The 144,179-nt window shown below is 37.0% G+C and overlaps 4 protein-coding genes and 2 pseudogenes across 56 annotated transcripts; 5 read left to right on the plus strand and 1 right to left on the minus strand.

Moving 5' to 3' along the window:
• Positions 1 to 9,368: 9,368 nt before the first annotated feature.
• Positions 9,369 to 32,456, plus strand: LOC148406726 (uncharacterized). 4 transcript variants are annotated; one of them, XM_088405759.1, is made up of 4 exons: positions 9,369 to 9,407; positions 29,445 to 29,898; positions 30,004 to 31,774; positions 31,849 to 32,456. In XM_088405759.1, the coding sequence occupies exons 3-4, from the start codon at positions 31,683 to 31,685 to the stop codon at positions 32,429 to 32,431; spliced, it is 675 nt and encodes a 224-aa protein (XP_088261885.1). In that variant the 5' UTR covers positions 9,369 to 9,407; positions 29,445 to 29,898; positions 30,004 to 31,682; the 3' UTR covers positions 32,432 to 32,456. The 4 variants fall into 4 exon arrangements, 3 of the variants coding, with proteins under 3 accessions (XP_088261885.1, XP_088261884.1, XP_088261883.1); XM_088405758.1 differs by having other exon boundaries at positions 9,371 to 9,407; positions 29,442 to 29,898; XR_015864078.1 differs by lacking the exon at positions 9,369 to 9,407 and having other exon boundaries at positions 29,100 to 29,898; positions 30,004 to 30,066; positions 30,520 to 31,774.
• A 687-nt stretch (positions 32,457 to 33,143) lies between these two features.
• Positions 33,144 to 35,262, plus strand: LOC148406727 (uncharacterized; annotated as a pseudogene).
• A 274-nt stretch (positions 35,263 to 35,536) lies between these two features.
• On the plus strand, positions 35,537 to 37,241 carry LOC148406728 (ATP-dependent DNA helicase PIF1-like). Its single transcript, XM_088405605.1, has 3 exons — positions 35,537 to 35,592; positions 35,943 to 36,417; positions 36,493 to 37,241. Exons 1-3 carry the CDS (start codon positions 35,537 to 35,539, stop codon positions 36,925 to 36,927), a joined length of 966 nt encoding a protein of 321 aa, XP_088261731.1. The 3' UTR covers positions 36,928 to 37,241.
• A 1,197-nt stretch (positions 37,242 to 38,438) lies between these two features.
• LOC148406729 (uncharacterized) lies at positions 38,439 to 47,591 on the plus strand. 8 transcript variants are annotated; one of them, XM_088405461.1, is made up of 13 exons: positions 38,439 to 38,498; positions 38,580 to 38,761; positions 38,832 to 38,968; positions 39,065 to 39,153; positions 39,740 to 39,919; positions 40,007 to 40,062; positions 40,162 to 40,243; positions 40,325 to 40,352; positions 40,434 to 40,598; positions 40,680 to 40,723; positions 40,858 to 40,953; positions 41,023 to 41,082; positions 47,143 to 47,591. In XM_088405461.1, exons 5-9 carry the CDS (start codon positions 39,829 to 39,831, stop codon positions 40,528 to 40,530), a joined length of 354 nt encoding a protein of 117 aa, XP_088261587.1. In that variant the 5' UTR covers positions 38,439 to 38,498; positions 38,580 to 38,761; positions 38,832 to 38,968; positions 39,065 to 39,153; positions 39,740 to 39,828; the 3' UTR covers positions 40,531 to 40,598; positions 40,680 to 40,723; positions 40,858 to 40,953; positions 41,023 to 41,082; positions 47,143 to 47,591. The 8 variants fall into 8 exon arrangements, 7 of the variants coding, with proteins under 7 accessions (XP_088261587.1, XP_088261586.1, XP_088261581.1 ...); XM_088405460.1 differs by lacking the exon at positions 47,143 to 47,591 and adding an exon at positions 41,821 to 44,896; XM_088405455.1 differs by lacking the exon at positions 47,143 to 47,591 and having other exon boundaries at positions 41,023 to 44,896.
• A 5,508-nt stretch (positions 47,592 to 53,099) lies between these two features.
• LOC148406730 (uncharacterized) lies at positions 53,100 to 81,349 on the plus strand. 42 transcript variants are annotated; one of them, XM_088405398.1, is made up of 22 exons: positions 53,114 to 53,440; positions 54,328 to 54,717; positions 61,662 to 62,757; positions 62,884 to 63,082; positions 63,171 to 63,191; positions 63,291 to 65,226; positions 65,796 to 66,429; positions 66,535 to 66,599; positions 67,438 to 67,529; positions 68,046 to 68,944; positions 69,025 to 69,077; positions 69,208 to 74,355; positions 75,739 to 75,985; positions 76,478 to 76,549; positions 76,624 to 76,770; positions 77,573 to 78,680; positions 78,788 to 78,816; positions 78,913 to 79,075; positions 79,660 to 79,774; positions 79,983 to 80,021; positions 80,798 to 80,825; positions 80,910 to 81,349. In XM_088405398.1, coding segments are annotated over exons 16-21 (369 nt in total). In that variant the 5' UTR covers positions 53,114 to 53,440; positions 54,328 to 54,717; positions 61,662 to 62,757; positions 62,884 to 63,082; positions 63,171 to 63,191; positions 63,291 to 65,226; positions 65,796 to 66,429; positions 66,535 to 66,599; positions 67,438 to 67,529; positions 68,046 to 68,944; positions 69,025 to 69,077; positions 69,208 to 74,355; positions 75,739 to 75,985; positions 76,478 to 76,549; positions 76,624 to 76,770; positions 77,573 to 78,659; the 3' UTR covers positions 80,800 to 80,825; positions 80,910 to 81,349. The 42 variants fall into 42 exon arrangements, with proteins under 42 accessions (XP_088261482.1, XP_088261518.1, XP_088261519.1 ...); XM_088405397.1 differs by having other exon boundaries at positions 53,115 to 53,440; positions 77,573 to 78,119; positions 78,588 to 78,680; positions 80,798 to 81,349; XM_088405396.1 differs by having other exon boundaries at positions 80,798 to 81,349.
• Positions 55,723 to 58,085, minus strand: LOC148406731 (uncharacterized; annotated as a pseudogene). Its single transcript, XR_015864063.1, has 6 exons — positions 57,874 to 58,085; positions 57,694 to 57,799; positions 57,471 to 57,593; positions 57,045 to 57,159; positions 56,687 to 56,939; positions 55,723 to 56,585 (listed from the first exon to the last, which is right to left on the minus strand). The product of XR_015864063.1 is annotated as an uncharacterized LOC148406731 (transcript).
• Positions 81,350 to 144,179: the final 62,830 nt, after the last annotated feature.

Consider the following 144,179-nt stretch of genomic DNA (forward strand, 5'->3'; position numbering starts at 1 on the left):
GACGTCCCGTTAGTCCAGCACAGCTCTAACGCTGTATCGCCGGGCGAGGAACATCTGCGTAAGTCGGTGTCGGAGAGGATTCGTTCTGGTGCTCACGGCCTCAAGTTTTAAAGCGTCTAGATAGATAGATAGATAGATAGATAGATAGATAGATAGATAGATAGATAGATAGATAGATAGATAGATAGATAGATAGATAGATAGATAGATAGATAGATAGATAGATAGATAGATAGATAGATAGATACTTTATTCATCCCCGTAGGGAAATTCACATTTCCAGCAGTATCCTCAAGTCGAGATATAAAATATGAGAAATAAAATACACAAGATACACATAAGTCCAGTACAGAAGTATACTTAAGGTGCTTGTTAACAGTGTAAACAGAATAGTGTGAATCGTTGGAGTCTAGTGCAAGTATAATTAAGGTGCTTGTATAAAGTGAATAGTGCAGTGCAGAGTATGAGGTTTAGAGTTTAATGTGAGCTTTTACTGCCCCGGGTGGAGTTGAAGAGCCTCATGGCATGGGGGAGGAATGATCTCCTCAGCCTGTCCGTGGAGCAGGACAGTGACAGCAATCTGTCACTGAAGCAGCTCCTCTGTCTGTGGATGATGCTGTGTAGTGGATGTGTTGGATTGTCCATGATTGATAGCAGCTTGTTTAGCGCTCGTCGCTCAGCCACAGTTGTCAGACTGTCTAGCTCTGTGCCCACAACCGAGCCCGCCTTCCTCACCAGTTTATCCAGACGCGAGGCGTCCTTCTTCTTGGTGCTGCCTCCCCAGCACACTACTGCGTAGAGGAGGGCGCTCGCCACAACAGTCTGGTAGAACATCTGCAGGAGCTTTTTGCAGATGTTGAAGGACGCCAGCCTTCTGAGGAAGTACAGTCGGTTCTGTCCTTTCCTGCACAGAGCTTCTGTGTTGGTAGTCCAATCCAGTTTATTGTCCAGCTGCACACCCAGGTATTTGTAGGTCTGGACAAACTCTACACATTCTCCTTTGATGGTTACTGGTTCCGGATGGGGTTCAGGCCTCCTGAAGTCCACCACCATCTCCCTGGTCTTGGTGGTGTTCAGGTGCAGATGGTTAGCGTCGCTCCATGAGACAAAGTCCTGGATCAGTTTCCTGTACTCCCCCTCCTGCCCACTCCTGATACATCCCACGATAGCAGTGTCATCTGCAAACTTCTGCACGTGGCAGGACTCAGAGTTGTACTGGAAGTCTGACGTATACACGGTGAACAGGACAGGAGACAGCACGGTCCCCTGTGGCGCTCCTGTGCTGCTGACAACAGTGTCGGACGTACAGCCCCCCAGTCTCACGTACTGGGGTCTGCCTGTCAGGTAGTCCGTAATCCATGCCACAAGGTGTGAGCCTACTCCCATCTCTGTCAGTTTACCACTGAGCAGCAGAGGCTGTATGGTGTTGAAGGCGCTGGAGAAGTCCAAAAAAGTAATCCTCACTGCACCACTGCCACTGTCCAGGTGAGAGAGGGATCGGTGTAGCATATAGATTATAGCGTCCTCCACTCCTACCTTCTCCTGGTAGGCAAACTGCAGGGGGTCAGTGGCATGGCGGACCTGTGGCCTCAGGTGGTGTAGCAGCAACCGCTCCATGGTCTTCATCACGTGTGATGTCAGGGCGACCGGCCTGAAGTCGTTGAGCTCCTCCGGTCGTGGTTTCTTTGGGACTGGGATAATGCAGGATGTCTTCCACAGCTGGGGGACCCTCCCCCGTTGCAGGCTCAGGTTGAAGATGCGCTGTAGAGGGTCTCCCAGCTCCAACGCACAAGCCTTCAGCAGTCGCGGGGATACTCCATCTGGACCTGCTGCCTTGTTGGGTCGCAGCCTCCTCAGCTCTCCACACACCTGGGCTGCAGTGATCTTGGGTGGGGGGGAGATGTCCTCCTCTGTGCTGGTGTCTAGGGGGGGAGGGTGAGCTAGAAGGGAAGCTGCAGTACTCCGGGGTGGGAACGAGTGGGGGTGGTCAAACCTGTTGAAAAAGTTATTCAGCTGGTTGACTCTCCCCCTATCTCCTTCCATGGCAGCACCCCGCTTTGTGCTGCAGCCGGTCATAGTCTTCATTCCATCCCACACCTCCTTTATGCTGTTGTTCTGCAGCTTCCGCTCCAATTTCCTCCTGTACTGCTCCTTCGCCTCCCGGAGCTGGACTCTGAGCTCCCTCTGCACCCGCTTTAGCTCCTGCTGATCACTGTCTTTAAAGGCCCTCTTCTTCTGGTTCAGAAGGCCTTTGATGTCGCTAGTGATCCAGGGCTTATTGTTAGCATAGCAGCGAACAGTTCTTACAGGAACAACAGTGTCCATGCAGAAGTTGATGTAGTCTGTAGTGCAGTTTGCCACCTCCTCAATGTCTCCCCCATGTGACCCCTGCAGTACATCCCAGTCTGTAGATTCAAAGCAGTCTCTCAGAGCCTGCTCTGCCTCAGTAGACCACTTCCTGAATGAGCGTGTGGTTGCTGGTAGCCTCCTCACTTTTGGTTTGTAGTGGGGCTGAAGCAGAATGAGGTTATGGTCTGCTTTCCCCAGTGCAGGCAGTGGAGTAGCACTGTATGCATCCTTAATGTTTGCATACAGCAGGTCAATGGTCCTATTTCCCCTGGTGTTACAGTCCACATACTGGAAGAAGGCAGGTAATGTTTTGTCCAGAGTCACATGATTGAAGTCCCCAGTGATTAACAGAATGGCCTCGGGGTGCTGTGTTTGTAGTTTAGCCACAGCGGAGTGGATGACGTCACACGCTACGTCCGCGTTGGCGCGCGGTGGGATGTAAACAATGACCACAATGGCGGTTCCGAACTCTCTAGGCAAGTAATAGGGACGCAAACTTACGGCCAAAAGTTCGATGTCCCTGCAGCAGGTGGAAATCTTTGTATTTATATGTCCGGGATTACACCATCTTGTATTCACGTACATAGCGAGTCCGCCTCCTTTCCGTTTCCCGCAGGCTTTTGTGTCTCTGTCTGCCCTAACTGTGCTGAAGCCGGGTAGCTCCACGTTGGCGTCCGGGATGCTAGCCGTGAGCCACGTTTCAGTAAAGCACAGCAAACTGCACTCCCTGTAGGCTCTGATATTTTTCACCAGCGCAGCCAGTTCGTCGGTCTTGTTTGGTAGTGAGTTCACATTTCCCATGATCGCAGACGGGACAGAAGGCTTGTATCGCCACTTCGCCGCTGGCCGCTTAGCCTTTAGCTTGGCTCCAGCTCTGCAGCCACGATAAGGTCTCCTTACCTCGTCAGGTAAATGTGGGATCTCACCGGCACGGGACTTTTTCAGGGCAAGGAGTTGCTTTCTCGTGTAAACGCGTTTCTGTGCGTTAAAGTCCGTATCCATAGAATTAAAGTCCATATCCATAGAAAAAGAACGAAAAGTAACACAAAATAACACGGAGCTGCTGGAAAGGCTACCACTCGCGACGGCGCCGGAAGTTATATGCTATCCGTCTTACTCTAATCCGCCGCCTCGTCGAGTAACCTTTGAGACGAGACCGTAGAATAGCCACGCAATTTTATATGGCAGCTCCTTTTCCTAAAAGATTATTTGCACTTGTTAAGACCAGAATAGGGTTCAGCAGTCTTATACGACCGCTCGGATATGTTTGTATTAACTTCCACCAACTCTGAGTAACTAGAACTTACTCAAGAATGGCATTGCCGATGTAAGGGCAATATCATTGCTTCACATGTAGAAGACTAGGAAGATTTCTAATTAAGGTTTGTAAGAATGACTGAGATAGAATAAAGAATGAAATTTGAAAAATTTATTTAGTGAAAGCAAATATAATTATTTACAGTATCAAAAAGTACATGGTTGGGCCTAACATGCCCCCTTAATACATAAAACACAAGAACACATTCAATACATTTTGTCTTTCCACTAATAAATGATTAAAATAAGATTTCGTCCAAGGCTATGAGAAACCATACACAAGGATAGTATGATGAAATAAAGAGTTTAAAACATAGTGAAAAGTGTGGAAAGTTTCTAAAAGGTCTAATACCAATATTGGAAGGGAATCAAAGTGATCAGTTTCAATTGTCCTAATTTACGAATTAATAACATTATTAGTTGGGCTATCGGATGGATTTAGAATTTAGAATGGCTTCCTTGCCGGTTTGTGAGAAATCCTCAGAGGGCTAACAACGTCGCAAGAATTTAAGAAGTGTCCAATTCTGAGAGTGACAGAGTCCTAGTCCGACTTTGTGGTTTACACTCGAAGCCTGGAAAAGGTCCTCACACTCTTGGCAGGCAAAGGCAAAAAAGGGAGCGACAAGCCTTGGGTGGTGGCCTTTTTATAGGACTCCAACCCCATGACTTGACATTTCTGGTAAGTTCCAGCAGTTACTGTACATGGAACACTATGAACACTTCTAAACAGACGTGACTAAGTCCAACTTTTGTCATCTGGGAGTTACCTCGATGACTCGCAGTTGCTTTTCCTGTAAATTTGGACATATATGGTCATTTGTCCCCTTTTGGTATGCTGACCCGGCTGTGCAGTATTTGATTTGGCCGATTAGTAACTTTCCACTTGGACATTCCAGTAAATGATTCAACCATAGCTCAATCAAAGAGTACACAGTTCAAATCAGGCTAAAATGGCAATAACAAGTTGCATAGTTCAAATCAGGCTAAAAAGGCAATAACATGTCATATGTGCACATTTACAAAATAAACGTGAACATAGGTCTTAACACTTGTGATTAATTAACACTTCTTCAATGGCAGTTACAGAGTAATATTGAGCATGACTTATTGCTAAACGCTTGCTTTGATCTTATGGCCTCACAATGTGTCTTCATTATGAGTTGACTTCATGGACTTCTTTAACATTGGTTGTCTTGGTTGATGTTTTTTAAAAAGGTTCAAAATGTGCTCCACTCGGGCACAAAACGCTGTTTTGGCCATTTCATTAATGTTGACTAAAAATCTTAAACTAAGCATTTTTCAATAGAAATTATGAATGTAGTCCTCTTAATTCTTGCCTCTAAAGCATACGCAAGCAAAAATTTCATTATACAATGATGTTTTTTAAAAAGGGTCAAAATGTGCTCCACTCGGGCTGAAAACGCTGTTTTGGCCATTTCATTAATGTTGACTATAAATCTTAAATTAAGCATATTTAAGCAGAAATTATGAATGCAGTCCTCTTAATTCTTTTTTCTAAAGCATACCCAAGCAGAAATTTCATTGTACAATGATGTTTTTTAAAAAGGGTCAAAATGTGCTCCACTAGGGCTGAAAACGCTGTTTTGGCCATTTCATTAAACTGTTTCTTCAAGGCTCCGAGCAACGAATCAGCGGTCGAGAAAAGATTCGGAGCTCCAAAGCCTCACTCGGCCATCACTATTTCTCGAATTGTCAGAAGTATTTGTTACAAGTCCCAAAGGCCTGGGGTATCGTCTAATAATTAGCACCTGAAATTATAGGTAATAGGCAGGAAGATGAAGACACGACGTGGAGTGGTTGTCATATCCTAATTTCCTCTCGACTCGAGTATCGTTGTTATTAATATGATTATCTTTTTTCCCCAAATACATTGTCTTACAACAGTAATGCTCTTTTGCGTCACCCACATTCTTAAAAGTAGCGGTTAATCAAGTACAGTGGTACCTCGGTCCTCGAACGCCTCTATACTCGGCCAAATCGGTGCTCGACCAAAAAAATCAAGTAGGTAATGCATCGGACCTCGATCAGATTTTCGGTGCTCGACTAGCCGAGCCTAGCCGTGCTCGACTAGCCGAGCCTAGCCGAGCCGACCCGAACGCGCTCCTCGGCTCTTTTCGGCCAGTTCAAGCGCCAGTTCAACTCAGACCGCCAACGGAGTAAGACTTACGCAGTTTGTTTGAGTACGTATTTCTTCCCAATTTTCAACTTTTTTGTGTTGCGCTAGCCCTTAATGATGGGTCCTAAGAGAGATAGTGATAAGGGGAAGGCAAAGAGAAAAACAGTGAGGACCACTATCGAACGGAAGAGACAAACAAAAAAGGCAGAAGCAACTTACAATGGACAGGTTCCTTCTTAAAGAAAAGAGGAAGGCTACTGCCCAGCCAGATTTACCTCCACAGAAGAGAGAGAGAAGGGAGAAAACCCCTGAAGGCGCGTTACCTAGCGTCATCATGAAAGGGGATTCCCCTTCCAAGGATTAACCCTCCCTCCCGTCCTCGCCGCATCCATTCCCGTATGCCATCAGCCACTCTCCAAAACGTAAGTAAATTATACAAAATGCTTAATAATGCTTTATATATCTTTATCATGTACCGCTTGTGCACATTTACGTCCTCATTGTTGTTTAGATACATGTTCTTATAATATTTTAGGTATTTTTCTTAATGGTAAAAACGGATTAAAATAGTTTCCATTATTTCTTATGGGAAAATTGGTTTCGGTGTTCGACCAAATCGGTGCTCGACCACCACCTCGGAACGGATTATGGTCGAGTACCGAGGTACCACTGTAATGACATCAGCAACCGCATAACGTTCATTTTCCCCGACGCTTTACATTAACATATGGCGCACAAATGTCACGGATGTCGAAACTGTTCACGTGACAGTTGAAATGACAGCTTTTTTTTCTTTTTCAATTCTTTGTTGCTGATACAAAGCAGTGCAGTTCCCTGCATTGTCAGAAGTATTAAATGACTGTAATTTTCATTTACATGCATGCATTTTTAAACCACCACGCGACCAGAAGAGAGCGTGAAGACGACAGGAAACTATTAAGAGCATAAAGCAGTTGCAGCGATGTCGGGCGCGTGTTGAGGCAAAAGAAATAATCATAAAATGAGACATTATCCCACTTCGTGGTTATTCATTTGACACGAGAATTGTCACTGCAAAGGCAGAGAAAATTGGGTTTTGACAAGTGGAGCTGTATTTGTGGCGATGTCGTTTAGCAAATGACATCCAAATCTTCGTGCGAACTACAGTACTGTACTTGAATTAGTACAGTTCAGGAAGCGTGGAATATCACATATTTTATTACCGACCTACGCTTTAATAACACTTGCCGCTCTACTGTTTTAGACTTTCATGTCTTTGTTCATTTTGCCCATCATTTTTGGCAACAAATCTAAATAATATATTGTTACAAATGTTTTCGCGTAGCTACAGTGCAAAGACGTTTCGAAAAAAAGTTTTCAAGACTTTCCAAGAGTCAGCGAAGGCAACATCAAAAGGTCACTATGTGCACGTTCTTCCTTTTCCGGTTCATTGTCCCCGGGCAATGTGAGAGGTAAGTGGAGTACGTATAAGCTGTTGCGATATTAATATTGGGATATGCTCTATCTACACTGCTCTAACTTACTGTAAACAATAACGTTTATGTTCTATAAGCACTTTGTTGTTATTGTAATGAGTCATTATTAATTGAACTTTGCTATGTTTTTAATGCGATATGCTACGATGCTGAAGCCACGTGTGCTACAGGTGCTAATTTGATGACGCATTTTACTCGTTACGCTCCACTTTTCATCGGTTTGCACTCAGCAAGTAACTTCGCAGTGTGTTGTCTTGTGTGCCAAGTTTGTGCCATGCCTTGGGGAAATTTCTACTAAATGTCATTAACTTTATTTTAGTTTATTATTATTATCATTTTAACTTATCTAGTCATGACGCCTCGTTTATCTACTGACGGTTTTAAAAAAAGTGCAACAAATACACGATTGACAAAACATGATGAATAATTGGGATTTAAAACGTGACCAATATAATTGTGATAATTATTTTGGACATTATCGTGCAGCCTTCTGATGATGAGTGTCTTATTGTGTAAATGTTTTAATTTATTATTATTATTTACAAAAAAAAAGTGCATCAAGATTAAGACCTTCAATGTATTTTTGTGTAGATTGTGTGACGTGTTCATCATTCTAGTGAGCACAGGTGTGTACAATTGGATTGGAATTTCATCCACACAATCTTAAAAAAAATACTTGCCATTGGTATTGATGAACTGAACAGTTAAATGTTGTCTCTGTTACCATCAGACCAAAAAAAAAAAAACTTCATTTAGACTGGAAAAAATATCTTGTGTAATTTCACAAAGTGGCCCAAAAATGTAGATATGATGATGATATTGATGTGTGTTTTATTGTAAAAATGTATAATTTATATCACATAGGTTTAAAAAAGGTGTTTGAAGGTGAAGCGCTCCCAATTTATCAATAATGTAGTTCTGCTCTGTATGGTTTGTGTCACATGCTCATAAAGGAATGTACTGAGTGACTGAAGAGGCCATCTGTGTGTCTTGAATTGATTGGCTCTTTTTAAAGTACCTAAACATGTCTGTCGGTACTGATCATCCTTCACATTGTCTGTGATGTAAGTTAAAGATTGCATCAACTGGTCCAAGACAGAAACTAAATGCTTTCAATTCCATATGAAACTTAATGCATGTAGTAGTGCTACACGTATTGCATGTGCAGAATTAGCTGTAGGACTTTGTTCTTCTGACCTGCTTTATGAAAACAAGACATTGCTCCTACATTAATGTGTGTTAAATATACAGTAGAGATGGGTTGATGACGCCTTGTTGATTTGAAAACAGTCAAAGGTAAAACCTCTTAGAAATTTTAAGATTTTGAAGTTTTTACTATCAAATTTTAAAGTTTTTAAGCCTTGCCACTGTCTGATAAAGAAGAAAACAGCAACGTAGTCAACAGTCAATTCTGCCAACCCTCATAAAATAGCCACATTAAGGACATCTTGTGATCAAATTGTCATAGCACTTAGTTTACATTCTATAACATTCACTCTTCCATTTATGTCTGCCTAATTTATCTGACCAAGGGTACTGACAAGTAGGCAGATTGTCAGTGGGTTTTCACCTTTATTTTCAGTGATTGTCTAATTGCATACCAGACTTCATATTTTGGGGGAAATTATTTTAGAAAAACATTAAAAAAAGGTGAAAATTAACATTTTTAATTCATTACTGACATGGTTACGAGATGTGTATTGTATCAACGTTAAGGTCTGCTTACAAGCTAAAGTATTTCTGTACTCTCACTGGCGATGTGATTTATCCAATTGCAAATGCACTTGCTAAAGTACCTGGAGGTCTGTAGTTCTTGATAACACATCATTTTTGAGCCCATAGATACAGTTGCCTTTGCATTGGATGGTGATGCCCATTCAAGACTGCATCAATTGGTGAACGTCAAAGAAAAGCATATAATTACAGAACAATGAAACTAGATGCATGTTTATGTGATACATATATTGTATGTGACCTTATCATAATGAGTATTTTGTGCAAATATATTGCGCAGCCCTAGTAAAAAATCTAAATATGTGTTTTGAGTGAAATGTTCCAGAGTTCATGTCTGTGTTGCTTTATGTGTCTACAGAGCCTGCTGTTGAATCCAGTTTTTCTCCCAACTTGAGGTGTGTGCAAATTACTTAACCATGTTCTGAACAGGCTGTTGTGGCAACTATGGTGATGTGCCATACAAAGGACATGCGGTATTCAAAAAAGACATTGTTCATGTTGAATGAGTGTTATGTTTGAATGTACACACTAAGCATTTTTTCAAATGACCACACATACGGTGCAGAAAGCGCGATTATGTTAGTCCACTCTGTTTACCTGTTATTCAACCTCTTGTGTATAAGTGATGCACAATAAGGTTAGTGTTCACACACTTGAAACATCCATTCATTTCTGTAGCTGATTTTGTGTCAGGCATCGACTGATAATAGATTCTGATGGTATGATAACCTTGCGCAAAAATATCACAGTAGCAAATGTACACCTCTATTTATTTCCTTTGAATACCAATCATATTTTATTTTTTACAAAAATTAATTGCATATTCAGTAAATTGAGAAATATGTACCATGTTTAATACAAAAATTAAATGCATAAATATTTTAATATGGCAGTGTTTGCTTTTAGTTCCCCATCAGTGGTAAGCTATTAAGAGGCTCCACCGCACTGTCATTAATGTTCACTGTGAGGCAGACTAGTTAAAAAAAAATTATCCTGTATAATGAAATTTGTTTTCTAAATAACTTAGAATGCTATCAGCTCTAAACCTTAAAATCATACAATAAGCAATTTTGTTTTATTGACTTCATCATAAATTCACTGTTTGGATCACAAATGATCATTTGTTGTTGCCTTATTGAAGTCGTGGAAGGCGTGGTGTCAATGTCTTACATTGTTAGCAATCTTAAATTTCCCAAAAGTGGGCGATATAATCAAAATTCAGCATATATATTAGTTTACACACGCAAACGTGCCATTTTTTCCAACATGTTGTTTGATTTATCATTCTTTTTTTTACCTTGCCAACAAGGTAAAAAAAAAAAAACTAGAGGAGCAAGCAGCTATAACGGGCCCTCGCAGACATGAGCACGTTGAAGGATGAACAGTTCCGAGGTATGGACAAATTTGGGTATGAATGTATTCGTGCATATGCAGGCGAACTGTAGAGGTCAATGTTCTAGAAAAGGTAACATTTTTATTGTCTGTGGTGATTCTGAGGTGATTCTAGCACTACGATGGAATATATGTTTGTTGATGTCTGAAGGAATTGACTTTCAATCAACGTGTGAAGTAGTGAAAAGATGAGATCATCTGGGACAAACTGCATCAGCATTTACTGTTACGATAAACACTGGTGGCATAGGAAATATGATTCAAGTATTTTGAAGCCCCGCCCCCATCATATAGGTTAGCCGACCTTGATGAAATTTTGCCCAATGGTGTTACTCTGTCAGGTAATGGAGCACCTCAAATGTGAATTTGATCGGGTCCAGGGTTTTGGTACCGAAAAATGTACAAAATCTGGCCAAATGCTACATTCAACAATTGATAACTCTGGTTCTGTACATCCTAACATATGGCGCTCTATGATGTTTTTGTAGGTCTTGAGGTCTTACATATACATATAAAATTTCGTAGCTCTAGGTCAAACGGGTCATAACTGACTCTTATTTTATGATCACCTGGGCTCAATTACAGTAAGTTTAGATGACTTGAGCAAACTCCGAATTTGGGGTTGCATACAGACCACCCACTTTATCACAAAGTCATAAAATTTAGATACCTTTAATCTCTAAGTCTCGATGCTATTCGGACAAATCTTCAGCACATTTACTCTGACGTGCTTAGCACAACACATGAAAGTTTAAAAATTGACATTTTTGTCTGTGACTAGGTGGCGCTATCATTAAGTTGATAATCAACCATGCCTGTATTTTAAAGCTATGATGAGTAAAATATCTGTAAAGTTTCAGATTTTTTAAAACTTGCACATTGGAGTTTTTAGGGTTTTTGTTGCTCATGGCGAATGAAATTTGAGTTTAAAACACGTATTTTGAAGCCCCACCCCATCATTTATGTTGGCCGATCTTCACAAAATTTTTCCCAAATGTTCCCCTATGTTAGATAATGGGGCACGCCAAATGTAAAGTTGATCGGGTCAAGGGTTTCGGTACCGAAAAATGTAGAAAATCGGGCCAAATTCTACATTCAACTATTGATCTGGTTCTGTACATCCTAACATATGCTGCTCTATAATGTTTTTGTAGGTCTTGAGGTCCTACATATGCTTAAAAAAATTTGTAGCTCGAGGTCAAACGGGAAAGAAGGGGCTGCCGTTTGAAGGATCATCTGGGCTAAATTACAGCAAGTTTTGCTGATTTGGGCAAACTCTGACTTTGAGGTGGCATACAGACCATCACCCTAATCACAAAGCCGTGAAATTTGAAAACCCATTTTATCTAAGTCTCGATGCTATTTGTACAAATTTTCAGTCCATTTACTCTTTTGGGCTTTGCACAATACATGAAAGTTTAAAAAATGACATTTTTGTCTGTAACTAGGTGGCGCTGTGAATAATTTTAAAATTTATCATGCAGATTTTTTAAGGACATAACTAGTAAATTTTCTGTAAAGTGTCAGATTTTTTGAAGCTTGCACATTGGAGTTATTAAGGTTTTTGTTGCTCTTGGCGAAGGAAATTTGACAAATAATTTAAAGCCCCGCCCCCATCATATATGTTGGCCGATCTTCACGAAATTTCACCCAAACGTGGCCCTACGCGTGATATTGGAGCACGCCAAATCTAAAGTTGATCGGCTTAATTGTTTAGGAGCTATTAAGAAGAATTTGCTACCTGCAAACATCCTAAAATGGTCCAAAAAGGCACATAAAAAAATGCATAGCTCTGGTTCTGTACATCCTAGCATATGGTGTTCTATAACTTTTTTGTAGGTCTTGAGGTGCTATATATGCCTAAAAAATTTCAAAGCTCTAGGTGAAACTGGCCGTGACCCCGGAGAAGTGTTCGACTCTAGGTGGCGCTAAAAATCATTTTTTTAGATTTTATGTATGAAAACACCAAAATACCTAATTTTGCAGCAGGCCCGATGAGTGTGCAAATTTTGGTGACTTTTCGTGCATGTTTAGGCCCTCACATTTGCGATTTACTTTGGAGAATAATAATAATAACTAGAGCTGCAAGCAGCTATAAAGGGCCCTCGCAGACCTGTGCACGTTGGGGTATGAACAGGTCGGGGTATGAACAAGGACTATGAATGATGAAAAATTAGTTGTAGATCACTTCAGTGCAGGACTATTACCAAATATGTAAAATTTAGACAAGGTGGGACAATGTTGGTGGAGTTACTGCAGCTTTAATTGTTCCAATTTTGTGACTTTCAATGCCATATAGGCCACAGCCACTGTCGAAACATTGTACTGATTTGTGGAGGGCATAAAGCATGGCCACTGGATTTTCAGAAAACATTTAAGGGATATCACTTCAAGGGGCTAAGCAGCGTACATAAAAACATTAAGGATTTGCTATATTTTTTGCTGCCATTAGGTGGCGCTCGTACTATGATAAAAAAATAGGCTTGTAGGTGTGTTTCACATTGGACTCCCATCCCATATATGAAGTTTTGCAAACATCAGATCATCTAGGTCCAATTACAGCAACTTTTACCGTTTTGGCAAGACATCAGACTTTGAGTTTGCATAGAGGCCACGCCCTTTAATGAAAAGTCATAAAAGTTGAGAACCTTAATGTTCCAATGTGTCATAGCTTTTCTGACCATTTTTGAGTTCACTTAGTCAAACAGGCATTTCACAGTACATAAAAGTATAAAAAATGAGATATTTGTCCGCCACTGGGTGGCACTGTAAATGATTTGAAATTTTATCACATAGCTGTATAATTGCATGACTTTTAAAGTCCCAGGAAAGTTTCAGATGGTTTGAAGCTGTCATAGATGAGTTATTAAGATTTTTGTCACTCTTGGCGAAGAAAATATTAAAAACAATTTGAAGCTCCGCCCCCATCTTTTATGTCAAGAGATCTTCACGATATTTGGACTATGTGTGTCCATCAGTTGGATAATGATTCATGCCAAAGTTGAAGGTAATGGGGTGAATCGTTTAAGAGAAAAAGGCACTAGTTTGAGACCAGCTAATGTCTAAGAATGGGACAAAACTGCACATTAAAAAAATTCATAACAATTTTTCTGTACATGCTTGCACGTCACTTCTATTGACTTTTTTGTAGGTCTTACAGTCCTTCATTGGCATACAAAGTTTCATAGCTGTAGGTCAAACCAAACAGGATTGACTGTAATCATTCGACTAATTAAATTTTTGCAGCCACTAGGTGGCGCTAGCTTAAAACTGGAATATATTTTTGTCGATATGTTCAGGAGAATATTTTCATCCAATATGTGAAATTGTGAGAAGATCAGATCATCTGGGTCAAATTACAGCAACTTTTACTGGACAGATAAAGTTTCGGAATGAAAATGGTCGTAGAGGCCACGCCCATTATCGAAACTTCGTAAAATTTTGTGGAGGTCAGCAAGGCTGTCTAGAGGCTTTTCAGACTTAATTTCAGCGATATTACTTCAAAGGGCTCAGCTAAACACATAAAAACGTTAAAAAAATGCTATATTTTTGGCTGCCACTAGGTGGCGCTCGCACTATAACAAAAAATACGTTGATAGGTGTATTCCGCATTGGAAACCCATCAAATATATTAAGTTTAGACAAGATAAGACCATCTGGGACCAAACACAGCAACTTTGTTCGTTTTGGCGAGACATCAGACTGACATTTTTGTTTGCCACTAGATGGCCTTATAAGCAATTGAAGATCTTTTGAAACACATGTGTTAAGGGCTTAAGTCTTCATGTGTGTGTGAAGTTTCAGATTTTTCCAAGCTTGTAAAGCTGAGTTATAAAGGTTTGGTTCACATGTGGCAAAGTAAACATCAAAGGCATAATATGAAGCCCCGCCCCCAACATATTTGATGGCCGATCGTCACAAAAATTTGATCAATTGTTCCTCACAGTCAGATAAAACATCACAGCAAATTTGAAGTCGATCGGGTCAAGCATTTGGGAGAAAAAAGGAGCAGTTCGGGACCTGCAAATGAGCAAAAACGGGCCAAAAGTGGACATTCAAAAATTCATAACTCTCTTTCTGTACATCTGAGCATATGTCTCGCGCTGACTTTTTTGTAGGGCTCGAGGTCCTACATAAGGCTACAAATTTTTGGAGCTCTAGGTCAAACGGGCCGGGAGTGAGAGGCTATTTTCCACTCATAAGGCCATTTTGGGGCCAATTACAGCCACTTTTTTCGTTTTGGCGAGTCATCTGACTTTGAGGTGGCATGCAGACTACGCCCATTATCGAAAAGTTGTAAAATTTTAAAACCTTTATATTCCATATCTTAATGATATTCTGACCAATTTTCATTTGTTTTACTCAAACAGACTGAGCACAATACATGAAAGTGTAAAAAATGACATTTTAATCAACCACTAGGCGGCGCTAGTAGGTATTAAAAAAAACTTTTTTCAAAGGTGTTAAAGGCATAAGTTTCCATGTGTCTATGAAGTTTTAGATTTTTTTAAGCTAGTACATCAAAGTTATTAAGGTTTTTGTCCCTCTTGGCGAAGGAAAAATTGAACACATAATTTGAAGCCACGCCCCTATCATATATGTCAGCGGATCTGCACCAAATTTTGCCCACTTGTGCCCCTATGTGTGAATATGGACCACAGCAAATTTGAAGGTGATTGAGTAAAGCGTTTAGGAGAAACAAGGAGCAGTTTGGGACCTGCAAACGTGCAAAAATGGGCCAAAAATGCACATTCAAAAATTCATAACTCTTTTTCTGTACATCTGAGCACATGGCTCACGCTGACTTTTTTGTAGGTCTCTAGGTCCTACATATGCCTAAAAGTTTTCGTAGCTCTAGGTCAAACGGGCCGGGACCAAGTGCACTTTTTCGACCTTAGGTGGCGCTGCAGAGCCATTTTTTTTGCATTGTTTTAGGAAACACAAAAATCTCAAATTTTTCACCGGGCCCGACAAATGTGCAAATTTTGGTGACTTTTCGTGCATGTTTAGGCCCTCAAAAATGGAAAAGCGCTGCACAGTAAATAATAATAATAACTAGAGCTGCAAGCAGCTATAAAGGGCCCTCGCAGACCTGTGCACGTTGGGGTATGAACAGGTCGGGCTATGAACAAGGACTATGAATGATGAAAAATTAGTTGTAGATCCCTTCAGTGCAGGACTATTACCAAATATGTAAAATTTAGACAAGGTGGGACAATGTGGGTGGAGTTACTGCAGCTTTTATTGTTCCAATTTTGTGACTTTCAATGCCATATAGGCCACAGCCACTTTCGAATTATCGTACTGATTTGTGGAGGGCATAAGGCATGGCCACTGGCTTTTCAGAAAACATTTAAGGGATATCACTTCAAGGGGCTCAGCAGAGTACATAAAAACGTTAAGGATTTGCTTTTTTTTTTTTTTGCTGCCATTAGGTGGCGCTCGTAATATGATAAAAAATAGGCTCCTAGGTGTGTTTCACATTGGACTCCCATCCCATATACGAAGTTTTAAAAATACCAGATCGTCTAGGTCCAATTACAGCAACTTTTACCGTTTTCGCGAGACATCGGATTGTGAGTTGGCATAGAGGCCACGCCCTTTATTGAAAAATCATAAAAGTTGAGAACCTTAATGTTCCAATGTGTCATAGCTTTTCTGACCATTTTTGAGTTCTTTTAGTCAAACAGGCATTTCACAGTACATAAAAGTATAAAAAATGAGATTTTTGTCCGCCGCTGGGTGGCGCTGTAAATGATTTGAAAGTTTATGACATAGCTGTATTATTGCATTACTTTTAAAGGCCCAGGAAAGTTTCAGATGGTTTGAAGCTTTCATAGCTGAGATATTAAGATTTTTGTCACTCTTGGCAAAGGAAGTATTAAACATAATTTGAAGCTCCGCCCCCATCTTTTATGTCAAGAGATCTTCACGATATTTGGACTATGTGTGCCCCTCAGTTGGATAATGATTCATGCCAAAGTTGAAGGTAATGGGGTGAATCGTTTAAGAGAAAAAGGCACTAGTTTGAGACCAGCTAATGTCTAAGAATGGGACAAAACTGCACATTAAAAAAATTCATAACAATTTTTCTGTACATCCTAGCACATCACTTCTATTGACTTTTTTGTAGGCCTTGCAGTCCTTCATTTGCCTACAAATTTTCATAGCTGTAGGTCAAACCAAACAGGATTGACTGTAATCTTTCGACTAATGACATTTTTTGCAGCCACTAGGTGGCGCTAGCTGTAAACTGGAATATATTTTTGTCGATATGTTCAGGAGAATATTTTCATCCAATGTGTGAAATTGTGAGAAGATCAGATCATCTGGGTCAAATTACAGCAACTTTTACTGGACAGATAAAGTTTCGGAATGAAAATGGTCGTAGAGGCCACGCCCATTATCGAAACTTCGTAAAATTTGGTGGAGGTCAGCAAGGCTGTCTAGAGGCTTTTCAGACTTAATTTCAGCGATATTACTTAGAAGGGCTCAGCTAAACACATAAAAACGTTTAAAAAATGCTATATTTTTGGCTGCCACTAGGTGGCGCTCGCACTATAACAAAAAATACGTTGATAGGTGTATTCCGCATTGGAAACCCATCAAATATATTAAGTTTAGACAAGATAAGACCATCTGGGACCAAACACAGCAACTTTGTTCGTTTTGGCGAGACATCAGACTGACATTTTTGTTTGCCACTAGATGGCCTTATAAGCAATTGAAGATTTTTTTAAACACTTGTGTTAAGGGCTTGAGTCTCCATGTGTCTGTGAAGTTTCAGATTTTTCTAAGCTTGTAAAGCTGAGTTATAAAGGTTTGTTTCACATGTGGCAAAGTAATCATCAAAGGCATACTATAAAGCTCCGCCCCCAACATATTTGATCGCGGATCATCACAAAAATTTGAACAATTGTGCCTCACAGTCAGATAAAACATCACAGCAAATTTGAAGTCGATCGGGTCAAGCGTTTGGGAGAAAAAAGGAGCAGTTCGGGACCTGCAAATGAGCAAAAACTGGCCAAAAGTGCACATTCAAAAATTCATAACTCTCTTTCTGTACATCTGAGCACATGGCTCGCGCTGACTTTTTTGTAGGGCTTGAGGTCCTACATAAGGCTACAAATTTTTGGATCTCTAGGTCAAACGGGCCGGGAGTGAGAGGCTATTTTCCACTCATAAGGCCATTTTGGGGCCAATTACAGCCACTTTTTTCGTTTTGGCGAGTCATCTGACTTTGAGGTGGCGTGCAGACTACGCCCATTATCGAAAAGTCGTAAAATTTTTAAACCTTAATATTCCATGTCTTAATGATATTCTGACCAATTTTCATTTGTTTTACTCAAACAGACTGAGCACAATACATGAAATTGTAAAAAATGACATTTTAATCAACCACTAGGCGGCGCTAGTAGGTATTGAAAAAAACTTTTTTTAAAGGTGTTAAAAGACATAAGTTTCCATGTGTCTATGAAGTTTTAGATTTTTTTAAGCTAGTACATCAAAGTTATTAGGGTTTTTGTCCCTCTTGGCGAAGGAAAAATTGAACACATAATTTGAAGCCACGCCCCTATCATATATGTCAGCGGATCTGCACCAAATTTTGCCCACTTGTGCCCCTATGTGTGAATATGGACCACAGCAAATTTGAAGGCGATTGAGTAAAGCGTTTAGGAGAAACAAGGAGCAGTTTGGGACCTGCAAACGTGCAAAAATGGGCCAAAAATGCACATTCAAAAATTCATAACTCTTTTTCTGTACATCTGAGCACATGGCTCACGCTGACTTTTTTGTAGGTCTCTAGGTCCTACATATGGCTAAAAATTTTCGTAGCTCTAGTTCAAACGGGCCGGGACCAGGTGCACTTTTTCAACCTTAGGTGGCGCTGCAGAGCCATTTTTTTTGCATTGTTTTGGGAAACACAAAAATATCCAATTTTTCACCGGGCCCGACAAATGTGCAAATTTTGGTGACTTTTCGTGCATGTTTAGGCCCTCAAAAATGGAAAAGCGCTGCACAGTAAATAATAATAATAATAATAATAATCTGGAGAAAAACAAGAGGGCTCTCGCAGCGGTAGCTGCTCGGGCCCTAACTAGAGCTGCAAGCAGCTATAAAGGGCCCTCGCAGACCTGTGCACGTTGGGGTATGAACAGGTCAGGGTATGAACAAGGACTATGAACGATGAAAAAGTAGTTGTAGATGACTTTAGTGCAGGACTCTTACCAAATATGTAAAATTTAGACAAGGTGGGACAATGTGGGTGAAGTTACTGCAGCTTTTATTGTTCCAATTTTGTGACTTTCAATGCCATATAGGCCACACCCACTGTGGAAACATCGTACTGATTTGTGGAGGGCATAAGGCATGGCCACTGGCTTTTCAGAAAACATTTAAGGGATATCACTTCAAAGGGCTCAGCAGAGTACATAAAAACATTAAGGATTTGCTATATTTTTTGCTGCCACTAGGTGGCGCTCGTACTATGATTAAAAAATAGGCTTGTAGGTGTGTTTCACATTGGACTCCCATCCTATATATGAAGTTTTAAAAATATCAGATCGTCTAGATCCAATTACAGTAACTTTTACTGTTTTTGCGAGACATCGGATTTTGAGTTGGCATAGAGGCCACGCCGTTTATTGAAAAGTCATAAAAGTTCAGAACCTTAATGTTCCAATGGGTCATAGCTTTTCTGACTATTTTTGAGTTCATTTAGTCAAACAGGCATTTCACAGTACATAAAAGTATAAAAAATGAGATTTTTGTCCGCCACTGGGTGGCGCTGTAAATGATTTGAAAGTTTATCACATAGCTGTATTATTGCATGACTTTTAAAGTCCCAGGAAAGTTTCAGAAGGTTTGAAGCTGTCATAGCTGAGTTATTAAGATTTTTGTCACTCTTGGCGAAGGAAGTATTAAACATAATTTGAAGCTCCGCCCCCATCTTTTATGTCAAGAGATCTTCACGATATTTGGCCTATGTGTGCCCCTCAGTTGGATAATGATTCATGCCAAAGTTGAAGGTAATGGGGTGAATCGTTTAAGAGAAAAAGGCACTAATTTGAGACCAGCTAATGTCTAAGAATGGGACAAAACTGCACATTAAAAAAATTCATAACAATTTTTCTGTACATCCTAGCACATAACTTCTATTGACTTTTTTGTAGGTCTTGCAGTCCTTCATTTGCCTACAAAGTTTTATAGCTGTAGGTCAAACCAAACAGGATTGACTGTAATCTTTCAACTAATTACATTTTTTGCAGCCACTAGGTGGCGCTAGCTTTAAACTGGAATATATTTTTGTTGATATGTTCAGGAGAATATTTTCATCCAATGTGTGAAATTGTGAGAAGATCAGATCATCTGGGTCAAATTACAGCAACTTTTACTGGACAGATAAAGCTTCGGAATGAAAATGGTCGTAGAGGCCACGCCCATTATCAAAACTTCGTAAAATTTGGTGGAGGTCAGCAAGGCTGTCTAGAGGCTTTTCAGACTTAATTTCAGTGATAATACTTCAAAGGGCTCAGCTAAACACATAAAAATGTTTCAAAAATGCTAAATTTTTGGCTCCCACTAGGTGGCGCTCGTACTATGACAAAAAATACGTTGATAGGTGTATTCCGCATTGGAAACCCATCAAATATATGAAGTTTAGAAAAGATAAGACCATCTGGGTCCAAATACAGCAACTTTGTTCGTTTTCGCGAGACATCAGACTGACATTTTTGTTTGCCACTAGGTGGCCTTATAAGCAATTTAATATTTTTTTAAACACATGTGTTAAGGGTTTTGAGTCTTCATGTGTCTGTGAAGTTTCAGATTTTTCCAAGCTTGGAAAGCTGAGTTATAAAGGTTTGTTTCACATGTGGCAAAGTAATCATCAAAGGCATAATATGAAGCCCCGCCCCCAACATATTTGATGGCGGATCATCACAAAAATTTGAACAATTGTGCCTCACAGTCAGATAAAACATCACAGCAAATTTGAAGTCGATCGGGTCAAGCGTTTGGGAGAAAAAAGGAGCAGTTCGGGACCTGCAAATGAGCAAAAACGGGCCAAAAGTGCACATTCAAAAATTCATAACTCTCTTTCTGTACATCTGAGCACATGGCTCGCGCTGACTTTTTTGTAGGGCTCGAGGTCCTACATAAGGCTACAAATTTTTGTAGCTCTAGGTCAAACGAGCCGGGAGTGAGAGGCTATTTTCCACTCATAAGGCCATTTTGGGGCCAATTACAGCCACTTTTTTCGTTTTGGCGAGTCATCTGACTTTGAAGTGGCGTGCAGACCACGCCCATTATCGAAAAATCATAAAATTTTAAAATCTTAATATTCCATGTCTTAATGATATTCTGACCAATTTTCACTTGTTTTACTCAAACAGACTGAGCACAATACATGAAAGTGTAAAAAATGACATTTTAATCAACCACTAGGCGGCGCTAGTAGGTATTTAAAAAAACTTTTTTCAACGGTGTTAAAGACATAAGTTTTCATCTATCTATGAAGTTTTAGATTTTTTTAAGCTAGTACATCAAAGTTATTAAGGTTTATGTCACTCTTGGCGAAGGAAAAATTGAACACATAATTTGAAGCCACGCCCCTATCATATATGTCAGCGGATCTGCACGGAATTTTGCCCAGTTGTGGCCCTATGTCTAATTATAGACCACAGCAAATTTAAGGGTGATTGCATAAAGCGTTTAGGAGAAACAAGGAGCAGTTTAGGACCTGCAAACGTGCAAAAATGGGCCAAAAATGCACATTCAAAAATTCATAACTCTTTTTCTGTACATCTGAGCACATGGCTCACGCTGACTTTTTTGTAGGTCTCTAGGTCCTACATATGTCTAAAAATTTTCGTAGCTCTAGGTCAAACGGGCCCGGATCAGGTGCACTTTTTCAACCTTAGGTGGCGCTGCAGAGACATTTTTTTTGCATTGTTTTGGGAAACACAAAAATATCCAATTTTTCACCGGGCCCGACAAATGTGCAAATTTTGGTGACTTTTCGTGCATGTTTAGGCCCTCAAAAATGGAAAAGCGCTGCACAGTAAATAATAATAATAATAACTAGAGCTGCAAGCAGCTATAAAGGGCCCTCGCAGACCTGTGCACGTTGGGGTATGAACAGGTCGGGGTATGAACAAGGACTATGAATGATGAAAAATTAGTTGTAGATCCCTTCAGTGCAGGACTATTACCAAATATGTAAAATTTAGACAAGGTGGGACAATGTGGGTGGAGTTACTGCAGCTTTTATTGTTCCAATTTTGTGACTTTCAATGCCATATAGGCCACACCCACTGTCGAGACATTGTACTCATATGTGGGGGGCATAAGGCATGGCCACTGGCTTTGCAGAAAACATTTTAAGGATATCACTTTAAGGGGCTCAGCAGAGTACATAAAAACATTAAGAATTTGCTATTTTTTTTTGCTGCCACTAGGTGGCGCTCGTACTATGATAAAAAATAGGCTTGTAGGTGTGTTTCACATTGGACTCCCATCCCATATACGAAGTTTTAAAAAATATCAGATCATCTAGTTCCAATTACAGCAACTTTTACCGTTTTGGCGAGACATCGGATTTTGAGTTGGCATTGAGGCCACGCCCTTTATTGAAAAGTCATAAAAGTTGAGAACCTTAATGTTCCAATGTGTCATAGCTTTTCTGACCATTTTTGAGTTCATTTAGTCAAACAGGCATTTCACAGTACATAAAAGTATAAAAAAATGAGATTTTTGTCCGCCACTGGGTGGCGCTGTAAATGATTTGAAAGTTTATCACATAGCTGTATTATTGCATGACTTTTAAAGTCCCAGGAAAGTTTCAGATGGTTTGAAGCTGTCATAGCTGAGTTATTAACATTTTTGTCACTCTTGGCGAAGGAAGTATTAAACATAATTAGAAGCTCCGCCCCCATCTTTTCTGTCAAGAGATCTTCACGATATTTGGACTATGTGTGCCCCTCAGTTGGATAATGATTCATGCCAAAGTTGAAGGTAATGGGGTGAATCGTTTAAGAGAAAAAGGCACTAGTTTGAGACCAGCTAATGTCTAAGAATGGGACAAAACTGCACATTAAAAAAATTCTTAACAATTTTTCTGTACATCCTAGCACATCACTTCTATTGACTTTTTTGTAGGTCTTGCAGTCCTTCATTTGCCTACAAAGTTTCATAGCTGTAGGTCAAACCAAACAGGATTGACTGTAATCTTTCGACTAATGACATTTTTTGCAGCCACTAGGTGGCGCTAGCTGTAAACTGGAATATATTTTTGTAGATATGTTCAGGAGAATATTTTCATCCAATGTGTGAAATTGTGAGAAGGTCAGATCATCTGGGTCAAATTACAGCAACTTTTACTGGACAGATAAAGCTTCGGAATGAAAATGGTCGTAGAGGCCACGCCCATTATCGAAACTTCGTAAAATTTGGTGGAGGTCAGCAGGGCTGTCTAGAGGCTTTTCAGACCTAATTTCAGCGATATTACATCAAAGGGCTCAGGTAAACACATAATAACGTTTAAAAAATGCTCTATTTTTGGCTGCCACTAGGTGGCGCTCGCACTATAACAAAAAATACGTTGTTAGGTGTATTCCGCATTGGAAACCCATCAAATATATGAAGTTTAGAAAAGATGAGACCATCTGGGACCAAACACAGCAACTTTGTTCGTTTTGGCGAGACATCAGACTGACATTTTTGTTTGCCACTAGATGGCCTTATAAGCAATTGAATATTTTTTTAAACACTTGTGTTAAGGGCTTGAGTCTCCATGTGTCTGTGAAGTTTCAGATTTTTCTAAGCTTGTAAAGCTGAGTTATAAAGGTTTGTTTCACATGTGGCAAAGTAATCATCAAAGGCATAATATAAAGCCCCGCCCCCAACATATTTGATGGCGGATCATCACAAAAATTTGAACAATTGTGCCTGACAGTCAGATAAAACATCACAGCAAATTTGAAGTCGATCGGGTCAAGCGTTTGGGAGAAAAAAGGAGCAGTTCGGGACCTGCAAATGAGCAAAAACGGGCTAAAGGTGCACATTCAAAAATTCATAACTCTCTTTCTGTACATTTGAGCATAGGGCTCGCGCTGACTTTTTTGTAGGGCTCGAGGTCCTACACAAGGCTACAAATTTTTGGAGCTCTAGGTCAAACGGGCCGGGAGTGAGAGGCTATTTTCCACTCATAAGGCCATTTTGGGGCCAATTACAGCCACTTTTTTCGTTTTGGCGAGTCATCTGACTTTGAGGTGGCGTGCAGACTACGCCCATTATCGAAAAGTCGTAAAATTTTAAAACCTTAATATTCCATGTCTTAATGATATTCTGACCAATTTTCATTTGTTTTACTCAAACAGACTGAGCACAATACATGAAAGTGTAAAAAATGACATTTTAATCAACCACTAGGCGGCGCTAGTAGGTATTTAAAAAAACTTTTTTTAAAGGTGTTAAAGATATAAGTTTCCATGTGTCTATGAAGTTTTAGATTTTTTTAAGCTAGTACATCAAAGTTATTAAGGTTTTTGTCACTCTTGGCGAAGGAAAAATTGAACACATAATTTGAAGCTCCGCCCGCATCTTTTATGTCAAGAGATCTTCACAATATTTGGACTATGTGTGCCCCTCAGTTGGATAATGATTCATGCCAAAGTTGAAGGTAATGGGGTGAATCGTTTAAGAGAAAAAGGCACTAGTTTGAGACCAGCTAATGTCTAAGAATGGGACAAAACTGCACATTAAAAAAATTCATAACAATTTTTCTGTACATCCTAGCACATCACTTCTATTGACATTTTTGTAGGTCTTACAGTCCTTCATTAGCCTACAAAGTTTCATAGCTGTAGGTCAAACCAAACAGGATTGACTGTAATCTTTCGACTAATGACTTTTTTTGCAGCCACTAGGTGGCGCTAGCTTTAAACTGGAATATATTTTTGTCGCTATGTTCAGGAGAATATTTTTATCCAATGTGTGAAATTGTGAGAAGATCAGATCATCTGGGTCAAATTACAGCAACTTTTACTGGACAGATAAAGCTTCGGAATGAAAATGGTCACAGAGGCCACGCCCATTAGCGAAACTTCGTAAAATTTAATGGAGGTCAGCAAGGCTGTCTAGAGGCTTGTCAGACTTAATTTCAGCAATATTACTTCAAAGGGCTCAGCTAAACACATAAAAACGTTTAAAAAAATGCTATATTTTTGGCTGCCACTAGGTGGCGCTCACACTATAGCAAAAAATAAGTTGATAGGTGTATTCCGCATTGGAAATCCATTAAATATGTAATGTTTAGAAAAGATAAGACCATCTGGGTCCAAATACAGCAATTTTGTTCGTTTTCGCGAGAAATCAGACTGACATTTTTGTTTGCCACTAGGTGGCCTTATAAGCAATTTAAGATTTTTTTAAACACATGTGTTAAGGGCTTGAGTCTTCATGTGTCTTTGAAGTTTCAGATTTTTCCAAGCTTGGAAAGCTGAGTTATAAAGGTTTGTTTCACATGTGGCAAAGTAATCATCAAAGGCTTAATATGAAGCCCCGCCCCCAACATATTTGATTGCGGATCGTCACGAAAATTTGAACAATTGTGCCTCACAGTCAGATAAAACATCACAGCAAATTTGAAGTCGATCGGGTCAAGCGTTTGGGAGAAAAAAGGAGCAGTTCGGGACCTGCAAATGAGCAAAAACGGGCCAAAGGTGCACATTCAAAAATTCATAACTCTCTTTCTGTACATCTGAGCATATGGCTCGCGCTGACTTTTTTGTAGGGCTCGAGGTCCTACATAAGGCTACAAATTTTTGTAGCTCTAGGTCAAATGGGCCGGGAGTAAGAGGCTATTTTCCACTCATAAGGCCATTTTGGGGCCAATTACAGCCACTTTTTTCGTTTTGGCGAGTCATCTGACTTTGAGGTGGCGTGCAGACTACGCCCATTATCGAAATGTCGTAAAATTTTAAAATCTTAATATTCCATGTCTTAATGATATTTTGACCAATTGTGACTTGTTTTACTCAAACAGACTGAGCACAATACATGAAAGTGTAAAAAATGACATTTTAATCAACCACTAGGCGGCGCTAGTAGGTATTTAAAAAAACTTTTTTCAACGGTGTTAAAGACATAAGTTTTCATCTATCTATGAAGTTTTAGATTTTTTTAAGCTAGTACATCAAAGTTATTAAGGTTTATGTCACTCTTGGCGAAGGAAAAATTGAACACATAATTTGAAGCCACGCCCCTATCATATATGTCAGCGGATCTGCACCAAATTTTGCCCAGTTGTGCCCCTATGTGTGAATATTGACCACCGCAAATTTGAAGGCGATTGAGTAAAGCGTTTAGGAGAAACAAAGAGCAGTTTGGGACCTGCAAACGTGCAAAAATGGGCCAAAAATGCACATTCAAAAAATCATAACTCTTTTTCTGTACATCTGAGCACATGGCTCGCGCTGACTTTTTTGTAGGTCTCTAGGTCCTACATATGCCTAAAAATTTTCGTAGCTCTAGGTCAAACGGGCCGGGACCAGGTGCACTTTTTCAACCTTAGGTGGCGCTGCAGAGCCATTTTTTTTGCATTGTTTTGGGAAACACAAAAATATCCAATTTTTCACCGGGCCCGACAAATGTGCAAATTTTGGTGACTTTTCGTGCATGTTTAGGCCCTCAAAAATGGAAAAGCGCTGCACAGTAAATAATAATAATAATAATAATAATAATCTGGAGAAAAACAAGAGGGCTCTCGCAGCGGTAGCTGCTCGGGCCCTAATAATAAGGATAATAATCTGGAGAAAAACAAGAGGGCTCTCGCAGCGGTAGCTGCTCGGGCCCTAATAATAATAATCCGGAGAAAAACAAGAGGGCTCTCGCAGCGGTAGCTGCTCGGGCCATAATAATCTGGAGAAAAACAAGAGGGCTCTCGCAGCGGTAGCTGCTCGGGCCTAATAATAATAAGAATAATAATCTGGAGAAAACCAGAGGGCTCTCGCAGCGGTAGCTGCTCGGGCCCTAATAATCTGGAGAAAAACAAGAGGGCTCTCGCAGCGGTAGCTGCTCGGGCCCTAATAATCCGGAGAAAAACAAGAGGGCTTTCGCAGCGGTAGCTGCTCGGGCCCTAATAATCTGGAGAAAAACAAGAGGGCTCTCGCAGCGGTAGCTGCTCGGGCCCTAATAATAATAATAATAATAATAATAATCCGGAGAAAAACAAGAGGGTTCTCGCAGCGGTAGCTGCTCGGGCCCTAATAATAAGAATAATAATCCGGAGAAAAACAAGAGGGCTCTCGCAGCGGTAGCTGCTCGGGCCCTAATAAGAATAATAATCCGGAGAAAAACAAGAGGGCTCTCGCAGCGGTAGCTGCTCGGGCCCTAATAATAATCCGGAGAAAAACAAGAGGGCTCTCGCAGCGGTAGCTGCTCGGGCCCTAATAATAATAATAATAAGAATAATAATCTGGAGAAAAACAAGAGGGCTCTCGCAGCGGTAGCTGCTCGGGCCCTAATAATAATAATAATAATAATAATAATCCGGAGAAAAACAAGAGGGTTCTCGCAGCGGTAGCTGCTCGGGCCCTAATAATAAGAATAATAATCCGGAGAAAAACAAGAGGGCTCTCGCAGCGGTAGCTGCTCGGGCCCTAATAAGAATAATAATCCGGAGAAAAACAAGAGGGCTCTCGCAGCGGTAGCTGCTCGGGCCCTAATAATAATCCGGAGAAAAACAAGAGGGCTCTCGCAGCGGTAGCTGCTCGGGCCCTAATAATAATAATAATAAGAATAATAATCTGGAGAAAAACAAGAGGGCTCTCGCAGCGGTAGCTGCTCGGGCCCTAATAATAATCTGGGGAGGAACAATAGGGACCTCGCAGTGGTCACTGCTCGGGCCCTAATAATAATAATAATAATAATCTGGGGAGGAACAATAGGGACCTCGCAGTGGTCACTGCTCGGGCCCTAATAATAATAATAATAATAATAATCTGGGGAGGAACAATTGGGACCTCGCAGTGGTCACTGCTCGGGCCCTAACAACTGCAATTGCCTTTGAATTGTTTTCAAAGGCATCTTATTGGGACAACTATGCAAGAAGCCTATCATAAACTGCCCTGTTCCAAGAAAGAAAAGAAAAAAAAGACTCTAACTACTGGTTATAAACAGCATTAGCCGTTATTGAAACCTTAAGTTTCTTCCACTCCATCTACTCCATTATATACTCAGAATGTACAGTAAGTCTATTCATTTATTAGTGATTCATTAGTAGTGCCCCTATTGCTCTGCTACTGCATTTTTTTATTTTGTTTTATTGTCTACTTAATTCTTTGCTTGATTATGTAATGTAGTCTGGTCGGGGAAGTGTACAGAATAAGAATTTCAGTGTGGTATTACTTAACCTTTTCACACTGTAGTTAACTGTCAACATGGTTTTTGGCCCATGCCTAGTACGAGCACTACTATTTAGCAGCTACATCACCGTGTGGTATGGTGCCTGCACCGTGTCCTGTCGTCACACTCCTTGTGCAAGCAGCTGACAGGATAATCATATACATAAGCATAACCTTTCCTACTCTACTGGACATCTACAACACGCGTCTCACCCGCAAAGCTGTTAGAATCGCGGGGGGTCCCTCCCCTTCCTGCCTGACCCACAGCCTCTTCAGCCTGCTGCCAATTGGGAAGAAAACTGCATGGCCCCTGAGCCCAGACCAGCAGGATCAAAAACAGTTTTCTCCAGAGACTCAACTCCCTGCCCGTGACTGCAACACTTGATTATTCTACATATTCCCATTGACCTTTCCTTTTCTTCATTGTTCATTATGCTATAATACTTTGTATGGGGCTTGAAAGGAAATATTTTTTTTTCTGCACTGTATTTTGTTCATATGGCAGGTTTGAGAAAGTGATATATATAATAATTGAACAAAAAACATGCTTTTAATTCACGAGTTTATTTAGGGTGTTTACCTGACAAACTTCCTGCTTTTTATCCATCGAAAACGGGGGTGGGCAAACTTTTTGACTTGACGGTCACTGCAGCGACTAATCCAGTGACCAAGTTTAGCCGTTCAGGTGGGTGCGGGAAGGGAGATTTTTTACGTGCAGCAATGAAATGGTGAGTAAATGATGTGCTCGAATCCAGAACTTATCCTTGTGATGTTTCCAATTATTAGTCATGCATAGCATTGAGCGCTTGAATTGTTTGGTGGCGTGGTGTGGCATTTTCCTTGCGTTCTTTGCGTTGTAGCGGTGTGGTAAAAACCGTATGACCTCCGTGCTGCCAACACACCTGTCCTTAAATAAGTTCCCAATGATCTCCTCAACCCTACCCCGCGCACCTATACCCCAGACACAGTGACCACTTATGCAACAACAATTATATAAAGAAACAATGGCTCCTCCAGTCACAAAGGGTTCTAAAATTTGACAAAACGGCCGCTCTAATTTCGGAACATTAAACACTTCATTATTGATTCTATAAATTGTTTGATTTTGTAAATGTAATAGTTTAACACACTGCTGAATTTGTTATCTGAACATAATAGTAATATAAATAAAAATTAAAATGAAAAGAAATAGACAAATAGTAAAAAAAAATCCTAGGAATAATATAGGAAAAATGAAAGATGAAAATGTGATATTTCATTAGATAATTAAAGAGAAAAATTCAAGCAGTCAAGTCCCGTGCATTTAACTATTAATCATTTAACAACTGAAAATTGAATTAACAAAATTAAGTTGTTGTCCCCCCCTCAATTCTGATAGTTACTATTTTAATGTACTAATAGTTCTGCTATCCTTCAGGATATTAATATTATTCTCCTGATAATTTCTTCACGTTCCCTAGGACAGATTAAAAAATCTAGCATATGGCCTCGCCTGATCTAGAATGATGCTACATTTGAATGTAAAAGGTTTTATGGGTTTCAATATTCTGGCACTTTTGTCTTGTACATGAAATGCATTATGCTTATGAACTTGCCTGTCGGATTATTTAAACGTGTTTTTTTTTCTTTCAGAAGATCTTCTTTACCTGACCCCAAACACACCTCTTTGTTGCTGCTCTACCTTTTTGTCTCTTCCTTCTTTCTATCTCACCCCATCAGATTAAGAGCATTGCCGAGGAAGAGGAAAAAATCTCAAGCGGTAAAGTCTTGCTGGCAGCGACGTTGTGGCTCCCAAGCAACTCTTGCACGCTCTGATTTTTGTTGTACCGAAGCACCCATATTAGAGATGAATACATGCCTGGGTGTGCCACCCATATCAGAGATCAATACATGCCTGAATGAGGCAATATCAGAGATTAATACATGCTTGGGTCAGTCGCCCATATCAGAGATCAATACATGCCTAAGTGAGGCACCTATATCAGAGATTCATGCATGCCTGAATGAGGCATCCTTTTCAGAGACTGGTAACCGTGCCAGTGAAGCACACGTTGAAAGTGGTGATGGATTGGCACCTGTCCGACCTAAGGTAACATATGTGTTGGCCTCTCACAGCCAAGCCCATCGCAGATATGGCAAATGGAGAAACAGCCAGTGTGTGGCTAACTCTGTTATATTTCTGGCATTCCTGCAGGAGTTAGATCACCTGACCAGCTCACATCTTGATCTTGTTCTCAAATGGGGCCATGAACTGTATGTAAGTGTTATGACTAAGTTGCAGCAGAAGGTCGCTTTGTTCATGATTTCTCGACTACCGATGAACTTCCAGAAATTGTAAGTGGGTTTTCAAAACAGCACATGTTAATAAAGAGTCTTTCATTGTGTGGCATGTTGACCTCTTTTTGTGGTGATGTGTATTATCTGAATCTTCGTGATAGACTTCAGTGCTTGACTGCAGAGGTATACTTTGCTCTTTTGATTATGCAATCACTGTGCATAGCTGTCTTTCGAGACCGTAAAGGCAGGTTTGGGATTTTTGATCCGCATAGCAGAGGATGTGATGGCCTCCCTGTTCAAGATGGCAAAGCTGTTATGATGCTTTTTACATGCTTGAATGATCTGATAGACACATTGATTAAGTCTTTCACAATATCGAACGCCAATTGTGATTCTCGTTACGAGATGATACCCGTTATTTTTGCATATGTAGATGTCACTGCTGATGATCATGAGATGGTGCCTTGTGCAGAGCGTTCTCCACCGATGGCGCAATAGGAATGTGTCAACACGAGCCGAGCGGTTGATGAGACCATTACAAGTTCTCGTACGAAAGAGCCAGCGCCTAATGCTGCAAAACAATGCACTGATCTGACGAACGACAACAATAAGGTGCTTTGCCCAACATCAGGTAAATTGCTGCAAGATTTGTCAAAAATGAGTAGAGCAAGAAAAAGAAAATTCCAAAGACGCATAAAGGCACAGGAAAAGATGAATGTTAACTCTGGAAACATACTACAGCGGAAAACTAAGAACATGAAACAAAAAGAAAAGTACAGTCAAAATGCAAAATTAAGACAACGTAAAAAGTGTTATCACAACTCGCTATCGACAAGACCTAAGTTATAGTTTAAAACAAAAGTACTACATCAGACAGCGTTACATGATCGACCAGCTCTATAGGAGGAAATCCCTTTCCCTCATTTCACATCGTTATAGGACAGATAATTGCTTCAGGATACGACAGCGCTCCTACATTACACAACAATATCGTACTGATCTTGCATTTAAAGATAGACTAACGTTGCTACATTAAACAACGATATAGTAATCTTGCATTTAAAGATAGACAACGTTGCTACATTAAACAACGATATCGTACTGATCTTGCATTTAAAGTAGACAACATTGCTACACTAAACAACGATATCGTAATGATCTTGCATTTAAAGATAGACAACGTTGCTACATTAAGCAACGATATCGTACTGATCTTGCATTTAAAGATAGACAACGTTGTTACACTAAACAACGATATCGTAACGATCTTGCATTTAAAGATAGACAACGTTGCTACATTAAACAATGGTACAGTAATGATCTTGTTGTGGCGGACACTAGGACCATGTCTCTCACCCAGTAGGCATGATGCTATGATCCTTTGATGCTTTGAACCTGTTGGCTTTGTCTTTGCTGTTTTGGACTTTGTTGTATCAGTTTTGTGATGGCATGCGAAGAGTAAAGATCTCCACTAGCACAGCAACGTGTGGTTTCTTCGCCTCGCCACATTGGTGACCCCGGATAGGTCATCTTGCCATATTATTATCCCAGACGTTAGAAAGTTTCGTCAGGCTGTTGGAGATGTAGTTTCGCCACATGGGTGACCCCGGACGTCAGAATGTTTCAGCGAGGAATCACCGTAGACGTCCCACTTCGTGGCATCCCTCCACCAGCCTACTATACGTCAGGTAATGCAGCAAGCTGGTACCATGTCAGCCAGCCAGCACCCCAACAAGGGTCCTCTCACCCCTTGGCGCACCAGGGATCGAGCCAGCCAGCAACAGGCTGGTACGGGCGCTGGTGAGAACGGCTGTGCAGTCCAATTTCGGAGTCCCTGGCCGTCGACCGGGATCTTCCAGCTGGGCGGCCTCATCTACTTCCGATGTCCGTCCGGCCTCAGCAGTAGGCCTCCAGCCACCATCATTCAGCCGCCCCCTCCGATTCACCATGCCCGCAGGTATGGTCCGAGTATACATCGGAGCGGGTCAGCTGGTGTTGGTGCCGCAGCAGGTTCATGCCCAGGCACAGACTGGGACACGGCCGGCCGTCACTCGGAAGCCACTGTGCCTGCCAGCATGCAGGTCAGCACTGCCACTCCGGCTCCTGCGGAACTTCAGAACATCCCTTTGCCAACGCTACCTCATGGTTTTCACGCTGAACGTCTCACCCTTACCCCCTGTCGCACCTGGGGCCCTGGTGTCACATACACCGCCCAGGACCGGACTGAGACTCAGGGTGCCAGACTGGTGAATACCCTGTGGGGTTTTCCGTTATGCCTTTCTGGGTGTTCGGGGGGGAGTTGTGTGGCGGACACTAGGACCATGTCTCTCACCCAGTTGGCATGATGCTATGATCCTTTGATGCTTTGAACCCGTTGGCTTTTTTTTTTCTGTTTTGGACTTTGTTGTATCAGTTTTGTGATGGCATGCGAAGAGTAAAGATCTCCACTAGCACAGCAACGTGTGGTTTCTTCGCCTCGCCACATTGTGTTTAAAAACAGGCAGTGCTCCTATGTCACAAACCGATACCAAAATGACTGAATTCAGAGCCAAACACAAGGAAATCATGAGACTTGACAACGAAAACTAGTGTGATTTATTAAGAACTAATGCGTTGCGTTGCACAATTAAGATTTTGAAAAAATACAAAGTCATAAACCAACTATTTAAAGAGAGAATCAGTTGTGAAATCACTAAAGCTATTGAGCTCTTCAAAAGACAAATTAAATTTGGACCCACATTTGTCTGCTCTGTGTGTCACAGAGCATTATTTCCTAACCAAGTGCACCCTTGTAAGCGCAGTACTTATAAGAAAAATAAACATACTGTTGAAAGTTGCCTCACAGGAAAGTATGTTCATATTTGTAATCATGAATGTGAACCATCATGCAAAGTACCAGAGGAAAGAAAACGAGTGGATTTGTCACACTTGCTTTGAGCATCTTAAAAATGGCAAAATGCCAGCTCTAGCGGTTGCTAATAACCTCCAACTCGCAGATATTCCAAATGAGCTTTGTGGTTTAAACATATTAGAGAGGCATCTCATATGAAAATATGTGGTATTCGCCAAAATTATTCCTCTTCCGAAAGGTCAGCAACGAGCCATTCGTGGAAATGTTGTGTGTGTTCCTTCAGAAGTACAAGAGACAGTCAACGTGTTGCCTGGACCCAGGAGAGAATCACAAGTTTTGCGAGTGAAACTGAAGCGACGGCTTTGCTACAAGGGTCATCAGGTATTTCAAACTGTCACTTGGCCTAACCTAATGCGTGCTCTGATTAAACTGAAGCAGGTGCATCCACAGTACAGCGACATAATAATTTGTGACGACCCTGACCTTTGTGACCCAACGCTCACCGTTGCTCCCGCAGAAAGAACTAACCCGGTAAGCTTTTTGAAGACACCCAAACTTGAGCCCATGGCTTTTCCAGTCCAGTTTCGAACTGGGGAAAACACTCTTGATGAAGAGAGGGAGATTAAACTCACACCAAGCAAGTATTTCAAAACGCGACTGTCTTGTGTGGATGAAAGTTTTGCCAGAGACACTAACTACTTGTTCTTTGCTCAGTTTGCGACTGAAATCCACCAGGCCACATCAAGCATAAGAATACAGTTACGCAAAGGTAAACCTTTTACCAGAGACGGTTGAAGAATAAACAATGCTATGTTGCAGGATAAAAGGGAAGTTGAAAAACTGATACACAGCAAAGACGCCGTCCGCTTCATGGTCCCGTTAAGGGGCACCCCGGCCTTTTGGGAGAAATGTCTCAAGGACCTTTTTGCCATGATTCGGCAGCTAGGCACACCCACGTTCTTCTGCACATTCTCCGCTGCTGAAATGCGTTGGGAAGAAGTCATCACCGCCATCAAAGCGCAACAAGGTGAACAGGTGATTTTCGCTGACCTTGACTGGGCCACAAAGTGTGAAATTCTCCGCAGCAATCCGGTGACAACGATGCGCATGTTTGACAAACGTGTGGAAGCTCTGTTCAGAGACCTGCTCCTGTCTCCGGCACAACCCATTGGAAAAGTGGTCGACTACTTTTACAGATTGGTGTTTCAGCACAGAGGAAGTCAGCACATCCATTGCCTCATTTGGGTTGAAGGCGCCCCCGTCTTTGAGGAGGCCTCAGATCAAGAAATTTGCGATTTTGTGTCGCGCTACATTTCCGCTGAACTGCCCGATCCGGAAACGGAACCCGAACTGCATCAAAAAGTCACAGAGGTTCAGATGCACAGTAAGTCTCATTCAAAGACGTGTGTCAAAGCACCTGGTGCGCAATGCTGTTTTGGTTTCCCCAAGCAGCCGTGCGAGAGAACCATGATCATGAGACGTGAAGAATGTGATGGAAAAAATCCAGAAAAAGAGAAGCGGTCGGCGCCAAACCCCAAGCTTGTTGATTTGCAAAATTTACTGAACGAACTGGAAACGGCCTCTCTGACTTTGCCGCAGCTACTGGCTAAGTGCGAACTCACCAGTGACGAGTCCATGGATGGTTTATACTCGATTGCCGCAAAGACCTCTGTGGTGCTCAAGCGAGAGCCCAAAGACTGCTGGATGAACAACTACAATCGACATCTGCTTCTTGCTTGGGATGCAAATATGGACATTCAGTACATTCTGAACGCTTATTCCTGCATTACCTACATCTGCAGCTACATCAGCAAAGCTGAGGACGGTCTGAGCCAGTACCTGAAATCGGTGATTGAGAACTCCCACAGCGAAAATGTCAACGAGAGCGACGAAATGAAACAAATCATGCAAGCGTACTCTAAGAAAAGAGAGGTGAGTGCACAAGAGTGCGTCGCACGCGCATGTGGCCTATATATGAAGCAAGCGTCCTGCAGTGTGGTTTTTGTACAAACCAGTGACAATGCGCTGAAAATGAGTTATCCCCTCTCATATCTTGAGGGCGAAACGCAGGAGTCCGTTGAATTGTGGATGACCGGCTTGCCGGAAAAGTATAAATGCAGACCTCAAACGGAGGAGTTTGAAGCAATGTGCTTGGTTGATTTTGCTTCAACCTGCAGAATCGTGTATGGCAAGCAAGCAAAAGGCAAAAATGTTTTCCCCCTGCTGAATGACATGTCCAAAATAGAACAGGTAAACACGCTGTCATCAAATACTGTAAATTCTCACAGGAAAAAAAGCCTGAGGAATTTTACTGCACGTTGCTAAAGCTGTACCTGCCTCATCGTGCCGACTGCCAGTTGAAGTCCAGACACTATCCTACATACAAGTTGTTTTACGATCATGCCTTTGTACAGTTGCCAGCCGCTGAGCATTCAGAGCCCGTTGTGCAAATTGTCGACCGGAACACAGCACAGCAAAGATGTTGACAACGTCATCCGAGAGGTGGAGGAAAGCGGAATGGTCTTCAACGAGTGGTGTCAGCTAGCACCGGAAAGCGAACTGCAAAGACTCGAGTGCATCGAGGAAATCAATGCAAGAGATGATCCTGGCGATGCTGTGGAGGAAAATATACCAGACTACAACATCAGGTCCGAGGTATCGGAAATGTCTATCGCGACGGAAGCCGCTCGCATCGATCCGGCTGTTTTGCGTGATATGTACCGGAACCTTAACCGAAAGCAAGCGTGTGCTTTCTACCTGGTCAGAGATTGGTGCATACGACGCGTGTGTGGCTTAAAACCATGGCAGTTCTTCTATTACATCAATGGTGGCGCCGGAACGGGAAAGTCACATTTAATCAAATGTATTCACACAGAGGCTACAAAAATACTGCGCAGACTGCCTGAGACTGGCTGAGGAAGCGGACATTTCCAAACAGGGTTCACTGGCACAGCGGCCTTCAACATTTCAGGTGTGACTTTGCACTGCCTGGTGAAACTGCCAAGAAGCCTCAAACCCCCGTATCATGGCCTGGGCAACAAACTGGACGAAGTGAGAGCGGAGCTATCGCTTGCTGAAATTCTCATTATCGATGAGATTTCCATGGTGTCGAAAAACCTCTTTGCATATGTTGACGCCAGGTTGAAGCAAATCAAAGGAATCAATTTACCATTTGGTGGCATGTCTGTTATCGCCGTTGGGGATTTCTACCAGCTACCTCCTGTGAGACAGTCCAAACCTTTGTGTGTTTACGATCCCACCAGGCTGGACCACTGGCGCGACAGCTTCCAAATTATCACTTTGACTGAAATCATGAGGCAGAAGGATGACGTTCCATTTGCCGAACTGCTGAACCGACTTCGCGTCAAAGAAAAATCCCATGCGCTGTCGGAAATGGACAGAGCTTTGCTGGCTACGACCTACACCGCTCCAGAGAACTGCCCAAACGAAGCTCTGCATGTTTTCGCCACAAACAAACAGGTAAATGACCATAACTCTCAGATGCTGAATCTGCTTCATGAGGCAATTGTGACTCTTGATGCCGATGACTACAAGAAAGATCAAAGGACTGGCAGAATGGCGAGACAAGCCGCCCCTGTCCAAGGGGCGAAGAATGAGTTGCCGGACTTGATAAAGGTGGCCATTGGTGCTCGTGTTATGGTAACCCGCAATATTGATGTTCAGGCAGGTTTGTGCAACGGCTCATTTGCGAGAGTTGTCAAATTGGTGCATTATGCCAACAATGCACGCGTTCAGAAACTTGGGCTGGAGCTTGACGCTGCGACAAAGGCGAGTGCTGCTGATAACATTGTTTACATTGACAGAGTGGAGGAAAAGTTGAAACGGCCAGTAGTCGTGCGTTTGCAGTTCCTCATTAAGCTTGCTTTTGCTTGCACGATCCACAAAGTACAAGTTATAACCACATCTGAAGCGGTGGTCTCTCTGAAAGGTGTCTTTGCGCACGGCATGGCGTACGTGGCTCTGAGCTGAGTGACGTCTCTCAGTGGGCTCCATGTGCTGCATATGGACGAGAGAAGGATTCACGCCAACCCCAAAATAACCTCTGCTCTTACTACGATGACAGAAGCTTCCTTGGACCACGTGATGCCTCTACTTCATGTCATGCCCACACTAGATCCGACCATCAACCTGGTCGTTGTCCATCACAACACCAAAGGGCTGCTTTGTCCTGCGCAGGATATCAAATGTCACCACGAGCTGCACTTTGCTGACGTTTTGTGCTTGACAGAAACACACCTCCAGGGGTTAGCGGATGCTGGAAATGTCGTCTTGGAAGGCTACACGGTGTATCGCCGGAACCGAGATCTACATCCAGGGTGTCACTGATATTGAATTTGTTGTGGTCAAACTTGAACCTCCCATTGATTTGTTCATTGCTGCTGTGTACAGGCCTCCGGGGCAGAGTCTGCGCTCTTTTTTGCCAAACTTGGAAAGTTTGTTGTACTCTCTGGAAGTGATGGACCATCATCAGATCCTGGTATGCGGAGATTTCAATGAAGATGCGCTGTCACTCACACAAGCCCATTATGGAACTGTTTTTCTCTAAGGGTTACACACAGTTTATAAATACGAGTACCACTGACAAGAACACACTCCTTGACCTCATATTTGTCTCCCGACCTCAGTGTGCTGTTCATTCAGGTGTCCTGCGAACATACTATAGCTATCACAATCCTGTCCTCTGTGTTTTACACACTGAAAGGTGAGTCATGTACAAATTGCACATTAATTGTTGTCCCTGTCATGTTATGGTGCCCTGAGGTTAACATGTGATGGGATGAAATCCGGGGTGAGGATGGTCTTGCGTGTGTGCGAGAAGGTGAGTAGGAGGTGAGGTGAGAGTCAAATTTCGAGACTAACAAAAAAAATGGGTCAAGTCGATGGGAGGGAGTGGTGGGATTATATGTTGACATGGGATGGGATGAAATCTGCTGTCAAAATGGGTTTAGCATGTGTGTGAGGTGAGTGGAAGGAGAGGAGGTGAGAGATAAAACACAAACGAGTAAATATAAAGATGTTTAAGGACGGAGGGTCAAGTTGATGGGAGAGTTTAGTGGGATTATCACCTTTTGGTTTGTAAACCTTTTTGACAGTCACAATCATCAGCATAAGTTGAGACCAGAAAACAGACAAAGTAAGTAGGTCACTAATATATTTTTTTTGTCTACTGTAAATGTTATAATTTACTCTCTTCTTAAAACAGGTCTATCATTTTGGAGAAATGGTTGTTCATCTCAGAATGGAGAGCATAGGTATGTGTCTACGGATGGATTGTACGTGAGTTACATAATCTTATGTCATCCCAATGTAGAAAATGAAATGGTTAGGATATTTAAATATAAATATAATGTAAGACAGAGCCAAAACCCATCTCGCCTCTGCAGCATGCCAATTTCTACTCGACATTATTGTATTCCCCTTTTTCTCACAGGATAGAAGAATGGGTGCCCAAATACTTACATCATGGAGCGCTGACTTGAAAACCAAGGTGGCAGCCAAGCAGGTCTTTTCTTCATTCCAGTGTAGTTACCGCGAACTATGTCAGTGAAACCCAATTGTAGTTTTGTCCAACTTTTGGAGCATTCGTTCTCACCACCATCTATTTTGTTTATATTTTGTAGATCTAAGTGGTCCACATGTTGCCTGTGGTTCCACATGTTCCATTTGTCCAAAGGAAAGCTGGAAGCTCGCCAATGATTTTGATGACACATTATCATGCTTGTTCAATGACAGCTTCCCTCTGGATTAAACCAAGTCTGTTTTCTGCTCTCTTCAGTCTGCCTTCTTATATTGGTAGGAAAAAGTAAGTAGTTCAACCTATCACCCTTTGTAAAATCAGTAAAAATCGATTTTGTCCCATATATTTTTTACAGGTTATTTGTTCAGGAGAAAGAGCCGTCCATACCAGAACAGAAGCCACACGTGCATTGTTCATGTCACTGTTCGATTGTATGTGGATATTAAGCGTGACATATGACTTCACTGCCATTCCATTGTAGGAAAATAAATGGTAAGGATATTTACATTTATTGTAAGACCGTGCCAAGTCTATTTATATGTTTTATATATTTTAACTCAACAGTTCTGTATCCCCCTTTTTTCACAGAGTAAAATAATGGATGCCAGAAAACACATCGTGGAGCACTGACTTGAAAACCCAGGTGACAGACAATCAGGACTTCTCTTTATTCAAGTGTAAGTTGCCGTGAACTATGTCATTTAACGCTTTCGGTGTCATGGATTATAATTCTCCTCTTAAATCATAACAATCATAAATAACAAACGTCTCAATAAAATATTTTTTTTTTATAGAGAATACCTAACACCCTTGACTGCTAATGCTTATCTATATTGTAGTGAAAAAATGTGATCACTAAATGGCAGTGTTTCCACACATACAACACAGCTATTGCCTACTGTACATGCAGTTCAAAGAATTGGAAGTTAATCTTTCATGTGATATATTTAAGTTATAATTTTTATCTTTATTTTCATTTTTTAAATATTTTTATACTTGCATAGGCATAGCATTCATGATTTTGTTGGCATTGAAAGATGAGTGAAAATGCTAGACTTTTGAGGTTTCCTTTTCCAAGAACGCTTGGCACTAAAAGACTTAAAATCAACTGTAGGTTTGCCTATCTTTTGCAGTGTTTGTCATCACCCTTCTTAATTTGTTTGTTTCTTTTAGACCGATAATTTATGTCAATTAAAACGAAAAATGTGCAGATCTTTATCAGCTTATGTTTTCACCTTCATGTTTTTTGTTTCGTTTTTGTAGACCAATGTTGATCACTTGTTGCCTGTGGCTCCACATGTTGCATTCATCCAAAGAACAACTGGAACATCACCACCGTGTGCAAGTATTTGATGACACGTCATCAGACTTGTCCAGTGGCAGTTTGCTTCTGGATTAAACCAAGTCTGTTTTCTGCTCTCTTCAGGCCACTTTTTTTTATTGGTAGGAAAGGTTAAGTAGCTCATCAGTAAACCTATCTTCTTTTGTAGAGGCAGTAAAAGTAATTTTAGTGCCATCTATTTCTAACAGGTTCTTTGTTCAGGAGAAAGGGCCAGCAACCAAGCATGACTTGTCCTCATTCAGGTGTAAGTTGCTCTAATATATTTCAATTAAAACTAAAAATGTGCAGATCTTTATCCGCTTTTGTTGTCACCCCCTTAATGTATTTTGTTTCATTTTTGTAGACCAATGTTGTCCACTTGTTGCCTCTGGCTCCACATGTTGCATTCATCCAAAGAACAACTGGAAAATCACCACCATGTGCAGGTATTTGATGACACATCATCAGGCTTGTCCAGTGGCAGTTGGCTTCTGGATTAAACCAAGTCTGTTTTCTGCTCTCTTCAGGCTACTTTCTTTTTATTGGTTGGAAAGGGTAAGTAGCTCATCAGCAAACCCATCGTCTTTTGTAAAGGCAGTAAAAGTAATTTTTGTCCCATCTACTTTTTTTTTTTAGACCGATGTTGTCCACCTGTTGCCTGCGGCTCCACATGTCACATTCATCCAAAGAACAGCTGCAAGCTTGCCACAAAATAGAAGATTTTGATGAGTAATTGTACTGCTTGGTCAAGGACCTGTCTTCATCTGGAATGAACCAAGTCTGCTTTATCCTCTCTTCAAGGTAAGCAGCTCATCATTGAACTAATCTGTCTTCCTGAAGCCATTAAATGTTGTAAATATATTTCCTTTCTATTTTTAAAAGGCTCTTTGTTTAGGAACAAGAGTGATTCAGAGTAGAGTGTAAATGTGAGTGTATTCATGTCACTCTACTTGATTGGGCATAAATGTGATTTACTAATTTACCGTATTGTAGAAAATGAAAAGATAATGATCTCAGCATCATGTAAGTCTGGTCCTGTGTTCTCCTTTTCCCCCAAAAGACCAAAAAATTAAAAGTAAAAATGAAGAAAAAAAAAAATCAGGTGCCACAAGACGAAGACCACAGACAACCAAGCACCACTTCTGCTGATTACTTTGTAAGTAGCCAATTAGAGTAGCCAAGTGTCCATTAACCGGTGTTTTCAAAGCAGCATTATCTTTTACAGCTTTCGTCCTCACCACCCTCTTCATGTTTTCATCATGCAACTTCCTGACGAGTTTACAAGGTCCATGACACTATCCTATCCTTAGGATGCAATTTCTTTTTCTATTCTTACACTGTTGTCCGTGCATTGAAAAGAACAGTCCTAGTCACCTAATCCAATCTACATGATCTGTATCCATAGATACATTTTTGCCATCATCCGTGTGCTCTACAAAGGTTGCCATATGAAATACCTATTCACTCATGTATTTCTTTGTTTACATACATTTGTATGTACCATTCTCATGAATTTCTGTTAAATCTTTGAGATCAAACAAGCAATTTGTTATTGCTTGTGTCAACGTTTACCCTAGCAAATTCTATCCATCCATTATCTGTCGGCACTTAGCTGTCTTCAGGCAGTGGGTGGGTGTCAGAGAAATCTCCGAAAAGAAGACTAGGACAAGCCTAGCTGCTTAAACAGCAAAAAGAGTAACTCAGACCAGCCAAGATTGACTTTTCTTTGCCGGGCATAGGGAAAAAAGCTTGGGCAAATGTAACTCGTGGGTCTTCCAACGCTAGTTTTTCCTGCCCAGCCGTCCCCCCCTGGCTTTTATTGAGCAGAAGCATAGCAGATTACAAGACACAACAAAAGAGCCAGCCGGGCGCCACCGGCAGTTGGGCCAAGGTCCCGGCTCACACTTTCGTGCGTCAACAGCTCTATCTAAGGACAGGGTCAAGATGAACTAGGATTGCATAAATGGGTAACAATGAACTAAGCACATAATGATAATAACCTAATATATGATTCCCTTCACAGTGGGGGACACGCTCAACTGTTTGCCAGCAAATCGCAGCCCTTGCAAATTATGGAATGATAACAAATCTGCTCTAAAATCTCACCACAGTCGTTGATACAATGTTTCATGTAACATGTGTTACACCCAACCTAGGGGAACTGGGATATAACGTGTGTGCTCCCCCATCCGTACCCTCTCCACCAGAAAAAGCCCGTGAAACTAAAGTTGTTGAGAACAAAAACAGCAGCTTTTATTGTCTTCGGAGGGAGAGCAAACAAACAAAATAATAAACAAAAGATCATCTGAATTCCTAACTAACTAGCCAAACAAAAAGGAAACGAATGACAATTGGCTCACTAATGAAGGAATCTAGAAAAAGCTTCCTGCCTTAAACTAGTTCCTAGCGTGTTCGTTTTTGTTGAAAGATCGCCCATACCACAACATAGTGAAACAATCGATTTAATCCAGACAGAGTGGGAAAGTACACGAGGCCTCGGGCCAGTCCTGCCGCGGGTCCGAGCAGAAAAATGGCAACGTTTCACATTCAACATTCAGTTCTTATACCCTTCCGGGTCATCTAGTCCCACTGTGGATTGCAAGTGTGTGTGTGTGTGTGTGTGCGTGCACGTGCGTGCGTGCCGTCGGTGTGTGCGTGTGTGCACGTGCGTGCGTGTCTGTCGGTGTGTGCGTGTGTGTGTGTGCACGTGCGTGCGTGTCTGTCGGTGTGTGCGTGTGTGCGTGCGTGGGGATGGTGTCTTCAAAAGTCTTTGTTCTGCCGGCCATTCTTTGAAGCGGGAGGAAGTCTGAGCACCATAAAACCCTGACTGATATCTTCTCTTGAAGGCCACACCTAGCCTTTTGTTCCTGGTGTAAAGTTGGTCGGGGGATGCCATCTGTTCCTTTTGGAGGTGCCGACTTGTCCCCACTTCCCCTGGGCCAGGACCATATCTGCTTTATACTGACATTACATCGTCTCAATCTTTGTTAGAATAATACAGTTCCATGTACACACTATTTTATTGATATATTGAATTTGAAAAATATGAATTTCCTTCACTAACTACCTAACGCAAAAACAGGAGAAAAAGGGTTAAACCAAAACGGCGTCTCCCTCCTACTACTGCTCAATCCACAGATTCTTACAAACACAGCGAGCAACACAGATGCACACTAACAATTTCTGAGGTGGCGTTTTCTGGCGGTGGGATGACCGGAGAGAGAGACGGAGTTTGGTCCGTGGGCTGCTTAAATAGGGTGGCAAATCAGGAGAGCCAGCCAATGGGACGCCACCACCTGCACACAATTGACACACTCCAACCAAAAGGCATTCACACACACGCACACACAAACAAAGGAGAACACAGCAGAACACATACAAAAACTACATATGACCCATGGGTCATAACACATGTTAATATTGTATAACATACTGTAAATCTCTCACTCTGACACATGTGGCTACAAGTACTGCATCATATCACTAAACAATTTATATTTATATGATGTCTCCTTTTTCAATGGTTTGCACTTTCAATTTTTGACAGGCTTGTTTGATCTTAGAGATTTGTTTCTGTTCATTTAATGTAATTGTTTTTCCTTAAGTCTTTGTGCACCTGTTCACCGACCATTTTATGATTACTTCTTTATTAAGAAATCTTAAAGCAGTCATTGTGAAATGAAATTCTGTCTTTCCACTGCATGATACTCCCTCTACTAAAACACTGTAATGGACTATAATGCAGCACTTATATTTTAGGTGTAAAGTGTATAAAATTTAAATGTATAGTCATTGAACAGGAAACTCGTTGAAACTACAGAAAACAAGACATTGCACACCATCTTCCACTGTTTTTAAGCCTTTTCTACCAACCAGTTTCCATCAAACCTTCTTAGCGATTATTTTTCAGCCTTTATATCAAACATCCAGTTCAGCGTCATTAAGCCCTACTTTGATTAAGGGTTTAAGCTGCCAGCATACTTGAATGCCTCATAGTTAAAAATAAATAAATAAAAAGTGTCATCCAGTGGAAACACATTTGCTGCTATAGGACCAACATTCTTCTTGTTCATACACTTATTTATTTAAATTTCTTATCTATTCAACTATTTCATCTTTATTTTTATTTGTTTATTATTTTATTTTTATTTTATTATTATTTTTTATTATTTTATTTTAGCCCAGTTTGTGTGATGGAATTCTATCTTTTCACTGTATGACACCTCCTAAAACACTAATAGACTCTATGATGCAGCACTTCTGTTTTATTTTCAAGATGGCATTTCTTTGCGTCGTCACAAAACGGGTAATACAACACTAAAAATAAAAAAATTGTACACCTTCTTCCACTTTGTTCAAACATTCTACCAATCAATATTGCTTTAACCATCTTAGTAATTACTTTTCAAATTGTATATTCAGCATCCATCTCCACACCATTCAGTGTTACATCGATTATGCTGCCAGCATAATTGAGTGTTATACAGTAAAAAAGTGTCATACAGTGGAAACACCTTTGATGCGATACAGCCAGGTTTTTATATGTCACAAAGACATTGCATTCTCTGGGTATTCTAAAGGTATCAACTTTCAGAGCTGTTTTTTTTTTCCTTTCTGCTTTTACCTGATGCATTTCAGGCAAAGTGCTTGTATCGCTCTGTAACTTTATTCCAACAAAAAGTTGGATGAAAATGAATCACTCTTTGTCCCCTTTCCCTTCTTCAAACCTGGTAAGACAACATGGTACAACACCTGGACTGCTCACACTAAAAGAACCTTGGCTGAAGCAGTCAGTCTGACTGGGATCTCGCTGCTCTTCATCTTGAGTACTGAGCACTGGCTTTGTGTGTAACTCAAAGCTCTACCGTCTATTCGCATTACACCTCACAACTCCAGCAACACCTTTGTGAATTTAAACACATACAATGTGTCTAATTGATGTCATACCTCTGACAATATACAGCACTCCTATACACAAACATGTGAACCTGTGTAAACATTTTGTCCCCCAGCCGGCTTGACTACCTTTTGCTGAAAAAGTCTTACTTTTTTTCTGAAATGTGGGTGATGCAGATTGTTTCCTTGCATAGAAAACTGTTCACCCCCCCCCCCCCCTCCCCTCCCCCAATCGAGTTTGAGGTTTGAATAATGCATGATCCTGCTGCTTGTTGACTGTTGGCTTGATCACAGTACTAAATACTGTTCAGGAATCTAGATGTTGATCCTAGTACATGTTATGTTGTGTATGCCTTTCTGTTTGTCTCTTTTTCTATACAGCTTCCTCATGTCATAAATGTTTTTGCCATTGAACACTGTCTTTTAATTCATAAATATTTTGAAATAAAATTCTCCATATTTTCTCTGACATTAGATCCGTTTTTATTTCCCAGTACTTTCAGTGCTATGTATTTGAACGTGTGTATCTATATCTATCTATCTATTGTGTCTCTCTCTCTCTCTCTCTCTCTCTCTCTCTCTCTCTCTCTATATATATATATATATATATATATATATATATATATATATATATATATATATATATATATATATATTATTTATTTCCATCCTATCATCCTTAAGATAGCTTGTGTTTCCAGGTTGCAAGAGGTCTCCCTTCAGAACAAAAGAGAAAGCCCTGTCCGTTGTCAGTGAACCTACACAGCTCTTTTCTGTACACGGACTTGCACGCACACACACACACACTTGCATTCCACAGTAGGACTAGATGCCCCAAAAGGGTATAAGAACTGAATGTTGAAGGTGAAACGTTGCCATTTTCTGCTCCGACCTGTGGCAGGACTGGCCCGAGGCCTCGTGTACTTTCCCACTCTGTCTGGATTAAATCAATTGTTTCACTATGTTGTGGTATGGGCGATCTTTCAACAAAAACGAACACGCTAGGAACTAGGTTAAGGCAAGAAGCTTTTTCTAGATTCCTTCACCAGGAACAAATATGTGTACAAAACGTAAAGCAAGGAGTCTGTAATCAACACGACTAAAAAAAATAATAATAAAAAAAAGCATGTCCAAGATAAAATAGAGCAAACAAAATAAAATACAATTAATGCAAACTCTAAATGAATTCACACACATTTTTAACAATACAGTAAATGAATTAAAGTGTTTTCTATACTAAATAATGTTACAAGTGCGGCTGATTATTCTCCAGATATGCTCAGAGATGAACAAACTGGCACATACCATTTACCTGCTCATTTGCTCACTTTTTTGTCATAAATGTACTGAAAATACTCGTTTTTCATTTGGGCAACATTTTTTATACATATTATATATTTTGGTACTGCATTTTCCTTTGAAATGATAATGTATCTTGCTTTACCTTTTTTTTTGCTTCATCTTATTTTATACTATAAAAGCTATACAAATTATAGCAAGCTTGAAAGCGTAGCAGTTATCCACGTTATATTTTGTAAAAAATAAAAAAGGCATGTTCCCTAAAAATCCAAACTTAGTAAATGTAAAAAGGGAAAAAAAAGACAAAGGCGGAAGTGGATTCTAACTCAATTCCCTGAACTGAGGAGGATGTGCTAACCACTGCAACGCTAAGCACCCCAGAGAAAACTGAAATCCGCAAAGTAGGACTCCTCTCCCACCCCCCAAGAATTTTCATGCCTGTGTATGCGGGTAACAGAGTTTTTTAAAAGTGAAAAGTATTATACTTTAGATTTTTGATACAAAGATTATTGCAATACACATATTTACTTAAATCTTAAATTATTAAACCTACAGTAGTTAAGCATCCTTCCCGATTCTGTTCTTTGTCTGTTGTCACGGCCAAAGTCGCTCTCGGATTAACGGCCATCACACTTCAAGCTTGAGTGGAGCCTCTACCTGAACAAACATGATAACAAGCAGAATTTCCACATGATATTTCAATTCATTACAAAAGCTAACAGGATTCCAAAGCTTTCTTTCATCCTCACTGCTTTCCTTCAGCCGCGCTTGCATCCAAGTACTGTCCTCAACTGACTGGGCAGGCAATCTATCAATAAGCTCACAGGCACTCCTGCAACACATGTGATTGGCTTCCTTCTCGACAGGGGTTGTAATCCACTCCTGCCCTCAATGGTCGATGGTTGCAAGCTAACGATTCTCGTTATCATGTTTGGTCAGCTACAGGCCCCACCCCGAGGGCAACTCCCACTACCTTGGTGTTCCCTAACTATAGCCAAGGAATGGATAAAGAAGGGGCACAGGTAATGAATGAGGTTTATCAATTTAACATTTATGCAAACTTGTATACGGAATAATGCAATGTGAATCCAGCCTAAGTAAGGCTTGACAGTTGAGAACTTTTTATTGATTTTTTATTTTTATTTTACAGGTGCTGCTACAGTTGAAATGATGGAAGAATTGGTAAAAAAAAAAAAAAAAAAAAAGATCCTCTTCACCCCACCAAAATAGAGGTCCAGAGAGATGGCCTCACATACCATCAGTGAATTGAACATGTAATGCACATTTACAAATGAAGTATATCAAAATAAGTTCTGCCCTTTTCCATTCATGTACAGTACAATCTTTATAGTTTATCCTTGTACAGTCACGGGAAGCTTGCTCCCATTATGTGGTCTCACCATTGTTTTTTGTAAAAGTGTGTATTATGAGCATGTTGACTTTTACACCCAGTGGAGTTACACCTTGACCCTAACCTGCATTTCTTTAAAAAAAAAAAAAAAAAACACTTCTTTGAAGAATCCTATTTAGTTCTTTTTTGGGGGGATTGATTGATCAACAACTTGCTCATCGAGCTGTGCACACTGACCCCTTGCTACTTCGCACCCTTTGAGTGGCTGTAGTCTCACAGAGAGCTGCGCCCGGAAGTCTAATTAGCCATGGCTGTGGCAAACATGATAACAATCACAATTTAAATTTGAAACATTTGAAACTTCAATTTATAACAAAATAAATACAAGTATGAGATTTCCAAAGGTCTGGTGAAGCCTCTTCCCCCTCCCAAAATTTGCGCGTGTGTGCGGAGGGGGGGATACTTCGCGGTTTTTCACTTATCACGGGAAGGCTCTGGTTCCCATCAAATGTGAAAAATGAGGGATCACTGTGTATTGGTTCTGTAGGACAATTGTACAAAGAGAAGAAGCTTTTTAGCTGAAAACGAGCCACCAAACCAAAACCTAACCCTTCCCCTACAGACATTTTCTTGTTCTTTCCATTTTATCTAAAATGGTTTACAATTTAAAGAACAATAAATACATGTCTTTATCCAAGGGTCGATGGGTCGATAGAAGATACATCCCATGTTTTTATTGTTTTTCAAAAACCAAAGAAATCCCATGGATTGCACGGTCAAGAGGACTGTTGCCAATTAGGGAATTTTTTTGTGATACTGGTAGTGTCTCCTGGTGGTCTGAATGAGATGCAATGGAGCCACATACAATTCTCCAAATAGGCATTTGTGACACCTTAAAAACTCAATAATTCAAAAACAAAATTTTAAAATCTCAAAATTTTGTAAAGGTTTACCTGAGATGTTTCGGTGTTATCTCTCGCCTTCTTCTTCAGTGTCCTTAAGAAGGCGAACGATAATGCCGAAACATGTCACATGTCGGCTAAAATACAGTAAATTCATAGATTAAGTGTTTATATGTTAGTTGACTGACTTTAAGATTGTTGTTGATTTATTATTCAACAGATACTACATGATACACCATACATGAGCCAAAATAAATGTGAACTTCAAAGTGATGACTTGCGTCCTCTTTCACCGGAGTCTTGGTGCAGATAACCAGTCCTGAGAACACATTCTCAACAAACTAAGTAATATTAGTTATTTAATGAATATACAATAATGTTAATAATGTTAATAAGGATAATGTAATGTTAAATAATAGGAGAGAGGAAATAAAATAGGCAAAAAAATAATTTAAAAAAAGGATTGTTTATGGTTACTGCGGCTATATTGGGGCGTACATAGAAATCCAGGAACTGATACCCTACTTTGCGGGTTTCAGACTTCGCGGGGGGTTGACAGCCCCCATTAACCGCGAAATAGGGGGAATCACTGTATAATCGAAGGATTGCAGCCAAACCCAGTTGATTCGCCTAATACCTAAATAACAATCAAAGACAGCCATACGCTAGGATGTAGAGAAAAAGAGTTACAGATTTTTTAATTTGCAATTTTGATGCATTTAGGGCCTTTCGGTGAATTAGCATATTATACATGAAGGGTTCGGTGACCGCTTAGAGAGGGCTGTATATGTGTCTGAGTGAGACTCCCTACGGGTCCGCTTTGAGAGCGCTGCATAAGCAGCATAGTGAGCGGTCACTGAGAGATTGTGATAGCAATAGAGTTGGGAAATAACCCCCACATTTGTGTTGCTGCTGAAAAAGTTATTTAAAATAACTTGCGTTCTGATTTTATTTATTTATTTTTTTTTGAACAAAAAGAGAAGAACCTACCTCTGACTTGTAGGAAGAAAAGCTTAGTCCTTACAAACAGCTCTATTATTATTTCAGTTCTTGTAGTTGTAAGTAACATGTTGAAGATTGTTGAGAAAAAATGCAATTTCAAATTGGTCTAATTCTTCAACATGACACATTTCCAAATTACCAATAGCGACACCTAGTGGCAGACAAAAAAGTTCATTTTTACACATTCATGTTCTGTGCTATGCCGGTTTCAGCAAAATTCACTCAAAATTAGTCAGGAGAATATTGCGACAGGGAACATGAATCTCAAGTTTTATGACTCCAAATTTGGTCGTGGTCTCAAAACCCAATGTCTGGCCAGACCGGTAAAACTTAATGTAATTGGACGAAGATGATCTTTTCGAAATTTCATTTCATGGGAGTACTAAACACAGTTTTTTCCTCGTCGTGTGGGCGTCACCTGGTGGCAGCAAAAAAATACATTTTCATTTATATGTACCTTGTTGAGCCTGTCAAAGTAATATAACTTAATTTTTTTCAGACAGGCCTTCAACACGCCTAATTTCCTCCACCAAATGTTAAGATGTTATGATCATGGCCATGGCCTATACAGCAGTGCTCATTACGGCAATTTATTGTTACAGTAAATGCTGATGTAGTTTGACCCAGATGATCTCATCTTGTCACGACTTCACACGTTGAATGAAAGTAATTTCCTAGAGACATCAACAAAAAACATTTAAATAAATATGGAGGGTTAAAACATTGATGTTTTCTTGTATTTCACAACATATATTGAAGCTGTGTGGGAAATTCTATCGTGTTTTGTAGCGTTTTTATGCTTCAAAGAGATATTATTGTCATGCCAAGATGTGTGCGCTCATTGTAGTTTATTTTATTTATAAAAAATATGTTTAGTGTGTGCCAAAGTGTCAGGTTGTACATTTTATGTGTAGTATTAAGGTTTTTTTTTTTAATGTCCCGGATTCTGCAGTTAGAAGTACAGTCGGCCCCCGGTTTACGAACACCCTCTTTTACGAACATTTCGACTTACGAGCGTGAACTGCGGAGTTTTTTGTCCCCCACTTACGCACAAACCTTCCGTCTTACGAACAATATGGCATGCCGGCCACTATATTCGTACATTTATTTTCGCTTTGCTCCGTCATTTAAATCAGAAGCTGACGGTCATTGTGGCAACGTTGAACGCTATTGCTCTTACAATGTCACAGTCACTCTCAGTCACGGTGTCAGTCACGGAGTCAGTCACGGAGATGCTATTGGCCGGCGTCATGTCAATCACAGAAATGCCGATATGCTATTGGCCGAACGCCTTTATCTAGCTTGATGGCACAGCTGGTCGGGAATGAAGGAAGGAGAGAAAATGAGTGAAAAATGGAAGGAAGGAATGTTGTGAAGACTTTGAAAACTTTATCTGTTAGACATGGCTTCTAAAATTGCAAGTGGCGGTAAAAGAAGAAGTAAGAGGATGATGACAATAGAAACCAAGCAGGAGATATTAAAAATACGAAGGAGGCGCATGCATAGTTAACCTTGCTCGTGAGTATGGACGGAACCGCTCGGCAATCTTCTAAGGGCAAGACTTTCCTTGCCGGGGGACGGACCTCGCTCGACAACAAAATGGAGAGGCTTCTTCTATTATGGATTAAAGAGAAGGAAATCGCCGGTGATATGTTTTAGTTTGAGAAAAGTTCTTGTTTAAGAAAATAAATAAATAAATTCTGCGGGTTGGTTTCTGCTCACCTCCCTCTCCACTCGGCTCAAGTCATGTCGCCCCAGAGGAAAATGTCATTTATCCGTTGTATATGAATGTTATTTAAATTAACTGTACAGTAGATTATCGTACTAATTTTAAATATGTGTGTAAATTTGTGATGGTTTTAACTATAATTTCATCACGCGTTGCCAGTCAATGTGTACGTACAATTGACCTCGCTTTGCTACATCAATGAAGTCTTCTGCTCACGAATGACACGGTAACGCTGATATGCTATTGCTCTTACAATGTCACAGTCACTGTTTCAGTCACGGTGTCAGTCACGGAGATGCCGATATGCTATTAGTCGAACGCCTTCATCTAGCTTGATGGCACAGCTGGTCGGGACGGAAGGAAAGAGAGAAAATCAGTCAAAAACGGAAGGAAGGATTGACAGGTTTGACTTGCCAGGGGATCCTGGGTAACAATTAGCATCCCTGAAAACAAAGGTGATGGGGGTATAAGGACACAACTCGGGCCTTGCCTACACATAGGTGTTCTTGCAAACGGGCATTAAATGTTTCCGTTTTGTCCTATTTGCTATATGAGGCCGGGTTTTTTGGTTTTTGTTGTTGTTTTTTTTAATCATAATCTAATGTTTCAAAACCTCCAGCCTAAATGGAGATTTGCCCTAGCTTCCGGTTTCGTGGACACGCGTGCTCAGCTTCAACGGGGATTTGCGTCATCGCGCTATTCTTTTTCCCACGGAAGACCGGATACTGGTGACCTCAGAGGGAAAGTTCTTTCGAACTGGACAGAATTTGTGACATTTCTGCCGCCTAATGACTTGGCATTGCTTGTACATGTATTTGAAACCGCACTATGTGGTTTCATATAGGTGAGACTTTTTTTTTTTAAATAAACAAACGACGACGATACATGTAGACGACAGGGCGTGGTTGTTATTCCCTTATTTCCTCTCATTATCACGTAAGAAATCATCTCTTTTCCCAAATACATTGTCTTTACATCATTATCAGAAATAACTTTCGTCAGTTGCCATAATGTATGCTTTCAATCAACATTAATTAAATAGACATTCACAATTTATTTGTGTCATACCACATATATTGTATCAATATTTGCTGACCAAAATTACTCCGTTTGGAGCTTTTGTTCTTTTGCCTCTTTTGCCTTGTCAATAAAGTAATGACTATCAGCTGTCACTCAAGCTCATTAACATGTCACACACACATATGTCATGGATGTCGAAACTGTCAAGCGACACTGGACATGACGTCTCCATTTTTATTTTTCAATTATTTATTGCTGAAACAAAGCAGTGAATCATCCTGCTTCCTCATATGACTCGTTTTTATTTGCGTGCATTTTTGTGTTGCTTTTATGATGGCACGACCAAAAGAGAGCATGAAGACGACATGGAAACTGTTAGGAGCATAATGCAGTTGCATGTCAGGCGGGTGTGGTGACAAAAGAAATAACGATAAAACGATACTATGGAGGACCAAAAGTGCCAAAATTCAATAAATAAATGTACCATTCAAACATTAAATATAAGTGTCATTAAATAATTTAATGTGTCATTAATTAATTAAAAGTGACATTAATTAAATAAATGTTTAAATAATTAATTTAAACGTTTCATTGAATTAATAAAACATTTATTTCATTATGACACATTTCATTCTTTAATGACACATTTATTTAATTATTGACACAATTATTTAATTAATGACATTTATTTAATCAATGACACATTTAATTATTTAATGACACATTTATTTAATTAATGACACATTTAATTATTTAATGACACTTATATTTAATGATACGCTGTTGCTAGGTTTCATCCTTTGCTTATCTGTCAAGCTCGCTCGTCAAAGTTTAATGGGCGGGTCCTAACACCTGATTGGTTACCCGCTCTTCAAGCCAAAACAAATTAATTTCAGAGAAGATTGACTTAGAGGATGAATGTACTCCAATACGTTGGATGGCACGATAACATTTACATTTATTTGAATGGTCAGACCAAACGACTAAACCCATGGTTGTCTGTCTCAAGGAATATCAAGAAAAATCCTATTGATAATAATAATAATAATAATAATAATAATAATAATAATAATAATAATAATAATAATAACAACAACATTTGTTCAGCTGAGCGCTTGTTATACCGATTCTTTGCCGGGTTTATTTTCTACATCAATATCATCGTCATCTTACGCCCGGTAGGAGGCGGAAAATGCTCCTAGATTGGTAGTCATCCCTAATTATAATTAGTCGACGGCGAACAAGAAAAAGTTCAAGACCGAATACATCATGTGCACGTGCTTGTCCCATTGTTTTGAGAAGTGAAAAATGGCAAAACGTTGCACAGAGTTACATAGAGAGGCATCAAATTTAATCGAAGAAGCACTTCACAAAACTCAGCCTCCCATGGCGGCTCAGTTGCAGCAGCAGAGACCTGCTACTCCCTCAAGAACACCCGTCCAAGGTAAGCCAAATATCCATTATTATTTCACGTTTGAATTCGTTTTAAAAATATATATGTATTTGGTTGTTTCATTACGACTATCAATTAGGCGAGCATAACGCTCGGTAATTTTGCCGAATGCTGTTCGTTTGCTGGCAGAACCACACCAGTTTGAAAATAAAGGTGCGACATATTTCTCTGTTGCAGCCGAGGTAGCAAGACTTTTTGCGCCATATACTGTAATTCCGCTGGAGCGAATAGAGTTAAAAGGCCGAGAAGACCAGCATTTCAAATCGGCTAAACAAGTCTGACCACCAGGCAGATAAAGTTCCAGATATGACCTTGAAAGCTCACCTTCTTGCTGCCGGACTTGGGGAGCAAAAATTAACATTTTCAGGTCAGTAGTTACCATAGCGATACCAAATCCCCCCCACCCAAGAAAAAAAAATAAACAACAAACAACAATATTGCAAATGTATTCAAAATTTCATTCAAAGTCAATCACATGATAAATTAATATCTGACTCCAGCTTAATGTCCATAACATGAATAATGTTTTTTATGTGCTCAGTTGTGAGTGGGCATGAGTAAAGTATGGTTGTCACATCTGAACTGTTTGAAGTATTTCCAAAGCTCCAAAACTGAGGAGGTTTTGAACTTTTAAAGATAGCGGGATTTACTCGCAGCAGAAACCTTGGATTGATTCCGTGTCCAAGCTCTGGATACACACTTGCCTACCTGAAAGAGCCATCAACGATGATCGGACAGGCTACAATTTACATATGTCCACTTCAGCAGGATCTACCATTCCAGCCTTACGTATATTTACAGAGACTCATGTTCAATAGTCAAAGCAATGTTTACTGTTCATTTATAATCATTATTTAAGACTATTTTGTTGTCGTTAGGAGCACTCACAACAGGCCTCTGGACCAGAAGTCCCCTGCCTCAGTTGTGAAAAGGCAGTTCCCTTTTCAGGAATGAAGGTATACAGACTGAGCTGCAATGGGTGGGTGCTTTTTACCATTCTGCAAGATTAGTATATATTATTTTTGTTCCGAAACAAATGTCTCAAGAGTGTCGAGCACACAATCAAGATAATAGGAAGATATTTTGTACATTTCAAGGACATCAACAGAGGAATCAAAAACACATCAAGAGGCAGGCCAAAGTGAAAATGACAGAGAGACAGCCTCAGTCAATGACTGTTCCAGAGAGGCCTGAAACATCAGCGGAGAGTGCAGTCATACCAGGAGTGACTAACACTGAGGCACTGAACCATACGGACACAGAAGAAGGTTTATATCATCACAATAGAATTCCTCTCCAGTTGTGTGTAAAAGAGTCTCATTGAAAAATAACATATGTAGACAAATCTATACTAGCACTATAACACAACTATAGTGTATGTTAAAAATATTGTTTTTCAGAATGTTACATTCAACAAATGGTTGGGTTAAATAAAAAAGCCAACTATAAGTCAAAAAAGGACTGACCCAGTATTTAGGCCAATTTGATATAATTTTCTGAGTTGTTTTGCACAAAAGTAATTTCGAGAACTTAGTCATTCAATGATACACAAGACAGCCTCAAATGGACTTTGGTAAATGGACTTTCACTTATATAGCGCTTTTCTACCTTAGGTACTCAAAGCGCTTTACACTAACTAGTCATTTACCTACTGATGACGCAGCATCAGGAACAACCGGGGGTTCAGTGTCTTGCTCAAGGACACTTAGACATGGTCTTGATGGTCGGGGGATCGAACCCACGGCCTTTCGGCTGGGAGACGACCACTCTACCACTAAGCCATGCCGCCCCTAATCTGGGTTGTTTTAACCAAACCTGAAAATGTGATCAAATAAATATTGGAATTAGTCTTTTTTTTTCCCTTGCTCATAAGTTATTTTGAACCTATTGGTTTGAAAGCTAATTCCTTCCTTTTTTAACTTGGCATTTCATTAATTAATATGAATCATATATTTATGGATAACGAGTAGATATCCGTTTCATGTAACTTGCAAACTCACAACACGTCTCTCTGACATCTATTACTTTATTTTCATTTTTATTTATTTCTAGAATGGGAGCTTATTAAGGAACCAGCTCAAGCTACCAAGGTTTACATAGAGAGTTTGTGAAGGAAACATGCATTTGGGAAACCACAGAGAATGAAGATAGATGCAAGGGACTCTGATGAGGACAGGGAACGAGAAATGTTTAAATGATAAAAGTTATTGAATGCACTGATCAGGAGGTTTAAGTGACACAAATTCTGTATCATTGAAACTACACAAATACCATGCAGTTTTTGGCATCTGTTTTATTATCCATCTTTTAAACATTTTTGTATCACTCATCTGAGTGTGAAGAACACAGCATTGATGTTATCCATTCTGTGTACCAGTGACGAGAGTTCATGTATCTTCATTAAAGATACTTAAAGTTCAATTTCTGGAAGTACTGCAGCTGTCAAAAGGTAGCTTCAACCTGAAAGGACGAGGAATATGATCAATTTTGAATTTATAACCGGTGACATGAGGTATTTAGCAGTGATGGGAAAAGAAGGCTTTAAGATGCTTCATGACCCAGTTGTATTTTTTTTTTACTCCTTCTAATGGTACTCTGTTCAACATAGGCTTTGAAACTTCCTGTTTTGAACAGACAATGGAAGCTCCAGCCTTAGTTTTTGAACTACTTATTTTATTTTACTTCCACTAGGTACATCATGCTGACATTTTTAAACCTCTTTCTTTAAGCCAACAGTGGCCATTTAGACTTCTTAAAATGACATAACCTGGGGTGCTGCTTTCTGTGTGTGATAGGCCATTCTCAAAGGTTTTGTCCCCTCTCATAATGAATTCCATATCAAAAAGGTACAACTCTTTCTTTAACCTCAGTAGGGTCTGCCATCGGGCCTTGCACTCTGTAACGTCTCCAGAGTTGTTGTGGTGATTGGTTCCTTTCAGTTCTAAGGCCATGACAGTTCCAAGCATCTTGGAAAGAGTTCAGGCTTTGCTGAATTTGTGGAAGGAAGATCCGGTGCAGTCCAAAAAGATGAACTTCGTTGTCTGGATTCAGTGTTCCCTTTGCTTCAAGTGAAGTGAAGATCTGATAGAAGAGGTCCAGGGAATGCTGATAAACGTCTCTCCATATCCTTTCAATTCTGTGCTTAGGATAAAATTGGCAATGTATCAAATTATTTCTTAGTGACATTATAAAGAAATACACTCATCTGGTGATATTGTGATCCAAATGTGTATTTACCGCTGGTTATGGACACTTCTGCCTGTGATGTGTGAATTCCTGTCAGTATCCCTGCTCCTGATCATGAACTCTGCCACATCTGCATTCTCTCCCCCTTTATCAGATCTGACTCTTGAAGGCAGCCCATACTGATTAACAGCAGCTATGAAACTTTCTTTGTAAGACTGTACAAGCTCTGTTATTGCCAGCCACAGTCAAATAGACCACTAAACGACTGAATCCATCCACCCCGCCAAGGACAACAAATCTCCACCTGTCAGGCAGTTGTGAACAGACAAAAAAAAAGTTTATGGTAAAGCATATCGTATTCAATATTAACTAGAGAAAGATGTCCAGATTACTGAATACGATCACTGACCTGATTAGTATATGGTTCCCATCTATATGCCATAAAGAATTTGGGCCTGGAACAGAATACTGTCGTCGTCTTGAAACATGCAACCTGAGTAACCATGCGTAAAGACTCTTGCAGCCTTGAGATTGACAGAAGGAAAATAAAATTGACCTCTGGGATTTCTTAAGGTATCCTTTTTTGAAGCAATGGTCAGGTTATAAGTAACAAATATACAGTCATGTGTGTAAAACAGTTTCAGTGCAGCAAAGCCAAAGCCTTCAAAATAAAAGTTATTCAACACACGACAGAAACAAATCAAGTTGCTAACTTAAATTTCAGCAGATTGCAGATAAAATCCCAGATGCATGAAATCAGCTAGGCTCCCTAATTGATTTCAAAGAAGCAATACTTTAAAACGAATTAAAACATTGCTCATATCGTTTTACTCACTTGGAACACGCACACCTCTTGCATTCAGATGGCCACGCATGAACTTGTAGCCGGAATTTGGATGTGGACTTCACTTACAATGCGGTCCAGTTCCTTGTCGTTCATCGTTGAAGAGAGATCTCTCTATCTACACAAAATACATTACCGATAATAAAGAAATGTGGCACTAAACGTGGATGAGATCGCTGAATAAGTTGACAACTTGTGAATGTAGTACACTTACCTCAAACTGGCTTGCTTCATGAGTCTCCTGACTGTCCTCTTTGAGACTCCGAACGTCGCTGCAATTTGACTTGTTGATAATCCACAAAGTACGTAATTTTCCAGAACTGCAATTGGTATATCAAACGCCAAACGTCCCGATCCATTTGTGTGTCGTGCTCGGGGACCTGTGAACCTCTACTGTACTTCCTCTAAAATTGCAGTCACTCTTGGGTCAATGTCGGAAACGGAAAGTGCAGAAATAAGTCCAGCAACTTCAATAAATTCCTTCACTTTTCGTTGAATAAAATCGTTTTCTACAGGCCCTGCCTCCACATTTTCAGCAAGGTCTGAAATATCTCGACCTAACTGTCGTGAAAGATCACGAAGGTCGTCTGTCATCGCATCCGCCATGTTTCCAACCTCTTCAGGCCGAAGTAATGGATTGGACATGATTTGAGTTAACGGGCTTTGGGCCCGCCCACTAAATTGACGAGGGAGGTTGACAGATTGCCGAATGACAGATAGAGAAATAGCTGAAAACTGGCCGTGTTTCATACTTTGCTAAACTGTCAACCTCTCCCGTCAAATTTGATGGGTGGGCGGGTCCTAACATCTGATTGGTTACCCTTGCAAGACAAAGCAGGGTAACCAATCAGGTGTAGGACCCGCCCATTAAACTATGACGCGAGAGCTTGACAGATAAGTAAAGGATGAAACGTAGCAACAGCGTGTCATTAAATATAAGTGTCAATAAATAATTAAATGTGTCATTAATTAAATAAATGTGTCATTACATAATTAAATGTGTCATTAATTAAATAAATGTGTCATAAAATAATTAAATGTCATTAATGAAACAAATGTTTAATTATTTCAATGAAACGTTTAAATTATTTAAACATTTATTTAATTAATGACACTTTTAATTAATTAATGACATTTTTAATTATTTAATGACACTTATATTTAATGATTGAATGGTACATTTATTTATTGAATTTTGGCACTTTTGGTCCTCCATACGATACATCGTCCCACTTGGTGATTTTTTTTGACAAGAGAATTGTAGTTGCCGTACTCGGCCCAGTCATGGATGTCGACGCTGCTCACGCGATAGTTGAAATGACAGCTTATTTTTTCTTTCTTTTTTTTCTAAATTCTTTATTACTGATACAATGCAGTACATGGCAATAAATATTTCACGATCCTGTGGGCTACAAACCATCAGATTCAGTACAACACAACATTAAACAAATACTGTAGATTAAAAAAGCGAACTCCCTGTGTCAGTTTGTGGTAGAGGACTGTTTAGGAAGAGTGGGACATCACAGCTCTAATTTCGGACCCGCGCTCATAACATTTACGGCCCTATTGATTCACAAGTTCAAGTCTCAGTTCAATTTGCCCCTCACTACCGGCAACAAATCTAAATAATATATTGTTAAAAAAATTTTTTGCATAGCAACACTCCAAAGACGTTTCCAAAATAAACTTCGTTTCCAAGTGTCAGCGAAAGTAACCCAAGGGCTGACCTCCGTGCACTTGCTCTTCCGGTTTAGCTCTTCCCGTGGGTACCGTGAAGCAAGTAAGTCGTCTAAACTGTTGCGATATTAATATTTGTAATTGTTGTCATATTTAGTCATTATTACTTCAACTTTGTTCGCTAAGTTTTTTCGTCCTATAGTATGCCGACACGTGTGCTACGTGTGCTAATTTGATGACGCATTTGACTAGTTATGTTGCGGTAATATAATGTAGTAACCTGATTGCTTACTTAATGCAATACATCGACCGCAACCATCTTCTACTTTTATGAATAAAACGTTGTTTTCATTATCATTTATTTTAATCATTATTTCATTATTTTTCGTTACGCAATAATGAACAACAACACTAAGTTAGTGGTGTACTTAGTTGTCGTAAAAATAAATGTTATAATTAACTTTACTTTCTCCAATTAGTGGTGTACTTAGTTGGTGTTAAAAAAAGTAGCCTCTATGTTCTTCCATCACTTTGTTTTCACTATTTTGAGTATTATTAATTACATTATAATTTGTTCATTACGTGTTTGTTCGCTAGTATACTAATGCTACGTGTGCTGTGAAATATATTCAAATTCAGCTATCACTAAATTCCCCTAGAATTTCCCCCACTATTGTTATTATTGTTATTATCGTTATTATTATTTTCACATGCTTGCTTATCTAACGTAATTTTGCTGCCATTATCGTTATCTACAATCTTCTATTTACAGATGTAATTGTATGGCTTTAATAAATATCAGCAAGACAAAATGTAGACGTTCTTTCTCATTCATTATTAATTACTTACACATCCTTAAGTAATTTGCTGTAAAAACGATTAAACCTAATTATAAAATATTTCGTTCGGTGGAATGTACAGCACATAACTAAATGAAAAAACAGTGCAAAATTAAATGACACAACCATAATTTTATAGAAGAAGTGACGGTTGAACAAAAATCGTCAATACCCTAACTTGTCATCGTTGTCATTGTGCCAATTCAATTGTCGTCTTAAACACATGTGATATTAGATATGCATGTTTAATTTTGTGAAAGATATTTTTTAAAAAGTCTTGCTGCCTTGAACTCAATGTCTGAAGTATTTCTGACAACTGTGAGTAGAAACGGAGAACAGCACATATCTGTCAGGCTCATCTTAACTGTCTTGTTTGTCACCGGACTTCAAATGTAATAGCCATATATGAAGAAGACAAAAGAACGTTGGTCAAATCATTCTAATAAGGCTTTTTGGGATAATGGGGTTGAGTAGCTATTAGATTATAATTTTTTTAAATGTAATTCCGGTGTGTTTCTCAAAAATATATGCATATTTTAAAAATACTCTTCATAGCACTTTTTTGCATACATGCCACTTTCAAAATCGTTTTTTTTAAAAAAATTTTTTTTAAATGCGTCATGTAATGCCGGAGTACATATAACAGTTAGGCATCTCCTTTTTAGCAGTTGAACGCTTGACTTTGCGACAAATATTAGATATATTAGATATAAGTAGGTTCCAGTCAGTGTCTCGTTTTTTGCTCTTGAAGTCTTGTACATCATCCCCCCACACACACACACACACACACATAAGCACACACACATATTCACACATCCATCAGCATGCTGTTTTTGGCATTAGTAGGGGTATGCGAAACATGTTACAGTGTATACATTAACAGCTAAATAAAAGACAGTAAATAAAAAGTACATTTAATTATTTCTCTGTTGGCTAATTGTTAGATTTTTGGTAAGTGGACTTTTTGGCATTGGTATGGATAACCTGAATTTCATTATTGTTAATTTTATAAATTAGTAAAATATATTTTTTGAAACTATTGGAGAAAACCTTAAATAAACTAATGTGAAAATGAACATGTTTTATTCATACCAAAAAGGTTAAAAGATGTGTATTGCATAAACGTTAAGGTCTGCTTAGAAGCTAAAATTTGTCTTTAATGTTGACGGCGATGTGATTTGTGCAATTGCAAATGCTCTCGCTAAAGTACCTGGATGTCTGTAGTTCCTGATGGCACACCATTTTTGAACTGATAGGTACAGCTCACCTTTGCATTAGATGGTGATGTCCGTTCTAGAATGCATCACTTGCTTAACATCAAATAAAACCATACAGTTACAGTACATATGAAACTGTATATAGCTAACACCAACAGATGATTTTGTGCAAAAAATCTTCATATGTGTTTTGAGGATGCATCACTTGGTTAACATCAAATAAAAGCATACAATTACAGTACATATGAAACTGTATATAACTAACACCAACAGATGATTTAGTGCGACTGTCTTGTGTGGATGAACGTTTTGCCAGAGACACTAACTACTTGTTCTTTGCTCAGTTTGTGACTGAAATCCACCAGGCCACATCAAGCATAAGAATACAGCTACGTAAAGGTAAACCTTTTACCAGAGACAGTCGGCAAATAAACAATGCTATGTTGCAGGACAAACGGGAAGTTGAAAAACTGATACACAGCAAAGACGCCGTCCGCTTCATGGTCCCGTTAAGGGGCACCCCGGCCTTTTGGGAGAAATGTCTCAAGGACCTTTTTGCCATGATTCGGCAGCTAGGCACACCCACGTTCTTCTGCACATTCTCCACTGTTGAAATGCGTTGGGAAGAAGTCATCACCGCCATCAAAGCGCAAAAAGGTGAACGGGTGATTTTCGCTCACCACGACTGGGCCACAAAGTGTGAAATTCTCCGCAGCAATACGATGACAACGATGCGCATGTTTGACAAACGTGTGGAAGCTCTGTTCTCCGGCGCAACCCATTGGAAAAGTGGTCGACTACTTTTACAGATTGGAGTCTCAGCACAGAGGAAGTCTGCACATCCATTGCATCATTTGGGTTGAAGGCGCCCCCATCTTTGAGGAGGCCTCAGATCAAGAAATCTGCGATTTTGTGTCGCGCTACATTTCCGCTGAGCTGCCCAACCTGGAAAAGGAACCCAAACTGCATCAAAAAGTCACAGAGGTTCAGATGCAAAATAAGTCTCATTCAAAGACGTGCATCAAAGCACCCGGCGCGCAGTGCCGTTTTGGTTTCCTCAAGCAGCCGTGCGAGAGAACCATGATCATGAGACGTGAAGAGTGTGATGGAGAAAATCCAGAGAAGTAGAAGTGGTCGGCGCCAAACCCCAAGCTTGTTGATTTGCAAAATTTGCTGAACGAACCGGAAACGGCCTCTCTGACTTTGCCGCAGCTACTGGCTAAGTGCGAGCTCACCAGTGATGAGTACATGGAAGGTTTGTACTCAATTGCCGCAAAGACCTCTGTCGTGCTCAAGCGAGAGCCCAAAGACTGCTGGTTGAACAACTACAATCGACACCTGCTTCTTGCTTGGGATGCAAATATGGACATTCGGTACATTCTGAACGCTTATTCCTGCATTACCTACATCTGCAGCTACATCAGCAAAGCTGAACACGGCCTGAGCCAGTACCTGAAATCGGTGATTGTGAACTCCCGCAGCGAAAATGTCAACGAGAGCGATGAAATGAAACAAATCATGCAAGTGTACTCAAAGAAAAAAGAGGTGAGTGCACAAGAGTGCGTCGCACGCGAATGTGGCCTCCATATGAAGCAAGCGTCCTGCAGTGTGGTTTTTGTACAAACCAGTGACAATGCGCTGAAAATGAGTTATCCCCTCTCTTACCTTGAGGGCCAAACGCAGAAGTCCGTTGAAGTGTGGATGACCGGCTTGCCGGAAAAGTATAAGGGCAGACCTCAAACAGAGGAATTTGAAGCGAAGTGCTTGGCTGATTTTGCCTCAACCTGCGGAATCGTGTACGGCAAGCAAGCTAAAGGCGGAAATGTTTTCCCCCTGCTGAACGACATGGGGTATGTCCAAAAAAGAACAGGTAAACACGCCGTCATCAAATACTGTAAATTTTCACAGGAAAAAAATCCATTCTCAAGCTCTATCTGCCTCATCGTGCCGACTGCCAGTTGAAGTCCAGAACCAAAGAGGTAAGAGGTTTTTGAGTTTTGCACATGAGCGCTGCAGAGGTGTTGAAAGGTTCATGCAGTCCTACATACAAGTTGTTTCAAGACCATGCCTTTGTACAGTTGCCGGCTGCTGAGCATCCAGAGGCCGTTGTGCAAATTGTCGACCGGAAGAGAAAGAACGATGAGAAGCACAGCAAAGATGTTGACAACGCCATCCGAGAGGTGGAGGAAAGCGGAATAGTCTTCAACGAGTGGTGTCAGCTAGCGCCCGAAAGAGAACTGCAAAGACTCGAGTGCATCGAGGAAATCAATGCGAGGGATGATCCCGGTGACGCAGAGATGTTGACAACGCCATCCGAGAGGTGGATGAAAGCAGAATAGTCTTCAACGAGTGGTGTCAGCTAGCGCCTGAAAGCGAACTGCAAAGACTCGAGTGCATCGAGGAAATTAATGCGAGGGATGATCCTGGTGTCGCGGAGGAAAACGTACCAGACTACAATGTCAGGTCCTAGGTAACGGAAATGCCCATCGCGACGGAAGCCGCCGCATCGATCCGGCTGTTTTGCGCGACATATATCGGACCCTTAACCGAACGCAAGCGTGTGCCTTCTACCTGGTCAGAGATTGGTGCATACGACGTGTGTGTGGCTTAAAACCACGGCAGTTCTTCTATTACATCAATGGTGGCGCCGGAATGGGGAAGTCACATTTAATCAAATGTATTCACGCAGAGGCTACAAAAATACTGCGCAGACTGGCTGAGGAAGCGGACATTTCCAAACAAACGGTCATTCTTGCAGCCTTCACTGGCACCGCGGCCTTCAACATTTCAGGTATGACTTTTTACACTGCCTACTGAAACTGCCAAGAAGCCTCAAACCCCCGTATCATGGCCTGGGCAACAAACTGGACGAAGTGAGAGCGGAGCTATCGCTCGCTGAAATTCTCATCATCGACGAGACTTCCATGGTGTCGAAAGACCTCTTTGCATATGTCGACGCCCGGTTGAAGCAAATCAAAGGAATCAATTTACCATTTGGTGGCATGTCCGTTATCGCTGTCGGGGATTTCTATCAGCTACCTCCTGTGAGACAGTCCAAACCTTTAGGTGTTTACGATCCCACCAGACTGGACCACTGGCGCGACAACTTTGAAATGATCACGCTGACCGAAATCATGAGGCAGAAGGATGACGTTCCGTTCGCCAAACTACTGAACCGACTTCGCGTCAAAAAGAAGTCCCATGAGCTGTCGGAAGTGGACAGAGCTTTGCTGGCTATGACTTACACCGCTGCCCGAAGGAAGTTCTTCATGTTTTTGCCACAAACAAACAGGTAAATGAGCATAACTCTCATATGCTGAATCTGCTTCATGAGGAAATTGTGACCATCGATGCCGACAACTACAAGAAAGACCAAAGGACTGGCACAATGGCGAGACAAGCCGCCCCTGTCCAAGGGGCAAAGAACAAGTTGGCAACGAAACGTGGCAGCGGTGTAGGTATTTGGGTGAAAGAACACATTCCGGCACACAAAACAATCTACATCCAGGGTGTCACTGATATTGAATTTGTTGTGGTCAAACTTGAAGCTCCCATCAATATGTTCATTGCAGCTGTGTACCGGCCTCCGGGACAGAGTCTGCGCTCTTTTTTGCCAAAGTTGGAAAGGTTGTTGTACGCTCTGGAAGTGATGGATCATCATCAGATCTTGGTATGTGGAGATTTCAATGAAGATGCACTCTCAGACTCATACAAGCCCATTATGGAACTGTTAGTCTCTAAGGGTTACACACAGCTCATAAATACAGGTACCACTGACAAGAACACACTGCTTGACCTCATTTTTGTCTCCCGACCTCAGTGTGCTGTTCATTCAGGTGTACTGCGAACATAATATAGCTATCACAACCCTGTCTTCTGTGTTTTACACACTGAAAGGTGAGTCCTATCCAAGTCGCAAATTACGAGTTGTCCCTGTTGTGTGAAGGAGCCCAAATGTTGAGATGTGATGGGATTAAATCAGGGGTGAAGATGATGTAGTGTGTGTGCGATAAGGTGAGTGGGAGGTGAGGAGGTGAGAGTCAAAATTCAGGAAAAAGTAAAAAAAAAAAAATGGAGGAATGGAGGGGTCAAGTCGATGGGAGGGAGTGGTGGGATTATATGTTGACATTTGATAGGATGAAATCTGCTGCGAAGACGGTTTAACGTGTGTGTAAGGTGAGTGGAAGGTGAGGAGGAGAGACAATGTACAGAGAAAGTATAAAAATCTTTGGGGAGGGAGGGTCTAGTGGAATTATTTTTGTTCACAATTTTGACAATGTAATAATCGTCAGCGTGAAATGACAGCAGAAAACAGACCAAGTAAGTCTCTATAAAATATTTTTTTGTCAACTGTAAGTGTTGTCATTTTACTCTCCTCTACTTTAAACAGGTTAGTTGTTCTGAAGAGATGGTAGATTCATCTCATAATAGAGAGCATAGATATGTGTGTACATAATCTTAATGTGCTACCATTGTAGAAAATGAAATGGTTATACTTAAATGTTGGAAAGAGCCAAGCCCATCTCGCCTTTGCAGCATGCGAATTTCTACTCGACACTATTGTATTCCCCTTTTTCTCACAGGGTAGAAGAATGGGTGCCCAAATACATACATCAAGGAGCACTGACTTGTAAACCAAGGTGGCAGCCAAGCAGGACTTCTCTTCATTCCTGTCACGAATAACCCGCGGATCCCAAATGGGAATGGACCCCAACTAGGCACGAGAGGTGAAGTTACTGAGTTTATTAACAAAAGGAGCACGCAAGGCGTGAGAAAAACACAAAAACAGTCCGAAGGCAAAGTAGCAAACCAAAGTCACAAAGTACCAACACAAAGCGAGACGAGAACGTCTGGATCTAAAGTCCACGGGGAAGAAGGGCAGCAAGGAGGACGTGAGTCCACGGGGGATGACTGCAAACAAAGTAGCAACAGAAATCGTTCACAAGCCGTAAAACATAACACGCACAAAGTACAAACCAAGAAGACTCGAGAAGGTGGGACGTGAGGTCAAGAGCGCTGGGATTCACGGGACGGCAAGCGAGCTTGACGAGGGGATAACCCGGCAAAGGCTTGTTTGTAAGTGCCAGCCAGCTTATAAAGCCCTCTGACGAGATGCGCAACAGGTGTGAGTGTCCGATGGCCCTGCCCAATGCGGAGGAAGGAGACAGTCTGCAAATCAACACAAACTAAAAAGACAAGAAACGTGACAATTCCAGTGTAAGTTACTGTGAACTACTGTATGTCAGTTAAAACCAATTGTAGGTCTGCCTATCTTTTGGAGCAGTCGTCCTCACTACCATCTATTTTGATTATATTTTGTAGATCTGGATTAAACCAAGTCTGTTTTCTGCTCTCTTCAGACTGTCTTCTTTTATTCGTAGGAAAAGGTAAGTCGCTCATCATTCAACCTGTCTTCCTTTGTAAAGCCAGTAAAATAATTTTTGGCCCGTGTATTTTATCAGGATATTTGTTCAGAGGAAATAGACGTCAATACTAGAACAGAAGCCACTTGTGTGCGTTTTTCATGTCACTTTCTGATTGCACGTGCATATGACTGGACATTACGCATGACATATGAATTTAAACGGCATGCCATTGTAGAGATATAAATGGAAAGGATATTTACATATTGTTGGGTTTGAAGTGGGCTTGATACCCCACAAATGACCCGAGGAGAGGTGTAAATAACAACACAGGAGTCAGAGATTAAGTTTTACCACTGCAGTGGGGAGAGCTCGAAAAAGAGCGTGACCATGTCAGCCTCGTTGCAAAGTCTCTCTTCCCTCTCTCTCTCCGAGCTTTCGGACTGCAGTCTTTTTATTAAAAAACTGTTACTGAGGTGTGGGGGTCTCACAATTCAACCGTCACACAACATGAGCATTGTGCACCGTGGCAGAACTTGCAGATAACTTGCGATTCAGGCCTTGACCTTGACATTGTTTTTAACACACACACACACATATGAGACAAAGAGGCGCTGTGGTGTCTGAAAAAGTAAGTTAGAATACATGAAGCAAAGCTGTTGTACTAATGAATCAGCCAGAAAAATAGCAATTAGAATACATAAAGCAAAGCTGTTGCACTATTAAATCAGTCAGTTTATCTTACACATATATTGTAAGACAAAGCCAAGTCTGTTTTACTTTTGTATATATATTTATTTATTATTTATATATGTTATATATTTGTACTCAATGGTTCTGAATTCCTTTTTTTTCCCCCCAGATTAAAATGATCGGTGCCCATAAATATACATCGTGGAGCACTGACTTGAAAACCAGGGTGGCAGACAAGCAAGGACTTCTCTTCATTCCAGTGTAAGTTGCCGTGAACTGTGTCAGTTAATGCTTTCAGTGCCATGGACAAGAATTCCACCCTTTAATAATAGTAATCACAATAATAACTAAATAATAAAGTTATAAGTATGTTCTTATGGAGAATACACTCATAATGAGAATACACTCTTGACTACTAATGCTTATCTAAAATAAGTTCTGTAAGCTCTGTTGTGATAAAATGTGACCACTAGATAACAGTGTTTTTACATATAAAACATAACTATTGTCAACTGAACATGCATTCAAAGGAATGGTAGTCAATCTTTCATGTGATATATTCATATTTTCATTTTTTTTTTACATTTACATATTTACATAGACATAGTATCCAATATTCTGTTGGCCGTGAAAGATGATTGAAAATGCAAAATACACTGGCTCTCTCGAGGTTTCCTTTTCCGATAACGCTTGGCACTAAAAGAGTTAAAACAAACTATAGGTTCGCCTCTCTTTTGCAGTTTGTCCTCACCCCCTGAATGTGTTTCTTGTTTGCAGGCCTATGTGTTCCCCATGTTGCCTGTGGCTCCACACATTGCATTCATCCAAAGAAAAGATCACCACCGTGTGCAAGAGTTTGATGACACATCATCAGGCTTGTCCATTGGCAGTTTCCCTCTGGATTAAAACAAGTCTGTTTTTTCCTTCTTTAATTGGTTGGAAAAGCTAAGTAGCTCATCATCTTCTTTTGTAACGACAGTAACTTTTGTCCCATCTACTTCTAACGGGTTCTTTGTTCAGGAGAAAGAGCCAGCAATCAAGCAGGAGTTGTCCTCATTCTGGTGTAAATTGCTGTGATTTATTTCAGTTAAAACTAAAAATGTGCATATCTCTATCAGCTTTTGTTGTCACCTCCTCAGTGTATTTTGTTTCTTTTTTGGAGACCGATGTTTTCCACTTGTTGCCTGTGGCTCCACATGTTGCATTCATCCAAAGAACGAGTGGAAGATCACCACCGCGTCAAAGGCTTTGATGACACATCATCAGGCTTGTCCAGTGGCAGTTCCCCTCTGGATTAAAACACGTCTGTTTTGTGCTTTCTACAGACCATTTTCTTTCTATTGGTAGGAAAAGGTAAGTAGCTCATCATAAGTAATTTTTGTCCCATCTACAGTATTTCTAACAGGTCCTTTGTTCAGGAGAAAGGAGAGAGTTGCCGTAATTTATGTCAATTACAGCTAAAAAAATGTGGATATCTTTCTCAGCTTTTGTTTTCACCCCCTTAACGGATTTGTTTCGTTATTGTAGACTGATGCTGTCCACTTGTTTCCTGTGGCTCCACATTTCATTCATCCAAACAACAGCTGGACGTTTGCCACCAAGTAGAAGATTTTGATGAGCCATTGTACTGCTTGCTCAAGGACCTGTTGTCATCTGGAACATCTCCTCTCTTCAAGGTAAACTGCTAATCATTAAGCCTATCTTTTTTCCTAAAGCCATTAAATGTTGTAAAAATATTTCCTTTCTTTTTTAACAGGCTCTTTGTTCGGGTGCACAAGCAGTTTATAGCAGAATCACAGTAACAAATATGTGAGTGTATTCATGTCACTGGATACTTGATTGGGCATGAGTGTGATATACTAATTTACTGTATTGTAGAAAATGAAAGATGATGTCAGCATCATGGAAGTTTTGTCGTGTGTTCTCCTTTTTCCCCAAGAGACAAAAAAAAAGTAAAAATGAAGAAGAAAAAGAAAACAAGTGCCAACAACATGAAGACCACGGACAACCAAGCACCACTTCTGCCGATTCATTTGTAAATCGCCAATAGGAGTAGCCAAATTGCTATTAAGTGGTGTTTTAAATGCAGCGTTATCTTTTTACAGCTTTAGTCTTCACCACCTCCTTCATCTTTTCATCATGCGACCTTGCTGAGGAGTTTACAAGGACCATGACGCCATCCTATCCTTAGAATGCAATCTCTTTTCCTGTTCTTACGCTGTTGTCCCTGCATTGAAAAGAACAGTCCTAGTCCCCCAATCCAACCTACATGATCTGTATCCATAGATACATTTTTGCCATCATCTGTGTGCTCTGCAAAGGTTGCTCTATGAAATACCTTTTCACTCATGCATTTGTTTAAATACATTTGTATGTATCATACTCATGATTCCGTTAAATCTCTGAGATCAAACAAGCATTCTGGGAGGCACATCTACCTCAATTTGTTATTGCCTGTGTTAACTTTTACCCTCGCAAATTATATCCATCCATCTATTTGTCGGCGCATAGCCTCACGCGGACCGCTCACTTGCTGGTGTCTATGCCAGCTGTCTTCGGCAGTGGGTGAGGGACACTCTCAACTGGTTGCCAGCCAATCGCAGCCCTAGCAAATTATGGAATGAGAACAAATCAGCTCCAAAATCTAACCACTGCCGTTGATACAGACAATGTTTCATGTAACATCTTAATATTCCATAACATAAATACAATCTCTCACTCTTGACACATGAAGCTATAATGTACTGCTTCACATCACACAACTACAGTGGACCCCCGTGTTACGAACTTAATCCGTTCAGCAGCTATGCTCGTAACTCGAATTGCTCGTATGACGGGAAATCCAAACCTATGTTAATTAGTGAACGCGTGCAACGCGTGCAAAAACCTTAGGTAAAAACATCATGACTTTATACACATATTAAAAAATAGTAACAATCTACTGTACAGTTAAATTAAACAAATATACAAAGGAAAAATGACATTTACCTTTGGGGCGACGTGACTTGAGCTGGGTGGAGGCGGAGGGGAGCAGAGACTAACCCGCAGAATTTATTTATTTTCTTAAATGAAAACTTTTCTCAAACGAGAACATATCACAGGCGATTTCCTTCACTTTAATCCATAATAGAAGAAGCCTCTCCATTTTGTTGTTGACCGAGGTCCGTCCCCTGGCAAGGAAAGTCTTGCCCTTCGAAGAATGCCGAGCGGTTTCGGCCATACTCACGAGCAAGGTTAACTATGCGTGCGCCTCCGTATTTTTTTATTATCTCCTGCTTCGTTTCTATTGTCATCATCCTCTTATTTCTTCCTTTACCACCACTCGCAATTTTAGAAGCCATGTCTAACAGATAAAGTTTGCAAAGTCTTCAGAACACACCGACCGGCTGTGCCATCAAGCTAGATGAAGGCGTTCGGCCAATAGCACATTGGCATTTCTCTGATTGACGTGACGCTGGCCAATAGCATATCCGCATCTCCGTGACTGAGACCAGGACTGTGACCTTAATCGACCAATAGCATATCAGCATCTCCGTGACTGACACCGTGACTGACACAGTGACTGTAACATTGTAAGAGCAATAGCATATCAGCGTTACCGTGACATGTGAGAACAGTTGATTTTGTTGATGCAGCAAAGCGAAAAAAATAGTACGGACACATTGTGATTGTTCGTAAAACGAAAGGTTTGTGCGTAAGAGGGGGACAAAAAACGCCGCGGTCCACGTTCGTAAAATGAAAAGTTTGTAAAAGAGGGAGTTCGTAAACCATTGTATTTGTATTTGTTGGTCTCCTTTTTCAATGGTTTGCACTTAAAATTTTTGACAAGCTTGTTTGATCTTAGAGATTTGTTTCTATTCCTTTAATCCAATTTTTTACATAAGTCTTTGTGCATCTTTTCATCCACTATTTTATCATTACGTCTTCATTAAGAAATCTTAAAGCAGTTATTATGAGATTAAATTCTGTCTTTCCACTGTATGAAAACCCCTCAGCTAAAACAGTGTGATGGACTGATGCAGCACTTCTGTTTTTGGTGTAAGGTGACATTCGAATGTACAGTCATGAAATGAGAAGCCTGTTATAAAAAAAAAAAAAAAAATATATATATATATATATATATATATATATATATATATATAATGTGTGTGTGTGTGTGTGTGTGTACATACACACACACGCACACACCCTCTGCTGTTTTTAAGCCTATTGTATCAACCAATTTCCTCCGAATTGTCTTAGTAACTACTTTTCAGCTGTTGTAACCAACATTCAGTTCAGCATCATTCAGTGTTTCATCAGTTACCGGTTAATGCTGCCAGCATACTTGAGTCCGTTACAGTAATAAAATGAATGAGTCAGACAGTGGAAACACCTTTGATGCTATTTTTTTTGTGCATCAATTCATCTGTTTTATCATTAATTCTTCATTAAGAAATTTTACAGCAGTTAGAATGAGGACTTTCCACTGTTTGATACTGCCTTTACTAAAACACTGTACTTCTTCATATTTAAATGTATAGTTACCCTTTACAGTAAAAAAAATGGAAGTGCCTTAAAGTGGAAACACCTTTGATGCGATTGGACCAGATTTGTTCCCATTATTTTTTTTTTTTTGTACTACTCTGTGCATCTATTCATCTCCTATTTTATCATTAATTCTCCATTAAGAAATACTATTGTAGTTACAATGAGGACTTTCCACTGTATGATACCCCCTCGACGAAAACAACATTTGTTCATATTTAAATGTTTATTCACCCAATGGGAAACATGTTCAAACTACAGGAAAACAAGACATTGCTCAACCTCTTCCACCGTCTTTTAGCCTATTCTACCATGCAACTTCCTTTGAACTTTGAATTCCGTGTCATTGAATAATACATTGCTTGAGAGTTTATGCTACCAGCATAATTGAATTACCTAAAGCAGGGGTCATCCACGTAGTGGCCGCAGGCACTGGGTCGCCCCCAAAAATCACATGAATAACCAGCAGACCTGGTCTGCTATAATAGTTATAATAGTTCAAGTGATAGACCATTGTAATTTTCCAGGAATTTTACTAACGATTATGCAAATCACATATACATGACATATTACACTTGATTTACTACAGCTGATCCTTAATTCTTGTGAGAAATCAATCACATGATCAAGGTCTTCACATAAACTGGTTATGCCGGCTTTGTCCAAAAAAAGGGAGAGACACCAAGGTTCTTCGTACTAATGCTTTACTGACTGCACTTGTTTGCAACAGTTCACACCGTAGAACTGACACATACAAAAGAGATGTCAGCTACGGACAACATAATATGCATTTAAACATAAACCAAACTCATACATACCACTTTGGGCCGCTAAACATAGACAAAGCTGGAACACTTTACGTCTTCGGATATACGCGTGCCGTCGCGTCTGACTTGATGACAGCAGCGTGAATGATTTTCCCGGAAGCCCCTTTCGCAACCCTTAATAAACTCTGCTAGCTGACGGATTGAAAATCATCCATAAATTAACACTATTGCTCCAGTGGACTTAGAAATAATATGGAGCCATTTCAACCGAAATACAAAATATAAAAATCGAACAGAACAAAATTAGGTTACGTTTCAATACAACATTGCCCTCTTCCGGCGAATGCACGGTATTTCTTTGCCAACCGCCACCACTGGTAGTCCTTCGTATTACTCAGTACCAAAGAATTGCTCTCGGTTTCAAAAAGTTTGGTGATCCCTGCCCTAAAGTTTGAATAAGAAAAAAAAGTCAATTGGAAATTCTTTGCTGCTGGAACAGATTTGTTTCTATTCCCTTTTTTTTTTTTTTTACATTTCTTATTGTGCAGCTATTCAACTATCTTATCTTGATTTATTTAATAAGACATTAAAAAAACACTCTCCACTGTTCAGGCATACTCTACCAACTAATTTTGTTCTTAACTTCTTAGGAATTACTTTTCGCGTTTGTTTCTCGCATTCAGTTTAACACCATTCAGTGTTGCATCGATTATGCTGCCAGCATACTTGAGTGCTTAACAGTAAAATTGTGTCATACAGTGGAAACCCCTTTGATGCAAATTGGCCAGATTGTTAAATGCCACAAAATACATTTAATTCTCTGCATATTATAATCATTATAATATCCAGAGAATTAAATGTTTATAATTAAACATTATAATATAATGATATTCAATTTCAGAGAGGTTTTTCTTTTGTGCTTTTACTTGATGCATTTTAGACAAGCTGCTTGTATTTCTCAGTAACTTTATTCCAACAAAATGCTGTATCAAAAGGAATCACACTTTGTCCACATTACCCTCTTCAAACCTCATGAGACAACCTGGACAACACCCAGACTGCTCACACTTGTCTACCACAAGAATTTTGGCCGAAGCAGTCAGTCCAGCACAGAAAAACATTTTGCTCGCTCCAAATCCTTCGCTCACGCTTGAGTTGTGTCCTTACGTGCTCAGCGAAAACGCAGAGGTCGCAAACACAGAAAATCAATATATTTTTATGTGCTCAAAAACTGTTCTTGCTCGGTCAAAGTCTTTCGGTCTTAACCATTTCATTTATAAATGGAGGTACTGTGCGGGCCCGTATTGGTGAGTGCAAATACTTTATTTCTTATGTAGTCACGTTTATTAGTTAATAATCAATGGCTGCAAAAATAAAAAGTAAAAGAAAAGAAACTATTGGTTTTGAATGCTCTGGAAATTGAGGGTTGCTTCATTAAATTATTAAGGGTGATGTTATGAATGGTGTGCATTCTCAAGCCCCTGTGTACCTCTAGATGTTATGCTTATTAAGTAGTAATAAATAGGCACATAGTCGGTATGCACAGCCGATTTGAAGCCCGCTACAACTTTAATAAATCACCCCTCTTTTTTTTTCAAGATGACGTACATTACCAAAATCGAATGTTTTTTCCGCTTTCTGCCACTTAGGGGTGGGGCTACTTGGAATAAAAATTCACTTGACATTGACGACGACAGAGAGAGGTAGGCCATTATTTCTCCAACGCGATAGTGGGATGGGTCTATGCTATTTGGAATAAAAAGTCCACCTCACATTGACGACGACAGAGAGAGGTAGGCTATTATTTCCTCTTAAATTCAAACCGAATGTAACACCTTCCCAAAATTATTGTTCTGCGTGTTTCAGTTTTTTCGAGTGAATGTACTTCTGTGACATGTTTTTTTTTTTTTTTATATATATATATTTGGAATATATAAATACTGCAAATTACATTTTGCCGACTGACCCGACTCAAAATGTAAGAAAGTGACAAAAAAACTCGAAAATATTTAATATATAAGGCATGGTTATACACTTCAAAATGTATAGTGTTAGGTTTATTTTCCGTAACGTTGTTTTATGTTCTGTAAATGCCGTTAGAAATCGGTGCAAACCAGTGTGAAAAAAAATTCGGCCTTCTGCCACATATATTAAAAAAAATACCTCTTGGCTAGCAGGTGGAGGGAAAATTACCTTGCATTGTGTAACACGTTTTGTGTAAAACTACAAACAGTCGATGAACCATTGGAAATGTCTTTATTTTATGCTCTTCTATTATAGACAGTACATTTCATTATTTCATCGTCAACGTTTTCCCCTTTTTTTTTCTCCAACGCAATAGTGGGGTGGGGTGGGGGGTAAAACTCGATTTAATTATATACACTGCTCTGTCGCCGCTCGTCACAATAAATCCCTCCAGAGTGCTGGAATATGTTAGGGATTTTTATTTTGTTAATCTGCAAAGAAAGTGTCAACTGAAATTTCGTAGTTTGTTTTCCATCACAATGTATATGTGGACGCTTCTGCTAGCACACAGACTCGCCACGTGCGGCTTTAAGCTAGCTTGACCTGTTGCTTTTGTTGCTCAACACTGACACCTGATGGATCTTTAAAATCATTGCTCTCAACTTCATCCACTGACTCATGACATTTTATTTCGTTACAAAAACAGGAATTGTTGCATTATTTGGTTTTGTTGTACATAATACTATCTTTAAATGCAGTCAATAAATGTAATATAATGCTGGTGTGAAAATTTATTTCTTTTTCATGATATTACGCTGACGTTAGAAAAGGCAGACGTTCCTATTTAATTGACATGAAATTATTTAATTGAAATTAAATTGATGCTTTGTGGTTATCCCCTCAACAATTCACTCTTGTGGAAATTGCGCGTCATTATACCACTAAACTTTAAATGATGTTGTGCATATACTAGGTTCGGTACAACTGTACCGTTTTGGCAACTATTTAGAATTTATTTGATGAAATATCACGGTCCTAATAGTGTGGCAACACAGATGCTCATCGCGAAAGCAGTAAAAGTAGAAACATGCATCACGGCCAAAAACTGGATTTTTTGCCCTAACGACCGCTAGAGTTGGACGGATTTCATGAAAACAAAGTTGTTGCCCTCTGTGACGGGCAAAGCGTGTACAAACTTGTTCTATTTCCAGATTTGGCTGCCAAAGTCACAGAGGGCAACAACTTTGTCTTTTGTAATTGTGTGGATAGCTGGACCCCAAATGTCCTGCTCAGCAGGAGGGGGATGAAGATTTATTCTGGTCCCCAACTCACCATCTCCCCTGACCTGGAGGCCCAAGCCAAGCTCCTTCTGTGCCCCCCATCGCCACCATCACCCCTCAGGCAATCAAAAATCAGGCGCCTGAGGGCATGGTTTCCCTTGAAGGGCAAGTAACTCATGTAAGTTTATTAGGTCACATATGCACCTATAAGCACTGTCACACACATTCTTGTACATACACTCATCAAAGATAACGTGTGAAAAAAAATCATTTATTCATTACTTATTTTTCTATTATTCTATTTCCATCATGTGTATTACGCCCATTTTTTGTGTTCTAACACGATTACTTGCTTTCTCTTGCAATACTGTATTTGGAATACCTTTCGTTTTTCATTAAGTGTCAACTTGTTTTACGTTCAAAATGTGATTGACTAAAACTCACCATTACTTTGGTTTGTCGAGAGGTTGCCCCAGAAGGACATGAATGCATTTGAAATACAGTTACGTGCAGGTTAACACAATTATTGCAATGAACTGATTATTACAAGGACACCCAAATGACTTTTTTTCTTCCCTTTCAGTTTCATGGTTGTTTATACACACACATTCTAGGCACGAGCACACATAATTATGCCTTTGACTTTTATGTTTACCTTGGTCCACTTTAGATGCAGTCAATGCGGATGGTGAGGCAGAGGGGCACCCGGGATGCGCCCATGTGCATAATCACAATTCAAAAAGTAAGTACACAGTTAGTGATTTTCAGTTGTCGAACTTCAAACAACACATACAGAGCATTTTTAAACTACTACAGGATGAAGCATCTGTAAAGATCACCCTCTGGAGGGAGGCCACCCTCAATAATGTTTCTGTGGGGATCAACTATCGCTTCACCCATTTGAGTGTACGAGGCAATGACTACGGTGTCACCATGCACACAACGCAGTACACCAAAGTAGATGTGAGTAATTAATTGCTTCTATGTCAGTGGTACTCAAAAATTGCCTGTGTTCAAGGTATTTTAATACTTATCAAGCAACATCAAGACAAAATCAATGCAGTACTCAAAGTACTTCTGTCTCAGTCACGCTCTTGCTGCCATTTATAGCATGTGAACTACAATCTCACAACACATTTCAGTCAAGACAGAACCATTGACGGCTTGGCTATTCTGATTGAACCATACACGTGACACGTGTGTTTGGATTAATAAAATGAATACAACACACCTGTGAATCCAAATGAAAGTCAACTTAGGTTTGGCCTCTTAATTCCAATTGAGGTGTTAATATGAAGCATTTTCATAACTATGAGTCATTCATATCTATTCTAATTGGAATAAATGGTATTAATTAAACACATGAGTCAACCCAGTCACCATCCCTCTGGCTGTGTGGGAAGCCACATTTGATGAGCGCCCACTTATACCTGCCGGTGGCCTGTGCCTCACACTTTTGTTCATGAGTCATTCATATCTATTCTAATTGGAATAAATGGAATAAATTAGACACTCAGCTATGGTTGAACTTAAAATTGCACAAATCCTGTGAATTCCAACTTTTAATGGTAATTACAATAAGAGTTCTGTAGTCCTCTTTCATTAAACGCAAAATGATAAGGTTTTGTGTTAAAAACTGAAAGTTAAGTATAATGATGACCATCTCGCGCGTGCGTGTGCCTGGAATGTGTGTATGTAAACAACCAGTAATTTTGTTTTGAATTTCATCCATTATGACACTTCATTTTATCATTCCACTCAACAGATCTGCGAGTCAAGCAAAAACATCACCATCGTGTTGATTACTTGGTGGACATAGTGGAGGTGGTGGAGGACTCGGGGAACCCAGTCACTATCCCCCTGGCCATGTGGGAAGCCACATTTGATGAACGCCCACTTATACCTGCCGGTGGCCTGCGCCTCCCACTTTTGTTCAGCACAGAGGGGGAAGTCATGAGACTCCATACAGAATAGTTTTTTACATCGTTTCTTTTTTTCTTTCTAATGTTAATAATCCAGCCTGTTGGCATAAGATTCATTTTTTATACTCGTTTTTTATTTTGTAATGAGTGAGTGGCAACAACACACTATAGCTTCCTACTTTTACTTTCAGTTTTGCGTTGGAGTTGTGGAGAAGAAATTTAGCACTAAATCGGTCTAGTAAATACTGTATTTTTTATTTATTTCATTTTGCAGATGCAAGAGCGGATTTGATGTGGCAACGTTACCTGTCCAGATGTAAATTAATTATGTTTAAAAAGAATTACGAGACTGACCGTTCATAATACGTCACAGAATAAAGGCGATGTCTGGTGAGAGCCCTGGTGGGGACCCTCGGCCAATGTTAATCTCTTCTAGGGCGATCGAAGTATTTTTCTATTCTGCACTGACTAAAGGAACGACGAAGCTAAGATGCTAATGTAAACTGAAAGCCATGTCGTTTTCCGCCGAATGCCATTGCATTGCTCGCAAAAAAGTATTCTTGTATGTTCTAAAACTATCTCGTTGCATATTGCAATGCTTGTTAGGCACAATAATTTTTGTTCATTTACAATGAGCTCATTCGTTATTTTGAATACGTTATAATAAATTTATAGTACTGTAGTTCTTAATTTAAAATGATTATTTAATAATTTACATAAATTCTTTTTATACTATATAAGTATCTCTTATTTACCTAATTTTAAAATATATGTGATGCCTTAAATGCAGTCCAAATATGAAATATGAAATGTAATGTAATAATAATACAAAACTATTTATTATACTATTTATTTTAGTGCAAAAGTGACATTTGAAATGGAAGCCTTCCTTGCTGCTTAAATGGGTGCTTTGCGGCTGTGCTTCACCTGATGGCTAAATTTCACATTGAGGTTGTGTAGATACGAGCTTCTGTTGTACTTTATGCAGTTTCAGTGACTCTCTTGAAACAATTAGAATATATCAAATCAAAAACCGTGTTTTTGGCTTTCTCTTTCAGAATGGCAACAGCATTGCTCCATTGTTAAGGTGGTTGCAGAACACATAAGTGTCAAGGCAAAACCTGTGTCCTCACCTTGCGTCCAAAGACACAAGAGCATCGATTTTGTGTTTGTCAATGAGCAGAAGGGCCACAAAAATTCATGTCGAGCCCCAACTACAATTACCAGAGGAAAAGGAGGCCCAAACCAGAGAGCTGCTCTGTGCCTCATCTGTGCCATCAACACCAGCCCACGTAAAACAAAAGCTGCCTGAGGGTACGGTGACTGTGGATGGACAATTCATCCATGTAAGTTTGTTGAGTCACAAACGTATACACACACACTCACAACAGGGCTCCATCCAGAATATTTATTTTACTAGGAGCATGGTATCTGCTAATCAGAAATTTAAGAGGTTATTCAAAGTAATATGTAAATATATGAAAATAAATATTCATTATTTTGAGATTTTTCTAAATATTTATGTATTTTTTGCACTGGTTCATCTGCAATATTTATATTTTTCACAAATACATACCTACTGTACTGTACACACTCATGCGTACAGTGTACATACATGCATACACAATGTACATACTGTACAGTACATACTATACATACATACATACATACATACATACATACATACATACATACATCCATACATACCTAAAATAGGTACCTAAAATATATTTTCATATGCCTGCAACTCCAAAAAATAGGAACCAATGTGACAGAAATTATTTTATTTTTGAAAAAAAAAATATGTAAAACACATAAATACCGATTCCAGTGTTTGAAGCATTTTATATACCTATTCATCCATCCATTTTCTATCTATATATATTGTATACCTATCCATCCATTGATCCATCCATTTTCTGTCTTCCAGCAAGCCAGCGATCCTTGTGAGGACAAGGATCGCAGGCTTGCTGGTACCTATCCCACCTTACTTCAGGCAGTAGATGAAGCACGCCCTGAACTGGTTGCCAACCAACTGCAACAAGGTACCATCACAGTATCTTGTTGCACAAGTATTTCTTTTTTTTTTGTTTTCTAAGAATGTTACAATAGTTTCTTGTATTTTTATTATACATTGCCCAAATGTCAAATGGAAATGCAATGTGGTTTTATCAAAAATATGTCACCATACTGAATTGTGTCAAATGCTTTGAAACTCTGACCCATTTTGACACAACTGTCCCATTGATGCAGTGTTTCAGGAAGCAGTCGTGATGCTCAACATGGATTCATGTGAGTGCGTCGCGATACTGACCCATTTCAACACAGTTGCTTCAGACGGATTCAGTGGATCAAAAAGCTTTGATTTCTACAACACTAGATTTCATTCGACCCGGCAAAAATTTCAGTCCGTCGAAAAAAGCGAGTCTGTAGTTCATCTCTATCAAAAGTTTTGATTTTTAAAAGAAATCAAAACAAATGCTCCCTTCCGCCGCTAGAGAGCAGTAAATATGAAAAAATCCCTCACGTCCAGTGTATTAAAAATAAAATTAATCTGGTTTCATGCAAAAGACGATTAATATTAATATGATATAACTTAATCTTACTGGCCATGCGCTGCTATAACGTTTTATTTTTTGTTTCAAAGTAGTATGACAATCAAGGCCAAAAAACTAAATAATCATAGCTTCCACTTCGGTTTGTTAGTGTGGTGAGTTGGTTCAGGAGTAAAATTGCATTCAGTCAACTGTTAAAATAAAGCCGTTGTTAACACATTCACCACCAAACACAAAAACATATTTTTTTCTAATGCAATCGTTTGTGAATATATGTGTTTTGCTTAGAACAGATCTCTTGTCATCCGTGATTACGATAGGTATGTAGGATAGGCTACAAATGTAGGCTAATGATAAAACATAGTTCTGGGAAACAAAGCTAGAGTTGACATTTATTTACTGATCCACCTGAAAACAGAAGGTGTAGATCCGGCCCCAGAGCCAAAATGAGTTTTGACATATATCGAATACAAAAAAAAAACAACGTCAATAGTTTTTGCTTTTCTCTTTCAGAATGGATACAACATTGTTCATCGCTAAGGTGGTTGCAGAACACATGACTCTAAGTAAAAACTGCATCCAAAGTCAAAAAGAGGGCAGCAGTTTCGTGTTTGTCAATAAGTAGAAGGGCCACAAAATTGATGTCGGGCCCCAACTGCAATTACCAGAGGAAAAGGAGGCCCCAGCCAGAGAGAGCTCCTCTATGCCTCATCTGTGCCGTCAATGCTATCCGTCATGAAACAAAAACTGCATGAGGAGACGGTGACCGTGGATGGACAATTCATCCATGTAAGTGACGAACGAATACACACACTCATGCGCACACACAACAGGGCTCCATCCAGAATTTTTATTTTACTAGGAGAATGGTAACTACAAACCAGAAAATTGAGAGTTTACTAAAAATATTATGAAGAAAATAGTGTTAAAGAACTATTCATCATTTTCAGTATTTCCTTGTATCTTCTACATTATTTGACTCATTCAAAATGTTCCAACTTTAATCGATTTCCCCGAAGCCCGCTGTTCCATGAATTCCATTTTCCTCTTCCCACAATTCAAAATGTTCCCACAATTCCTAATGTTTTATTTTTTTCTTTTATCTTCTACAAAGATAGGCCTATTTAAAACAATGCCAACTTTGTATATTTCACATGATGTCACAGGTTCAAGCACTTCAACATTCAACATAACTCCAGCATGCAACACCTCTCCCTTCAACTGTTTGCCCTTCACACGCAATTTTTTGAGGAATTGTACATAATCTAGTTGTAGAATGATGTTTGCCAAGAAGGGTCAAAATGTGCTTCACTCGGGCTGAAAACGCTGTTTTGGCCATTTCATTAATGTTGTCTGTAAAATAAAAACTAAATATATTTCAACAGAAAAGATTAATGTTATCCTAAATATTCTTGCTTCTAAAGCATAACCAAGCAGAAATTTCATTGTAGAATGATGTCTGCCAAATAGGGTCAAAATGTCCTCCACTCGGGCTGAAAACGCTGTTTTGGTCATTTCATTAACGTTGACTGTAAAACATAAACTAAACGTAGTTCAGCAAAAATGATGAATGTTATCCTGAATATTCTTGCTTCTAAAAAGCATAACCAAGCAGAAATTTCATTTTCGAATAATGTCAAGTGTTTTAACTTTTTTGCTGTGCTTCTCCCACACTTGAAGGGTTAGTACCAAAACTGAGCTTCTAACTGGGTTCCACTCAATGACCAGACTCTTGTTTTTCCTTTTTTATTTCCTTTTTTATTTTGATTTTCTTCAATCCTTGTTATGTTGGTCACAGGTAAAAAACCCTAAACAAAAAACATTAACTTTTTTCACATTCCTTATAAAACCCGATACACAATATTACATAATCAAAATACACAGTACGTGTTTGACATTAAACTAGCAGTGCCTTAAAATTAGACTACCTATTTTTAAATTACGCGAATACAACAAAGAATAAATTTCAGCAAGCCATTAACTACAATACACACGCCGAATGATTTAGGCCAACCCCTAAACCACCTTGGTAATGCTGTCCAGCCCGTAGCAAACAAGCTGGTGGGATCTCAGGGTTCCTCTTGGAGTTGAAACCCGGATCTTTAGCAGGTACCGCTTGGTCTCCACAGTCACTTGCATCCCGCCGACTCCATGGACTACAAGAGTCACATCCTCACTCCTCAAGTTCAGCTTACTCATGAGTTATGTAGTTTGTGTCAGAGGCCAAGTCTATCAGAGTCCCAATCTTCTGGCCAGCATTTGCGGTGACTTCCAGGATCATCATAATGACAGGGAACTCTTCAAGGCCTTTCTCTGCCAGCAGACTCCTCTTCGGCACAGTCTACTTGCCCATATATCTTCTTTTGATTTTTAAGGAACTTAATGAGCATGTCAAACCTGTCCTCAGGGGAGGGATCTTCCTCTTCTGACACATGGACTAGCCACTCTTTCTTTAAATCCTTCGGCAGGTTACTTTCCAGGGACTTTGTGACGAGTGGATTTTTCAGGGCACCGGTGTTCCCTAGTCCACTGAGGTCATACTGAGGTGGAATAGGGCCTATTCCACAATTTGTATTAAGTCCACAATCTTCCTGGGATGGTGACTTTTAACTGGTGGCAGTGCCTGTAGCTCCTCCATGATTTCCAGCACAATTGCCATTTTGTTTCCGAACATGTTTTCGAGGACCCGAAAGATCTCATCCGCCGTCCCGTATGTTGACAGGCGAAGGTCCCTCACGACTTTGTCCTCCAGGCTACCCAGCAGTTGGATCTTTTTGACCTCCCTGGACCCGGTCGGTTCCCCTTGCCTTTGGAGTGCCTCCCACTCTTTCCTCCAGGGGTAGAAGTCTCGTTTGTTGCCGTAGAACTGTGGTAGTGCCTTTGGTTTGAGTGTAATGGCAGGTGACTGGTGTGGCACTTCCTCTGAGGAACTACTTTCCAGCTTTACTAGCAGTAGGGTAGCTTTTTCTGAGGTTAACTCCAGTAGCGAGCCCTCCACATTCCTGATGCGCTGCTGGAAGTCAGGCCGTTCCTCTTCTGGAACCCATCGAGTCCACTGGTGCATGGATTCCTTTGCCTTTTTCACCAACCCTTCAAGGTTGCTGAGCATTAGTTCATACACCTCCAGCTTAAGGCCGGATTTCCTTGCCAGGCGCCTACAGTCTTTTTCGGCTGCCTCCACAGCAAATGAGCGTTCGGAGCAGCCAAAACTTCGCCACAGCACCTCCTGGACAATAGTTTCCACTTCCTCAAGCTTCTGTTCGCAGTCTTCTGTCGTCTTCCTCAGATCCACATTGATGTCCTCTTTAGCAGTAGTGATGTCCTCTTAAGCAGTAGATTAAAGCTCCGCTTCCTCAATGAAAGCTTCCACTTCCTCATTTGCCTCCAATATCTTCTCAGCCTCGAATGTCACCTTGCTTAAGGCTCCCAATAGTTCTTCTGTCGACATTTTCTTGCAAGACTTTAGCAGTGCCTTTGCTTGTCGGGTAAACCGCTGTTTGGCGGTCAATCTCTCTCTCTTCAACTGTTGCAGAGACTTCGACTCGGCCATCCTGGGCTTTGGTAACAACGTTAGCTTACTGAGCTTGGCAGGAGCGGGCAAGATGTGGCCTCAGCAGCAGGAGCGGGCTGGCCTGGACGCAATGCTGGTTTGGTATGCTTCTTCAACCAGCAACTGCTCAGTTTTTTACTGTCAAGTGTTTTTTTTTTTTTGCTGTGCTTCTCTCACACTTGAAGGGGTACTACAAAAGCCGAGCTTCTAACTGGGTTCCACTCAATGACCAGATTCTTGTTTTTCCTTTTTTTTTTTTCTCCTTTTTTATTTTGATTTTCTTCAATCCTTGTTATGTTGGTCGCAGGTAAAAAACAAACAAAAAACATTAACTCTTTTCACATTCCTTATAAAACCAGATACACAATATAACATAATCAAAATACACAGTACGCGTTTGACATTAAACTAGCAGTGCCTTAAAATTAGACTACCAACTTTTAAATTAATTAACGCGCGAATACAACAAAGAATAAACTTCAGCAAGCCACTAAATACAATGCACACACCGAATGATTTAGCCCCCCCCCCCCCCGTGCCTATTTCCGCCACCGCACAACCATCGCATGCGCAACGCTGAGGAACAAACGGGGCTTACCGGCTGTCTGCTCAATTCTTCCTTCGGATCCACAGCTATAGTAATTTAATGTCTGCGCCTAAAATCACCTTGTAGAAATGATGAATGTAGTCCTCTAAATTCTTGCTTCTAAAGCATACGCAAGCATAAATTTTATTGTACAATGATGGTTTTTAAAAAGGGTAAAAATGTGCTCCACTCGGGCTGAAAACGCTGTTTTGTCCATTTCATTAATGTTGACTAAAAATCTTAAATTAGGGATTTTTCAGCAAAAACGATGAATGTAGTCCTCTTAATTCTTGCATCTAAAGCATTCGCAAGCAGAAATTTCATTGTACAGTGATGTTTTTTTAAAAAGGGTCAAAATGTTCTCCACTCGGGCTGAAAACGCTGTTTTGGCCACTTCATTATTGTTGACTAAAAATCTTAAATTAAGCATTTTTCAGTAGAAATGATGAATGTAGTCCTCTTAATTATTGCTTCTAAAGCATAAACAAGCAGAAATTTCATTGTACATTGTTTTTTAAAAAGGGTCAAAATGTGCTCCACTCGGGCTGAAAACGCTTGTTTGGGACATTTCATTAATGTTGACTATAAATCATAAACTAAGCATTTTTCAGCTGAAATAATGAATGCAGTCCTCTTAATTCTTGCTTCTAAAGCATACGCAAGCAGAAATTTCAATGTACAATGATGTTTTTAAAAAAACAGTCAAAATGTGCTCCACTCGGGCTGAAAACGCTTGTTTGGAACATTTCATTAATGTTGACTATAAATCATAAACTAAGCATTTTTCAGCTGAAATAATGAATGTAGTCCTCTTAATTCTCGCTTCTAAAGCATACGCAAGCAGAAATTTCAATGTACAATGATGTTTTTAAAAAAACAGTCAAAATGTGCTCCACTCGGGCTGAAAACGCTTGTTTGGGACATGACATTAATGTTGACTATAAATCATAAACTAAGCATTTTTCAGCTGAAATAATGAATGTAGTCCTCTTAATTCTTGCTTCTAAAGCATACGCAAGCAGAAATTTCAATGTACAATGATGTTTTTAAAAAAAGGGTCAAAATGTGCTCCACTCGGGCTGAAAACGCTTGTTTGGAACATTTCATTAATGTTGACTATAAATCATAAACTAAGCATTTTTCAGCTGAAATAATGAATGTAGTCCTCTTAATTCTTGCTTCTAAAGCATACGCAAGCAGAAATTTCAATGTACAATGATGTTTTTAAAAAAACAGTCAAAATGTGCTCCACTCGGGCTGAAAACGCTTGTTTGGGACATGACATTAATGTTGACTATAAATCATAAACTAAGCATTTTTCAGCTGAAATAATGAATGTAGTCCTCTTAATTCTTGCTTCTAAAGCATACGCAAGCAGAAATTTCAATGTACAATGATGTTTTTAAAAAAACGGTCAAAATGTGCTCCACTCGGGCTGAAAACGCTTGTTTGGAACATTTCATTAATGTTGACTATAAATCATAAACTAAGCATTTTTCAGCTGAAATAATGAATGTAGTCCTCTTAATTCTTGCTTCTAAAGCATACGCAAGCAGAAATTTCAATGTACAATGATGTTTTTAAAAAAACAGTCAAAATGTGCTCCACTCGGGCTGAAAACGCTTGTTTGGGACATTACATTAATGTTGACTATAAATCATAAACTAAGCATTTTTCAGCTGAAATAATGAATGTAGTCCTCTTAATTCTTGCTTCTAAAGCATACGCAAACAGAAATTTCAATGTACAATGATGTTTTTAAAAAAACGGTCAAAATGTGCTCCACTCGGGCTGAAAACGCTTGTTTGGGACATTACATTAATGTTGACTATAAATCATAAACTAAGCATTTTTCAGCTGAAATAATGAATGTAGTCCTCTTAATTCTTGCTTCTAAAGCATACGCAAGCAGAAATTTCAATGTACAATGATGTTTTTAAAAAAAAACAGTCAAAATGTGCTCCACTCGGGCTGAAAACGCTGTTGGGGACATTTCATTAATGTTGACTATAAATCATAAACTAAGCATTTTTCAGCTGAAATAATGAATGTAGTCCTCTTAATTCTTGCTTCTAAAGCATACGCAAGCAGAAATTTCAATGTACAATGATGTTTTTAAAAAAACAGTCAAAATGTGCTCCACTCGGGCTGAAAACGCTGTTGGGGACATTTCATTAATGTTGACTATAAATCAAAAACTAAGCATTTTTCAGCTGAAATAATGAATGTAGTCCTCTTAATTCTTGCTTCTAAAGCATACGCAAGCAGAAATTTCAATGTACAATGATGTTTTTAAAAAAACAGTCAAAATGTGCTCCACTCGGGCTGAAAACGCTTGTTTGGGACATTACATTAATGTTGACTATAAATCATAAACTAAGCATTTTTCAGCTGAAATAATGAATGTAGTCCTCTTAATTCTTGCTTCTAAAGCATACGCAAGCAGAAATTTCAATGTACAATGATGTTTTTAAAAAAATGGTCAAAATGTGCTCCACTCGGGCTGAAAACGCTTGTTTGGAACATTTCATTAATGTTGACTATAAATCATAAACTAAGCATTTTTCAGCTGAAATAATGAATGTAGTCCTCTTAATTCTTGCTTCTAAAGCATACGCAAGCAGAAATTTCAATGTACAATGATGTTTTTAAAAAAACAGTCAAAATGTGCTCCACTCGGGCTGAAAACGCTTGTTTGGAACATTTCATTAATGTTGACTATAAATCATAAACTAAGCATTTTTCAGCTGAAATAATGAATGTAGTCCTCTTAATTCTTGCTTCTAAAGCATACGCAAGCAGAAATTTCAATGTACAATGATGTTTTTAAAAAAAACAGTCAAAATGTGCTCCACTCGGGCTGAAAACGCTTGTTTGGAACATTTCATTAATGTTGACTATAAATCATAAACTAAGCATTTTTCAGCTGAAATAATGAATGTAGTCCTCTTAATTCTTGCTTCTAAAGCATACGCAAGCAGAAATTTCAATGTACAATGATGTTTTTAAAAAAAACAGTCAAAATGTGCTCCACTCGGGCTGAAAATGCTGTTGGGGACATTTCATTAATGTTGACTATAAATCAAAAACTAAGCATTTTTCAGCTGAAATAATGAATGTAGTCCTCTTAATTCTTGCTTCTAAAGCATACGCAAGCAGAAATTTCAATGTACAATGATGTTTTTAAAAAAACAGTCAAAATGTGCTCCACTCGGGCTGAAAACGCTGTTGGGGACATTTCATTAATGTTGACTATAAATCATAAACTAAGCATTTTTCAGCTGAAATAATGAATGTAGTCCTCTTAATTCTTGCTTCTAAAGCATACGCAAGCAGAAATTTCAATGTACAATGATGTTTTTAAAAAAACAGTCAAAATGTGCTCCACTCGGGCTGAAAACGCTTGTTTGGGACATTACATTAATGTTGACTATAAATCATAAACTAAGCATTTTTCAGCTGAAATAATGAATGTAGTCCTCTTAATTCTTGCTTCTAAAGCATACGCAAGCAGAAATTTCAATGTACAATGATGTTTTTAAAAAAAACAGTCAAAATGTGCTCCACTCGGGCTGAAAACGCTTGTTTGGGACATTACATTAATGTTGACTATAAATCATAAACTAAGCATTTTTCAGCTGAAATAATGAATGTAGTCCTCTTAATTCTTGCTTCTAAAGCATACGCAAGCAGAAATTTCAATGTACAATGATGTTTTTAAAAAAATGGTCAAAATGTGCTCCACTCGGGCTGAAAACGCTTGTTTGGAACATTTCCTTAATGTTGACTATAAATCATAAACTAAGCATTTTTCAGCTGAAATAATGAATGTAGTCCTCTTAATTCTTGCTTCTAAAGCATACGCAAGCAGAAATTTCAATGTACAATGATGTTTTTAAAAAAACAGTCAAAATGTGCTCCACTCGGGCTGAAAACGCTTGTTTGGGACATTACATTAATGTTGACTATAAATCATAAACTAAGCATTTTTCAGCTGAAATAATGAATGTAGTCCTCTTAATTCTTGCTTCTAAAGCATACGCAAACAGAAATTTCAATGTACAATGATGTTTTTAAAAAAACGGTCAAAATGTGCTCCACTCGGGCTGAAAACGCTTGTTTGGGACATTACATTAATGTTGACTATAAATCATAAACTAAGCATTTTTCAGCTGAAATAATGAATGTAGTCCTCTTAATTCTTGCTTCTAAAGCATACGCAAGCAGAAATTTCAATGTACAATGATGTTTTTAAAAAAACGGTCAAAATGTGCTCCACTCGGGCTGAAAACGCTTGTTTGGAACATTTCATTAATGTTGACTATAAATCATAAACTAAGCATTTTTCAGCTGAAATAATGAATGTAGTCCTCTTAATTCTTGCTTCTAAAGCATACGCAAACAGAAATTTCAATGTAGAATGATGTTTTTAAAAAAACGGTCAAAATGTGCTCCACTCGGGCTGAAAACGCTTGTTTGGAACATTTCATTAATGTTGACTATAAATCATAAACTAAGCATTTTTCAGCTGAAATAATGAATGTAGTCCTCTTAATTCTTGCTTCTAAAGCATACGCAAGCAGAAATTTCAATGTACAATGATGTTTTTAAAAAAACGGTCAAAATGTGCTCCACTCGGGCTGAAAACGCTTGTTTGGAACATTTCATTAATGTTGACTATAAATCATAAACTAAGCATTTTTCAGCTGAAATAATGAATGTAGTCCTCTTAATTCTTGCTTCTAAAGCATACGCAAGCAGAAATTTCAATGTACAATGATGTTTTTAAAAAAAAAACAGTCAAAATGTGCTCCACTCGGGCTGAAAACGCTGTTGGGGACATTTCAATAATGTTGACTATAAATCATAAACTAAGCATTTTTCAGCTGAAATAATGAATGTAGTCCTCTTAATTCTTGCTTCTAAAGCATACGCAAGCAGAAATTTCAATGTACAATGATGTTTTTAAAAAAACAGTCAAAATGTGCTCCACTCGGGCTGAAAACGCTGTTGGGGACATTTCATTAATGTTGACTATAAATCAAAAACTAAGCATTTTTCAGCTGAAATAATGAATGTAGTCCTCTTAATTCTTGCTTCTAAAGCATACGCAAGCAGAAATTTCAATGTACAATGATGTTTTTAAAAAAACAGTCAAAATGTGCTCCACTCGGGCTGAAAACGCTTGTTTGGGACATTACATTAATGTTGACTATAAATCATAAACTAAGCATTTTTCAGCTGAAATAATGAATGTAGTCCTCTTAATTCTTGCTTCTAAAGCATACGCAAGCAGAAATTTCAATGTACAATGATGTTTTTAAAAAAATGGTCAAAATGTGCTCCACTCGGGCTGAAAACGCTTGTTTGGAACATTTCATTAATGTTGACTATAAATCATAAACTAAGCATTTTTCAGCTGAAATAATGAATGTAGTCCTCTTAATTCTTGCTTCTAAAGCATACGCAAGCAGAAATTTCAATGTACAATGATGTTTTTAAAAAAACAGTCAAAATGTGCTCCACTCGGGCTGAAAACGCTTGTTTGGAACATTTCATTAATGTTGACTATAAATCATAAACTAAGCATTTTTCAGCTGAAATAATGAATGTAGTCCTCTTAATTCTTGCTTCTAAAGCATACGCAAGCAGAAATTTCAATGTACAATGATGTTTTTAAAAAAACAGTCAAAATGTGCTCCACTCGGGCTGAAAACGCTTGTTTGGGACATTACATTAATGTTGACTATAAATCATAAACTAAGCATTTTTCAGCTGAAATAATGAATGTAGTCCTCTTAATTCTTGCTTCTAAAGCATACGCAAGCAGAAATTTCAATGTACAATGATGTTTTTAAAAAAATGGTCAAAATGTGCTCCACTCGGGCTGAAAACGCTTGTTTGGAACATTTCCTTAATGTTGACTATAAATCATAAACTAAGCATTTTTCAGCTGAAATAATGAATGTAGTCCTCTTAATTCTTGCTTCTAAAGCATACGCAAGCAGAAATTTCAATGTACAATGATGTTTTTAAAAAAACAGTCAAAATGTGCTCCACTCGGGCTGAAAACGCTTGTTTGGGACATTACATTAATGTTGACTATAAATCATAAACTAAGCATTTTTCAGCTGAAATAATGAATGTAGTCCTCTTAATTCTTGCTTCTAAAGCATACGCAAGCAGAAATTTCAATGTACAATGATGTTTTTAAAAAAACAGTCAAAATGTGCTCCACTCGGGCTGAAAACGCTTGTTTGGGACATTACATTAATGTTGACTATAAATCATAAACTAAGCATTTTTCAGCTGAAATAATGAATGTAGTCCTCTTAATTCTTGCTTCTAAAGCATACGCAAACAGAAATTTCAATGTAGAATGATGTTTTTAAAAAAACAGTCAAAATGTGCTCCACTCGGGCTGAAAACGCTTGTTTGGGACATTACATTAATGTTGACTATAAATCATAAACTAAGCATTTTTCAGCTGAAATAATGAATGTAGTCCTCTTAATTCTTGCTTCTAAAGCATACGCAAACAGAAATTTCAATGTACAATGATGTTTTTAAAAAAACGGTCAAAATGTGCTCCACTCGGGCTGAAAACGCTTGTTTGGAACATTTCATTAATGTTGACTATAAATCATAAACTAAGCATTTTTCAGCTGAAATAATGAATGTAGTCCTCTTAATTCTTGCTTCTAAAGCATACGCAAGCAGAAATTTCAATGTACAATGATGTTTTTAAAAAAAACAGTCAAAATGTGCTCCACTCGGGCTGAAAACGCTGTTGGGGACATTTCATTAATGTTGACTATAAATCATAAACTAAGCATTTTTCAGCTGAAATAATGAATGTAGTCCTCTTAATTCTTGCTTCTAAAGCATACGCAAGCAGAAATTTCAATGTACAATGATGTTTTTAAAAAAAACAGTCAAAATGTGCTCCACTCGGGCTGAAAACGCTGTTGGGGACATTACATTAATGTTGACTATAAATCATAAACTTAGCATTTTTCAGCTGAAATAATGAATGTAGTCCTCTTAATTCTTGCTTCTAAAGCATACGCAAGCAGAAATTTCAATGTACAATGATGTTTTTAAAAAAATGGTCAAAATGTGCTCCACTCGGGCTGAAAACGCTTGTTTGGAACATTTCATTAATGTTGACTATAAATCATAAACTAAGCATTTTTCAGCTGAAATAATGAATGTAGTCCTCAATTCTTGCTTCTAAAGCATACGCAAGCAGAAATTTCAATGTACAATGATGTTTTTAAAAAAACAGTCAAAATGTGCTCCACTCGGGCTGAAAACGCTTGTTTGGGACATTACATTAATGTTGACTATAAATCATAAACTAAGCATTTTTCAGCTGAAATAATGAATGTAGTCCTCTTAATTCTTGCTTCTAAAGCATACGCAAACAGAAATTTCAATGTAGAATGATGTTTTTAAAAAAACGGTCAAAATGTGCTCCACTCGGGCTGAAAACGCTTGTTTGGGACATTACATTAATGTTGACTATAAATCATAAACTAAGCATTTTTCAGCTGAAATAATGAATGTAGTCCTCTTAATTCTTGCTTCTAAAGCATACGCAAACAGAAATTTCAATGTACAATGATGTTTTTAAAAAAACGGTCAAAATGTGCTCCACTCGGGCTGAAAACGCTTGTTTGGAACATTTCATTAATGTTGACTATAAATCATAAACTAAGCATTTTTCAGCTGAAATAATGAATGTAGTCCTCTTAATTCTTGCTTCTAAAGCATACGCAAGCAGAAATTTCAATGTACAATGATGTTTTTAAAAAAAAACAGTCAAAATGTGCTCCACTCGGGCTGAAAACGCTGTTGGGGACATTTCATTAATGTTGACTATAAATCATAAACTAAGCATTTTTCAGCTGAAATAATGAATGTAGTCCTCTTAATTCTTGCTTCTAAAGCATACGCAAGCAGAAATTTCAATGTACAATGATGTTTTTAAAAAAACAGTCAAAATGTGCTCCACTCGGGCTGAAAACGCTTGTTTGGGACATTACATTAATGTTGACTATAAATCATAAACTAAGCATTTTTCAGCTGAAATAATGAATGTAGTCCTCTTAATTCTTGCTTCTAAAGCATACGCAAACAGAAATTTCAATGTAGAATGATGTTTTTAAAAAAACAGTCAAAATGTGCTCCACTCGGGCTGAAAACGCTTGTTTGGGACATTACATTAATGTTGACTATAAATCATAAACTAAGCATTTTTCAGCTGAAATAATGAATGTAGTCCTCTTAATTCTTGCTTCTAAAGCATACGCAAACAGAAATTTCAATGTACAATGATGTTTTTAAAAAAACGGTCAAAATGTGCTCCACTCGGGCTGAAAACGCTTGTTTGGAACATTTCATTAATGTTGACTATAAATCATAAACTAAGCATTTTTCAGCTGAAATAATGAATGTAGTCCTCTTAATTCTTGCTTCTAAAGCATACGCAAGCAGAAATTTCAATGTACAATGATGTTTTTAAAAAAAACAGTCAAAATGTGCTCCACTCGGGCTGAAAACGCTGTTGGGGACATTTCATTAATGTTGACTATAAATCATAAACTAAGCATTTTTCAGCTGAAATAATGAATGTAGTCCTCTTAATTCTTGCTTCTAAAGCATACGCAAGCAGAAATTTCAATGTACAATGATGTTTTTAAAAAAAACAGTCAAAATGTGCTCCACTCGGGCTGAAAACGCTTGTTTGGGACATTACATTAATGTTGACTATAAATCATAAACTAAGCATTTTTCAGCTGAAATAATGAATGTAGTCCTCTTAATTCTTGCTTCTAAAGCATACGCAAACAGAAATTTCAATGTAGAATGATGTTTTTAAAAAAACGGTCAAAATGTGCTCCACTCGGGCTGAAAACGCTTGTTTGGGACATTACATTAATGTTGACTATAAATCATAAACTAAGCATTTTTCAGCTGAAATAATGAATGTAGTCCTCTTAATTCTTGCTTCTAAAGCATACGCAAACAGAAATTTCAATGTACAATGATGTTTTTAAAAAAACGGTCAAAATGTGCTCCACTCGGGCTGAAAACGCTTGTTTGGAACATTTCATTAATGTTGACTATAAATCATAAACTAAGCATTTTTCAGCTGAAATAATGAATGTAGTCCTCTTAATTCTTGCTTCTAAAGCATACGCAAGCAGAAATTTCAATGTACAATGATGTTTTTTAAAAAAACAGTCAAAATGTGCTCCACTCGGGCTGAAAACGCTGTTGGGGACATTTCATTAATGTTGACTATAAATCATAAACTAAGCATTTTTCAGCTGAAATAATGAATGTAGTCCTCTTAATTCTTGCTTCTAAAGCATACGCAAGCAGAAATTTCAATGTACAATGATGTTTTTAAAAAAACAGTCAAAATGTGCTCCACTCGGGCTGAAAACGCTGTTGGGGACATTTCATTAATGTTGACTATAAATCAAAAACTAAGCATTTTTCAGCTGAAATAATGAATGTAGTCCTCTTAATTCTTGCTTCTAAAGCATACGCAAGCAGAAATTTCAATGTACAATGATGTTTTTAAAAAAACAGTCAAAATGTGCTCCACTCGGGCTGAAAACGCTTGTTTGGGACATTACATTAATGTTGACTATAAATCATAAACTAAGCATTTCAGCTGAAATAATGAATGTAGTCCTCTTAATTCTTGCTTCTAAAGCATACGCAAGCAGAAATTTCAATGTACAATGATGTTTTTAAAAAAATGGTCAAAATGTGCTCCACTCGGGCTGAAAACGCTTGTTTGGAACATTTCATTAATGTTGACTATAAATCATAAACTAAGCATTTTTCAGCTGAAATAATGAATGTAGTCCTCTTAATTCTTGCTTCTAAAGCATACGCAAGCAGAAATTTCAATGTACAATGATGTTTTTAAAAAAACAGTCAAAATGTGCTCCACTCGGGCTGAAAACGCTTGTTTGGGACATTACATTAATGTTGACTATAAATCATAAACTAAGCATTTTTCAGCTGAAATAATGAATGTAGTCCTCTTAATTCTTGCTTCTAAAGCATACGCAAGCAGAAATTTCAATGTACAATGATGTTTTTAAAAAAATGGTCAAAATGTGCTCCACTCGGGCTGAAAACGCTTGTTTGGAACATTTCCTTAATGTTGACTATAAATCATAAACTAAGCATTTTTCAGCTGAAATAATGAATGTAGTCCTCTTAATTCTTGCTTCTAAAGCATACGCAAGCAGAAATTTCAATGTACAATGATGTTTTTAAAAAAACAGTCAAAATGTGCTCCACTCGGGCTGAAAACGCTTGTTTGGGACATTACATTAATGTTGACTATAAATCATAAACTAAGCATTTTTCAGCTGAAATAATGAATGTAGTCCTCTTAATTCTTGCTTCTAAAGCATACGCAAGCAGAAATTTCAATGTACAATGATGTTTTTAAAAAAACAGTCAAAATGTGCTCCACTCGGGCTGAAAACGCTTGTTTGGGACATTACATTAATGTTGACTATAAATCATAAACTAAGCATTTTTCAGCTGAAATAATGAATGTAGTCCTCTTAATTCTTGCTTCTAAAGCATACGCAAACAGAAATTTCAATGTAGAATGATGTTTTTAAAAAAACAGTCAAAATGTGCTCCACTCGGGCTGAAAACGCTTGTTTGGGACATTACATTAATGTTGACTATAAATCATAAACTAAGCATTTTTCAGCTGAAATAATGAATGTAGTCCTCTTAATTCTTGCTTCTAAAGCATACGCAAACAGAAATTTCAATGTACAATGATGTTTTTAAAAAAACGGTCAAAATGTGCTCCACTCGGGCTGAAAACGCTTGTTTGGAACATTTCATTAATGTTGACTATAAATCATAAACTAAGCATTTTTCAGCTGAAATAATGAATGTAGTCCTCTTAATTCTTGCTTCTAAAGCATACGCAAGCAGAAATTTCAATGTACAATGATGTTTTTAAAAAAAACAGTCAAAATGTGCTCCACTCGGGCTGAAAACGCTGTTGGGGACATTTCATTAATGTTGACTATAAATCATAAACTAAGCATTTTTCAGCTGAAATAATGAATGTAGTCCTCTTAATTCTTGCTTCTAAAGCATACGCAAGCAGAAATTTCAATGTACAATGATGTTTTTAAAAAAAACAGTCAAAATGTGCTCCACTCGGGCTGAAAACGCTTGTTTGGGACATTACATTAATGTTGACTATAAATCATAAACTAAGCATTTTTCAGCTGAAATAATGAATGTAGTCCTCTTAATTCTTGCTTCTAAAGCATACGCAAACAGAAATTTCAATGTAGAATGATGTTTTTAAAAAAACGGTCAAAATGTGCTCCACTCGGGCTGAAAACGCTTGTTTGGGACATTACATTAATGTTGACTATAAATCATAAACTAAGCATTTTTCAGCTGAAATAATGAATGTAGTCCTCTTAATTCTTGCTTCTAAAGCATACGCAAACAGAAATTTCAATGTACAATGATGTTTTTAAAAAAACGGTCAAAATGTGCTCCACTCGGGCTGAAAACGCTTGTTTGGAACATTTCATTAATGTTGACTATAAATCATAAACTAAGCATTTTTCAGCTGAAATAATGAATGTAGTCCTCTTAATTCTTGCTTCTAAAGCATACGCAAGCAGAAATTTCAATGTACAATGATGTTTTTAAAAAAAACAGTCAAAATGTGCTCCACTCGGGCTGAAAACGCTGTTGGGGACATTTCATTAATGTTGACTATAAATCATAAACTAAGCATTTTTCAGCTGAAATAATGAATGTAGTCCTCTTAATTCTTGCTTCTAAAGCATACGCAAGCAGAAATTTCAATGTACAATGATGTTTTTAAAAAAACAGTCAAAATGTGCTCCACTCGGGCTGAAAACGCTGTTGGGGACATTTCATTAATGTTGACTATAAATCAAAAACTAAGCATTTTTCAGCTGAAATAATGAATGTAGTCCTCTTAATTCTTGCTTCTAAAGCATACGCAAGCAGAAATTTCAATGTACAATGATGTTTTTAAAAAAACAGTCAAAATGTGCTCCACTCGGGCTGAAAACGCTTGTTTGGGACATTACATTAATGTTGACTATAAATCATAAACTAAGCATTTCAGCTGAAATAATGAATGTAGTCCTCTTAATTCTTGCTTCTAAAGCATACGCAAGCAGAAATTTCAATGTACAATGATGTTTTTAAAAAAATGGTCAAAATGTGCTCCACTCGGGCTGAAAACGCTTGTTTGGAACATTTCATTAATGTTGACTATAAATCATAAACTAAGCATTTTTCAGCTGAAATAATGAATGTAGTCCTCTTAATTCTTGCTTCTAAAGCATACGCAAGCAGAAATTTCAATGTACAATGATGTTTTTAAAAAAACAGTCAAAATGTGCTCCACTCGGGCTGAAAACGCTTGTTTGGGACATTACATTAATGTTGACTATAAATCATAAACTAAGCATTTTTCAGCTGAAATAATGAATGTAGTCCTCTTAATTCTTGCTTCTAAAGCATACGCAAGCAGAAATTTCAATGTACAATGATGTTTTTAAAAAAATGGTCAAAATGTGCTCCACTCGGGCTGAAAACGCTTGTTTGGAACATTTCCTTAATGTTGACTATAAATCATAAACTAAGCATTTTTCAGCTGAAATAATGAATGTAGTCCTCTTAATTCTTGCTTCTAAAGCATACGCAAGCAGAAATTTCAATGTACAATGATGTTTTTAAAAAAACAGTCAAAATGTGCTCCACTCGGGCTGAAAACGCTTGTTTGGGACATTACATTAATGTTGACTATAAATCATAAACTAAGCATTTTTCAGCTGAAATAATGAATGTAGTCCTCTTAATTCTTGCTTCTAAAGCATACGCAAGCAGAAATTTCAATGTACAATGATGTTTTTAAAAAAACAGTCAAAATGTGCTCCACTCGGGCTGAAAACGCTTGTTTGGGACATTACATTAATGTTGACTATAAATCATAAACTAAGCATTTTTCAGCTGAAATAATGAATGTAGTCCTCTTAATTCTTGCTTCTAAAGCATACGCAAACAGAAATTTCAATGTAGAATGATGTTTTTAAAAAAACAGTCAAAATGTGCTCCACTCGGGCTGAAAACGCTTGTTTGGGACATTACATTAATGTTGACTATAAATCATAAACTAAGCATTTTTCAGCTGAAATAATGAATGTAGTCCTCTTAATTCTTGCTTCTAAAGCATACGCAAACAGAAATTTCAATGTACAATGATGTTTTTAAAAAAACGGTCAAAATGTGCTCCACTCGGGCTGAAAACGCTTGTTTGGAACATTTCATTAATGTTGACTATAAATCATAAACTAAGCATTTTTCAGCTGAAATAATGAATGTAGTCCTCTTAATTCTTGCTTCTAAAGCATACGCAAGCAGAAATTTCAATGTACAATGATGTTTTTAAAAAAAACAGTCAAAATGTGCTCCACTCGGGCTGAAAACGCTGTTGGGGACATTTCATTAATGTTGACTATAAATCATAAACTAAGCATTTTTCAGCTGAAATAATGAATGTAGTCCTCTTAATTCTTGCTTCTAAAGCATACGCAAGCAGAAATTTCAATGTACAATGATGTTTTTAAAAAAAACAGTCAAAATGTGCTCCACTCGGGCTGAAAACGCTGTTGGGGACATTACATTAATGTTGACTATAAATCATAAACTTAGCATTTTTCAGCTGAAATAATGAATGTAGTCCTCTTAATTCTTGCTTCTAAAGCATACGCAAGCAGAAATTTCAATGTACAATGATGTTTTTAAAAAAATGGTCAAAATGTGCTCCACTCGGGCTGAAAACGCTTGTTTGGAACATTTCATTAATGTTGACTATAAATCATAAACTAAGCATTTTTCAGCTGAAATAATGAATGTAGTCCTCAATTCTTGCTTCTAAAGCATACGCAAGCAGAAATTTCAATGTACAATGATGTTTTTAAAAAAACAGTCAAAATGTGCTCCACTCGGGCTGAAAACGCTTGTTTGGGACATTACATTAATGTTGACTATAAATCATAAACTAAGCATTTTTCAGCTGAAATAATGAATGTAGTCCTCTTAATTCTTGCTTCTAAAGCATACGCAAACAGAAATTTCAATGTAGAATGATGTTTTTAAAAAAACGGTCAAAATGTGCTCCACTCGGGCTGAAAACGCTTGTTTGGGACATTACATTAATGTTGACTATAAATCATAAACTAAGCATTTTTCAGCTGAAATAATGAATGTAGTCCTCTTAATTCTTGCTTCTAAAGCATACGCAAACAGAAATTTCAATGTACAATGATGTTTTTAAAAAAACGGTCAAAATGTGCTCCACTCGGGCTGAAAACGCTTGTTTGGAACATTTCATTAATGTTGACTATAAATCATAAACTAAGCATTTTTCAGCTGAAATAATGAATGTAGTCCTCTTAATTCTTGCTTCTAAAGCATACGCAAGCAGAAATTTCAATGTACAATGATGTTTTTAAAAAAAAACAGTCAAAATGTGCTCCACTCGGGCCGAAAACGCTGTTGGGGACATTTCATTAATGTTGACTATAAATCATAAACTAAGCATTTTTCAGCTGAAATAATGAATGTAGTCCTCTTAATTCTTGCTTCTAAAGCATACGCAAGCAGAAATTTCAATGTACAATGATGTTTTTAAAAAAACAGTCAAAATGTGCTCCACTCGGGCTGAAAACGCTGTTGGGGACATTTCATTAATGTTGACTATAAATCAAAAACTAAGCATTTTTCAGCTGAAATAATGAATGTAGTCCTCTTAATTCTTGCTTCTAAAGCATACGCAAGCAGAAATTTCAATGTACTGTTTTTAAAAAAACAGTCAAAATGTGCTCCACTCGGGCTGAAAACGCTTGTTTGGGACATTACATTAATGTTGACTATAAATCATAAACTAAGCATTTTTCAGCTGAAATAATGAATGTAGTCCTCTTAATTCTTGCTTCTAAAGCATACGCAAGCAGAAATTTCAATGTACAATGATGTTTTTAAAAAAATGGTCAAAATGTGCTCCACTCGGGCTGAAAACGCTTGTTTGGAACATTTCATTAATGTTGACTATAAATCATAAACTAAGCATTTTTCAGCTGAAATAATGAATGTAGTCCTCTTAATTCTTGCTTCTAAAGCATACGCAAGCAGAAATTTCAATGTACAATGATGTTTTTAAAAAAACAGTCAAAATGTGCTCCACTCGGGCTGAAAACGCTTGTTTGGAACATTTCATTAATGTTGACTATAAATCATAAACTAAGCATTTTTCAGCTGAAATAATGAATGTAGTCCTCTTAATTCTTGCTTCTAAAGCATACGCAAGCAGAAATTTCAATGTACAATGATGTTTTTAAAAAAACAGTCAAAATGTGCTCCACTCGGGCTGAAAACGCTGTTGGGGACATTTCATTAATGTTGACTATAAATCATAAACTAAGCATTTTTCAGCTGAAATAATGAATGTAGTCCTCTTAATTCTTGCTTCTAAAGCATACGCAAACAGAAATTTCAATGTAGAATGATGTTTTTAAAAAAACGGTCAAAATGTGCTCCACTCGGGCTGAAAACGCTTGTTTGGGACATTACATTAATGTTGACTATAAATCATAAACTAAGCATTTTTCAGCTGAAATAATGAATGTAGTCCTCTTAATTCTTGCTTCTAAAGCATACGCAAGCAGAAATTTCAATGTACAATGATGTTTTTAAAAAAATGGTCAAAATGTGCTCCACTCGGGCTGAAAACGCTTGTTTGGAACATTTCATTAATGTTGACTATAAATCATAAACTAAGCATTTTTCAGCTGAAATAATGAATGTAGTCCTCTTAATTCTTGCTTCTAAAGCATACGCAAGCAGAAATTTCAATGTACAATGATGTTTTTAAAAAAACAGTCAAAATGTGCTCCACTCGGGCTGAAAACGCTTGTTTGGGACATTACATTAATGTTGACTATAAATCATAAACTAAGCATTTTTCAGCTGAAATAATGAATGTAGTCCTCTTAATTCTTGCTTCTAAAGCATACACAAACAGAAATTTCAATGTAGAATGATGTTTTTAAAAAAACCGTCAAAATGTGCTCCACTCGGGCTGAAAACGCTTGTTTGGGACATTACATTAATGTTGACTATAAATCATAAACTAAGCATTTTTCAGCTGAAATAATGAATGTAGTCCTCTTAATTCTTGCTTCTAAAGCATACGCAAACAGAAATTTCAATGTACAATGATGTTTTTAAAAAAACGGTCAAAATGTGCTCCACTCGGGCTGAAAACGCTTGTTTGGAACATTTCATTAATGTTGACTATAAATCATAAACTAAGCATTTTTCAGCTGAAATAATGAATGTAGTCCTCTTAATTCTTGCTTCTAAAGCATACGCAAGCAGAAATTTCAATGTACAATGATGTTTTTAAAAAAAACAGTCAAAATGTGCTCCACTCGGGCTGAAAACGCTGTTGGGGACATTTCATTAATGTTGACTATAAATCATAAACTAAGCATTTTTCAGCTGAAATAATGAATGTAGTCCTCTTAATTCTTGCTTCTAAAGCATACGCAAGCAGAAATTTCAATGTACAATGATGTTTTTAAAAAAACAGTCAAAATGTGCTCCACTCGGGCTGAAAACGCTGTTGGGGACATTTCATTAATGTTGACTATAAATCAAAAACTAAGCATTTTTCAGCTGAAATAATGAATGTAGTCCTCTTAATTCTTGCTTCTAAAGCATACGCAAGCAGAAATTTCAATGTACAATGATGTTTTTAAAAAAACAGTCAAAATGTGCTCCACTCGGGCTGAAAACGCTGTTGGGGACATTTCATTAATGTTGACTATAAATCATAAACTAAGCATTTTTCAGCTGAAATAATGAATGTAGTCCTCTTAATTCTTGCTTCTAAAGCATAAGCAAGCAGAAATTTTAATGTACAATGATGTTTTTAAAAAAACAGTCAAAATGTGCTCCACTCGGGCTGAAAACGCTTGTTTGGGACATTACATTAATGTTGACTATAAATCATAAACTAAGCATTTTTCAGCTGAAATAATGAATGTAGTCCTCTTAATTCTTGCTTCTAAAGCATACGCAAGCAGAAATTTCAATGTACAATGATGTTTTTAAAAAAATGGTCAAAATGTGCTCCACTCGGGCTGAAAACGCTTGTTTGGAACATTTCATTAATGTTGACTATAAATCATAAACTAAGCATTTTTCAGCTGAAATAATGAATGTAGTCCTCTTAATTCTTGCTTCTAAAGCATACGCAAGCAGAAATTTCAATGTACAATGATGTTTTTAAAAAAACAGTCAAAATGTGCTCCACTCGGGCTGAAAACGCTTGTTTTGGACATTACATTAATGTTGACTATAAATCATAAACTAAGCATTTTTCAGCTGAAATAATGAATGTAGTCCTCTTAATTCTTGCTTCTAAAGCATACGCAAACAGAAATTTCAATGTAGAATGATGTTTTTAAAAAAACGGTCAAAATGTGCTCCACTCGGGCTGAAAACGCTTGTTTGGGACATTACATTAATGTTGACTATAAATCATAAACTAAGCATTTTTCAGCTGAAATAATGAATGTAGTCCTCTTAATTCTTGCTTCTAAAGCATACGCAAGCAGAAATTTCAATGTACAATGATGTTTTTAAAAAAATGGTCAAAATGTGCTCCACTCGGGCTGAAAACGCTTGTTTGGAACATTTCATTAATGTTGACTATAAATCATAAACTAAGCATTTTTCAGCTGAAATAATGAATGTAGTCCTCTTAATTCTTGCTTCTAAAGCATACGCAAGCAGAAATTTCAATGTACAATGATGTTTTTAAAAAAAACAGTCAAAATGTGCTCCACTCGGGCTGAAAACGCTGTTGGGGACATTTCATTAATGTTGACTATAAATCATAAACTAAGCATTTTTCAGCTGAAATAATGAATGTAGTCCTCTTAATTCTTGCTTCTAAAGCATACGCAAGCAGAAATTTCAATGTACAATGATGTTTTTAAAAAAACAGTCAAAATGTGCTCCACTCGGGCTGAAAACGCTGTTGGGGACATTTCATTAATGTTGACTATAAATCAAAAACTAAGCATTTTTCAGCTGAAATAATGAATGTAGTCCTCTTAATTCTTGCTTCTAAAGCATACGCAAGCAGAAATTTCAATGTACAATGATGTTTTTAAAAAAACAGTCAAAATGTGCTCCACTCGGGCTGAAAACGCTGTTGGGGACATTTCATTAATGTTGACTATAAATCATAAACTAAGCATTTTTCAGCTGAAATAATGAATGTAGTCCTCTTAATTCTTGCTTCTAAAGCATAAGCAAGCAGAAATTTTAATGTACAATGATGTTTTTAAAAAAACAGTCAAAATGTGCTCCACTCGGGCTGAAAACGCTTGTTTGGGACATTACATTAATGTTGACTATAAATCATAAACTAAGCATTTTTCAGCTGAAATAATGAATGTAGTCCTCTTAATTCTTGCTTCTAAAGCATACGCAAGCAGAAATTTCAATGTACAATGATGTTTTTAAAAAAACAGTCAAAATGTGCTCCACTCGGGCTGAAAACGCTGTTGGGGACATTTCATTAATGTTGACTATAAATCATAAACTAAGCATTTTTCAGCTGAAATAATGAATGTAGTCCTCTTAATTCTTGCTTCTAAAGCATACGCAAGCAGAAATTTCAATGTACAATGATGTTTTTAAAAAAATGGTCAAAATGTGCTCCACTCGGGCTGAAAACGCTTGTTTGGAACATTTCATTAATGTTGACTATAAATCATAAACTAAGCATTTTTCAGCTGAAATAATGAATGTAGTCCTCTTAATTCTTGCTTCTAAAGCATACGCAAGCAGAAATTTCAATGTACAATGATGTTTTTAAAAAAACAGTCAAAATGTGCTCCACTCGGGCTGAAAACGCTTGTTTTGGACATTACATTAATGTTGACTATAAATCATAAACTAAGCATTTTTCAGCTGAAATAATGAATGTAGTCCTCTTAATTCTTGCTTCTAAAGCATACGCAAACAGAAATTTCAATGTAGAATGATGTTTTTAAAAAAACGGTCAAAATGTGCTCCACTCGGGCTGAAAACGCTTGTTTGGGACATTACATTAATGTTGACTATAAATCATAAACTAAGCATTTTTCAGCTGAAATAATGAATGTAGTCCTCTTAATTCTTGCTTCTAAAGCATACGCAAGCAGAAATTTCAATGTACAATGATGTTTTTAAAAAAATGGTCAAAATGTGCTCCACTCGGGCTGAAAACGCTTGTTTGGAACATTTCATTAATGTTGACTATAAATCATAAACTAAGCATTTTTCAGCTGAAATAATGAATGTAGTCCTCTTAATTCTTGCTTCTAAAGCATACGCAAGCAGAAATTTCAATGTACAATGATGTTTTTAAAAAAAACAGTCAAAATGTGCTCCACTCGGGCTGAAAACGCTGTTGGGGACATTTCATTAATGTTGACTATAAATCATAAACTAAGCATTTTTCAGCTGAAATAATGAATGTAGTCCTCTTAATTCTTGCTTCTAAAGCATACGCAAGCAGAAATTTCAATGTACAATGATGTTTTTAAAAAAACAGTCAAAATGTGCTCCACTCGGGCTGAAAACGCTGTTGGGGACATTTCATTAATGTTGACTATAAATCAAAAACTAAGCATTTTTCAGCTGAAATAATGAATGTAGTCCTCTTAATTCTTGCTTCTAAAGCATACGCAAGCAGAAATTTCAATGTACAATGATGTTTTTAAAAAAACAGTCAAAATGTGCTCCACTCGGGCTGAAAACGCTTGTTTTGGACATTACATTAATGTTGACTATAAATCATAAACTAAGCATTTTTCAGCTGAAATAATGAATGTAGTCCTCTTAATTCTTGCTTCTAAAGCATACGCAAACAGAAATTTCAATGTAGAATGATGTTTTTAAAAAAACGGTCAAAATGTGCTCCACTCGGGCTGAAAACGCTTGTTTGGGACATTACATTAATGTTGACTATAAATCATAAACTAAGCATTTTTCAGCTGAAATAATGAATGTAGTCCTCTTAATTCTTGCTTCTAAAGCATACGCAAGCAGAAATTTCAATGTACAATGATGTTTTTAAAAAAATGGTCAAAATGTGCTCCACTCGGGCTGAAAACGCTTGTTTGGAACATTTCATTAATGTTGACTATAAATCATAAACTAAGCATTTTTCAGCTGAAATAATGAATGTAGTCCTCTTAATTCTTGCTTCTAAAGCATACGCAAGCAGAAATTTCAATGTACAATGATGTTTTTAAAAAAACAGTCAAAATGTGCTCCACTCGGGCTGAAAACGCTTGTTTTGGACATTACATTAATGTTGACTATAAATCATAAACTAAGCATTTTTCAGCTGAAATAATGAATGTAGTCCTCTTAATTCTTGCTTCTAAAGCATAAGCAAGCAGAAATTTTAATGTACAATGATGTTTTTAAAAAAACAGTCAAAATGTGCTCCACTCGGGCTGAAAACGCTTGTTTGGGACATTACATTAATGTTGACTATAAATCATAAACTAAGCATTTTTCAGCTGAAATAATGAATGTAGTCCTCTTAATTCTTGCTTCTAAAGCATACGCAAGCAGAAATTTCAATGTACAATGATGTTTTTAAAAAAATGGTCAAAATGTGCTCCACTCGGGCTGAAAACGCTTGTTTGGAACATTTCATTAATGTTGACTATAAATCATAAACTAAGCATTTTTCAGCTGAAATAATGAATGTAGTCCTCTTAATTCTTGCTTCTAAAGCATACGCAAGCAGAAATTTCAATGTACAATGATGTTTTTAAAAAAACAGTCAAAATGTGCTCCACTCGGGCTGAAAACGCTTGTTTTGGACATTACATTAATGTTGACTATAAATCATAAACTAAGCATTTTTCAGCTGAAATAATGAATGTAGTCCTCTTAATTCTTGCTTCTAAAGCATACGCAAGCAGAAATTTCAATGTACAATGATGTTTTTAAAAAAACAGTCAAAATGTGCTCCACTCGGGCTGAAAACGCTGTTGGGGACATTTCATTAATGTTGACTATAAATCAAAAACTAAGCATTTTTCAGCTGAAATAATGAATGTAGTCCTCTTAATTCTTGCTTCTAAAGCATACGCAAGCAGAAATTTCAATGTACAATGATGTTTTTAAAAAAACAGTCAAAATGTGCTCCACTCGGGCTGAAAACGCTGTTGGGGACATTTCATTAATGTTGACTATAAATCATAAACTAAGCATTTTTCAGCTGAAATAATGAATGTAGTCCTCTTAATTCTTGCTTCTAAAGCATAAGCAAGCAGAAATTTTAATGTACAATGATGTTTTTAAAAAAACAGTCAAAATGTGCTCCACTCGGGCTGAAAACGCTTGTTTGGGACATTACATTAATGTTGACTATAAATCATAAACTAAGCATTTTTCAGCTGAAATAATGAATGTAGTCCTCTTAATTCTTGCTTCTAAAGCATACGCAAGCAGAAATTTCAATGTACAATGATGTTTTTAAAAAAATGGTCAAAATGTGCTCCACTCGGGCTGAAAACGCTTGTTTGGAACATTTCATTAATGTTGACTATAAATCATAAACTAAGCATTTTTCAGCTGAAATAATGAATGTAGTCCTCTTAATTCTTGCTTCTAAAGCATACGCAAGCAGAAATTTCAATGTACAATGATGTTTTTAAAAAAACAGTCAAAATGTGCTCCACTCGGGCTGAAAACGCTTGTTTTGGACATTACATTAATGTTGACTATAAATCATAAACTAAGCATTTTTCAGCTGAAATAATGAATGTAGTCCTCTTAATTCTTGCTTCTAAAGCATACGCAAACAGAAATTTCAATGTAGAATGATGTTTTTAAAAAAACGGTCAAAATGTGCTCCACTCGGGCTGAAAACGCTTGTTTGGGACATTACATTAATGTTGACTATAAATCATAAACTAAGCATTTTTCAGCTGAAATAATGAATGTAGTCCTCTTAATTCTTGCTTCTAAAGCATACGCAAGCAGAAATTTCAATGTACAATGATGTTTTTAAAAAAATGGTCAAAATGTGCTCCACTCGGGCTGAAAACGCTTGTTTGGAACATTTCATTAATGTTGACTATAAATCATAAACTAAGCATTTTTCAGCTGAAATAATGAATGTAGTCCTCCTAATTCTTGCTTCTAAAGCATACGCAAGCAGAAATTTCAATGTACAATGATGTTTTTAAAAAAACAGTCAAAATGTGCTCCACTCGGGCTGAAAACGCTTGTTTGGGACATTACATTAATGTTGACTATAAATCATAAACTAAGCATTTTTCAGCTGAAATAATGAATGTAGTCCTCTTAATTCTTGCTTCTAAAGCATACGCAAACAGAAATTTCAATGTAGAATGATGTTTTTAAAAAAACGGTCAAAATGTGCTCCACTCGGGCTGAAAACGCTTGTTTGGGACATTACATTAATGTTGACTATAAATCATAAACTAAGCATTTTTCAGCTGAAATAATGAATGTAGTCCTCTTAATTCTTGCTTCTAAAGCATACGCAAGCAGAAATTTCAATGTACAATGATGTTTTTAAAAAAAACAGTCAAAATGTGCTCCACTCGGGCTGAAAACGCTGTTGGGGACATTTCATTAATGTTGACTATAAATCATAAACTAAGCATTTTTCAGCTGAAATAATGAATGTAGTCCTCTTAATTCTTGCTTCTAAAGCATACGCAAGCAGAAATTTCAATGTACAATGATGTTTTTAAAAAAACAGTCAAAATGTGCTCCACTCGGGCTGAAAACGCTGTTGGGGACATTTCATTAATGTTGACTATAAATCAAAAACTAAGCATTTTTCAGCTGAAATAATGAATGTAGTCCTCTTAATTCTTGCTTCTAAAGCATACGCAAGCAGAAATTTCAATGTACAATGATGTTTTTAAAAAAACAGTCAAAATGTGCTCCACTCGGGCTGAAAACGCTGTTGGGGACATTTCATTAATGTTGACTATAAATCATAAACTAAGCATTTTTCAGCTGAAATAATGAATGTAGTCCTCTTAATTCTTGCTTCTAAAATATAAGCAAGCAGAAATTTTAATGTACAATGATGTTTTTAAAAAAACAGTCAAAATGTGCTCCACTCGGGCTGAAAACGCTTGTTTGGGACATTACATTAATGTTGACTATAAATCATAAACTAAGCATTTTTCAGCTGAAATAATGAATGTAGTCCTCTTAATTCTTGCTTCTAAAGCATACGCAAGCAGAAATTTCAATGTACAATGATGTTTTTAAAAAAATGGTCAAAATGTGCTCCACTCGGGCTGAAAACGCTTGTTTGGAACATTTCATTAATGTTGACTATAAATCATAAACTAAGCATTTTTCAGCTGAAATAATGAATGTAGTCCTCTTAATTCTTGCTTCTAAAGCATACGCAAGCAGAAATTTCAATGTACAATGATGTTTTTAAAAAAACAGTCAAAATGTGCTCCACTCGGGCTGAAAACGCTTGTTTTGGACATTACATTAATGTTGACTATAAATCATAAACTAAGCATTTTTCAGCTGAAATAATGAATGTAGTCCTCTTAATTCTTGCTTCTAAAGCATACGCAAACAGAAATTTCAATGTAGAATGATGTTTTTAAAAAAACGGTCAAAATGTGCTCCACTCGGGCTGAAAACGCTTGTTTGGGACATTACATTAATGTTGACTATAAATCATAAACTAAGCATTTTTCAGCTGAAATAATGAATGTAGTCCTCTTAATTCTTGCTTCTAAAGCATACGCAAACAGAAATTTCAATGTAGAATGATGTTTTTAAAAAAACGGTCAAAATGTGCTCCACTCGGGCTGAAAACGCTTGTTTGGGACATTACATTAATGTTGACTATAAATCATAAACTAAGCATTTTTCAGCTGAAATAATGAATGTAGTCCTCTTAATTCTTGCTTCTAAAGCATACGCAAACAGAAATTTCAATGTACAATGATGTTTTTAAAAAAATGGTCAAAATGTGCTCCACTCGGGCTGAAAACGCTTGTTTGGAACATTTCATTAATGTTGACTATAAATCATAAACTAAGCATTTTTCAGCTGAAATAATGAATGTAGTCCTCTTAATTCTTGCTTCTAAAGCATACGCAAGCAGAAATTTCAATGTACAATGATGTTTTTAAAAAAACAGTCAAAATGTGCTCCACTCGGGCTGAAAACGCTTGTTTGGGACATGACATTAATGTTGACTATAAATCATAAACTAAGCATTTTTCAGCTGAAATAATGAATGTAGTCCTCTTAATTCTTGCTTCTAAAGCATACGCAAGCAGAAATTTCAATGTACAATGATGTTTTTAAAAAAATGGTCAAAATGTGCTCCACTCGGGCTGAAAACGCTTGTTTGGAACATTTCCTTAATGTTGACTATAAATCATAAACTAAGCATTTTTCAGCTGAAATAATGAATGTAGTCCTCTTAATTCTTGCTTCTAAAGCATACGCAAGCAGAAATTTCAATGTACAATGATGTTTTTAAAAAAACAGTCAAATGTGCTCCACTCGGGCTGAAAACGCTTGTTTGGGACATTACATTAATGTTGACTATAAATCATAAACTAAGCATTTTTCAGCTGAAATAATGAATGTAGTCCTCTTAATTCTTGCTTCTAAAGCATACGCAAGCAGAAATTTCAATGTACAATGATGTTTTTAAAAAAACAGTCAAAATGTGCTCCACTCGGGCTGAAAACGCTTGTTTGGGACATTACATTAATGTTGACTATAAATCATAAACTAAGCATTTTTCAGCTGAAATAATGAATGTAGTCCTCTTAATTCTTGCTTCTAAAGCATACGCAAACAGAAATTTCAATGTAGAATGATGTTTTTAAAAAAACAGTCAAAATGTGCTCCACTCGGGCTGAAAACGCTTGTTTGGGACATTACATTAATGTTGACTATAAATCATAAACTAAGCATTTTTCAGCTGAAATAATGAATGTAGTCCTCTTAATTCTTGCTTCTAAAGCATACGCAAACAGAAATTTCAATGTACAATGATGTTTTTAAAAAAACGGTCAAAATGTGCTCCACTCGGGCTGAAAACGCTTGTTTGGGACATTACATTAATGTTGACTATAAATCATAAACTAAGCATTTTTCAGCTGAAATAATGAATGTAGTCCTCTTAATTCTTGCTTCTAAAGCATACGCAAGCAGAAATTTCAATGTACAATGATGTTTTTAAAAAAAACAGTCAAAATGTGCTCCGCTCGGGCTGAAAACGCTGTTGGGGACATTTCATTAATGTTGACTATAAATCAAAAACTAAGCATTTTTCAGCTGAAATAATGAATGTAGTCCTCTTAATTCTTGCTTCTAAAGCATACGCAAGCAGAAATTTCAATGTACAATGATGTTTTTAAAAAAACAGTCAAAATGTGCTCCACTCGGGCTGAAAACGCTGTTGGGGACATTTCATTAATGTTGACTATAAATCATAAACTAAGCATTTTTCAGCTGAAATAATGAATGTAGTCCTCTTAATTCTTGCTTCTAAAGCATAAGCAAGCAGAAATTTCAATGTACAATGATGTTTTTAAAAAAACAGTCAAAATGTGCTCCACTCGGGCTGAAAACGCTTGTTTGGGACATTACATTAATGTTGACTATAAATCATAAACTAAGCATTTTTCAGCTGAAATAATGAATGTAGTCCTCTTAATTCTTGCTTCTAAAGCATACGCAAGCAGAAATTTCAATGTACAATGATGTTTTTAAAAAAACAGTCAAAATGTGCTCCACTCGGGCTGAAAACGCTTGTTTGGGACATTACATTAATGTTGACTATAAATCATAAACTAAGCATTTTTCAGCTGAAATAATGAATGTAGTCCTCTTAATTCTTGCTTCTAAAGCATACGCAAACAGAAATTTCAATGTAGAATGATGTTTTTAAAAAACGGTCAAAATGTGCTCCACTCGGGCTGAAAACGCTTGTTTGGGACATTACATTAATGTTGACTATAAATCATAAACTAAGCATTTTTCAGCTGAAATAATGAATGTAGTCCTCTTAATTCTTGCTTCTAAAGCATACGCAAACAGAAATTTCAATGTACAATGATGTTTTTAAAAAAACGGTCAAAATGTGCTCCACTCGGGCTGAAAACGCTTGTTTGGAACATTTCATTAATGTTGACTATAAATCATAAACTAAGCATTTTTCAGCTGAAATAATGAATGTAGTCCTCTTAATTCTTGCTTCTAAAGCATACGCAAGCAGAAATTTCAATGTACAATGATGTTTTTAAAAAAAACAGTCAAAATGTGCTCCACTCGGGCTGAAAACGCTGTTGGGGACATTTCATTAATGTTGACTATAAATCATAAACTAAGCATTTTTCAGCTGAAATAATGAATGTAGTCCTCTTAATTCTTGCTTCTAAAGCATACGCAAGCAGAAATTTCAATGTACAATGATGTTTTTAAAAAAACAGTCAAAATGTGCTCCACTCGGGCTGAAAACGCTTGTTTGGGACATTACATTAATGTTGACTATAAATCATAAACTAAGCATTTTTCAGCTGAAATAATGAATGTAGTCCTCTTAATTCTTGCTTCTAAAGCATACGCAAACAGAAATTTCAATGTAGAATGATGTTTTTAAAAAAACGGTCAAAATGTGCTCCACTCGGGCTGAAAACGCTTGTTTGGGACATTACATTAATGTTGACTATAAATCATAAACTAAGCATTTTTCAGCTGAAATAATGAATGTAGTCCTCTTAATTCTTGCTTCTAAAGCATACGCAAGCAGAAATTTCAATGTACAATGATGTTTTTAAAAAAACAGTCAAAATGTGCTCCACTCGGGCTGAAAACGCTGTTGGGGACATTTCATTAATGTTGACTATAAATAAAAAACTAAGCATTTTTCAGCTGAAATAATGAATGTAGTCCTCTTAATTCTTGCTTCTAAAGAATACGCAAGCAGAAATTTCAATGTACAATGATGTTTTTAAAAAAAACAGTCAAAATGTGCTCCACTCGGGCTGAAAACGCTGTTGGGGACATTTCATTAATGTTGACTATAAATCAAAAACTAAGCATTTTTCAGCTGAAATAATGAATGTAGTCCTCTTAATTCTTGCTTCTAAAGCATACGCAAGCAGAAATTTCAATGTACAATGATGTTTTTAAAAAAACAGTCAAAATGTGCTCCACTCGGGCTGAAAACGCTTTTGGGGACATTTCATTAATGTTGACTATAAATCATAAACTAAGCATTTTTCAGCTGAAATAATGAATGTAGTCCTCTTAATTCTTGCTTCTAAAGCATACGCAAACAGAAATTTCAATGTAAAATGATGTTTTTAAAAAAACCGTCAAAATGTGCTCCACTCGGGCTGAAAACGCTTGTTTGGGACATTACATTAATGTTGACTATAAATCATAAACTAAGCATTTTTCAGCTGAAATAATGAATGTAGTCCTCTTAATTCTTGCTTCTAAAACATACGCAAGCAGAAATTTCAATGTACAATGATGTTTTTAAAAAAACAGTCAAAATGTGCTCCACTCGGGCTGAAAACGCTGTTGGGGACATTTCATTAATGTTGACTATAAATCAAAAACTAAGCATTTTTCAGCTGAAATAATGAATGTAGTCCTCTTAATTCTTGCTTCTAAAGCATACGCAAGCAGAAATTTCAATGTACAATGATGTTTTTAAAAAAAACAGTCAAAATGTGCTCCGCTCGGGCTGAAAACGCTGTTGAGGACATTTCATTAATGTTGACTATAAATCAAAAACTAAGCATTTTTCAGCTGAAATAATGAATGTAGTCCTCTTAATTCTTGCTTCTAAAGCATACGCAAGCAGAAATTTCAATGTACAATGATGTTTTTAAAAAAACAGTCAAAATGTGCTCCACTCGGGCTGAAAACGCTGTTGGGGACATTTCATTAATGTTGACTATAAATCATAAACTAAGCATTTTTCAGCTGAAATAATGAATGTAGTCCTCTTAATTCTTGCTTCTAAAGCATAAGCAAGCAGAAATTTTAATGTACAATGATGTTTTTAAAAAAACAGTCAAAATGTGCTCCACTCGGGCTGAAAACGCTTGTTTGGGACATCACATTAATGTTGACTATAAATCATAAACTAAGCATTTTTCAGCTGAAATAATGAATGTAGTCCTCTTAATTCTTGCTTCTAAAGCATACGCAAGCAGAAATTTCAATGTACAATGATGTTTTTAAAAAAATGGTCAAAATGTGCTCCACTCGGGCTGAAAACGCTTGTTTGGAACATTTCATTAATGTTGACTATAAATCATAAACTAAGCATTTTTCAGCTGAAATAATGAATGTAGTCCTCTTAATTCTTGCTTCTAAAGCATACGCAAGCAGAAATTTCAATGTACAATGATGTTTTTAAAAAAACAGTCAAAATGTGCTCCACTCGGGCTGAAAACGCTTGTTTGGGACATTACATTAATGTTGACTATAAATCATAAACTAAGCATTTTTCAGCTGAAATAATGAATGTAGTCCTCTTAATTCTTGCTTCTAAAGCATACGCAAACAGAAATTTCAATGTACAATGATGTTTTTAAAAAAACGGTCAAAATGTGCTCCACTCGGGCTGAAAACGCTTGTTTGGAACATTTCATTAATGTTGACTATAAATCATAAACTAAGCATTTTTCAGCTGAAATAATGAATGTAGTCCTCTTAATTCTTGCTTCTAAAGCATACGCAAGCAGAAATTTCAATGTACAATGATGTTTTTAAAAAAAACAGTCAAAATGTGCTCCACTCGGGCTGAAAACGCTGTTGGGGACATTTCATTAATGTTGACTATAAATCATAAACTAAGCATTTTTCAGCTGAAATAATGAATGTAGTCCTCTTAATTCTTGCTTCTAAAGCATACGCAAGCAGAAATTTCAATGTACAATGATGTTTTTAAAAAAACAGTCAAAATGTGCTCCACTCGGGCTGAAAACGCTGTTGGGGACATTTCATTAATGTTGACTATAAATCAAAAACTAAGCATTTTTCAGCTGAAATAATGAATGTAGTCCTCTTAATTCTTGCTTCTAAAGCATACGCAAGCAGAAATTTCAATGTACAATGATGTTTTTAAAAAAACAGTCAAAATGTGCTCCACTCGGGCTGAAAACGCTTGTTTGGGACATTACATTAATGTTGACTATAAATCATAAACTAAGCATTTCAGCTGAAATAATGAATGTAGTCCTCTTAATTCTTGCTTCTAAAGCATACGCAAGCAGAAATTTCAATGTACAATGATGTTTTTAAAAAAATGGTCAAAATGTGCTCCACTCGGGCTGAAAACGCTTGTTTGGAACATTTCATTAATGTTGACTATAAATCATAAACTAAGCATTTTTCAGCTGAAATAATGAATGTAGTCCTCTTAATTCTTGCTTCTAAAGCATACGCAAGCAGAAATTCCAATGTACAATGATGTTTTTAAAAAAACAGTCAAAATGTGCTCCACTCGGGCTGAAAACGCTTGTTTGGGACATTACATTAATGTTGACTATAAATCATAAACTAAGCATTTTTCAGCTGAAATAATGAATGTAGTCCTCTTAATTCTTGCTTCTAAAGCATACGCAAGCAGAAATTTCAATGTACAATGATGTTTTTAAAAAAATGGTCAAAATGTGCTCCACTCGGGCTGAAAACGCTTGTTTGGAACATTTCCTTAATGTTGACTATAAATCATAAACTAAGCATTTTTCAGCTGAAATAATGAATGTAGTCCTCTTAATTCTTGCTTCTAAAGCATACGCAAGCAGAAATTTCAATGTACAATGATGTTTTTAAAAAAACAGTCAAAATGTGCTCCACTCGGGCTGAAAACGCTTGTTTGGGACATTACATTAATGTTGACTATAAATCATAAACTAAGCATTTTTCAGCTGAAATAATGAATGTAGTCCTCTTAATTCTTGCTTCTAAAGCATACGCAAACAGAAATTTCAATGTACAATGATGTTTTTAAAAAAACAGTCAAAATGTGCTCCACTCGGGCTGAAAACGCTGTTGGGGACATTTCATTAATGTTGACTATAAATCAAAAACTAAGCATTTTTCAGCTGAAATAATGAATGTAGTCCTCTTAATTCTTGCTTCTAAAGCATACGCAAGCAGAAATTTCAATGTACAATGATGTTTTTAAAAAAACAGTCAAAATGTGCTCCACTCGGGCTGAAAACGCTTGTTTGGGACATTACATTAATGTTGACTATAAATCATAAACTAAGCATTTTTCAGCTGAAATAATGAATGTAGTCCTCTTAATTCTTGCTTCTAAAGCATACGTAAGCAGAAATTTCAATGTACAATGATGTTTTTAAAAAAACAGTCAAAACGTGCTCCACTCGGGCTGAAAACGCTGTTGGGGACATTTCATTAATGTTGACTATAAATCATAAACTAAGCATTTTTCAGCTGAAATAATGAATGTAGTCCTCTTAATTCTTGCTTCTAAAGCATACGCAAGCAGAAATTTCAATGTACAATGATGTTTTTAAAAAAACAGTCAAAATGTGCTCCACTCGGGCTGAAAACGCTTGTTTGGGACATTACATTAATGTTGACTATAAATCATAAACTAAGCATTTTTCAGCTGAAATAATGAATGTAGTCCTCTTAATTCTTGCTTCTAAAGCATACGCAAGCAGAAATTTCAATGTACAATGATGTTTTTAAAAAAACAGTCAAAATGTGCTCCACTCGGGCTGAAAACGCTTGTTTAGGACATTACATTAATGTTGACTATAAATCATAAACTAAGCATTTTTCAGCTGAAATAATGAATGTAGTCCTCTTAATTCTTGCTTCTAAAGCATACGCAAACAGAAATTTCAATGTACAATGATGTTTTTAAAAAAACGGTCAAAATGTGCTCCACTCGGGCTGAAAACGCTTGTTTGGAACATTTCATTAATGTTGACTATAAATCATAAACTAAGCATTTTTCAGCTGAAATAATGAATGTAGTCCTCTTAATTCTTGCTTCTAAAGCATACGCAAGCAGAAATTTCAATGTACAATGATGTTTTTAAAAAAATGGTCAAAATGTGCTCCACTCGGGCTGAAAACGCTTGTTTGGAACATTTCATTAATGTTGACTATAAATCATAAACTAAGCATTTTTCAGCTGAAATAATGAATGTAGTCCTCTTAATTCTTGCTTCTAAAGCATACGCAAGCAGAAATTTCAATGTACAATGATGTTTTTAAAAAAACAGTCAAAATGTGCTCCACTCGGGCTGAAAACGCTTGTTTGGGACATTACATTAATGTTGACTATAAATCATAAACTAAGCATTTTTCAGCTGAAATAATGAATGTAGTCCTCTTAATTCTTGCTTCTAAAGCATACGCAAACAGAAATTTCAATGTAGAATGATGTTTTTAAAAAAACGGTCAAAATGTGCTCCACTCGGGCTGAAAACGCTTGTTTGGGACATTACATTAATGTTGACTATAAATCATAAACTAAGCATTTTTCAGCTGAAATAATGAATGTAGTCCTCTTAATTCTTGCTTCTAAAGCATACGCAAACAGAAATTTCAATGTACAATGATGTTTTTAAAAAAACGGTCAAAATGTGCTCCACTCGGGCTGAAAACGCTTGTTTGGAACATTTCATTAATGTTGACTATAAATCATAAACTAAGCATTTTTCAGCTGAAATAATGAATGTAGTCCTCTTAATTCTTACTTCTAAAGCATACGCAAGCAGAAATTTCAATGTACAATGATGTTTTTAAAAAAAAACAGTCAAAATGTGCTCCACTCGGGCTGAAAACGCTGTTGGGGACATTTCATTAATGTTGACTATAAATCATAAACTAAGCATTTTTCAGCTGAAATAATGAATGTAGTCCTCTTAATTCTTGCTTCTAAAGCATACGCAAGCAGAAATTTCAATGTACAATGATGTTTTTAAAAAAATGGTCAAAATGTGCTCCACTCGGGCTGAAAACGCTTGTTTGGAACATTTCATTAATGTTGACTATAAATCATAAACTAAGCATTTTTCAGCTGAAATAATGAATGTAGTCCTCTTAATTCTTGCTTCTAAAGCATACGCAAGCAGAAATTTCAATGTACAATGATGTTTTTAAAAAAACAGTCAAAATGTGCTCCACTCGGGCTGAAAACGCTTGTTTGGAACATTTCATTAATGTTGACTATAAATCATAAACTAAGCATTTTTCAGCTGAAATAATGAATGTAGTCCTCTTAATTCTTGCTTCTAAAGCATACGCAAGCAGAAATTTCAATGTACAATGATGTTTTTAAAAAAATGGTCAAAATGTGCTCCACTCGGGCTGAAAACGCTTGTTTGGAACATTTCATTAATGTTGACTATAAATCATAAACTAAGCATTTTTCAGCTGAAATAATGAATGTAGTCCTCTTAATTCTTGCTTCTAAAGCATACGCAAGCAGAAATTTCAATGTACAATGATGTTTTTAAAAAAAACAGTCAAAATGTGCTCCACTCGGGCTGAAAACGCTTGTTTGGGACATTACATTAATGTTGACTATAAATCATAAACTAAGCATTTTTCAGCTGAAATAATGAATGTAGTCCTCTTAATTCTTGCTTCTAAAGCATACGCAAGCAGAAATTTCAATGTACAATGATGTTTTTAAAAAAATGGTCAAAATGTGCTCCACTCGGGCTGAAAACGCTTGTTTGGAACATTTCATTAATGTTGACTATAAATCATAAACTAAGCATTTTTCAGCTGAAATAATGAATGTAGTCCTCTTAATTCTTGCTTCTAAAGCATACGCAAACAGAAATTTCAATGTAGAATGATGTTTTTAAAAAACGGTCAAAATGTGCTCCACTCGGGCTGAAAACGCTTGTTTGGGACATTACATTAATGTTGACTATAAATCATAAACTAAGCATTTTTCAGCTGAAATAATGAATGTAGTCCTCTTAATTCTTGCTTCTAAAGCATACGCAAACAGAAATTTCAATGTACAATGATGTTTTTAAAAAAACGGTCAAAATGTGCTCCACTCGGGCTGAAAACGCTTGTTTGGAACATTTCATTAATGTTGACTATAAATCAAAAACTAAGCATTTTTCAGCTGAAATAATGAATGTAGTCCTCTTAATTCTTGCTTCTAAAGCATACGCAAGCAGAAATTTCAATGTACAATGATGTTTTTAAAAAAACAGTCAAAATGTGCTCCACTCGGGCTGAAAACGCTTGTTTGGGACATTACATTAATGTTGACTATAAATCATAAACTAAGCATTTTTCAGCTGAAATAATGAATGTAGTCCTCTTAATTCTTGCTTCTAAAGCATACGCAAACAGAAATTTCAATGTAGAATGATGTTTTTAAAAAAACGGTCAAAATGTGCTCCACTCGGGCTGAAAACGCTTGTTTGGGACATTACATTAATGTTGACTATAAATCATAAACTAAGCATTTTTCAGCTGAAATAATGAATGTAGTCCTCTTAATTCTTGCTTCTAAAGCATACGCAAACAGAAATTTCAATGTACAATGATGTTTTTAAAAAAACGGTCAAAATGTGCTCCACTCGGGCTGAAAACGCTTGTTTGGAACATTTCATTAATGTTGACTATAAATCATAAACTAAGCATTTTTCAGCTGAAATAATGAATGTAGTCCTCTTAATTCTTACTTCTAAAGCATACGCAAGCAGAAATTTCAATGTACAATGATGTTTTTAAAAAAAAACAGTCAAAATGTGCTCCACTCGGGCTGAAAACGCTGTTGGGGACATTTCATTAATGTTGACTATAAATCATAAACTAAGCATTTTTCAGCTGAAATAATGAATGTAGTCCTCTTAATTCTTGCTTCTAAAGCATACGCAAGCAGAAATTTCAATGTACAATGATGTTTTTAAAAAAATGGTCAAAATGTGCTCCACTCGGGCTGAAAACGCTTGTTTGGAACATTTCATTAATGTTGACTATAAATCATAAACTAAGCATTTTTCAGCTGAAATAATGAATGTAGTCCTCTTAATTCTTGCTTCTAAAGCATACGCAAGCAGAAATTTCAATGTACAATGATGTTTTTAAAAAAACAGTCAAAATGTGCTCCACTCGGGCTGAAAACGCTTGTTTGGGACATTACATTAATGTTGACTATAAATCATAAACTAAGCATTTTTCAGCTGAAATAATGAATGTAGTCCTCTTAATTCTTGCTTCTAAAGCATACGCAAACAGAAATTTCAATGTACAATGATGTTTTTAAAAAAACGGTCAAAATGTGCTCCACTCGGGCTGAAAACGCTTGTTTGGAACATTTCATTAATGTTGACTATAAATCATAAACTAAGCATTTTTCAGCTGAAATAATGAATGTAGTCCTCTTAATTCTTGCTTCTAAAGCATACGCAAGCAGAAATTTCAATGTACAATGATGTTTTTAAAAAAAACAGTCAAAATGTGCTCCACTCGGGCTGAAAACGCTGTTGGGGACATTTCATTAATGTTGACTATAAATCATAAACTAAGCATTTTTCAGCTGAAATAATGAATGTAGTCCTCTTAATTCTTGCTTCTAAAGCATACGCAAGCAGAAATTTCAATGTACAATGATGTTTTTAAAAAAACAGTCAAAATGTGCTCCACTCGGGCTGAAAACGCTTGTTTGGGACATTACATTAATGTTGACTATAAATCATAAACTAAGCATTTTTCAGCTGAAATAATGAATGTAGTCCTCTTAATTCTTGCTTCTAAAGCATACGCAAGCAGAAATTTCAATGTACAATGATGTTTTTAAAAAAACAGTCAAAATGTGCTCCACTCGGGCTGAAAACGCTGTTGGGGACATTTCATTAATGTTGACTATAAATCAAAAACTAAGCATTTTTCAGCTGAAATAATGAATGTAGTCCTCTTAATTCTTGCTTCTAAAGCATACGCAAGCAGAAATTTCAATGTACAATGATGTTTTTAAAAAAAACAGTCAAAATGTGCTCCGCTCGGGCTGAAAACGCTGTTGGGGACATTTCATTAATGTTGACTATAAATCAAAAACTAAGCATTTTTCAGCTGAAATAATGAATGTAGTCCTCTTAATTCTTGCTTCTAAAGCATACGCAAGCAGAAATTTCAATGTACAATGATGTTTTTAAAAAAACAGTCAAAATGTGCTCCACTCGGGCTGAAAACGCTGTTGGGGACATTTCATTAATGTTGACTATAAATCATAAACTAAGCATTTTTCAGCTGAAATAATGAATGTAGTCCTCTTAATTCTTGCTTCTAAAGCATAAGCAAGCAGAAATTTCAATGTACAATGATGTTTTTAAAAAAACAGTCAAAATGTGCTCCACTCGGGCTGAAAACGCTTGTTTGGGACATTACATTAATGTTGACTATAAATCATAAACTAAGCATTTTTCAGCTGAAATAATGAATGTAGTCCTCTTAATTCTTGCTTCTAAAGCATACGCAAGCAGAAATTTCAATGTACAATGATGTTTTTAAAAAAACAGTCAAAATGTGCTCCACTCGGGCTGAAAACGCTTGTTTGGGACATTACATTAATGTTGACTATAAATCATAAACTAAGCATTTTTCAGCTGAAATAATGAATGTAGTCCTCTTAATTCTTGCTTCTAAAGCATACGCAAACAGAAATTTCAATGTAGAATGATGTTTTTAAAAAACGGTCAAAATGTGCTCCACTCGGGCTGAAAACGCTTGTTTGGGACATTACATTAATGTTGACTATAAATCATAAACTAAGCATTTTTCAGCTGAAATAATGAATGTAGTCCTCTTAATTCTTGCTTCTAAAGCATACGCAAACAGAAATTTCAATGTACAATGATGTTTTTAAAAAAACGGTCAAAATGTGCTCCACTCGGGCTGAAAACGCTTGTTTGGAACATTTCATTAATGTTGACTATAAATCATAAACTAAGCATTTTTCAGCTGAAATAATGAATGTAGTCCTCTTAATTCTTGCTTCTAAAGCATACGCAAGCAGAAATTTCAATGTACAATGATGTTTTTAAAAAAAACAGTCAAAATGTGCTCCACTCGGGCTGAAAACGCTGTTGGGGACATTTCATTAATGTTGACTATAAATCATAAACTAAGCATTTTTCAGCTGAAATAATGAATGTAGTCCTCTTAATTCTTGCTTCTAAAGCATACGCAAGCAGAAATTTCAATGTACAATGATGTTTTTAAAAAAACAGTCAAAATGTGCTCCACTCGGGCTGAAAACGCTTGTTTGGGACATTACATTAATGTTGACTATAAATCATAAACTAAGCATTTTTCAGCTGAAATAATGAATGTAGTCCTCTTAATTCTTGCTTCTAAAGCATACGCAAACAGAAATTTCAATGTAGAATGATGTTTTTAAAAAAACGGTCAAAATGTGCTCCACTCGGGCTGAAAACGCTTGTTTGGGACATTACATTAATGTTGACTATAAATCATAAACTAAGCATTTTTCAGCTGAAATAATGAATGTAGTCCTCTTAATTCTTGCTTCTAAAGCATACGCAAGCAGAAATTTCAATGTACAATGATGTTTTTAAAAAAACAGTCAAAATGTGCTCCACTCGGGCTGAAAACGCTGTTGGGGACATTTCATTAATGTTGACTATAAATAAAAAACTAAGCATTTTTCAGCTGAAATAATGAATGTAGTCCTCTTAATTCTTGCTTCTAAAGAATACGCAAGCAGAAATTTCAATGTACAATGATGTTTTTAAAAAAAACAGTCAAAATGTGCTCCACTCGGGCTGAAAACGCTGTTGGGGACATTTCATTAATGTTGACTATAAATCAAAAACTAAGCATTTTTCAGCTGAAATAATGAATGTAGTCCTCTTAATTCTTGCTTCTAAAGCATACGCAAGCAGAAATTTCAATGTACAATGATGTTTTTAAAAAAACAGTCAAAATGTGCTCCACTCGGGCTGAAAACGCTTTTGGGGACATTTCATTAATGTTGACTATAAATCATAAACTAAGCATTTTTCAGCTGAAATAATGAATGTAGTCCTCTTAATTCTTGCTTCTAAAGCATACGCAAACAGAAATTTCAATGTAGAATGATGTTTTTAAAAAAACGGTCAAAATGTGCTCCACTCGGGCTGAAAACGCTTGTTTGGGACATTACATTAATGTTGACTATAAATCATAAACTAAGCATTTTTCAGCTGAAATAATGAATGTAGTCCTCTTAATTCTTGCTTCTAAAGCATACGCAAGCAGAAATTTCAATGTACAATGATGTTTTTAAAAAAATGGTCAAAATGTGCTCCACTCGGGCTGAAAACGCTTGTTTGGAACATTTCATTAATGTTGACTATAAATCATAAACTAAGCATTTTTCAGCTGAAATAATGAATGTAGTCCTCTTAATTCTTGCTTCTAAAGCATACGCAAGCAGATATTTCAATGTACAATGATGTTTTTAAAAAAATGGTCAAAATGTGCTCCACTCGGGCTGAAAACGCTTGTTTGGAACATTTCATTAATGTTGACTATAAATCATAAACTAAGCATTTTTCAGCTGAAATAATGAATGTAGTCCTCTTAATTCTTGCTTCTAAAGCATACGTAAGCAGAAATTTCAATGTACAATGATGTTTTTAAAAAAACAGTCAAAACGTGCTCCACTCGGGCTGAAAACGCTGTTGGGGACATTTCATTAATGTTGACTATAAATCATAAACTAAGCATTTTTCAGCTGAAATAATGAATGTAGTCCTCTTAATTCTTGCTTCTAAAGCATACGCAAGCAGAAATTTCAATGTACAATGATGTTTTTAAAAAAACAGTCAAAATGTGCTCCACTCGGGCTGAAAACGCTTGTTTGGGACATTACATTAATGTTGACTATAAATCATAAACTAAGCATTTTTCAGCTGAAATAATGAATGTAGTCCTCTTAATTCTTGCTTCTAAAGCATACGCAAACAGAAATTTCAATGTAGAATGATGTTTTTAAAAAAACGGTCAAAATGTGCTCCACTCGGGCTGAAAACGCTTGTTTGGGACATTACATTAATGTTGACTATAAATCATAAACTAAGCATTTTTCAGCTGAAATAATGAATGTAGTCCTCTTAATTCTTGCTTCTAAAGCATACGCAAACAGAAATTTCAATGTACAATGATGTTTTTAAAAAAACGGTCAAAATGTGCTCCACTCGGGCTGAAAACGCTTGTTTGGAACATTTCATTAATGTTGACTATAAATCATAAACTAAGCATTTTTCAGCTGAAATAATGAATGTAGTCCTCTTAATTCTTGCTTCTAAAGCATACGCAAGCAGAAATTTCAATGTACAATGATGTTTTTAAAAAAAAACAGTCAAAATGTGCTCCACTCGGGCTGAAAACGCTGTTGGGGACATTTCATTAATGTTGACTATAAATCATAAACTAAGCATTTTTCAGCTGAAATAATGAATGTAGTCCTCTTAATTCTTGCTTCTAAAGCATACGCAAGCAGAAATTTCAATGTACAATGATGTTTTTAAAAAAACAGTCAAAATGTGCTCCACTCGGGCTGAAAACGCTGTTGGGGACATTTCATTAATGTTGACTATAAATCAAAAACTAAGCATTTTTCAGCTGAAATAATGAATGTAGTCCTCTTAATTCTTGCTTCTAAAGCATACGCAAGCAGAAATTTCAATGTACAATGATGTTTTTAAAAAAACAGTCAAAATGTGCTCCACTCGGGCTGAAAACGCTTGTTTGGGACATTACATTAATGTTGACTATAAATCATAAACTAAGCTTTTTTCAGCTGAAATAATGAATGTAGTCCTCTTAATTCTTGCTTCTAAAGCATACGCAAGCAGAAATTTCAATGTACAATGATGTTTTTAAAAAAATGGTCAAAATGTGCTCCACTCGGGCTGAAAACGCTTGTTTGGAACATTTCATTAATGTTGACTATAAATCATAAACTAAGCATTTTTCAGCTGAAATAATGAATGTAGTCCTCTTAATTCTTGCTTCTAAAGCATACGCAAGCAGAAATTTCAATGTACAATGATGTTTTTAAAAAAACAGTCAAAATGTGCTCCACTCGGGCTGAAAACGCTTGTTTGGAACATTTCATTAATGTTGACTATAAATCATAAACTAAGCATTTTTCAGCTGAAATAATGAATGTAGTCCTCTTAATTCTTGCTTCTAAAGCATACGCAAGCAGAAATTTCAATGTACAATGATGTTTTTAAAAAAAACAGTCAAAATGTGCTCCACTCGGGCTGAAAACGCTTGTTTGGAACATTTCATTAATGTTGACTATAAATCATAAACTAAGCATTTTTCAGCTGAAATAATGAATGTAGTCCTCTTAATTCTTGCTTCTAAAGCATACGCAAGCAGAAATTTCAATGTACAATGATGTTTTTAAAAAAAACAGTCAAAATCTGCTCCACTCGGGCTGAAAATGCTGTTGGGGACATTTCATTAATGTTGACTATAAATCAAAAACTAAGCATTTTTCAGCTGAAATAATGAATGTAGTCCTCTTAATTCTTGCTTCTAAAGCATACGCAAGCAGAAATTTCAATGTACAATGATGTTTTTAAAAAAACAGTCAAAATGTGCTCCACTCGGGCTGAAAACGCTGTTGGGGATATTTCATTAATGTTGACTATAAATCATAAACTAAGCATTTTTCAGCTGAAATAATGAATGTAGTCCTCTTAATTCTTGCTTCTAAAGCATAAGCAAGCAGAAATTTTAATGTACAATGATGTTTTTAAAAAAACAGTCAAAATGTGCTCCACTCGGGCTGAAAACGCTTGTTTGGGACATTACATTAATGTTGACTATAAATCATAAACTAAGCATTTTTCAGCTGAAATAATGAATGTAGTCCTCTTAATTCTTGCTTCTAAAGCATACGCAAACAGAAATTTCAATGTACAATGATGTTTTTAAAAAAACGGTCAAAATGTGCTCCACTCGGGCTGAAAACGCTTGTTTGGAACATTTCATTAATGTTGACTATAAATCATAAACTAAGCATTTTTCAGCTGAAATAATGAATGTAGTCCTCTTAATTCTTGCTTCTAAAGCATACGCAAGCAGAAATTTCAATGTACAATGATGTTTTTAAAAAAAACAGTCAAAATGTGCTCCACTCGGGCTGAAAACGCTGTTGGGGACATTTCATTAATGTTGACTATAAATCATAAACTAAGCATTTTTCAGCTGAAATAATGAATGTAGTCCTCTTAATTCTTGCTTCTAAAGCATACGCAAGCAGAAATTTCAATGTACAATGATGTTTTTAAAAAAACAGTCAAAATGTGCTCCACTCGGGCTGAAAACGCTGTTGGGGACATTTCATTAATGTTGACTATAAATCAAAAACTAAGCATTTTTCAGCTGAAATAATGAATGTAGTCCTCTTAATTCTTGCTTCTAAAGCATACGCAAGCAGAAATTTCAATGTACAATGATGTTTTTAAAAAAACAGTCAAAATGTGCTCCACTCGGGCTGAAAACGCTTGTTTGGGACATTACATTAATGTTGACTATAAATCATAAACTAAGCATTTCAGCTGAAATAATGAATGTAGTCCTCTTAATTCTTGCTTCTAAAGCATACGCAAGCAGAAATTTCAATGTACAATGATGTTTTTAAAAAAATGGTCAAAATGTGCTCCACTCGGGCTGAAAACGCTTGTTTGGAACATTTCATTAATGTTGACTATAAATCATAAACTAAGCATTTTTCAGCTGAAATAATGAATGTAGTCCTCTTAATTCTTGCTTCTAAAGCATACGCAAGCAGAAATTTCAATGTACAATGATGTTTTTAAAAAAACAGTCAAAATGTGCTCCACTCGGGCTGAAAACGCTTGTTTGGGACATTACATTAATGTTGACTATAAATCATAAACTAAGCATTTTTCAGCTGAAATAATGAATGTAGTCCTCTTAATTCTTGCTTCTAAAGCATACGCAAGCAGAAATTTCAATGTACAATGATGTTTTTAAAAAAATGGTCAAAATGTGCTCCACTCGGGCTGAAAACGCTTGTTTGGAACATTTCCTTAATGTTGACTATAAATCATAAACTAAGCATTTTTCAGCTGAAATAATGAATGTAGTCCTCTTAATTCTTGCTTCTAAAGCATACGCAAGCAGAAATTTCAATGTACAATGATGTTTTTAAAAAAACAGTCAAAATGTGCTCCACTCGGGCTGAAAACGCTTGTTTGGGACATTATATTAATGTTGACTATAAATCATAAACTAAGCATTTTTCAGCTGAAATAATGAATGTAGTCCTCTTAATTATTGCTTCTAAAGCATACGCAAACAGAAATTTCAATGTACAATGATGTTTTTAAAAAAACAGTCAAAATGTGCTCCACTCGGGCTGAAAACGCTGTTGGGGACATTTCATTAATGTTGACTATAAATCAAAAACTAAGCATTTTTCAGCTGAAATAATGAATGTAGTCCTCTTAATTCTTGCTTCTAAAGCATACGCAAGCAGAAATTTCAATGTACAATGATGTTTTTAAAAAAACAGTCAAAATGTGCTCCACTCGGGCTGAAAACGCTTGTTTGGGACATTACATTAATGTTGACTATAAATCATAAACTAAGCATTTTTCAGCTGAAATAATGAATGTAGTCCTCTTAATTCTTGCTTCTAAAGCATACGTAAGCAGAAATTTCAATGTACAATGATGTTTTTAAAAAAACAGTCAAAACGTGCTCCACTCGGGCTGAAAACGCTGTTGGGGACATTTCATTAATGTTGACTATAAATCATAAACTAAGCATTTTTCAGCTGAAATAATGAATGTAGTCCTCTTAAATCTTGCTTCTAAAGCATACGCAAGCAGAAATTTCAATGTACAATGATGTTTTTAAAAAAACAGTCAAAATGTGCTCCACTCGGGCTGAAAACGCTTGTTTGGGACATTACATTAATGTTGACTATAAATCATAAACTAAGCATTTTTCAGCTGAAATAATGAATGTAGTCCTCTTAATTCTTGCTTCTAAAGCATACGCAAGCAGAAATTTCAATGTACAATGATGTTTTTAAAAAAACAGTCAAAATGTGCTCCACTCGGGCTGAAAACGCTTGTTTAGGACATTACATTAATGTTGACTATAAATCATAAACTAAGCATTTTTCAGCTGAAATAATGAATGTAGTCCTCTTAATTCTTGCTTCTAAAGCATACGCAAACAGAAATTTCAATGTACAATGATGTTTTTAAAAAAACGGTCAAAATGTGCTCCACTCGGGCTGAAAACGCTTGTTTGGAACATTTCATTAATGTTGACTATAAATCATAAACTAAGCATTTTTCAGCTGAAATAATGAATGTAGTCCTCTTAATTCTTGCTTCTAAAGCATACGCAAGCAGAAATTTCAATGTACAATGATGTTTTTAAAAAAATGGTCAAAATGTGCTCCACTCGGGCTGAAAACGCTTGTTTGGAACATTTCATTAATGTTGACTATAAATCATAAACTAAGCATTTTTCAGCTGAAATAATGAATGTAGTCCTCTTAATTCTTGCTTCTAAAGCATACGCAAGCAGAAATTTCAATGTACAATGATGTTTTTAAAAAAACAGTCAAAATGTGCTCCACTCGGGCTGAAAACGCTTGTTTGGGACATTACATTAATGTTGACTATAAATCATAAACTAAGCATTTTTCAGCTGAAATAATGAATGTAGTCCTCTTAATTCTTGCTTCTAAAGCATACGCAAACAGAAATTTCAATGTAGAATGATGTTTTTAAAAAAACGGTCAAAATGTGCTCCACTCGGGCTGAAAACGCTTGTTTGGGACATTACATTAATGTTGACTATAAATCATAAACTAAGCATTTTTCAGCTGAAATAATGAATGTAGTCCTCTTAATTCTTGCTTCTAAAGCATACGCAAACAGAAATTTCAATGTACAATGATGTTTTTAAAAAAACGGTCAAAATGTGCTCCACTCGGGCTGAAAACGCTTGTTTGGAACATTTCATTAATGTTGACTATAAATCATAAACTAAGCATTTTTCAGCTGAAATAATGAATGTAGTCCTCTTAATTCTTACTTCTAAAGCATACGCAAGCAGAAATTTCAATGTACAATGATGTTTTTAAAAAAAAACAGTCAAAATGTGCTCCACTCGGGCTGAAAACGCTGTTGGGGACATTTCATTAATGTTGACTATAAATCATAAACTAAGCATTTTTCAGCTGAAATAATGAATGTAGTCCTCTTAATTCTTGCTTCTAAAGCATACGCAAGCAGAAATTTCAATGTACAATGATGTTTTTAAAAAAATGGTCAAAATGTGCTCCACTCGGGCTGAAAACGCTTGTTTGGAACATTTCATTAATGTTGACTATAAATCATAAACTAAGCATTTTTCAGCTGAAATAATGAATGTAGTCCTCTTAATTCTTGCTTCTAAAGCATACGCAAGCAGAAATTTCAATGTACAATGATGTTTTTAAAAAAACAGTCAAAATGTGCTCCACTCGGGCTGAAAACGCTTGTTTGGAACATTTCATTAATGTTGACTATAAATCATAAACTAAGCATTTTTCAGCTGAAATAATGAATGTAGTCCTCTTAATTCTTGCTTCTAAAGCATACGCAAGCAGAAATTTCAATGTACAATGATGTTTTTAAAAAAATGGTCAAAATGTGCTCCACTCGGGCTGAAAACGCTTGTTTGGAACATTTCATTAATGTTGACTATAAATCATAAACTAAGCATTTTTCAGCTGAAATAATGAATGTAGTCCTCTTAATTCTTGCTTCTAAAGCATACGCAAGCAGAAATTTCAATGTACAATGATGTTTTTAAAAAAAACAGTCAAAATGTGCTCCACTCGGGCTGAAAACGCTTGTTTGGGACATTACATTAATGTTGACTATAAATCATAAACTAAGCATTTTTCAGCTGAAATAATGAATGTAGTCCTCTTAATTCTTGCTTCTAAAGCATACGCAAACAGAAATTTCAATGTACAATGATGTTTTTAAAAAAACGGTCAAAATGTGCTCCACTCGGGCTGAAAACGCTTGTTTGGAACATTTCATTAATGTTGACTATAAATCATAAACTAAGCATTTTTCAGCTGAAATAATGAATGTAGTCCTCTTAATTCTTGCTTCTAAAGCATACGCAAGCAGAAATTTCAATGTACAATGATGTTTTTAAAAAAATGGTCAAAATGTGCTCCACTCGGGCTGAAAACGCTTGTTTGGAACATTTCATTAATGTTGACTATAAATCATAAACTAAGCATTTTTCAGCTGAAATAATGAATGTAGTCCTCTTAATTCTTGCTTCTAAAGCATACGCAAGCAGAAATTTCAATGTACAATGATGTTTTTAAAAAAACAGTCAAAATGTGCTCCACTCGGGCTGAAAACGCTTGTTTGGGACATTACATTAATGTTGACTATAAATCATAAACTAAGCATTTTTCAGCTGAAATAATGAATGTAGTCCTCTTAATTCTTGCTTCTAAAGCATACGCAAACAGAAATTTCAATGTAGAATGATGTTTTTAAAAAAACGGTCAAAATGTGCTCCACTCGGGCTGAAAACGCTTGTTTGGGACATTACATTAATGTTGACTATAAATCATAAACTAAGCATTTTTCAGCTGAAATAATGAATGTAGTCCTCTTAATTCTTGCTTCTAAAGCATACGCAAACAGAAATTTCAATGTACAATGATGTTTTTAAAAAAACGGTCAAAATGTGCTCCACTCGGGCTGAAAACGCTTGTTTGGAACATTTCATTAATGTTGACTATAAATCATAAACTAAGCATTTTTCAGCTGAAATAATGAATGTAGTCCTCTTAATTCTTACTTCTAAAGCATACGCAAGCAGAAATTTCAATGTACAATGATGTTTTTAAAAAAAAACAGTCAAAATGTGCTCCACTCGGGCTGAAAACGCTGTTGGGGACATTTCATTAATGTTGACTATAAATCATAAACTAAGCATTTTTCAGCTGAAATAATGAATGTAGTCCTCTTAATTCTTGCTTCTAAAGCATACGCAAGCAGAAATTTCAATGTACAATGATGTTTTTAAAAAAATGGTCAAAATGTGCTCCACTCGGGCTGAAAACGCTTGTTTGGAACATTTCATTAATGTTGACTATAAATCATAAACTAAGCATTTTTCAGCTGAAATAATGAATGTAGTCCTCTTAATTCTTGCTTCTAAAGCATACGCAAGCAGAAATTTCAATGTACAATGATGTTTTTAAAAAAACAGTCAAAATGTGCTCCACTCGGGCTGAAAACGCTTGTTTGGAACATTTCATTAATGTTGACTATAAATCATAAACTAAGCATTTTTCAGCTGAAATAATGAATGTAGTCCTCTTAATTCTTGCTTCTAAAGCATACGCAAGCAGAAATTTCAATGTACAATGATGTTTTTAAAAAAATGGTCAAAATGTGCTCCACTCGGGCTGAAAACGCTTGTTTGGAACATTTCATTAATGTTGACTATAAATCATAAACTAAGCATTTTTCAGCTGAAATAATGAATGTAGTCCTCTTAATTCTTGCTTCTAAAGCATACGCAAGCAGAAATTTCAATGTACAATGATGTTTTTAAAAAAAACAGTCAAAATGTGCTCCACTCGGGCTGAAAACGCTTGTTTGGGACATTACATTAATGTTGACTATAAATCATAAACTAAGCATTTTTCAGCTGAAATAATGAATGTAGTCCTCTTAATTCTTGCTTCTAAAGCATACGCAAGCAGAAATTTCAATGTACAATGATGTTTTTAAAAAAATGGTCAAAATGTGCTCCACTCGGGCTGAAAACGCTTGTTTGGAACATTTCATTAATGTTGACTATAAATCATAAACTAAGCATTTTTCAGCTGAAATAATGAATGTAGTCCTCTTAATTCTTGCTTCTAAAGCATACGCAAACAGAAATTTCAATGTACAATGATGTTTTTAAAAAAACGGTCAAAATGTGCTCCACTCGGGCTGAAAACGCTTGTTTGGAACATTTCATTAATGTTGACTATAAATCATAAACTAAGCATTTTTCAGCTGAAATAATGAATGTAGTCCTCTTAATTCTTGCTTCTAAAGCATACGCAAGCAGAAATTTCAATGTACAATGATGTTTTTAAAAAAAACAGTCAAAATGTGCTCCACTCGGGCTGAAAACGCTGTTGGGGACATTTCATTAATGTTGACTATAAATCATAAACTAAGCATTTTTCAGCTGAAATAATGAATGTAGTCCTCTTAATTCTTGCTTCTAAAGCATACGCAAGCAGAAATTTCAATGTACAATGATGTTTTTAAAAAAACAGTCAAAATGTGCTCCACTCGGGCTGAAAACGCTTGTTTGGGACATTACATTAATGTTGACTATAAATCATAAACTAAGCATTTTTCAGCTGAAATAATGAATGTAGTCCTCTTAATTCTTGCTTCTAAAGCATACGCAAACAGAAATTTCAATGTAGAATGATGTTTTTAAAAAAACGGTCAAAATGTGCTCCACTCGGGCTGAAAACGCTTGTTTGGGACATTACATTAATGTTGACTATAAATCATAAACTAAGCATTTTTCAGCTGAAATAATGAATGTAGTCCTCTTAATTCTTGCTTCTAAAGCATACGCAAGCAGAAATTTCAATGTACAATGATGTTTTTAAAAAAACAGTCAAAATGTGCTCCACTCGGGCTGAAAACGCTGTTGGGGACATTTCATTAATGTTGACTATAAATCAAAAACTAAGCATTTTTCAGCTGAAATAATGAATGTAGTCCTCTTAATTCTTGCTTCTAAAGCATACGCAAGCAGAAATTTCAATGTACAATGATGTTTTTAAAAAAAACAGTCAAAATGTGCTCCACTCGGGCTGAAAACGCTGTTGGGGACATTTCATTAATGTTGACTATAAATCAAAAACTAAGCATTTTTCAGCTGAAATAATGAATGTAGTCCTCTTAATTCTTGCTTCTAAAGCATACGCAAGCAGAAATTTCAATGTACAATGATGTTTTTAAAAAAACAGTCAAAATGTGCTCCACTCGGGCTGAAAACGCTTTTGGGGACATTTCATTAATGTTGACTATAAATCATAAACTAAGCATTTTTCAGCTGAAATAATGAATGTAGTCCTCTTAATTCTTGCTTCTAAAGCATACGCAAACAGAAATTTCAATGTAAAATGATGTTTTTAAAAAAACGGTCAAAATGTGCTCCACTCGGGCTGAAAACGCTTGTTTGGAACATTTCCTTAATGTTGACTATAAATCATAAACTAAGCATTTTTCAGCTGAAATAATGAATGTAGTCCTCTTAATTCTTGCTTCTAAAGCATACGCAAGCAGAAATTTCAATGTACAATGATGTTTTTAAAAAAAAACAGTCAAAATGTGCTCCACTCGGGCTGAAAACGCTGTTGGGGACATTTCATTAATGTTGACTATAAATCATAAACTAAGCATTTTTCAGCTGAAATAATGAATGTAGTCCTCTTAATTCTTGCTTCTAAAGCATACGCAAGCAGAAATTTCAATGTACAATGATGTTTTTAAAAAAATGGTCAAAATGTGCTCCACTCGGGCTGAAAACGCTTGTTTGGAACATTTCATTAATGTTGACTATAAATCATAAACTAAGCATTTTTCAGCTGAAATAATGAATGTAGTCCTCTTAATTCTTGCTTCTAAAGCATACGCAAGCAGAAATTTCAATGTACAATGATGTTTTTAAAAAAACAGTCAAAATGTGCTCCACTCGGGCTGAAAACGCTTGTTTGGGACATTACATTAATGTTGACTATAAATCATAAACTAAGCATTTTTCAGCTGAAATAATGAATGTAGTCCTCTTAATTCTTGCTTCTAAAGCATACGCAAACAGAAATTTCAATGTAGAATGATGTTTTTAAAAAACGGTCAAAATGTGCTCCACTCGGGCTGAAAACGCTTGTTTGGGACATTACATTAATGTTGACTATAAATCATAAACTAAGCATTTTTCAGCTGAAATAATGAATGTAGTCCTCTTAATTCTTGCTTCTAAAGCATACGCAAACAGAAATTTCAATGTACAATGATGTTTTTAAAAAAACGGTCAAAATGTGCTCCACTCGGGCTGAAAACGCTTGTTTGGAACATTTCATTAATGTTGACTATAAATCATAAACTAAGCATTTTTCAGCTGAAATAATGAATGTAGTCCTCTTAATTCTTGCTTCTAAAGCATACGCAAGCAGAAATTTCAATGTACAATGATGTTTTTAAAAAAAACAGTCAAAATGTGCTCCACTCGGGCTGAAAACGCTGTTGGGGACATTTCATTAATGTTGACTATAAATCATAAACTAAGCATTTTTCAGCTGAAATAATGAATGTAGTCCTCTTAATTCTTGCTTCTAAAGCATACGCAAGCAGAAATTTCAATGTACAATGATGTTTTTAAAAAAACAGTCAAAATGTGCTCCACTCGGGCTGAAAACGCTTGTTTGGGACATTACATTAATGTTGACTATAAATCATAAACTAAGCATTTTTCAGCTGAAATAATGAATGTAGTCCTCTTAATTCTTTCTTCTAAAGCATACGCAAACAGAAATTTCAATGTAGAATGATGTTTTTAAAAAAACGGTCAAAATGTGCTCCACTCGGGCTGAAAACGCTTGTTTGGGACATTACATTAATGTTGACTATAAATCATAAACTAAGCATTTTTCAGCTGAAATAATGAATGTAGTCCTCTTAATTCTTGCTTCTAAAGCATACGCAAGCAGAAATTTCAATGTACAATGATGTTTTTAAAAAAACAGTCAAAATGTGCTCCACTCGGGCTGAAAACGCTGTTGGGGACATTTCATTAATGTTGACTATAAATAAAAAACTAAGCATTTTTCAGCTGAAATAATGAATGTAGTCCTCTTAATTCTTGCTTCTAAAGCATACGCAAACAGAAATTTCAATGTAGAATGATGTTTTTAAAAAACGGTCAAAATGTGCTCCACTCGGGCTGAAAACGCTTGTTTGGGACATTACATTAATGTTGACTATAAATCATAAACTAAGCATTTTTCAGCTGAAATAATGAATGTAGTCCTCTTAATTCTTGCTTCTAAAGCATACGCAAACAGAAATTTCAATGTAGAATGATGTTTTTAAAAAAACAGTCAAAATGTGCTCCACTCGGGCTGAAAACGCTTTTGGGGACATTTCATTAATGTTGACTATAAATCATAAACTAAGCATTTTTCAGCTGAAATAATGAATGTAGTCCTCTTAATTCTTGCTTCTAAAGCATACGCAAACAGAAATTTCAATGTAGAATGATGTTTTTAAAAAAACGGTCAAAATGTGCTCCACTCGGGCTGAAAACGCTTGTTTGGGACATTACATTAATGTTGACTATAAATCATAAACTAAGCATTTTTCAGCTGAAATAATGAATGTAGTCCTCTTAATTCTTGCTTCTAAAACATACGCAAGCAGAAATTTCAATGTACAATGATGTTTTTAAAAAAACAGTCAAAATGTGCTCCACTCGGGCTGAAAACGCTGTTGGGGACATTTCATTAATGTTGACTATAAATCAAAAACTAAGCATTTTTCAGCTGAAATAATGAATGTAGTCCTCTTAATTCTTGCTTCTAAAGCATACGCAAGCAGAAATTTCAATGTACAATGATGTTTTTAAAAAAACAGTCAAAATGTGCTCCACTCGGGCTGAAAACGCTTGTTTGGGACATTACATTAATGTTGACTATAAATCATAAACTAAGCATTTTTCAGCTGAAATAATGAATATAGTCCTCTTAATTCTTGCTTCTAAAGCATACGCAAACAGAAATTTCAATGTACAATGATGTTTTTAAAAAAATGGTCAAAATGTGCTCCACTCGGGCTGAAAACGCTTGTTTGGAACATTTCATTAATGTTGACTATAAATCATAAACTAAGCATTTTTCAGCTGAAATAATGAATGTAGTCCTCTTAATTCTTGCTTCTAAAGCATACGCAAACAGAAATTTCAATGTACAATGATGTTTTTAAAAAAACGGTCAAAATGTGCTCCACTCGGGCTGAAAACGCTTGTTTGGAACATTTCATTAATGTTGACTATAAATCATAAACTAAGCATTTTTCAGCTGAAATAATGAATGTAGTCCTCTTAATTCTTGCTTCTAAAGCATACGCAAGCAGAAATTTCAATGTACAATGATGTTTTTAAAAAAAACAGTCAAAATGTGCTCCACTCGGGCTGAAAACGCTGTTGGGGACATTTCATTAATGTTGACTATAAATCATAAACTAAGCATTTTTCAGCTGAAATAATGAATGTAGTCCTCTTAATTCTTGCTTCTAAAGCATACGCAAGCAGAAATTTCAATGTACAATGATGTTTTTAAAAAAACAGTCAAAATGTGCTCCACTCGGGCTGAAAACGCTGTTGGGGACATTTCATTAATGTTGACTATAAATCAAAAACTAAGCATTTTTCAGCTGAAATAATGAATGTAGTCCTCTTAATTCTTGCTTCTAAAGCATACGCAAACAGAAATTTCAATGTAGAATGATGTTTTTAAAAAAACGGTCAAAATGTGCTCCACTCGGGCTGAAAACGCTTGTTTGGGACATTACATTAATGTTGACTATAAATCATAAACTAAGCATTTTTCAGCTGAAATAATGAATGTAGTCCTCTTAATTCTTGCTTCTAAAGCATACGCAAGCAGAAATTTCAATGTACAATGATGTTTTTAAAAAAACAGTCAAAATGTGCTCCACTCGGGCTGAAAACGCTGTTGGGGACATTTCATTAATGTTGACTATAAATAAAAAACTAAGCATTTTTCAGCTGAAATAATGAATGTAGTCCTCTTAATTCTTGCTTCTAAAGAATACGCAAGCAGAAATTTCAATGTACAATGATGTTTTTAAAAAAAACAGTCAAAATGTGCTCCACTCGGGCTGAAAACGCTGTTGGGGACATTTCATTAATGTTGACTATAAATCAAAAACTAAGCATTTTTCAGCTGAAATAATGAATGTAGTCCTCTTAATTCTTGCTTCTAAAGCATACGCAAGCAGAAATTTCAATGTACAATGATGTTTTTAAAAAAACAGTCAAAATGTGCTCCACTCGGGCTGAAAACGCTTTTGGGGACATTTCATTAATGTTGACTATAAATCATAAACTAAGCATTTTTCAGCTGAAATAATGAATGTAGTCCTCTTAATTCTTGCTTCTAAAGCATACGCAAGCAGAAATTTCAATGTACAATGATGTTTTTAAAAAAACAGTCAAAATGTGCTCCACTCGGGCTGAAAACGCTGTTGGGGACATTTCATTAATGTTGACTATAAATCATAAACTAAGCATTTTTCAGCTGAAATAATGAATGTAGTCCTCTTAATTCTTGCTTCTAAAGCATAAGCAAGCAGAAATTTCAATGTACAATGATGTTTTTAAAAAAACAGTCAAAATGTGCTCCACTCGGGCTGAAAACGCTTGTTTGGGACATTACATTAATGTTGACTATAAATCATAAACTAAGCATTTTTCAGCTGAAATAATGAATGTAGTCCTCTTAATTCTTGCTTCTAAAGCATACGCAAGCAGAAATTTCAATGTACAATGATGTTTTTAAAAAAATGGTCAAAATGTGCTCCACTCGGGCTGAAAACGCTTGTTTGGGACATTACATTAATGTTGACTATAAATCATAAACTAAGCATTTTTCAGCTGAAATAATGAATGTAGTCCTCTTAATTCTTGCTTCTAAAGCATACGCAAGCAGAAATTTCAATGTACAATGATGTTTTTAAAAAAATGGTCAAAATGTGCTCCACTCGGGCTGAAAACGCTTGTTTGGAACATTTCATTAATGTTGACTATAAATCATAAACTAAGCATTTTTCAGCTGAAATAATGAATGTAGTCCTCTTAATTCTTGCTTCTAAAGCATACGCAAGCAGAAATTTCAATGTACAATGATGTTTTTAAAAAAACAGTCAAAATGTGCTCGACTCGGGCTGAAAACGCTTGTTTGGGACATTACATTAATGTTGACTATAAATCATAAACTAAGCATTTTTCAGCTGAAATAATGAATATAGTCCTCTTAATTCTTGCTTCTAAAGCATACGCAAACAGAAATTTCAATGTACAATGATGTTTTTAAAAAAATGGTCAAAATGTGCTCCACTCGGGCTGAAAACGCTTGTTTGGAACATTTCATTAATGTTGACTATAAATCATAAACTAAGCATTTTTCAGCTGAAATAATGAATGTAGTCCTCTTAATTCTTGCTTCTAAAGCATACGCAAACAGAAATTTCAATGTACAATGATGTTTTTAAAAAAACGGTCAAAATGTGCTCCACTCGGGCTGAAAACGCTTGTTTGGAACATTTCATTAATGTTGACTATAAATCATAAACTAAGCATTTTTCAGCTGAAATAATGAATGTAGTCCTCTTAATTCTTGCTTCTAAAGCATACGCAAGCAGAAATTTCAATGTACAATGATGTTTTTAAAAAAAACAGTCAAAATGTGCTCCACTCGGGCTGAAAACGCTGTTGGGGACATTTCATTAATGTTGACTATAAATCATAAACTAAGCATTTTTCAGCTGAAATAATGAATGTAGTCCTCTTAATTCTTGCTTCTAAAGCATACGCAAGCAGAAATTTCAATGTACAATGATGTTTTTAAAAAAACAGTCAAAATGTGCTCCACTCGGGCTGAAAACGCTGTTGGGGACATTTCATTAATGTTGACTATAAATCAAAAACTAAGCATTTTTCAGCTGAAATAATGAATGTAGTCCTCTTAATTCTTGCTTCTAAAGCATACGCAAGCAGAAATTTCAATGTACAATGATGTTTTTAAAAAAACAGTCAAAATGTGCTCCACTCGGGCTGAAAACGCTTGTTTGGGACATTACATTAATGTTGACTATAAATCATAAACTAAGCATTTTTCAGCTGAAATAATGAATGTAGTCCTCTTAATTCTTGCTTCTAAAGCATACGCAAGCAGAAATTTCAATGTACAATGATGTTTTTAAAAAAATGGTCAAAATGTGCTCCACTCGGGCTGAAAACGCTTGTTTGGAACATTTCATTAATGTTGACTATAAATCATAAAATAAGCATTTTTCAGCTGAAATAATGAATGTAGTCCTCTTAATTCTTGCTTCTAAAGCATACGCAAGCAGAAATTTCAATGTACAATGATGTTTTTAAAAAAACAGTCAAAATGTGCTCCACTCGGGCTGAAAACGCTTGTTTGGAACATTTCATTAATGTTGACTATAAATCATAAACTAAGCATTTTTCAGCTGAAATAATGAATGTAGTCCTCTTAATTCTTGCTTCTAAAGCATACGCAAGCAGAAATTTCAATGTACAATGATGTTTTTAAAAAAACAGTCAAAATGTGCTCCACTCGGGCTGAAAACGCTTGTTTGGGACATTACATTAATGTTGACTATAAATCATAAACTAAGCATTTTTCAGCTGAAATAATGAATGTAGTCCTCTTAATTCTTGCTTCTAAAGCATACGCAAGCAGAAATTTCAATGTACAATGATGTTTTTAAAAAAACAGTCAAAATGTGCTCCACTCGGGCTGAAAACGCTTGTTTGGGACATTACATTAATGTTGACTATAAATCATAAACTAAGCATTTTTCAGCTGAAATAATGAATGTAGTCCTCTTAATTCTTGCTTCTAAAGCATACGCAAACAGAAATTTCAATGTAGAATGATGTTTTTAAAAAACGGTCAAAATGTGCTCCACTCGGGCTGAAAACGCTTGTTTGGGACATTACATTAATGTTGACTATAAATCATAAACTAAGCATTTTTCAGCTGAAATAATGAATGTAGTCCTCTTAATTCTTGCTTCTAAAGCATACGCAAACAGAAATTTCAATGTACAATGATGTTTTTAAAAAAACGGTCAAAATGTGCTCCACTCGGGCTGAAAACGCTTGTTTGGAACATTTCATTAATGTTGACTATAAATCATAAACTAAGCATTTTTCAGCTGAAATAATGAATGTAGTCCTCTTAATTCTTGCTTCTAAAGCATACGCAAGCAGAAATTTCAATGTACAATGATGTTTTTAAAAAAAACAGTCAAAATGTGCTCCACTCGGGCTGAAAACGCTGTTGGGGACATTTCATTAATGTTGACTATAAATCATAAACTAAGCATTTTTCAGCTGAAATAATGAATGTAGTCCTCTTAATTCTTGCTTCTAAAGCATACGCAAGCAGAAATTTCAATGTACAATGATGTTTTTAAAAAAACAGTCAAAATGTGCTCCACTCGGGCTGAAAACGCTTGTTTGGGACATTACATTAATGTTGACTATAAATCATAAACTAAGCATTTTTCAGCTGAAATAATGAATGTAGTCCTCTTAATTCTTGCTTCTAAAGCATACGCAAACAGAAATTTCAATGTAGAATGATGTTTTTAAAAAAACGGTCAAAATGTGCTCCACTCGGGCTGAAAACGCTTGTTTGGGACATTACATTAATGTTGACTATAAATCATAAACTAAGCATTTTTCAGCTGAAATAATGAATGTAGTCCTCTTAATTCTTGCTTCTAAAGCATACGCAAGCAGAAATTTCAATGTACAATGATGTTTTTAAAAAAACAGTCAAAATGTGCTCCACTCGGGCTGAAAACGCTGTTGGGGACATTTCATTAATGTTGACTATAAATCAAAAACTAAGCATTTTTCAGCTGAAATAATGAATGTAGTCCTCTTAATTCTTGCTTCTAAAGCATACGCAAGCAGAAATTTCAATGTACAATGATGTTTTTAAAAAAAACAGTCAAAATGTGCTCCACTCGGGCTGAAAACGCTGTTGGGGACATTTCATTAATGTTGACTATAAATCATAAACTAAGCATTTTTCAGCTGAAATAATGAATGTAGTCCTCTTAATTCTTGCTTCTAAAGCATACGCAAACAGAAATTTCAATGTAGAATGATGTTTTTAAAAAAACGGTCAAAATGTGCTCCACTCGGGCTGAAAACGCTTGTTTGGGACATTACATTAATGTTGACTATAAATCATAAACTAAGCATTTTTCAGCTGAAATAATGAATGTAGTCCTCTTAATTCTTGCTTCTAAAGCATACGCAAGCAGAAATTTCAATGTAGAATGATGTTTTTAAAAAAACGGTCAAAATGTGCTCCGCTCGGGCTGAAAACGCTGTTGGGGACATTTCATTAATGTTGACTATAAATCAAAAACTAAGCATTTTTCAGCTGAAATAATGAATGTAGTCCTCTTAATTCTTGCTTCTAAAGCATACGCAAGCAGAAATTTCAATGTACAATGATGTTTTTAAAAAAACAGTCAAAATGTGCTCCACTCGGGCTGAAAACGCTGTTGGGGACATTTCATTAATGTTGACTATAAATCATAAACTAAGCATTTTTCAGCTGAAATAATGAATGTAGTCCTCTTAATTCTTGCTTCTAAAGCATACGCAAACAGAAATTTCAATGTACAATGATGTTTTTAAAAAAACGGTCAAAATGTGCTCCACTCGGGCTGAAAACGCTTGTTTGGAACATTTCCTTAATGTTGACTATAAATCATAAACTAAGCATTTTTCAGCTGAAATAATGAATGTAGTCCTCTTAATTCTTGCTTCTAAAGCATAAGCAAGCAGAAATTTTAATGTACAATGATGTTTTTAAAAAAACAGTCAAAATGTGCTCCACTCGGGCTGAAAATGCTTGTTTGGGACATTACATTAATGTTGACTATAAATCATAAACTAAGCATTTCAGCTGAAATAATGAATGTAGTCCTCTTAATTCTTGCTTCTAAAGCATACGCAAGCAGAAATTTCAATGTACAATGATGTTTTTAAAAAAATGGTCAAAATGTGCTCCACTCGGGCTGAAAACGCTTGTTTGGAACATTTCATTAATGTTGACTATAAATCATAAACTAAGCATTTTTCAGCTGAAATAATGAATGTAGTCCTCTTAATTCTTGCTTCTAAAGCATACGCAAGCAGAAATTTCAATGTACAATGATGTTTTTAAAAAAACAGTCAAAATGTGCTCCACTCGGGCTGAAAACGCTTGTTTGGGACATTACATTAATGTTGACTATAAATCATAAACTAAGCATTTTTCAGCTGAAATAATGAATGTAGTCCTCTTAATTCTTGCTTCTAAAGCATACGCAAGCAGAAATTTCAATGTACAATGATGTTTTTAAAAAAACAGTCAAAATGTGCTCCACTCGGGCTGAAAACGCTTGTTTGGAACATTTCCTTAATGTTGACTATAAATCATAAACTAAGCATTTTTCAGCTGAAATAATGAATGTAGTCCTCTTAATTCTTGCTTCTAAAGCATACGCAAGCAGAAATTTCAATGTACAATGATGTTTTTAAAAAAACAGTCAAAATGTGCTCCACTCGGGCTGAAAACGCTTGTTTGGGACATTACATTAATGTTGACTATAAATCATAAACTAAGCATTTTTCAGCTGAAATAATGAATGTAGTCCTCTTAATTCTTGCTTCTAAAGCATACGCAAGCAGAAATTTCAATGTACAATGATGTTTTTAAAAAAACAGTCAAAATGTGCTCCACTCGGGCTGAAAACGCTTGTTTGGGACATTACATTAATGTTGACTATAAATCATAAACTAAGCATTTTTCAGCTGAAATAATGAATGTAGTCCTCTTAATTCTTGCTTCTAAAGCATACGCAAACAGAAATTTCAATGTAGAATGATGTTTTTAAAAAAACAGTCAAAATGTGCTCCACTCGGGCTGAAAACGCTTGTTTGGGACATTACATTAATGTTGACTATAAATCATAAACTAAGCATTTTTCAGCTGAAATAATGAATGTAGTCCTCTTAATTCTTGCTTCTAAAGCATACGCAAACAGAAATTTCAATGTACAATGATGTTTTTAAAAAAACGGTCAAAATGTGCTCCACTCGGGCTGAAAACGCTTGTTTGGAACATTTCATTAATGTTGACTATAAATCATAAACTAAGCATTTTTCAGCTGAAATAATGAATGTAGTCCTCTTAATTCTTGCTTCTAAAGCATACGCAAGCAGAAATTTCAATGTACAATGATGTTTTTAAAAAAAACAGTCAAAATGTGCTCCACTCGGGCTGAAAACGCTGTTGGGGACATTTCATTAATGTTGACTATAAATCATAAACTAAGCATTTTTCAGCTGAAATAATGAATGTAGTCCTCTTAATTCTTGCTTCTAAAGCATACGCAAGCAGAAATTTCAATGTACAATGATGTTTTTAAAAAAAACAGTCAAAATGTGCTCCACTCGGGCTGAAAACGCTGTTGGGGACATTTCATTAATGTTGACTATAAATCATAAACTAAGCATTTTTCAGCTGAAATAATGAATGTAGTCCTCTTAATTCTTGCTTCTAAAGCATACGCAAGCAGAAATTTCAATGTACAATGATGTTTTTAAAAAAACAGTCAAAATGTGCTCCACTCGGGCTGAAAACGCTGTTGGGGACATTTCATTAATGTTGACTATAAATCATAAACTAAGCATTTTTCAGCTGAAATAATGAATGTAGTCCTCTTAATTCTTGCTTCTAAAGCATACGCAAGCAGAAATTTCAATGTACAATGATGTTTTTAAAAAAAACAGTCAAAATGTGCTCCACTCGGGCTGAAAACGCTGTTGGGGACATTACATTAATGTTGACTATAAATCATAAACTAAGCATTTTTCAGCTGAAATAATGAATGTAGTCCTCTTAATTCTTGCTTCTAAAGCATACGCAAGCAGAAATTTCAATGTACAATGATGTTTTTAAAAAAACAGTCAAAATGTGCTCCACTCGGGCTGAAAACGCTCGTTTGGGACATTACATTAATGTTGACTATAAATCATAAACTAAGCATTTTTCAGCTGAAATAATGAATGTAGTCCTCTTAATTCTTGCTTCTAAAGCATACGCAAACAGAAATTTCAATGTAGAATGATGTTTTTAAAAAAACGGTCAAAATGTGCTCCACTCGGGCTGAAAACGCTTGTTTGGGACATTACATTAATGTTGACTATAAATCATAAACTAAGCATTTTTCAGCTGAAATAATGAATGTAGTCCTCTTAATTCTTGCTTCTAAAGCATACGCAAGCAGAAATTTCAATGTACAATGATGTTTTTAAAAAAACAGTCAAAATGTGCTCCACTCGGGCTGAAAACGCTGTTGGGGACATTTCATTAATGTTGACTATAAATCAAAAACTAAGCATTTTTCAGCTGAAATAATGAATGTAGTCCTCTTAATTCTTGCTTCTAAAGCATACGCAAGCAGAAATTTCAATGTACAATGATGTTTTTAAAAAAAACAGTCAAAATGTGCTCCACTCGGGCTGAAAACGCTGTTGGGGACATTTCATTAATGTTGACTATAAATCATAAACTAAGCATTTTTCAGCTGAAATAATGAATGTAGTCCTCTTAATTCTTGCTTCTAAAGCATACGCAAACAGAAATTTCAATGTAGAATGATGTTTTTAAAAAAACGGTCAAAATGTGCTCCACTCGGGCTGAAAACGCTTGTTTGGGACATTACATTAATGTTGACTATAAATCATAAACTAAGCATTTTTCAGCTGAAATAATGAATGTAGTCCTCTTAATTCTTGCTTCTAAAGCATACGCAAGCAGAAATTTCAATGTAGAATGATGTTTTTAAAAAAACGGTCAAAATGTGCTCCGCTCGGGCTGAAAACGCTGTTGGGGACATTTCATTAATGTTGACTATAAATCAAAAACTAAGCATTTTTCAGCTGAAATAATGAATGTAGTCCTCTTAATTCTTGCTTCTAAAGCATACGCAAGCAGAAATTTCAATGTACAATGATGTTTTTAAAAAAACAGTCAAAATGTGCTCCACTCGGGCTGAAAACGCTGTTGGGGACATTTCATTAATGTTGACTATAAATCATAAACTAAGCATTTTTCAGCTGAAATAATGAATGTAGTCCTCTTAATTCTTGCTTCTAAAGCATACGCAAACAGAAATTTCAATGTACAATGATGTTTTTAAAAAAACGGTCAAAATGTGCTCCACTCGGGCTGAAAACGCTTGTTTGGAACATTTCCTTAATGTTGACTATAAATCATAAACTAAGCATTTTTCAGCTGAAATAATGAATGTAGTCCTCTTAATTCTTGCTTCTAAAGCATAAGCAAGCAGAAATTTTAATGTACAATGATGTTTTTAAAAAAACAGTCAAAATGTGCTCCACTCGGGCTGAAAATGCTTGTTTGGGACATTACATTAATGTTGACTATAAATCATAAACTAAGCATTTCAGCTGAAATAATGAATGTAGTCCTCTTAATTCTTGCTTCTAAAGCATACGCAAGCAGAAATTTCAATGTACAATGATGTTTTTAAAAAAATGGTCAAAATGTGCTCCACTCGGGC

Source organism: Hippichthys cyanospilos, chromosome 21, assembly GCF_059441005.1.
Source record: "Hippichthys cyanospilos isolate Australia breed blue-spotted pipefish chromosome 21, RoL_Hcya_1.0, whole genome shotgun sequence".
Classification (NCBI taxonomy): domain Eukaryota; kingdom Metazoa; phylum Chordata; class Actinopteri; order Syngnathiformes; family Syngnathidae; genus Hippichthys; species Hippichthys cyanospilos.

Bases quoted from the DNA above. Each gene is read 5' to 3' on its own strand.
- LOC148406726 (XM_088405759.1), top strand. From the start codon at position 31,683: ATGGGTGACCCCGGACGTCAGAATGTTTCAGCGAGGAATCACCGTAGA. The intron at 31,775-31,848 runs GTAATGCAGCAA...TTGGCGCACCAG, and splicing joins ACCAGCCTACTATACGTCAG to GGATCGAGCCAGCCAGCAAC.
- LOC148406728 (XM_088405605.1), top strand. From the start codon at position 35,537: ATGATCCTGGCGATGCTGTGGAGGAAAATATACCAGACTACAACATCA. The intron at 35,593-35,942 runs GTATCGGAAATG...GAAACTGCCAAG, and splicing joins ACTACAACATCAGGTCCGAG to AAGCCTCAAACCCCCGTATC. The intron at 36,418-36,492 runs GTAAATGACCAT...GATGACTACAAG, and splicing joins TTTTCGCCACAAACAAACAG to AAAGATCAAAGGACTGGCAG.
- LOC148406729 (XM_088405461.1), top strand. From the start codon at position 39,829: ATGACACGTCATCAGACTTGTCCAGTGGCAGTTTGCTTCTGGATTAAA. The intron at 39,920-40,006 runs GTAGGAAAGGTT...TATTTCTAACAG, and splicing joins CAGGCCACTTTTTTTTATTG to GTTCTTTGTTCAGGAGAAAG. The intron at 40,244-40,324 runs GTATTTGATGAC...TGCTCTCTTCAG, and splicing joins AAAATCACCACCATGTGCAG to GCTACTTTCTTTTTATTGGT.
- LOC148406730 (XM_088405357.1), top strand. From the start codon at position 62,461: ATGGAAGGTTTGTACTCAATTGCCGCAAAGACCTCTGTCGTGCTCAAG. The intron at 62,758-62,883 runs GTGAGTGCACAA...TCTTACCTTGAG, and splicing joins TGTACTCAAAGAAAAAAGAG to GGCCAAACGCAGAAGTCCGT. The intron at 63,063-63,120 runs GTATGTCCAAAA...AAATTTTCACAG, and splicing joins CCCCTGCTGAACGACATGGG to GAAAAAAATCCATTCTCAAG.